Source organism: Bombyx mori, chromosome 26 (genome assembly GCF_030269925.1).
Source record: "Bombyx mori chromosome 26, ASM3026992v2".
In the NCBI taxonomy this organism is placed as follows: domain Eukaryota; kingdom Metazoa; phylum Arthropoda; class Insecta; order Lepidoptera; family Bombycidae; genus Bombyx; species Bombyx mori.
Genome location: NC_085132.1, coordinates 4,659,399 through 4,800,707, shown reverse-complemented (window position 1 = coordinate 4,800,707; position 141,309 = coordinate 4,659,399). Strand labels below are relative to the sequence as shown.

The following is a 141,309-nucleotide window of genomic DNA, read 5'->3' as shown; positions in this document are numbered from 1 at the left end:
GTTTGTAGACATATGTGAGCCGCGATAACTAAGAACCTTAATAAGTATTTAAACATTAAAGATATTTCTAGTAAATTAAATTGATTTATGATTCACAAAAATTTCAAGCTTCATTAATTAGACGAATGACAGTTTCAATATTTAATTTTGGTTTTCATATATTTTTGTTGGAAGGCTAGTAGGTATAATATGTCCACTATTCTGATAAAAATGCCCACGAGCCTAAGATTTGAAGGAAAAGAAAAGTTTCTAATTACCGAAATTTTGCTCTATTCTCTAGGTATATAGTACCCATTGTGCATGGTAACAAAATCCTCAGAACAACTTATTGTGAAGTTGGATAGACATGCTGCAATCGTGCCACAAATTAATCAATTTTACTTTTATTTATCATAGGAAAATGAGTTTTTAACCAGAGTAAAACCTCAGTATGTTTTTTTTATAGTACCTCAAAAGTATTGTTTAATGCGATCCAGTAGTTCCAACCATGGCAAACAGATGACACTACTGACAACAAAACGAACAGGAAACTACAGAACAGAATCTATTGCTCATTTGAATTTTAACTAAATTTTCAGTAAACGAACAGGCTATTAACAAAACGCAAGCGTGTGTCCTCACTTCATTTAATGTTGTTTCAAGCGAGCTTAATTAAATGCTTAAGTTTGTCCTTTTTGTACTGTCACGGTCCAAACGAAGAAACTATTAAAGATATTTCGAGAAAATGGTGATGTAGTTTTTTATTTATTCATTTAGACCATTACAGTTTCAGCAGACACGATTCAATTTCGAATCTGTTAAAAGGATAAAAGCTATACATGGAGAGAGGGAGAGTGCTCTTAACATGCTATATAGAGATTTGGCGTGAGTTCTAAGACAGACAGCCAGCCTGACGTCAAGCTTCTTTGGGTATATCTCCAGTAGTTTTTATTTTTCTTTCTTTGCTGTTTCTTTTACGGCACCCGTTTTTGTTTCTATTGATTTGCATCTTATTAATATATAAACATTTACAATATAACAATAAGTTTAGATTTTCAAACACCAAATAGATAAAAATATGGCATTTTACTAGTTTTTCTTTTTATGTAGGTATCATATTATAATAATGCTGTTTTTGGAACCAGGCAATAAGAATCTGTGGTTAAACATCTGATTCTGTTTATTAAAAGCTATTTATTATAAGTCGTGAGTAACACTGCATAGGTACTTGTGTGATATCTACTGTATTTAGATATGACATTAGGTACTACATTATTTAGTTATTTAGAATATAGTATAATTTGGACATAAAATTTCAAGATACAAAACAAGCTTAGAAACAAAACATATCTGTGTAATTTAGACGCCGTTTGAAATATTCGATATTTTACAATATTACGTAGGTATACCTACTATAAATTAGAATTATATTATGGAGCAAGTTTTTTTTTGTTTTCAGTCAGTATTTTAATGCCATCGGGCTTTTTGTTCCTCATGTAATAATTTATATATTCGTGTTAAATCCTGAATACGTGCAGTGCACATGTAGGTAAGTATCATACTGCCTCATACCGGGATGCGGTCCAAATACCTACCTACATAACTTCTAAAATATAAAAGTGCTAACCCACCAAATAATATTGTTCTAATAATGTACAAGATTTTAAAATAATCAGAATTTGTAAAGTTGCCAAAATAAATGGCCCCGCCTATACCCACCGGAGTAGTCAGTGGCACCGACCTTCGTATTATTGGCGGGAAGCAATCTTGTATTTCAGGGAATCCTCTTGTTTCTAAGCCAATGTTGATGTTGAAAGTTTGACCTCATATGTCAAGGCAAACAGCTTAATTCATTCACAATTTGGAATAATTTATCTGTAATAAATATGAACCTTTTTTTTTTTTTTTAACGCTGTGGAATCCATTTACGGATACCCGGTCCGGGGGGGTAATAAATATGTACCTAATAACTTTTCTTTGTTAATTTCACTAGACAGGGTCGGATTTTTTAAGAACGTTGCTTTTATTAGCTTCGTATATATTTTTGTTTAGATGTATCTTTGAGCGTCATTTTCGACAACCTCAAGACGTAAAGATTAACTTGATAGTGCACACGCATTAAGAACTGATAACAACACAATAATTTTATAACTTCGATCTAATATAAGTATAATATAATGCTACGGGCTGGGGTTCGGGATAAATAAAAATTCTACCGAAGTACAGATTAAAACTGTATTAGCACTTAGAACACTCACAGAAGACTTTAAAATTCTTAATTCACTTCTTCCGCTTCGCTTCAGCTGATCCGTTCGCTGTTTCGCTTCGAGTAAATCCAATTATTGACTGCTTTGTGCCATCTTTGCAACGCTTTTATAGTCGAGACGACATCCCTAGATTTATCGAGAACATCCTGGGCAAGTCGAGTAGCTTCGGTGTGTGTTTTCCGCTATCTGACAATATATGGCGTTGTACTTCTCGAGCTTTCTCGACGTTACGAGTTCCCTTAATATTCATTTCGGCTATTCGGCGATAGATGGCGTTACTCTTACCGGCGTAACAATAATCTATACTATAATAATAATAATAATAATATTATAAAGAGGAAAGATTTGTTTGTTTGTTTGTTTCGAATAGGCTCCGAAACTACTGGACCGATTTGAAAAATTCTTTTTCCATTAGAAGCCGACATTGTCCCTGATGAACATAGGCTACTTTTTTTTAATTTTTTTTAATTTTATTTTTTTGGTTTCATGTGTGTTTTAATGTTTCCGAAGCGAAGCGAGGGCGGGTCGCTAGTACGAGTATATTGAAGCTTGATAATTATTAATTCTACGTTATTAAAAAACATAGGTTCATACAAAAAAGTAAAAGAAAATTGAATCGACTACATCTTAGAAGAACAATTGAAACAAATAAATTTAATATTAATTTGGATGAAAATACTATATTAGCGCATCCACCAACTACTTCTCTGAGCCATACTTATATTGTAATAGCACTCCGTCAACAATTATGTCAAAGTATGTGCAAAATACACACAATCTAAACTGTAATTACGTCGTTTGTCGAGATCAAAGATTCGCGACACTGACTACACAATTAGTTGTATAGATCCTATCAGCGAAGACAATGCAAGATCTACTGTTTATGCAAGCAACATTGATCGTATCTTTGAAACTACGTGCTATCATCACATATTTAATTATATATATATTGTAGAAGCTCTTGTTCTTAGCGAAAATTCTAGCGCGGTTATTTTTATAACAACGATAAGTGTGAAGCAGCCGCGGATTAATAGGGAAGATGCTTGGCGTTTTTAAGTCATACTGTGGTTTGAAACAGTTAGATTTGTGCTAACGAACGAATTTCATTACTAAATAACAACATCGTGTAATGGAAGTGTAGATTTGAAGGATACCGAAGAAATCTATAAGTCGTCGTGGCCTAAAGGATAAGACGTCCGGTGCATTCGTATCTAGCGATGTAACGGTGTTCGAATCCCGCAGGCGGGTACCAATTTTTCTAATGAAATACGTACTTGACAAATGTTCACGATTGACTACCACGGTGAAGGAATAAAACATCGTATAATAAAAATCAAACCCGCAAAATTATAATTTGCGTAATTACTGCTGGTACGATCTCTTGTGAGTCAGCACGGGTAGGTACCACCACCCTGCCTATTTCTGCCGTGAAGCAGTAATGCGTTTCGGTTTGAAGGGCAGGGCAGTCGTTGTAACTATACTGACCTTAGAACTTATATCTCAAGGTGGGTGTCGCATTTACGTTGTAGATGTCTATGGGCTCTAGTAACCACTTAACACCAGGTGGGCTGTGAGCTCGACCACCCATATAAGCAATAAAAAAAGGATTAAAATCAGCTTACGTAATGCACAGACTAGAGATAGATGGAATAAGACATCGTAATGTCCACCACATGTGAATGGGCAATTCCGGGGTTTGAATCGTACGAAGCAGTCTTCAAATTAAGTTCTAGAAAAAATACCTCTCTTACCGTTCAAAATGAAAACACATGATTGCTTTACGGCAGACATAAGTAGGCTATGGAGCCAATTCGGACGCATAACTACTGCATCACCGAGTCAGCCTTCTCTATTTATAACATTAAACTATCAATTCCTCGTGGGATTTCGTGCGCAGATTTTTTATAAATTAGATTTTGTGTTATACTTTACACAGGTAGTAGGTATTATTTATTACCGTCGACGCCCTAGACACGTCCTTACGGATCTATCAGATCTAATAACCCTTGCATTAGACACTTTTAGCTCTAACACTAGAAGTAGGCACCCCGGTAACCGTACTCGTCGAACCCGGCAAAGAGTTCGACGTGCAACCTAACCTAAGCATCAGCCCGCTGAGTTTCTCGCTGGATCTTCTCAGCGGGTCGCGATTCCGATCCGGTAGTAGATTCATTTGCTAGCGTAGCATTAGCTACTCTTGAGTTGTTAGGTCTCTTTTGGAGGCGCTCGGGTAGTTAGCAAATCCAACTCCTCTTGGGCCCTTGCTCTAGCCCTTGCTCGCCCACCTGCCCTGGTAAAACTGGAATAGTCTCCGGGCCACCAGTAATCTCTTAAACATAAAAAAGGTATTATTTAAACATTTTTAGAAATTAAAAGGGTAACAATGCGGAACGGTAAATAGGAATGTGTTTTCAGTGTCCGATTTTTCTAGTAGGTACCTACTGTATAATTTTAAATGATACGGTGGTATCTATATTAAAATACGTTTGGATAAAATGTAAACTAGGATCGTACGAAGAAATCTTCAAATTACCGAAGTATTTGGAATAATGGCAAGCACTGGTAAAGCTAAAGCACTAGCGGAAAGTTTCTTAATATCACACATTTCAGTTACATTCGTTCATTTGGCACAATGCATGTCCGAGTACATTTACCGCTCCGTAGAATTATATCTTAATTACGAATCGAATGAACCAAACAGCAAACAAAGATTAGGGGCAGCCGAAATCGAACGAATTGATATTACAAAACGATACTACTATACTTAATAGCGAAATTGCTGGCATATGACTAAATAACTTAATGTCGAACGCGTTTGTACCAATTTCACTTGACCCCCGATTTTATACACGAATTTTCCGGCAACGTGGACATTTTATGTTGTTTAAAACGCTCAATCAAAGGAGTTAACCAAAAATCCGTGTTTTTTTATACCTATATAAATATTAAAATGTAGGTACTATTACTTATTGAGATGTTTAAATTTCAAAAACTAATAATTCGTCTTTTGTTATTAGAAATAGAAAAAAAATCCCAGAATAAAAAAAACATCACTTATAAAATAATCTGTTTCTGACAATAAAAATACCAAATACTTATTTTAATATTCAATTAATAAATATAAATTTATTAATCTTAATTCCAAAATCAAGATTATTTGTATCTTTTTTTTCTTTTCAAATATGTATAGGAAAAACCAGCCGCGTGTATTCGCTGAGCACCAGTCTCAACAGGTCAACTTATACTGGAGTTGAACACGAAACGCAGCCATTAATGTACTCTATTACCGCAATGATATTACAAACAATTTCGTATCGTATCAATAATGATACATTATACGTCTATTATTATTGGATGAGCATTTATACCGTACATAATAGAATAGGTTTATTAGGATTTTCGATTTGGTAACATAGCTGATAGTCGTTTGTGGGATAACAGCTTTCCGAATGCGATTCGAACTTGTTTAATATGATTTGAGTTCTAGAATTTCCATGTCCGGTTAGAAAAAAAAAAAAAAAGATTTTTTTGATCATTTTTACCATATTGACTTTCAGTAGGTACTCTGTATAAGCTGTACAATTAGAGCGAATTTAGGGGTGGTGATCTTCAAAATATGTAGTGATTAATTTTTAGAACAATTTTAGTTTTTGGTACGAAATGCCTTAACGCGGCTTGAGTTTTGACTGATCTAGTTCTAGACTGATCTACCCCCGCGGGGTATCCGGGACACTGCTCAAGCGGCTTGAATGAAATTGAATGTCGGGTGATAGGGCGCAAGGGAAGTCGCAAGGGATGTTTTTTTCTTTTTGTTTTTTTTTCCTTAGTTGGATGGACGAGCTCACAGCCGACATGGTGTTAAGTGGTTACTGGAGCCCATAGACATCTACAACGTAAATGCGCCATCCATCTTGAAATATAAGTTCGAAGGTCTCAAGTATAGTTACGTTTGGTGGGTAGGCCCCTAAAAACATCATTAGGTCCACGTTTCCGATATCTGCGAAACGTCAACCCTGCGCGCTCCCTAGACGCAGAATACTCATGTATGAGGTTGTTTTTATTGCTTAGATGGGTGGACGAGCTCACAGCCCACCTGGTATTAAGTTGTTACTGGAGCCCTCTACAACGTACATGGAGGACATCTACAACGTAAATGCGCCACCCACCTCTGATATAAGTTCGAAGGTCTTAGTATACCTAGTTACAACGGCTATCCCACCCATCGAGCCGAAACGCGTTCTGCTTCAAGGCAGAAATAGGCGGGGTGGTGGTACCTACCCGTGCGGTATAATAAAGTGCGGAAGTTTGTGCACAAAGGGATGTGGGGTGGCGTGCTCGGAACGCTCACCCGTAATGGGAAGCCGGGTGATGGTAGGCCGCATTTCCCCGACCGCTTCAGGGGAAAGTGCAACCCAACGCCATCAAAACTGGCTCCGGGCCCGTCGACCGAGGGAGCTGGTGGTCTCGTCGCATCTGGGGGACGGCGGGATGGATGTAATATACTCTGCGTCGACCCTGTCCCGCCGTCTCAATGGCCCCAGCGCCTTGCCCTGCAATGCCGTGAGCGCAAAGAGTTTTTGGTGAGGTTCAACCCTCATATATCCCGGTGATTTCCTCTTGTAAAAGAATATTGACTTAATAAAACCGTATGTATTAGGAGTTTTTAGCAATGTTAGCATCTTGATCAAATTGGGTCCACATTCGAGTACCAACTATAAAAAAAGTTTAATTCACTTACAAAGTCTGAGATGATACACATACAAACAAATACAGTCAAATTGATAAGTCCCTTTCTCGGTTTGAAGTCGATTAAAAATGATTTAACGTGAAAAAGTTTTGACTAAGCAATTCGCGAAATCTTCAAAAAACAAGCATCCATTTTTGAACAGCAATCGAGGTACATACATACCTACATATATCTAAGAAAATGATTAAATCACTGGACTAGATTCTTTGGTTTCTCTCGACTATTATTTATTGGTTTATTCAGTTTTGGATTTCACCATTAGATATTAGGAGGCATGTGAAGGCGGTGCTAATAGAGCATCCATCAACAGAGATCCGGAGTGGTGTGTGGTCGGCCGTTCTTACAATTAGTGTGGCTGTATGAGCATTTCATCTGTAAAGAGTTTTTATGTTGTATTGTCTATGGAATTTTTTGTGTACATTCTTAAATCTTGAGAGATTGCATCGATACTGGCACATCATATTATAATATATTTATTTACTACTGATTTATGACTAGGTAATTCATTGTATAAAAGAAAAGTATTTGTTGAAACCTTTGCGCTATTTTGACGGTATTAAAATAAAACCTTTCCTAAGGTTCTAACATTGTCTCTGCGGCTTCCTTCTTTAAGTCAATTGTGAACATTTGATAAATACTTTTTTCTTAGATAAACAGCCCCAGTTCGAGTGGCAGGTATCTCAATAATTATGCGACAATGCAATTACCATTCGGATGGTTCTAAATGTAATAATGTAAGGCACATTACGCGTTTTTTTAACTTAACTTTCGGATCTTCTTCTCAGTCGCATGCACTCTTGGCAGAGTGGTCGTGGTCATCACTTCAGGTGGTGGTGCGCTTCACCAGACGTCGCCAATCCTCGCGCACCGCGGCCCTTCTTGTGCACTCTTGTTAATGGGACCAATGGGACCGTTTAGAGCTGCCTTTATTTGGTCGGTCCATCGTAACGGTGATCTGCCGGGCGGTCTTGTACCCTCTATCATGCCCTCCACCACAAGGCGCTCAACTGAGTCGTCACCCCGCCGCGACACATACCCGAAGAAAGTGAGAATGCGACCCTGAACGATGGAGGATAGTCGCTGTCGTAATTTACGGATGTAATAAAAAACAAAAAATGTAAGCATGTATGGTAGCCCGAAGGATTCCAGCTTCGCTAGGATAGCGAAGGATAGCGAATTACTAGGGCTAATTGCTTCTCGAGTGCCGCCAGAAGAGGCGGACAGCTCCGCGGCTACTTCGCAAAAGAATCTACTACCAGATAGGATACAAGACCCACTGACATTAAGTTAAGTGGTTACTGGAGCCCATAGACATCTACGACGTAAATGCGCCACCCGCCTTGAGATATAAGTTCTAAGGTCTCAAGTATAGTTATAACGGCTGCGCCACCCTTCAAGCCGAAACGAATTACTGCTTCACGGCAGAAATAGGCAGGGTGGTGGTATCTACCCATGCGGACTCACAAGAGGTCCTACCACCAGTTGCTGCTATGGTTTCATGCCGTGTCGTGACGTGTGCTTTGAATGTTGGTAACTTGGTTGTTGGTAGCTATTAAATGCACTGGGACGAGTCAAGGCTGTAATCGCTGTTATAGTACCCAGAGAACGCTGCCGCTTGCGGCTGGTAGTCGCCCGTCTTCAAAACACCGATGGGAAGACATCGGGTGATGCTTTTCCAAACTACACACACATATGTTAAGATAAGAAAAAAATATACAAATATATAGCGCAAATGTGAATCCCTTGAATCAGTAGTTTTATAGAGCAACAGAGCAGTATTGTCTCTTCAATAGTTGTGATGTCCCTTATTATTGTGTATAGTTCGCACGTGAAGCTTTGTATTTTTAATCTCTCATAAATTCCTCGGTCATTTAGGCGGGCAGTCAAACGAAACTGAAATCTCATCAAACATCCATAACACAAAACGAAACTCAATATTTATATTCGCAAAAAAACATTGTTTTATTTTACAGTCCATAATTTTATTACAACAGTCAAGAAAAGAAAAAGAAAAAAAAAAAATTTTTTTTGCGCTGCAATTTTCATCAATTAAACCTGGTCCATTTCACAAGCTCGTTAAAACGCCGAAGAGCAATAAAAGCTATTTAAGATTCTTAATTAATATTACGTTAGAGCATCCGTTTTGACCTAAAACGTTCTAATAAAACGCTAAAGTGAAGTATGTAAAGATAATATAATTAGTAAAAATCCCATATCAAGGCGATGATTCTTTGAATGCTAATAGATACGCTATTAGGACCACCTTTCGCTCTATACGCGTGTAATAAATGAATAAAAACAATTACTAAATTACAAACTTGTTTTTGCGTACGCTTTTAATCCACCCTTGTTTCAAAGACACTAAAACCTGAACCATAAGGTTTACTTTCGATTGAACAGTGAATATGATTTTTATATGAGTGTGATTTACAATTATACAAAATACTGGGTGGGGAGAGTGGTGTTATTAAGAAGCGGAAGCGATATCACATTTGTTTACAAAACATATAGTTTTGTATGAACGATATGGTAATTGCGATATGTTATTGGTTTTTTTTTTAATTATTTTTATGTTTTTTGCTACCTGAAATGAATCTAATAGAAATAAATCTGTAATTATTTTGACTACCGCATTACATTTATGTGTCGGTTTACCATAATTAAAATTGAGTTTTTCGAATTAGCAATAATAACTTTTTTAAATAAGTATATAAGTAATCATAGCATTAGAATACTCATAATAGATTTGAGGTTTATACTTGAGTGTAAAAAATGTTTTTTTTTTTTAAATCATAACATACTGCCAATTCTTATTTATTTTATCAGATATCGTTTTCGTCCACTACTTTATTCTATATGCACATTTCTCATAGCAATGTTCGTTACTAATCATTATAAGTCGACCTCACCCTAAACACGTAATTACGGATCCTCCCGATCCATTAATGGTGCCTTTAGGTACCACAAGCACTGGTCACCGTCCTCGCTGAACCCGTCGCTTGCGACGAAGGCTCGACGAGTAAATTAACCCATAGACACAGCACACTGAGTTTCTTGCAGGATCTTCTCAGTGGGTCGCGTTTCCGATCCGGTGGTAGATACTGCGCAGCACTGCTCTTGCTAGGGCCAGTGTTAGCAAGACTCCCGGTTTGAGCCCCGTGAGCTCACCTACTAGCTCGGTGAATCTAGAATAACCCCTTGAGGTTACTAGAAAAGGTAGGAAAAAATTATTCTGAGCAAAAAGTGTGACCATACGATGTATCGACAACAATCGCGTGCTCGTGAACTAAGGCCGCACCTTGTTGGCGGCGAGATGAAAGTCGGCGGTGCGTTTGAACAAGTATTGCGGCGCAATTAGGGCCCGCTGTAATGAGAGGAGCGACAGAACCACCACTAATCGGCCGCAAAGCCTCCGCGGCTCAGGCGGAACTTTTGAAAGCTCTCATACAGAGCTTCAGGAGTTTAAAAGCTCCATTCTTCTGAAACCACTGTTAGGTAACGATCCGTGACAAAATGAAATTACTTATATATTTTTACTACGTACATACACGAGCACAAAAATACTTTAGTGCATACCTAATTAGGTATACCTCTTTCTTAATTCATTTAATAATAGAAAATTTTGACTTGTTTACTTTCAATAGTCATACAAAAACATACCTTACGTAGCATAGAACAGAGTACCATATCAAAGTCAAAATTAATACTAATGACAGAACTGTATTGATGATTACATCGAGATTATGAATTACTGGACGTACAATTTCGCCTACATTTAATGCCTTTTTGAGAGGTGGTAAAGCACAGTGTCAGCCAGGAGGACGGTATCCTTAAAAACCCTTCCACGGCGTTCTGTGAGCCTTATTACAGTTCACCTGATCAGTGGCCACAGCTGCTTACAGTTATCAGCAGGCCAGAGGCACAGCCAAGCCACTTCGTACCTCAGATTTACTTTCAGACCTCATTTTAAGAAAGACATGGACATACACCGCTAATTCCGGTAAAAATGATACCCGTGATATTGTTCGAAATAAAACGTACTTAGTTTAAGACATTATCTGCCCCATCTATAAATATGCAAAAAAAAATTATTTTATTGCATACTTGGGTGGACGAGCTGACGGCCGATCTGGTTAAGTGGTTACCGGAGCCCATAGACATTTACAACGTAACTGCCGCGACCCACCTTGAGATATGAGTTCTGAAGTCTCAGTTTAGTTACATACATACATATATTTCACGCTAACATTACGCTATTCGTTCGTTATTTAACTCAAAGTTACTACTATAAGCAATTTTACTGGTGGTAGGACCTCTTGTGAGTCCGCGCGGGTAGATACCACCACCCCGCCTATTTCTGCCGTGAAGCAGTAATGCGTTTCGGTTTGAAGGGTGGGGCAGCCGTTGTAACTTACTTGAGACCTTAGAACTTATACCTCAAGGTGGGTGGCGCATTTACGTTGTGGATGTCTATGGGCTCTAGTAACCACTTAACACCAGGTGGGCTGTGAGCTCGTCCACCCATGTAAGCAAAAAAAAAACTAATAGGACAAAAAAATAACAAATTAACTTGAACAATTTCTAAGAACAGAATTGTAGACGTAATTAAAAAATTATGAAAAAAAGAAAACTAATTTTAACAAAATAAAATGAGTTATCATCAATATAGTCGAAGTCAATTATTAATCATAACTTAAAAGTCCCGAACACATGGAAGCAAGCACCAGATTAGCCAGCAAATAGAAAAAGAATTAAAATAGGTAGGTACACCTATAAAAATGTTCTCAATAAAATAGTGTAATTATACACACACACAATAAAAATAGTGTAATTGAGTACTTCCTCATCTCTTTGAAGTTAGTTAAAATCTCAAACAGCAACGTTTTCATTCAAATTCATTAGCAAAAAAATATTTTTAATACCGACTTACACCTTTTGAAAAAAAAAACATGCAAAGGAATTTCATAAAATATCACGATTTTTGCCAATTCAAAACGCACATTCCCGCGTTTATACTGACTTTTGAAATGAAACCAGAATAAAACCAGCAATGGTCGGTGTACTAAGAAATAAATCAGTTACAGAACACGACCGCTGCAGCGCTGATTAGAATCACCGTTCCTTTTGTGTGTCCGAAAGGAGTCATAATGTGACATCCGTTGATGACAGATGACCGGTCCGCGCAAGCTTAAAACAACGCTTGAAAAGCAAGAATGCAGCCGATATTAGACTTAAATTTAATGAACATAAAATACAAATATTTTATTTGTAACGGAAAGTAATGTTTTGTTTGACAATAGCTTGAAAGGGCCTAAAGACGGAGGCGCTAAAAGGTGGTCCGATTAATATATTTATTTGGAACCCCAACATTCTGTGTTGACTTACGGATAAAGACGTTTGCGGGATTTTTTCTTAAAAACTCAAAATGTCGGACCCTTTTTATTTAAATAGTATCAGGTAACAACAATCTTTTAGTTGATATTTAAGTACGATTATATTGTGAAGAAGTTTGTTTAAAATAATGCCGTTGTTAAAGTAACAATAAGCCGAGAGAAATCTTGTTTCGTGATTAATCCATATATGAGTGCACGGCCTAATTGATGTTAAGTAGGTGTAAGGTGGAAGTCTCAATTATATAAGAATCCTACCACTTAGCTTGGACAGCATTGCTTTGCTGCAAAAATAGACAGAATGGTGTTGCCTTAGAGTTCATTAAAACGCTTTTTTGCATTAATGCAGAATAATATACAATTTTTCTAATAATTCTAGATCCCCTCCTGGCTGAGCCTTTGCTCGCCCACCTGTCCTGGTGAAACTAGAAATGGCTCCGAGCCACCAAGATCAATCATAAAAAATTGTATTCCAATTTTCATTTGAATTACTAAGTTTATATTTAGTTATCAACATAATATATAGGTATTTATGTACGGGTGTTCTGAATTCTTAACGTGCAAAGTTTGACTGACCTTTAACTACAAATGAATATAAATGTAATAGCTGACAATGATGCACCGGTGACTTCGAACCAGTCAATACCAAAATCTTTTTCGGTATAAATACATTTCGATGACATTCGAAGCATTGTTACCACTCTATTTCTTCACAACGACAGCTTTAACTTCAAAAGGTGACACGTGACACTATGACGAATAAAATGAATTATTCGTCTATCTCGCTCTAACAATAAATAAAGTACGAAGAGGAAGAGAGAGAAACATTTGAAAATTATTTGCGCCACGCAATTTTAAGCCTTGTCGCATTTGGTGATTAAGTCTTTCGGTCGTGGGTAGTCACTGTCGATCATCTATCTATCAGGAGTACATGAATGGTGACGCTAATAGTGCCAAGTACATCGGTCACACTTAATTGAAGGGACTGATATTGTAACGTGCAGGGTGACAAGGGTTTTTTTGGGCTACTGAAATAATTTATTGGTGGCTGGATGTTATCTACTGTGAGGACGCTTCTGTGGTACGTATTGCGTATTTCCAACTCTTGCGTATCTTTGTCGCGAAACAGGGAAAGCCTACTTTCGATAAATTGAAGATTAGTACGTCTTGTCAAGGTCTCGGTATTGGTCTCAGCAAACCAAGATTAAGCCATTCGCTTCGCTAAAAATTACTAGGACCTAAATTTGCTCATTGAATGACTGTTGCGTTAAAACATTCGACATTTTCACTAATCGCCATTTTTTGCGAACTAATATCTTATGATTTAAACTAGTCTATCTCTATTGTTGACATCCGATTTTCAACTTTATTTTAAGGTCAATGCAAAACTTATTACAATTCGTGCGCTCGTCTGCCCATGGTATTATTAATTAAGTATTACTAACTTACTAAGCAAGAAGTCATTTTATAATTTTATGTACTATGTTTTACACGTATAAATGCGTGTTAAAAATAAATAAACGGACAATCTTCTGTTAGCAAAGACGTTTTTATTTGGCTGCTCGTAATTTTTACATTTCGAACGTAAGCCGTGGTCACAGGGCGACAGTAACATCTGCCCGGTGAACAATACTAATGATGAACTGTGTCTGACGACAACGCTCCATCGTCACTCCGACTCACATGTCACACCACAAAACGATGAGGATTGATTTGATTGTGAATTTTTGATGTTGATTAAAAAAAAAAAACACACACACACACAACAGTAAGTAAATTATCTTTTTATATTTCGAACAACAATTTGGAAATTTGTATTTTAAAATCTATTTCTTATTTTATGTTACAAATAAAAAAAAATGTCACTATAGAATATATTTATATTTAAAATGGCGGCCATCTTTCAAATTGTCACGTAAGACTATTTCGCGCCAGAAATCAGTGTGGTGGTAGCTAACTTATAAAATAGAGTACACGGTATTAGGAGAATCGATAATAAAATAGCTTAGTTTGAGTTGATTAGAAGATTCTGCGTTAATCAATTTCACAAACATTTAAAACGTACCTAAGTGCGGAAAAATGAAGCGTTAAAAACTATTAAAGAAAATGTATCGAATAATCAATGCTGGGAGCTGAAACACGCGGAAAATTGAATCCAATTTCACATAATTCCCAACTAAATTACCACCGTATGCAAAGTGGGAAGGCCAATTGATTCCACGATAGAACTGACGCAAATGAATGGTAATTGAGCCGCTAGCGTTTCAGATTATAATGTACAGATACTTTGAAATTAAATGCTTTTTTATCAAGGCTGTATTATTGAATAGAACGTCATATGCCCGTACTTCTAATCCGGCAATGGCTGATATAATAACCTAAAAAAAAACATGATTTAATATACCTTAGCACAGGAACTCGAATGGAAATCAATATCGAAATTTTATGACCTCAACGGGTTCTTTTGATAACGGAACTTTACCAATGATACAGATAGCAGTTTCAGCACTTAGAAGAATCGGTAAGAAACTCAAAACTCTTTTCATAACATATGAACACCATACGAAATTCATATAACGGTGCTTTTAGGTACCACAAGCACCGGTCACCGTCCTAGTCGAATCTGTTGCTTGCGACAAAGGGCTCGACGAGTGAATTAACTTATAGACACAGCCCACTGAGTTTTTCGCCGGATCTTCTCAGTGGGTCGCGTTTCCAATCCGGTGGTAGATTCTGGGAAGCACTGCTCTTACTAGGGCTAGTGTTAGCAACACTTCCGGTTTGAGCCCTGTGAGCTCACCTACATGTTAGGGTGAAGCTGAAATAGCCTCACAAGGCTATCAGCATAGGTAGGGAAAAAAAACCAAATTTACAGAACATTATTAAATCAATACATATTTAGAAGAAATAGCTATTGTAGGAAGAGCTCATGGCCCACCTGGTGTTAAGTGGTTACCGGAGCTCATAGGCATCTATAACGTAAATGCCGCCACGCATCTTGAGACATGAGTTATAAGGGTCTCACTTTTAACAGTATATAAAGGATGTCCCACTTAACAAACTTGAATACAAGATCGTTTTGTTTGAGAAGTACATTACCACCAGTAATGTCGGAAGTCTATAAAATTTGCGGTGTTATTGCCTCACGAATTCTTTAGAGATGTTAGTTAACAAATATTAGATACGTCATTAGTACTCTTACTAATAATAATACAACGCCTTTTTTCCATGTGCCTATTGATGATAAAATTCACAATGGCATTTAACGACTATCTTATTCTTGGAGCTTCAAGAACAACCACCTTTTTTTTTCCTACCTAAGCTGATAGCCTTGAGAGGCTATATTAGCGTAACCTTAACTAGTAGGTGAGCTCACGGGGCTCAAACCTGACGACGTTGCTAACACGTACCCCAGCAAGAGCGGTGCTTCGCAGAATCTACCACCGGATTGGAAACGCGACCGACTGAGAAGATCCGGCAAGAAACTCAGTGGGCTGTGTCTGAGGGTTAATTTACTCGTCGAGCCCTTCGTCGCAAGCGACGGGTTCGACGACAATGATGACCGGTGCTTGAGGTACCTAAAAGCACCGTTATTGGATCGGGAGGATCCGAAATGACGTGCTTGGGGCGACGTCGACTGCTTTCCATTCTGTCCGCAAGATCGGGAATGTAGTTACCGGCGGCCATGATGAGAGGGTTCTCGGGTCGTGCTGCTTTTTCGAAGTGACAACCATCACTCACGACACGCCCTAAACCTAACAATGGAATAAAATATATCGTAAATTAATTTTCATAAGCAAATGAGTGTGTGTGTGTGTGAATGAGAGTAGCGGGTAAACTCTAATGAAATTAGTGAGTAGAGGGTAAATTAATAATTATTATAACTAATTTTGTAAATATGTTGAGGCTTGCCAAAGCTCAACACAAATTATAACAGGCGATGTAATTGACATAAATTAATATTTCAGAAACATAATGTTCATATTATAACCATCTTAACAGAGATACATCAAAACCTATTTTTAAACTTTAACATCGTCGATATTTTTTCAAAACATTTCTCAGTTTATCTCCAACGACGATTGCCGACCACACAGCAGTCCTCGTGATAATAATGCGTTGGACACAATTACATATTACCCACGTGTCATAATTGAGATGTCGGGAAATAGACGCGACCATTAACATAATTTGTTTTTTTTTTTTTATATTCCTATATCCTGTTTCCGTTAGAACGGCACTCGTGAGTTGTAATTACATATTTTTCGATTCAGCTGACAACATTGTGGTTGTCACACCAGTATCATTTATCAGCAGAAAGATTAGTTTTAAGATATTAAATAAAAATGTTCTCCCGTAAAAAATATTAGGTTTTAACGAAAATACCGAGTCACAAAATGAAATATCTCACAAATTTATACATAGGTACTCGTACAGACAAAACTGGTGGTAGGACCTCGTGTGAGTTCGCAGGGGTAGGTACCACCGCCCTGCCTATTTTTGCCGTGAAGCAGTAATGCGTTTCGGTTTGAAGGGTGGGGCAGCCGTTGTAACTATACTGAGACTAGAACTTATATCTCAAGATGGGTGGCGGCATTTTCGTTGTAGATGTGGGCTCCAGTAACCACTTAATACCCGGTGGGCTGTGAGATCGTCCTCCTATCAAAGCAAAAAAAACATGAAATTTTGATACGGATCTATTTTGATTTGATCTACTTTGATACGTCTATCAGGGAACCAGGCCGCAATGTTGTTCTTCTAAAAATTATGCATTTTGGTTCTGTAATAAATGTGCTTTTCCTCTGTAAGTATGTAGGTTTTGAGAAACAAACAAAAAAAAAACAAATAAATGCACCCGGAATATGAATGTCAAAAATTTTTATTTATTGCTTGGGACGTTGTTTAGCTGCTGTTGGCTCTTCAAGTACCTAACTGTTATGGCGTAGTATAGTGACGCCGGTAAGAGTAAGTCCATATAGGTAGGTGGCGGCATTTACGTTGTAGATGTCTATGGGCTCCGGTAACCGTTTAATCAGTTGGGCCGTGAGCTCGTCCACCCACCTAAGCAATAAAAAAAAATATATATATCGCGCCATTTTTTCGTGTCAAAGATAGATCATATCTAATCTAGTACTATCATAATAGACGACGCATTCGATCCTAAAAACTTTATAAAAAGTCAATCACCTCACACGTTGCGCTCAAGTTAATGCGATGATAATCCCCGGCCACCCGCATTCAGAGCTGTGCTTATTACGATTTATGTGTTGAAACTTAATTGAGATGTGCCATAATGACCGCTCCCGAAATTGTGTCTATGGAACGAGTGTGCTCCGTCACGGATGTTAGGTTTCAAGGGAATTTGTTCGATAGATTTTTAAATTTTTTTTTTAAATTTCAATGATAAACAATCTTATTATTATTTTATATATACCTTTAAACGAGCAATTCTTTTATATATATATAATCTGAATCTCGGAAACGGCTCCAACGATTTTCATAAAATTTAGTATACAGGGGATTTCGGGGGCGATAAATCGATCTAGCTACGATTTATTTTCAGAAAATATTGTTTTATTCGTGTTTTCAATAATCAACTCTTCCCGACATCTGTTGGCGAATAATAATAATACTATTTTTCTTAATTGAGGGCAACTAACCGCTTTAAAGACACAACAAGATGGCGTTATCAAAAAAAAAACCATCATCATCATCTAGTAATGATTATGCGTCATAATTATGACTAAATAAATAAACAAATACTAAATTTAGTAATATATAGTTTTTATACCGTACTGAAAATGATATGTACGAGATATCTATTATTTTGTAAATGTCTTAATTTTTATATTTATTTAGGTTCTTAACAGTAAATCTCGTTAATATAACATACCGTTAACCTGAAAGCGTGTCCGGCCGTGACTTAATTAACTTATTATTATCTAACACATGCCTTAATTTTGTTTTTGTCACAACACAATTATGTACTCAGCTGGCTCTTTGAAACACGTAAACTGGTTCAGCTAACTAGATATCTCGGAATTTGCTGTGTGACATTAACGACATGGGCATCGGTCGAGTTTACAATCGCTTCTTTAACTGCGAACATAATAAAAAGTTTTATGCCAACCATCCACTATAAATAAATTGTGTTTGATTTGTATCACGTAGTACGTCGGTGTCATTTTACGAATACTTTTCTGATTAAACAGATAACTATAAATCATTCAAATAGAAAGTCTTTTAAAACAGCTCATAATATAACTAGTTGTTAAAATGTAGAAGCAATTGGAACAGCCTATGGACGACGCCGATAAGTTTCGTTGTGACGATTTCGAAAAATGTTTTGCCAAATTGGGTTCTTTTAGTTTTAGTTAACTTCTGCGATTTATGATGTGTTCTTCAGACCACATATTGGTACTCGTTTCACGTTTATTTTTAAAAGATACTGGAAATTTTAAAGGGCGTATCAACGTGATTGAAAGAAAAATGCAGATTTATTTGTGTTTCTATTTATAATAAATATGCCAAATGGTTGAAACATGAACAACGAAAATAGAAAGAAATTTGTTAATATGTTAAGAAATTAGTAAATAATCATTCTTTCAGATGTACCTAACGGTGGAAGCTGCTGTTGACTAAAAAAAAAACAATTATTCATTGAGCTTTATAACGTCAGTGCCACTCAAACTGTTGAAGCTAGGTGCTTTCCTACTTTTGTCTTTTCTCTTTTCCGGCCTTTAAAAAAATTTAGAATCCCACAGAAGCATTCCTTTTTAATGAAATTTGCCTTTGTTACCAGTGACGTAGCGCACAAAACGAAACACTGAAAGCAATATTAAGAAATCGAAATCCAAAATTAGTTTCGAAGTTAAGCATCTAATGCACAAACCTTAGCGCGCATCTCCTGTAAACTGCGCACACCCCTAATACCAAACTTGTATCAAACCGCCCCATATCAAACAAATGAAACCACTTCCGAAACAAATTTCACGAAACTATCAGTCGTATTACAAAAACACCGAAATCTGATGATCACCACGAATGATGATTGTGATTTTGTAGTTTATTTAAACGTGAACGTGAAAAACAAAACCCGCAAAATTATAATTTGCACAATTACCGATTTTAACAAATTTTTTGTAACAATTACTGGTTATCTTTTGTGAGTTCGTACGGGTAGGTACCACCATGTAAGTAAGTGTAAGAGTAACTCCATCTATCGCCGAATAACAGAAACGAATATCAAAGGAACTAGTAACATCGAGAACGCGCGAGAAGTAGAACGCCATCTATTGTTAGATAGCGGAAACACACATCGAAGCTACTCGACTTGTCCAAAATGTTCTCGATTAATCTAGGGATGTCGTATCGATTATAAAAGCGTTGCAGAGATGGCTCGAAGTCAGTAATCGGAACTAATCGAAGCGAAATAGCGAACGGATCACCTGAAGCGAAGCGGAAGAAGTGAACTAGTAGTTGTAAAGTGTTCTAAGTGTTAAACACAGCTTTAATTTGTACCTCGGCAGAATTTTTATTTATCCCGAACCCCAGCGCGTATTTCTATATTGAATGTGCGAATTGTTTCAGCAAATGAAAGTGTGTTTTATAATTTCAGGGGTAGCGACTATAACAGCTTGATAATAGAATGATTTAAAACATAATTTACATTCTCAAAGTAGTAGGAAGTCACGCACTTTTTCTCGACCTTGTAGGTGACAATTAGTAAGTATCCGCTAGAATAGCATGAAAGGAAATGTTACTATAACAGATTCATCTATTCTAAGGAAATGTTTAACTGAAGATAATTTGAACACGCGCTCCATATTATCGACTGTTATAAATACGGGAAGAAATACAAAATGGACCCGCAAAACGGCGATTACGTCCGGATTTGCGTCATGATACTATTTCCTGTAATTTTAAACGGATCTCATCGCAAAGTTTTGCTTGTTGGGTCGTTGATCCATGGACTACTATGATCCGTGAGTTCGAAAACCTATCGTGGAAGGAATGCTTTTCCAGAGAATAACCATTTAGGTAGGAAGGATAGGATAGCTGTTGAACAATGCAATTGAAAACTAAACATGATTTCTGATGTGATTGTTAATAATTATTCACGTGATGTCGATAGCCTTGGTATACGAGTATATTAATTAATTTATATTAATTAATGGACCGACCACCTATTGAGGTTCGCGGGGATCCGCTGGATGCAGGCAGCGCAGTACCGATCTTTGTGGCGAGGTTTAGGGGAGGCCTATGTCCAGCAGTGGACTGATAGAAGAAGAGAAGAAGAAGGGTTTTTTTTGGCACTTTTTTATTGCTTGATATCTACAACGTAAATGCGCCACCCACTTTGAGGTATGAGTTCTAAGGTCTCAGCTTAGTTACAACGGCTACCCCGCCCTTCAAACCGAACGCATTACTGCTTCACGGCAGAAATAGGTAGGGTGGTGGTACCTACCCGTGCGGACTCACAAGAGGCCCCACCACCTTGTCTACCTATCTGCGGGTATTTTAGCTTTACTCTCACTAGTGGATGAGCTCACGGGGGCAAAATCTGAAGGAATTTGCTAAAATATGCCCTACCTAGAGCAGTGCTTCAGTGTTTTAGTTCAGGGGAGAAATCTCAGTGAGTATTTCCATAGAGACAGCCCACTGAGTTTCTCGCCGGATCTTCTCAGTGGGTCACGTTTCCGATCCGGTGGTAGATTCTGCGAAGCACTGCTCTTGCTAGGGTCAGTGTTAGCATCATTCCGGTTTGAGCCCCATGAGCTCACCTAATAGTTAAGGTTATGCTGAAATAGCCTCTTAAGGTTATCAGCTTAAGTAGGAAAAAAAAACTGAGTATTGTGCGAGTATGTATGACGTTTACATAGACACAATGTTGAAATTAAATCAAATCTTTCTTTTTTGCTGTTTTTTTTTTTAATACGACGTAGGTAATTAATTACTAGCTTTTGGATTTTCTGATGGAAACATGAAGCGTGATTACATGTGATTAATTTGATTTCGCCACTCTAGTTTTGCTTCAAATCTCATTATAAAACAGTTGTGGTTTGTTGATTGTTTAGTATTTTAAAAAGTCCATAACTATGTATGAAAAAACAGAATATAATCGCAAGAGATGATTTCACTGATTCCTGGCAAAAGATGATTAAAGTCTCTTACTGACGATAGGTTGATTTTCAGAATAAGTACCTAGTGTTGACTCAAGGCGAAAGGTCAGGTTACTAATGGAAGAAAATATAAATTTTCGACAGACGACGCTAACAAAATATACATATTATGTACATTCTCACACAGCTTTTAGTCGTTATATCAGAAATTATTGATTTCCAAAATCAACAACATTCACACAGAATACTAATTATGAGGTTTTTTTTGTTTTCACGTTTACAAACGAAATAGCCATAAAACGCCGGAAATCGAAATGATTGTCCCATCACAGCGCGGGAAAGCGAGCAATATGGCCTCGGTTCCGGTTGTCGCTTTATGGGAAACGACATTGATAACTAATAACACGGATTAAATTGTTAAACGTTGTATTGTATACCTTATTTATTTTGAGGAATAGGTATTCGTTGTATTTTATAAGTATGTTTTTTTTTTTTAGCTAACGGCCCGTGATGCGGACAGGCAATTGGTATAATTACCTTTTTTTTTGTTTTTTTCCTAAGTAAGCTTAACAGAAAAAAAAAGAACGCTTAGAAGTTAACCCTAACTAGTAGGTGAGCTCACGGGGCTCAAAACCGGAGTGATGCTAACACTGGTCCTAGCAAGAGCAGTGCTTCGCAGAATCTACCACCGGATCGGAAACGTAACCCATTCAGAAGATCCGGCGAGAAACTCAGGTGGGCTGTGTCTAAGGGTTAAATTATCGCTCAAAGATATTAAAAACACTAGAAGCACAGCTAAACCGCTGGCTGCCGAAAAGACTTTGTATAAGAGCATTGTTGCGAAGAAAACCCTATAAAAGAATTTAGGAAAGTAAAATAATAAAAAAATACAAAAAAAACTGACTTCAACAAATTAAAATAAGAATATCATGAATATGGTCGAAATCAATTAAATATGCATTATTAAGGAGAACTAAAAAAACTACTTGATCTTGTCAGATCTTGATTTCAACTAACTAGCATCAGCGTGCAAATAAAAAAAATATCAATATTGGTTCACTTAGAAAAAAGTTCGGTTACCTCAGAATTTAAACACATAAAAAATACATCGACGAATTGAAAATATCCTCCTTATTTGAGTCGACTATTATCAAAGCCGGCAATGTGACTTTTGGACAATTATTGGTAAATCAGAAAAAACGAATTATTGACTTTGTATTCCATTGGCAGTCACAAAACTCTTCTGAACGACATCTTAGATAAATAACAGATTAAGTATTAACCTTTATTTAATGCAGGTTTTGAACCGTTTTCTTTGAAGGAGACGATTATATTCAAATCAATCTGTATTGACATATGAATAACATTTTTTTGTCCAAATGCACAGTTTGCCACCTTTGATAATAGACGACTCATTTGAAGTCGTTTAAAAAACAATGCAACATTCTTAAGTCTGAGTACTTGAAATAAATAGGAAATTGTAATTCTTGTTAAATATCTAGTTGCTGCTATTACTACTAGCAAAATGTAAACCATGTTGATATTTTATACAAGCTACCTACGTTTTTTCAAAAGACTGTAAATGCTGTAAATAAAGGTGATAAAGACAGTCATGCGTTCCTATAACAGTTACACAATTTAATTGAGACATAGACCTCAAGCCTCAATGCTGTTGACTTTGTTACGTCTATGGGCCCCTGTAATTGATTACCATAACAATATCTGTTACATTATCTACCTGCTTAGTGGAATAAAAACAACAATGTCAGGTTTCTTATGCAAGTATCCACTCAATTTTAAGATTCTTAACAAGACATAAAAAAGGATGCTCTGAATTTTTAGTTTCTCTTGCTATTATAGGAATTGTTTCTGTGTGATGCTCAGAGAGAACTTCGACTTACGATATTAAGGCAGTGGTACAATTTTAAACTGTCACAATAAAGTGTAAAAATGATTTTAGCATGACTATACTTTCTTGGTGATTGTTTACATATTAATTTGGGAAACTAATAATACATTAGTATAATATCTATATTATAGATAATTAGACGAAAACCAATTAAGTTTCCTCCATTAACACAGGGCATGAGTAGATAGTGAGAAAAAAAAACTTAAATTAATAACTTAAAGTTTACAAAATGGAGAAACTCATTAACTAGAGCTATGATGATATCAAGGGGTGAAAACCTATTTGGTTTTATTTATTTATTGCTCAGGTGGTGGGTGGACGAGCTCACAGCCCACCTGGTGTTAAGTGGTTACTGGAGCCCATGGACATCTACAACGTAAATGCGACAGCCACCTTGAGATATAAGTTCTAAGATCTCAGTATAGTTACAACGGCTGCTCCACCCTTCAAACCGAAACGCATTACTGATTCACGGCAGAAATAGGCAGGGCGGTGGTACCTACCCGCGCAGACTCACAAGAGGTCCTACCACCAATAACATAAATTTTTTGAAAATAGTCTTCAAACTGCGACCGGTATATTCCCGATACCATTTAAACTTCATATACATATGTTAATATTTCCCTTCTATCCAAAAAAGTAATACGGGCCTTTTTAATACGGCACATTTTCGCTTCTAATTTAATTGCACATAAACCCCTTTGTAAAAACAACGAATGAATGTACAATTTAGATTAGTTTTTCCACACCAGTCACCCCGTAACCGCTCGGCGTGAAGCAAACGTAAATAAACATCGTTCAAAACAAAAATGGCCGACTTCGTAACGGTGTTCCGAATTTAAATAATCGAATGCAATGCTCATTGTATTTTTATTGTTTTATCTAAATTCTAAATACAAAAATATGTGTGTGTGTGTCTTAAGTGGTTTTACGCTGATCAAAATACGTTCGTGTGAAAAGTTTTGTAGAGATTTTTTTTGCATTTTATAATACGCAAACGAATTATTAATGGTGGTAGGACCTTTTTTTTATGATTGAAATATTACTGGTGGCCCGGAGGCCTTTCCAGCTTCACCAGGACAGGTGGGCGAGCAAAGGCTCAGCCAGGAGGGGTGGGATTTGCTAACAACTGCCCGAGCGCCTCCGAAGGAGACCTAACAACTCAAGAGCAATTGCTTCGCGAATGAATCTACTACCGGATCGGAATCGCGACCCACTGAGAAGATCCGGCGAGAAACTCAGCGGGCTGATGCATGGGTTAGGTTGCACGTCGACCTCTTTGTCGAGTTCGACGAGTACGGTTACCGGGGTTCCTCAGCCTGCTCCTAGTGTTAGAGCTGAAGGTATCCAATGCAAGAGTTATTGGATCTGATGGATCCGTAAGGACGTGCCTAGAGCATAGAGCGGTAGGCAGCGGCTTGGCTCTGCCCCTGGCATTGCTGAAGTCCATGGGCGACGGTAACCACTCGCCATCGTGTGGGCCCTAAGCTCGTCTGCCAACAAGGGCAATAAAAAAAAAACTTCCTTAACAACTCATTGTAAATACAAATGTGTAAGTTCACTTGTATAATAATTTCATCAACCTATTGTCTCATTTATCTATTCACATTCTCATAGCCCCTTTTGTTTTTGGTTGTTCGCATCATAGTCGATTTTTTATAAATCGGACATTTTCCAATTCATCAGGTGACACGGGCTTATTATGATCCTTTTTCAGACGAGGTTTACGGAGATTACTTGGCGGCCAGCAGGGCTTGGCTTGACCTCTGGAATTACTGTTGTCCATGAACGACGGTAACCACTCACCATCAGGTATGTGACCTATGAAGACGTATCTTCGTTTGCCTACAACGAAAAATATTTTTTTTGTGGACCGTACCATTTATCTATTGCTTGGTAATAGGTATGAACATTTATATCTATGAATTTATAATATAAATATTATTTACGGCGATGCACAAATGATGAGCCGCCAACTATTGATAGTTTTTGCTGCAAAGCAATAATGCATTTCAATATGCTTTACTGTTGCATTCCTTACCTACCTAACACTCGCTTTCGTTGTCTCAGCACTCCTCTTAACCCACCTACATCAGGATCAGTGAGTCAGTCTCCTTCATCCCATCATCCAAGAAAGTTGCCTTAAATAATTTAAATAGTTTTTATTTAAACCAAATTTTCCGGAGTCCCAAAACAGTAGGTACGATGCCAGTTGTTAGTTTTTCCTTTATTGATGCACAAATTATAACCATAAAAATTATAAGTTTAAATATTTAATAATATAACAATCTGAATTGCAATTCGAAACAGGAAGTTGTATTCTATGTGAAATTTTGACGGCTATGTACCTACGTATATAGAGGACGTTATTAAATTTATGCTGCCTATAAATTTGATTAACAATGAATGAAAATAATGAACTAATTTTAATATTTACCACGTGATAAATATTTTTTTTAATTATTGTTTTGCTTTTGTTTAACGCACGCTGAGATCGCTTGCTCTTAAAGTTGCAGTCATTAAAGATTCATGATATTACGTTTTTTTTTTTTTATATTCTACTGTTAATTCTGTTTTTATTTTTCTTCATTATTTAATAATCGCCTTAAAGGCTCGATCTATTATGATAGATCTCTCTGAAATACCTAGGTTAGTTCCGGTTTTTTTTTACGAAATATTAACGGTTGTCTGGAAGGGATCGCTTTTAGCGATAAGACCACTTATTGTACAATCGTACTGTCTGTTCATGGGTTTTTCAATATTAATTGTGTTTTGATGAGCAATAAAGTATATTTTATCTCTCTCAAAATTCTGTTGATAAGTAATATCGCATCGGCTTCTTCCAGGCATTTATAGAAAATTAGATAGTGGTTTATTTAATGTTCAAATGACGACGAATCACATCCTTGTCCTAGTCGTACGTGAGTGACCGCCGTAAAAAACTATTATCGAAATTAAAGAAATAATAAAATGAAAATAATAAAGGCGAGCTTAAACAGTAAAAGCAGGTTTTTTTGTTCGCAATCTTGAAATAGGTAGGTAAATGAATAGATAAGTAACAAGTCAATATGAATTTATTTACAATATGAATTATTATGCTATATGCGTAATTTTTATGAGCTTGTAGATTTATTTAGTAATTCTTAAAGTTAAGATTAACAAATAAAAAAACTTTAGAACAGTTAGTCAATTTTTTTGTATACTTTATTTATATTACAAATATAATTTTACAAAAAGGTTTATACGTAGGTACTACAAATGCTTTTTTAATTACCTACATGTTAAGTAATCGCATCTGTTATATTATGACTTGATGACATTATTAGCTACGAATAAGCTATGTTCAAGAGCATTCTTTTATTTAACAGGTAAATAGGCACTATTGCGGCGCGCTGCAGGACTCAACGAATCGATGGCCTATTGCAGCTACTGCCTATTTTAGTTGTTGTTTTAAGATACCTATTACCAAAATTGTTCAAACGGTTGGTTCCACCTAGTCTCAAAGTAATTAGGAACTCGACTTTATTTCAAAAAGGTGAAGCTCTTAACGATTCCATCCGATATAGGCTTTATGTCAGGTGAGCTGTGAGCTAATGAAAAATATTAGCTATTTTGTTGTATATAATTTAATTAACAAGTTCAGACACGGTAAGGATTAAGTGAATCCGAAATTGCTTTGAATATTTGGATCGATTCTAATAATAAGTTTGTAGTAGTAATAAGATTTTGATAAAAATGTTTCAGGGCACGAGTTAGTTTTTCAATTCTATCTCTGATGGCAATCCCAGCTCCTAATTAAGTTGTTTAATTACATTTACATACTTATTTAACTTGTATTTAAACGATAATAAATAGTATTTGATGTTTCTGCACCATCGTAATTAATAATGATATTAAGTAGTGCCTATTTATCGTTTTTAATTAAGAACTATTAAAAATAAAAAGAATTTCTAATAATTCACCGAATGAATGTTATGAATAAGGAAAAGTGGAACTTTCGAATGAAAAACATAAGTCTGATCGACGCTAAATGATAGAACGAGTAGTTATCCGCGCGTCTTCATCCCGATAATTAACCGACACCCCCCGCGACCCCGCACCCGCCCCCCTCGATCCTTCAGCAAACCAAATTAATCACACCACGAATCTAGCCCCCAATCCAGGGCCGGATTAAAAACTTTTATTGAAGAGCCGAGCGTGGCGTTACGCCGCACCCACCGCGGCCCGGCCCACCAATGCCGAGTCGACTGCAATAAACGGAGCCGGTTCCATTGGACGAGTGGGACCAGCCCACGCCCGGACTACGCCCGACCCACGGCTGTCAAACGCCGCGTCAGTTGACCGAGGCGCGTCGACCCGTCAGCCGTATCCCGCGTTAACTTCGCCGTTGACTGACATAAACAAAACAAAACGGAACGTTTCGATTGCATTTGTGAACTGGTTGTGTTATGGATCTGTGAACCGAATGATGGAGGAGGAGTCTATGTCAGGACACAGCTGTTCTGAGGACGACATCAGCGTTGGACGACCTTCGCCGGCGCCGTCGCGGTCGCCTTCTCCGCACGACTACTTCAGACCGCTGAAACGACTGAAGATGGCCTCGGAGCCGGTCGAGGAGCGGCGCGGCGAAGGCGTCAAAAGTTTCTCTATCTTGGACATTTTATCGCACAGTCCGCGCACGCCGCCGCGTATAGTTCGCCCGTGGGACGCGTCAGGCTTCGAGAGATTGCAGCGGCTTCAGCGCTTAGCCGGCGCCGCCCTGCTCGACGGAGAGAGATGGAGGCTTGCCGCTTTGGGTCTGCTGAGGCCGCGGGACATGGGCTCGGCTGAATGCTGCGACTCGGCATCCGAGAGGTCGTCTTCGGCGTCGGATTGCTGTTCCGAGCCGCGACGGGCCCAGCAGACATCCTCCACGGCGCCACACACGCCACTGGACGCTCTGTTCCACATGACAAGCAAAACTTTTGAAGCGAACAATACTGACAACGGAGGTAAGTACCATCGTTTTAATCTCGTAAAATTTTTTAGAACAAAACTGGGTATAAAAGTAATTAGTCATGATTACAGATCGAAATTTTTATTTTGTATTTTATCATGGCTCCAATAAACGATAAGAGAATATGTATTAATTAAAAATACGTTTAAGGGTTAATCTTGTGTTTATAGTTTCCGACATATCGAATAGGTAAATTATAATTTTAGTGGAAGGCGAATGACAAATGTCTTATTCGTTAAAATTTGTATGCATTGTGCACGATAACACTAGATTTGATTACGTCTACAGCTAGCTAAATCCAAAGAAAATTACCAATAATCTTATACTTAATATGCGTTGTAGGAAAGAACAATAATTTACGACTTAATAACAATATGTATGCGACTTTCAAACGTTAGAGAGTCGGTAGCGCTAACTGCAACTGTTGCAGTTAATTATCCGATTAATTGAGAATTGCAGAGTCTCGTGTAGTTCCGTCTTCGTTTTAATAGATTAAATTACGTCTTTCACTGCAAATTTTAAATGTTAATTACACGTTATTCATAATTAAAATCGGCGATGTGTTTGTGAATAGTCGACGCCCGTGCTCTCTTGCAGCCGTCGTATGTGTGCTCTGCAATCGTAGGCCTAAAACAAAACGTAATTACTTAACACTGGCAGCTAACGAAAAAATTACCTTTGTTAGTATCTGTAAAAAAAAAGTACAATATGATTAGTGTTGTTCTATAAAACCGAACATCTCGGTGTCATTAAGTGTAATTTATCGAGAAAAGAAAAGAAAAAGAGGCTTGTGGAAAGTATTAAGCGGTAGGCAGCGGCTCGGCACAGCCCCTGGCATTGCTGAGGTCCATGGGCGACGGTAACCACTCACCATCAGGTGGGCCGTATGCTCGTCTGCCTACAAGGGCAATAAAAAAAAAATACAAACCTTTTCTCATATCGAATTTTAAAACATGAGAACCTAAGTATGTATATTAAAATTTAGTATGTGTAATTATAACGTAAAATCACTGAAATCGTTTTAATAATCGTTTTATCGCTCCACATGTGCGAACTGGATCGATGTTTTGACAAACAGTGTCACAACAGAATAACAAAATGCTCCAATATAATCTGGCACATTTTCAAAACATCACTTGAAAGAAAACATTGGAAACAATAATTTGACGATAGCCGTTTTTAATTTAATTAGATAACATTTAATGCGGCAGAATTAAATATGGTTCTTAATTATTTAAAAAAAACACTGGCTATAATTTTTTTTGTGTGATCAATCATAAATTTTAATATCATTCTTTTATTTGCTAGCACGTTTTTTCTAAAACTAACTTTTCTAAATAATTCAAAGTTTTTGCTAATTTGAATTTCATTTATTTCTACTAAAAATTTATTACTACGAAATAAATTTACTATTAAGTGTTGATAAATTCTCCACTATTACATCGTAAAATTATTAAAATAACCAAAGTATTACGTGGAATATTTATGGAACATGGCACGTCTACAAAATGTTTAATAAGACACAACATTAATTTGAATAATTGCTTACTTGTCACATTTCTCATAGCACATCTAACAATACACTGAAAGTAATAATAATAATAAATAAATAAATAAATAAACAATAAATATTTACTAACAATCACGCCACGTTAACTGGTCCCGTGATAAGTTCGTAAAGAACTTGTGTTACAGGTACCAGATAACGGAAATAAATGTAAGATTTTTATTATACACATACATATATTTAATATTTTAATATACATCCATAACCCTGGAAAAGACATTTATATTTATCATACAAATATCTCCCCTTGGCGGGATTCGAACCCGCGACCCCCTTGTGTAGTGACCATGTTACTTACCACTACACCAGACGATCGTTAAAGTATTTTTTTTCTATAGATTCTCAGTTCAAATTTGACTCACATCTTAGTCTGCCGATGGAGGCGTATCATTTGTGTAGCATCATTATCTTGGTTTAATAAACTAGAATGATATTTTCGTTCAGAAGCCATCGTGAAGCGGTTGTTTTATTAAAACTTAAAATTAAGCTACGTGTTACCAGCCCGTACGGGTGAGCATCGCTATCTGACTTCAAACAGCCGGGTTTGTTGTAGGGCTACTGGACAATCCAATCGAGATTTTATTCTTAAGTTTTGGAATGTCAACACCCAGACTCTGACGTCAATGGATTCTATAAGTACTTAGTCCCAGAAAGGAGTATCAATCACAATAAAAACTTTATAGAAAAAAAAAGAAAAAAAACAATAATTTTTTCCATTTGTTGTATTTTGTCGTGCCTCATGTTTTTTTTTTTTTTTCGAGACATTAATAACGTTAATGAGTGTCGACAGAATGTCGAATAATAGAGAATGTCTTCGTAATTATGTTTCTGAAAAATATATTAACATCAGTTAAACAGGTACAGATCAGACTAATACTCGCAAAATCGCGTCAATAAAGTATTAAATTGCTCCATTTTATGTGTACCACTGTACGTATTGTGATTCAAATTAAAAAAGAATATAATACTTTTTTTTTCCTACCTAAGAAATTTCTTCATTACTCATTTAGCCTTTTGTGTGGGCTTACAATCCATATTACAAAGAAGATAAATGATACAAATTATTTTGAATAATTCTTACGTGTCCAATTTATGGTCATCCGCAGATTCCCGTGAACTCTGAAAGTCAACTTAATATGAATAAACTAGATGGTGTTAATATTTTGATTGAATAGGCGCGTATTAGGCAACGACCAGAGATTAACCTAGATTTTTTTCTTTTTTTTTTTCCTACCTATGCTACTAGCCTTGAGAGGCTATGTCAGCGTAACCGGGCGAGGTGAGCTCACGGGGCTCAAACCGGAGTGTTGCTAACAATGACCCTAACAAGAGCAGTACTTCGCAGGATCTACCACCGGATCGGAAATGCGACCCACTGAGAAGATCAGGCGTGAAACTCAGTGGGCTGTGCCTATGGCTTAATTTACTCGCCAAGCCCTTCGTCGCAAGCGACGGGTTCGGCGAGGACGGTGACCGAAAATTCTTAGGGACTCATAGTATACTAGTGTGTTATATGGCTGTACGACGCGTGCCATTTCACGAGCGGTCACAGATTCAAGACCGGACCTATACACATATTTTCAGTGGTGTTGAAATTCAAATGCACTCATAGGAAGCATGTTTTCGAGAACTCACTCTTGGTACCTTCTGGACTTACTTTGTTTGTGGAAGTGGAATGCTTACTCTCAGGTAATTCTCTTGTTGTTTTTTTTATTGACCTTGTACGCAGACGAGCAGCACACGGCCCACCTGATGGTGAGTGGTAATGCCAGGGGCAGAGCCAAGTTGCCGCCTACCGTTAAGTACTCTCCACAGGCCTCGTTTGAAGAAGGACATGTCGTAGCGCTCGGGAAACACCGCGGAGGGGAGCTCATTCCAAAGCCGGATGGTACGTGGCAAAAAGATCTCTGAAAACGCACTGTGAATGAACGCAGTGGCTCCAAGATGTTATCGTGAACTGATAAAAAACCAAATAGGCATATTAAATAATGTAACGAAACCATCAAAAAGTTTACGTATTAAATGGGCTACCTGCGGTTATAAAAGAGCAAAAATGTTTAAAAATAGATATATAGTATGTATGAAATGAATGAATAGAAACATAAATTCCTTGCATACAGTTGATGTCAGAGAAAAGAGACCCACTGAGTTGCAGTTGTGCCTTCTAGATGATTTTGTGGAACATCTTTGTCTACGTATTTACAATTTAACTTAGATATATATTAACACGTTGAACTCGAGACAAAAAACCATGCGTACCCCACTGGGCCGCAGCGCTAGGAAGGACGGTAGAACATTCTCGCAAGCCGCAATGAACACTGATCTCGGCCATTGACATCTCGGAAAATTCTCAGTACATCGCTGTTTTCGTAAGTCTTCCCATTATTTTAAAAAAGCTTTCCTGATAATATCGGTAACACAGAAAACACAATAACAATTGAGGCCGTCAGTCCAAAAGTGGCCAAAGCATATCATAGTTAGTATGGAGATAATGAGGTTTGAACTTATTTTTAAACTGCTTCGTAAGCAGTAATAATACTCGCGAAAATAACGTTTACAATCTGTTGTCTATGGGTAAAACTGAGGATAGGCCGGTTTTCCATCAAAATTTGTATGTAACGACCTCAATGTTTATATGTTGGGGAGATTTTGAAAACTATGCTGTCTGACAAAATTATCTGTAATAGCGCTGAAGATGTTAATAAAAAAAAGGAATTCAGATTATAAGAAACATTATTATGATCGTTTCCCAAGCCAAAGTCAAGGTACTCGACCAAAGGCGCGTCTTCCGGTAGACAAACAACGTCGGTAAGAACATTGTTCGTATTCTATACCTACTTATAACGTATTCTATACCTCGTGAGTCCGGGCGGGTAGGTACCACTACCCTACCTATTTCTGCCGTGAAGCAGTAATGCTTTTCAGTTTGAAGGGTGGGGCAGCCGTTGTAACTATACTTGAGACCTTAGAACTTATATCTCAAGATGGGTGGCGCATTTACATTGTATACGTCTATGGGCTCCAGTAACCACTTAACACCAGGATGTGAGCTCGTCCACCAATCAACGCAGTAAAAAAAAAAACTTATAAGCTACATTTATCAATTTTATTGTCATCACATTTCGGATTTTTTCACCATTCGTTCTTTTTGATGATATATTCCGCAACAAACAAATCTTATATATATAATTTCATTATAAAAGAACACCGTATACACATATTGAATAAAGTATTAACTGAAATTGTTCAATTATAAACAATTAAACTATTAGACATAATTGATTTGTACAATGTTGAAAAACAATTAATTGTTTTAATGTTCTAACAAGGTGTTGGAAATTAATGGAAATTTATATTGTTCAATTAAATTATTTTCAAAAACTCACATATTTATTAAATATTGTAATAAATTTAAGTATTCTATTCGCGGTTTTGCAATTTGAATATTCATTATATAGTCTTTATTTTACGTAATTTATTACCAGATTAATGATTCATAAATTTCATTACATTTCTTTAAATTAGTAACGCATTATGTTTTATAACAAAACTAATGAGCTCAAAGCTTTATTTAAAAAAATATATTTCTTTCATTCGATCAACATTTTAAATCTTATGCGTATTAAATTTTTTAAAATGAATCCATTGATGTGACCGATATGAACAAATTTTTTTTTCTTAATTTACAATACAATAAGAATTTGTTGACATTACCCATGACAATCGACAAGATCTATTTTGAGTAAAACATTTATATTGGTTTCAATAAAATTGTTACAATACAATAAAGACTTCGGCCTTATATATCAAGGTGTTTTGCTGCATTCACGTTGTGATGACCATTAAACAATATCAACTCTCTTTTAGAGAACGAATTGAATTGGCTAATTAACTGCAGACGGATGATGAAGTGAAAGAAGTACATATGTATTTCTGAGTGACATTGATTAATTCAATGCGTTGAATCATATAATATTGTTATTTAAATAAATATATAATTTAAACCCCAATAATTAACTAAGTTGGTAGGCATATTTATTAAAATAATGTGTAAATCAAATAAAATAATTAATTTACCAGTCGGACCCCTAAACATTTATGAGAGCCTACTTACTACACTCATAACACCGTTATCCACCTTGAATTTTTATTTTTATATTTCTTATATGGGTGGACAAGCTCACAGCCCACCTGGTGTTAAGTGGTTACTGGAGCCCATAGACATCTACAACGTAAATGCGCCACCCACCTTGAGTTATAAGTTCTAAGGTCTCAGTATAGTTATAACGGCTGCCCCACTCTTCAAACCGAAACGCATTACTGCTTCACGGCAGAAATAGGCGGGGTGGTGGTACCTACCCGTGCGGACTCACAAGAGGTCCTACCACCAGTAAAAAAATTAAAAAAATATTTAGACATTTGAGTTTAAAAAAGTATCGATTAGATTTATATTAAATTTATTATTATATTAATCTGTAACAATAAACGTTCTACGTCTAAAAATCGTTCTACAACGAAACGGCTAAGGCTCAAACGAAACAAATTTTCATCCATTAAGACAAGTAATCCGAGGCCCGAAGCGAGACACGCAAACGTCAATAAAAATCAACAGTCGAAGGGAATATTGATTCGTAATAAGCACTATTCGCGTAGATGATTATTAAAATAGATTAGGGCTCCGTAATAACAAGCTGGCGAAGCCGAAAGAGTCGACTTTACAACGTCCGTCATTATCTTGCCGCCATTTTTGTAATGTCACTGCTCTTGATGAAATTATGAGAAGTTACGTTCGCGAAAATCGTGCGAATTCCTGCATAGATGTTTTTTTTCTTTTTTTGTGTAAGGAGGTTTTAAGGTTTAATATGTGATTATAAGGTACTAGTCAAACTAGGCCCGGCTTGTTGGATGAAACTTCACCGGATCGCCTGGGTAGGCTAATAAATTTGAACATTTGAACGATGTTATATCACATACATAATAGCATCAATGCATCTTTCAAACGAATATAAAAATTCGATGATATCTCACACACACTTTTTGTTTTATTTAAATTTAAACATAGGAGGAAGCGCTTAATGAAAGTCCCTTTATTAAGATGACCTGAATTTTTTCTCGAAATCGCTCTAGCCGTTTTGGAATCTATTGGAAATGCGATCCGTTTGCTTTCCTAATACTTTGATAAACTTATTGTTTAAATAATTGATTTAATATAAAATTGAATTTGACATCAAACTCTCAGTACCTATTATGTATTAATAAGCTATGTAAACTTTCAACACGGACAAACACGGACTTACTAGTTTTTGCAATTCGGTATCTTCTATCTATCTACCTATAATCATTAAATTCTAGTATGACAAATTTCAATACGCCCAATTTTACAAACACATGAGGAACAGATACCCACAATACAATTTTTATTATTATTTTGCCTTAATATTCTGATCCCCGCTTGATATTAACCCGCGTTATTACATATTTATTATAAACTAGCTGACCCGGCAGACTTTGTAGTTCCTACGCTTCCTAAGCTTCCTAAGCTTTTGTATAAAATAAACTTAAAACAAATAAAAGGAATCCGTCCGGAAAATTGTTATTTTTATTTAATTTCAAGCATTTTCATATTTATCTACCTTTTAAACCTTCTCTGGACTTCTACAAATAATTCAAGACCAAAATTAGCCCAATCGGTCCAGTCGTTCTCGAGTTTTAGCAAGACTAACGAACAGCAATTCATTTTTATATATAAAGATATGACTTGAATAGATATGCAATTCTTGAATCTGAATTCCATTTGATTCGAACAAAGGTTACTGCTTACACTAGTTCGATTATTAATAACACAACCAAAGACTGCGTTTAGGAAACACACACATATACACATAAGCATATTCTATTCGTCTAGTTAATTTAAATATAAATAGAAAATATCATTTTCAAGTAATGTATTTGATAAAATAAGAATACAAATGTAACTTAAAAAAAAGAGTAGTAGCGCCCATTCTATTTATTACACAAAGCTATAACTGACGCTCCCGCACTATTCCATAATGCATTTTAAATTAAAAGACATCAGTTACGAAGGGTATTTATAAAAATTAACCACTTAATAGTGGAACATGTCAATGGTGTTCCGAAGGGCGACGGACCCACAAACATTCGGCCCTATTGAAAACAAATTCGAGCATAATTTCGCAAAAAAAACATCCATTGTTGTATCACAAAGATAGACATCAGAACGCTTAGAAGGCGGGAATTATATCTCCCATATGTTTTCGAGATTAACATGTAACTCATTTGTCATTTTCCGTGTGATTGAGGAAGTCATTTCTGGCGTTTTGAAACGGAAATAGAGTTTTTTTTTATCACCCTATGTATATGGAGAATAAGCCTATGTATCATTTGTGATTAATGAGTGCAGAACGCGTTCGTAATTACACGGGTTATGGGGAGTATTTTTGTGGTCGTTCGACATTCAGAATGGATTTTTGTTTTACGTTTCGTAATACACTTTATAAATTTATGTTCCATATTGATTAAAAAATAAATACTGGTTTAAAAAAAAAAAAAAAACGCTTGTATAGAACATCCAACTAAAAACATAGAAAATAAATTTTAATAAATTTGAATTAAAAATAGCGTAAGAAAATATGATTTTATTGTAAAAAAAAGCGTTGTAAAAGTAAGTTGGGTTTTCTATAATCTGTTTTTTTAGTTTTTTTAAACTATTATTTATTTTTCATCTTTTAGTTGAATTTCAATTTTGTTTTTTTTAGTATTGGTTTGTCATCGGTCCTAATGAGTATGCCAAATTTCGAGTTAATCCGACGTTTTGAAGGAGGTCAAAATCATGTTCAAAGCTAATGAAAGCGTATTAAAAATGAAGAATCATAAAATCGAAAAGTCAAAAGTAGGCACGAAAATTAAAATTGTTTTAAATTTACTTTGTAATTCGAATTTTCTGTCACTGTCAAAAAAAGAGCAATACGAAAATATTTTACCTAAAACTTATCATGAAAAACTGAACATCTACGTCTTGTATCGTAATGATAATTGAAGGAAAAAATGATTGCCAGTTACAATGTCATGTACTAAGTAATCCATTAAACAAATTGGTGTTGGAAAACAAAACACTATGAAGGAGTTTATCTAAAACATTGTAGTTATCAGCTTAATCTAAAATCTAAATGACATGTGATCCTGTAATTACAGCGATCCAATCTGAACGTACAAGGCACAATAGCATTTTATTGTTGCATACATTGTAAACAAATTAAATTGCCAACAACAATTATGAACTCGAGTACTTTTGTCGAACTATTACCATTTATTTGCAAAATGATTTTTACTGGCGGTAGGACCTCTTGTGAGTCCGCACGGGCCCTAGACAGGTCCTTACGGATCCATCACATCCAATAACCTTTGCATTAGACGCCTTCAGCTCTAACACTAGGAGCAGGCTTAGGGACCCCGGTAACCGTACTCGTCGAACTCGACGAAGAGTTCGACGTGCAACCTAACCCATTCATCAGCTCGCTAAGTTTCTCGCCGGATCTTCTCAGCGGGTCGCGATTCAACGTAGATTCATTCGCGAAGCAGAGCTACTCTTGAGCTGTTAGGTCTCCTTCGGAGGCGCTCGGGTAGCTGTTAGCAAATCCCACCCGGGCCCTCCTGGCTGAGCCTTTGCTCGCCCACCTGTCCTGGTGAAACTGGAAAGGCCTCCGGGCCACCAGTAATCCTTCAATCATAAAAAAAAAAGTCCGCACGGGTAGGTACCACCGCCCCGCCTATTTCTGCCGTGAAGCAGTAATGCGTTTCGGTTTGAAGGGTGGGGCAGCCGTTGTGACTACACTGAGACCTCAGAACTATATCTCAAGGTGTGTGGCGCATTTACGTTGTAGATGTCTATGGGCTCCAGTAACCACTTAACACCAGGTTGGCTGTGAGCTCGTCCACATATCTAAGCAATAAAAAAAAAATGAAGTTTGATATTTTAAAAAATCCAGAATAGTTCACTTATGATTTAATTCCTTGTCTTCGAGCTCGAGTTTTATTGTATTAGCGAGTACTACTATACAAGGTCAATGTCCAAAGGAAAATTTGAAATACCCATGGTACAAAATTACTATGGAGATAGAACGTTAAAAAAACGTGTTCCATACTTACTCAATAGTTTACCCGAGGACATAAGACGTGAGCCTATACTTGCTAAATTTAAAAGCTTATTAAAAAAACATTTGTTAAATACGTTATAACCATTTACGTAAATTAATTGTGTTATTATAGTATAAGCTAGTTGAATGGTTTATACGCTATGTTTGTATAAAGCGAGTTACCTGCAGTCAAACTGCATAAGCAGTTTTGCGGGGCATGTTTTGATTGTAAGTGTAACTTCTTATGAATAAATATATTACATACAAAAAAGGTATTAAGAGCTTATGTTAATGACAGTTTTCTCTAAAAAATTATGATTGCTCGCGTAAGTCTTGACAATTATATCCTACTAGCGGACCCGGCGAACTTTGTTCCGCCACACAGTTTGTTTTAAACACGTCAACTTCAAAATTCTACTATAATTAACCATAGACTATATTACGTTTAGCTGTCAGTTGCGTTTTGTTATTCTATATCAGTTGCGTTTTGTTATACCACGTTTTATGTCACGTCTCACGGGAACGTGATAAAAATGTATCCTATGTCCTTCTCCTGGTTCTAAGCTACCACCTCAGCAATTTTCAGCCAAATCAGTTCAGCCATTCTTGAGTCATAAATAGTTTAACTAACACGACTTTCTTTTATATACAGTCAACCCTGGGTAAGTGAGAACTGGATAAGTGAGAAAACTCTATAAGTGAGAGTAATAGCCAGAACCCGTCATTTTAAGCTCCCAAAACCTCTATTAGCGAGAAACAGAAACCTCTGTAAGAGAGAGTCGTTTTTCCCTCATGGATCTCCGTAAGTGAGACTGCTACTTATCTATCCCTCTATAAGCGACAGTCGAGCTTTATTTCTTTATATTATTTAGGAAGAACAAATGACAAAACAAATTACAAATTTAACATGTGCTATTTTATGACTCATTCTTAGCTTTTGCGGAACTTCCTAACATTGTTTTTGTCTTGTTTTCTCGTCAATATTGAACCTATTCTATTTCGTGAAACTAAATAACGTTGTTATTTCATCGCATTCTTTTCGAATGGACAAGTGTGCCTGTGTATCGTCCTGTTTGTCGGACTTACTCAGTTTATCGTTAATCAATTGCAAAGGAAAGTTCTGTTCTGCATCATGTTAAAACGGAAAATTAAAGTACTGCTACTAAGTGATAAACTTAAAATAGTGAATGCGTTTGAATCCGGAAAATCGCAAAATGAAATTCAGAGGGTGCATTAGCGAGAAACTCGGGTTAGTGAGAAACCTCTATAAGCGAGAATGAGATTGTGCTCTCTTGAACTCTCACTTATCCAGGTTTGACTGCATATAGATTTATCGCTTAGTACTTGTTGTAAATTTTACTCAACCGTGTTTTTGAAAATACCTCTTATTACCTATTAGTAAATGCCAGTCCGGTTTGCTACTTGATCTTTGATTTCCTGACAATTTATCAGTCTAATTGTTTCGTTGTCTACAGGAAACAAATATTTACACAACGACGTTTATTTATACAAATCCAATCCATTCAACTGTAAATTCATTTGCAAGCCCAAATAGTAGACAAAATTATTGTATTTACATTCTATTTCGTTGCTACCGTACTATTTATAGACGTCAGAGCGTAATGTGACACTGATTGGTACCAAACCTGTTCGTTAGTACCATTCATCGAACTAAGCTTTGTAGGCGGCTTTAGTAACAGCCTGGTACCGGCATATTTTTATCGCGAAACAATACCGCGCTTCGATTTTAATTGTGACTGCAATTACTTTTAAGGTACATATAAACTTTTTGTTGTTAGATCGCACGCACTTAATATCACACGGATCACAAACTCCTTTGCCTGTTTGCCCTTTTACTGGTGGTAGGACCTCTTGTGAGTCCGCGCGGGTAGTTACCACTGCCCTGCCTATTTCTGCCGTGAAGCTACTGCGTTTCAGTTTGAAGGGTAGGGCAGCCGTTGTAACTATACTGAGATCTTAGAAGTTATACCTCAAAGTGGGTGGCGCATTTACGTTGCAAATGTCTATGTGTGGGCTGTGAGCTCGTCCACCTCTCTAAGCAATAAAAAAAAACGCTTCTACAGTTATCAAAACTATACTGCTTTCAAGACTCTCATCAATATTACATTACCTTAAAATTAGAGGCAAGAACATTCAAACCCTTTCAAATTGTAGTCCAAAGTAAAAAAGTCTTGGCGATCAAAGACGAACGACACTCGCAGGCGCTCATACGAATTATACTTTATTATACCACAAATTATTGCGCTCCCAACGCCTCCTGTGGGGTCCGCAAAGGTGTCCGACCCGACACGTTTATATTACCCCTATTAAGAAAAAAAAAAAACAGGCCAAAAGCCTCCGCCGGCATAATAAGGGCGAGCATTCACCGCTTTTACACGAATAATGCGAGTTTCAGAAAGGTACCTAACCTACCTCTGACTAATTGATTGTGAATGGGAGCTTTATTAAATCGAGAATCGATGGGGCGCATTCGATTTGGAAATTTAATTTACAAAACCGAACTTTTAGGAATATCATTGTCCGTTAATTCTGTAGGAAGTTAAATGTTACCTTTGTACCCTGTAAGTGCCTTTGTACATAATTTTCCTATTACTCTGTACTATGTCTTGTTTTCTGTGTGTACATAAATAAATAAATAAATAAAAAATGTTAGTACTGGGTTGTCTCATAGAGTATTTTGCTATTTTAAACATATCTATGACACAGCTAGTTTTCTTGTTGTTCTTTTGTTACAAATTTCCTTTTTTATAATGGCGACAATAACATATTAAGTACAAAAACATTCTTAAGAAGCAGGCAAAATTCATATAACTACATTGTTTAATGATTACTCAAAACTGAATCCCTCAAAATAAAAATAAAAACGTTATTTTGAAGCTATTAAAAGTGCGACATTTCACACGGGCCGCTACTAATTCGGTTCGGGTCGACCGTGCGTCGTCCGTCTCGTTTTGTTGTAACAGGACAAACAGGGACGCAAGATATCGAGTTAATTTAATTATATCATATTAATCTTATGCCCTCGTCTATCTTTTACATCTGTATTACATTTCATAAGACCGTTAACTCGAAAGGCACTCAAATTGAAATGCAAAGAATTCTTTATTCTTAATAATTATCGCTTATTTATTACGTAAATAACTATGTTACTTATTTCACGAATTTAAAGCTCTGGAATGAGCTGCCTCATTTGGTGTTTATGACATCTGCTTTTATCTCACGATTTATAGCATTACTTCAAGGTAAGTAGCAACCTGTTTGTTTGTTGCTTACATTAATGGTGGCAATGTGCACGGGCCTTAGAACCTGGGCCTTAGGAAATGCTTCTAACTAAAAGTCCGCCTTTCAATAATATTATCGAAATTAATTACAAGACAGACATGGAATAATGCTGGCATTGTTATTTTTATTTTATTGCTTAGTCGGGTGGACGAGCCCACAGCCCACCTGGTACTGAGTGGTTACTGGAGCCCATAGACATCTACAACGTAAATGCGCCACCCACCTTGAGATATAAGTTCTAAGGTCTCAGTATAGTTACAACGGCTGCCCTACCCTTCAAACCAAAACGCATTACTGCTTCGCGGCAGAAATAGGCAGGGTGGTGGTACCTTACCGCGCGGGCTCACAAAAGTTCCTACCACCTGTACTACCTACTAGTACTTAGCACGTAATTACTAACGACTACTGCGTTGAAGCAACAGTATCCTATTACGAAAATCAAAGATGTAATATTCTTAAGTTTTTTTTGCTACTGGCAAGGCGTCAAAGGTAAATATTTCTTTTGACGGAAGAACATAAATTTTCTCACTGAGAGGTCGAACAACAAATACATTAAATAAATATATGGACTACAAATTTAATCTGTGGTACTGGCCAGGTCGTTTACTAGATCGGACTTTTTGGCGGGAACGCGAGGAATGAAGTTTGTGTGTGATTTGTTTTATTTTGTCTATTTAGTGTTTCTTCGGGTTTAAATGTGTAATAATGGTGGCTTATTAACTGTTTAATATCTGTGAAAGTGCACAAATGTGGGAAAATGAAACAAAGCCGCTGGACGTAACTTCTCGGGATCCTCCAAAAAGTCCACTGAAAAAATCTTAGTAAATGACCACCATTTTACTGAGATTATATTTCATCCCATATCATCTCATTTCATTTCATTTAATTTCATCCCAGTTGATTAATGTCTCAAATTAATCATCTTCATTTCATTTCACTCCATAATATCATTTTTCATAAAAATATGAATGTAAATTAAAATAAGACATGACTTAAAGGTCTCAGTTACCAGGTCATAAAATCCCTTAAAAAAAAGTTTACTAGACCAATGCATATCGATTAAAGGGTAAGTGCATTAAGACAACGATCGTTGGTTATTCATTACTAAATAACCCTATATTAAGCACACTCAAACACCCCACGAATTATAGGTAACGAAATTTTTGCTTTGACGATTTCTTATAATTTGTCTGCTCTTTCAAACAAGCTTATATTACAGGCTTCGTGTATTCGAAATTCAACCATAATCATTAACACATCAAGATTCAAGATTCATTTTGTGTATTTTGTCGTTTGCTTTTTTTTAACATTTTTAATGTTAACACCAAAACTTGTGAGCACTTACTAAAAAAATTTGCTTGGCTTTTAATGGTAATTCAGGAGGACGTAGATTCGATTCTGGTACCTCTAAATATCAGATAGGTAGGCTAGGCTGTCAATGAATACAAAAAAATATGTACTTAAAGAAGTTAATTGTAGATATATCATGTACCTACAAAGATATATAAGTAGCTTTCAAAATAAATACATAGCAATATAGATAAATAATTAACTCCTTATCTTTGAGAAAACTATCAGACACATCAAACTTAGCTCTGCATATGAACAAATAACGTTTAAAATCGACTGACATTGAAATCACACAAAAACCCCTCTAATGTGTCTTAGATGCCAATATCGATAGCTTAATCGATTCTATGTATCGATTTTTATTTTCCAAACGAACGCATTTAATACAATTACGTGTTCCTTAAATAATGCTTTGTCAGTTTTGGAGGTCAGGTGTGTGGGACCTTCTTTAATTGGTCGCCCACTCTCTCATAAAAGGTGCTTTTTCCGTCATATAATTTGGATGTTTTTTGCTCACTAATAAAAATTGGTAACGAAAGGTGACCGTAATCGAGGAAAAATAATCCTAATATGAAGAGTATAAGATCTTTTGCTAACGCAATGCTAATATGAACTCACGCAGCAAGCAAAGTAAGGCAATACGATATTAGTATGTAGCCTTAAACCAGAGGGTTTTTAACACGTTTGTATTAGCTTGGTATGTATGCACATATGTATTTATGTTTTTATGTAACGGAATCTTTGAACGTCATTTTCAACATTAACTTGAAAATTTGCATACGCATCAAGAACCGATAACAATACAATAATGTTATAACTTTGCTGTACCTAATATCTACAGAATCTACAGAATAAAAAAAAAAGATAATGAAAATTGCTAGTTCGGTTTTCTATTTATTTTTTTAAACTACGTTTGTTATAGATTTATTTAAGCTACTAGCTGATCTGACAGGCCTCGTAGTGCCTCAATTGATAAATAAAAGACTTAAACTTTTGTATAAAATAAACTTAAAACAAACAATAGTAATCCGTCCAACGGGGGACACATCAAAATTGTTATTTTTATTTAATTCCGAACATTTTCATATTTATCTACCGTTTAAGCTTTCTCTGGAGCTCCACAAATAATTCAAGACCAAAATTAGCCAAATCGGTCCAGCCGTTCTCGAGTTTTAGCGAGACTAACGAAAAGCAATTCATTTTTAAATATAAAGATGACTAACCCACGACTTATCAGTAGCTACTGCAACGTCTGCAACTCGTACACATCAAAGTCAAGGGCACAGCCAAGTCGCATGCCCTGAAGGACATTCGTTATCCTTAGAAAATAGCGTAGAGCGATCATTCTAGAGTATTTGATTACCTAAACAAATTCGGAGGAGGACAATTGGAGGAACCGATCGGCTAACGGTATGAGTCATACCCCAAGCGATTCTAAATAGTTAAAGCAGCTCATGAACTCCGCAACGGAGTGCGCAGTCTCAGTTAGATTATAACCAAGCTAACCCTTCGAACCGGTATATATAACTGAGTCGCGGCAAAAACAGGCAGAGTTAGTACCTAACGCAGAAAAATAGCTTGATGCTAACGCTGACGAACGATGAATATTTTTTTTGCCTACCTGGTTATCCCGGTTACGAGAGCCCATGGACCGATAAGTCGACATGGGAATGCGGCCGCGCATGTATATAGCCATGTATCGGAAGCACACTTTTGTCACGGCCTATTCACGGCAGATATAAGTAAGGTGGTGGTGCTTGGGTGAATCCCCTAGTCGCCTTTACGACACCCATAGGAAGAGAAATGGTGGTGCTGTTTGAGAAGTGTTTAGTGGTGGTGGAACGTCTAGTGAGTCCGCACGGGTAGGTACCACCGCCCTGCCTGTTTCTGCCGAGAAGCAGTAATGCGTTTCGGTTTGAAAGGTTTATTTTTATATTTATTTAAACCATCTAAGCAAGAGAAAACCACTAAACTTAACCGCTAAACACTAGGTGAAATCGTTCAACGTCCATGCAAAAATAACTACACCTATGTTTTACTTTTTTTTTTGAGATCAATAATTTACGGACTATTATCTCGTTCAAGGTTGCCAGCCGATTAATAGAAGACGATTATGTTTAACAGTTCTCGAAAAAACTAGCTCGTCTTTCAGCGACCTACATAAATAAATTACATATAGTAATTACACGAGCTAGGCAATAAATAAATAGCTTTTTTCTGTTTAACCGCTCGTAAATTAAATGTCAAAGCTATGCACAGATAACGCTAATAACCAAAAGAATTTTATTAGTTTCAAAACGCAAAAGGAAATTAATCTTGATAGAAAAATAATATAAAATTATTCAAGTAAAAACATAAGCATTAAAACAAGCACCTCATGATCGTATTTTTATGAATCTCATGACTTTAATTAAATATATGTTGGGAAAAAGTAAAATCGAAATTGTAATACAAAACACAATATCGCACAGAAGGTTTAATCAAGAATGTGTATATCTCTATGTCCACAATGTCACAAGGAAGTCTCAGGTATTTCTAAATATCGCACCACGGCTGTCAATTATCCGGTTTTATTGCATTAGATGAATAAACGAGCTCATGGTCCATAATATGATCAAGTGGTCAACCATAGACAATTAATAAGTGAATACAGCTGCTGTCTTTAACATATGAGGTGGAAGTATAATTATTATACCCATTAATTTGACCGTTGAACAGAACGAACGAATGCCTGCGGCAGAAAAGATACTTAATTTTGAAAACAGAAGATAATTTAGCAAAGAATCGATTTGCACCTCTGGATGATGAAAGCGAATATAGTAGTTACATCAAAAAAATGGCCGATCCTATTTTCGATTCGATTACTCGTATTCTCCAATGACAGGCGAATTACAGTTTACATATACCTGTAGTAGAAATAGCCTGTGACCTTAAACGGTTCAGCATCGCGTCCCATATCGTGTCAGAAACCACATTCTGGCGTTGTGGCTACATACCTACCGACTTGGAACAGGCTAAGAAAAAAACACACCGCTTTCCAACTGAAAAAATATATATCAAACATTTTTTTTGTTATCTAATTCAGTGCCAATAACAATGCGAAATAAAATAAAAAAATCAAATAGAAAAATTTACTAAATTCACATTCCTTGATCATCAAATGTGCCTTCTGCGTTTACCTATTGTTTGTGGTTTCATTCGTGATATTTATAATTTATGTTGTCTGCTTCCGTTCCGGGCTGGTGAGTGCACATTACAATATTAGAATGAAGATAAATCGTACATATGCATATATATTAGTAAATATGTTTTAGTACGTGTGCACTTGAAAACTCATTTATCATTTATGACCTTGGGTTAGTCGAGGCACGTCTCGTTTAAATGTTCAGGCTGCTGTGTGTGAGTTTGTAAAGTGATCATAAACGCTCATAAATATTGGCTACATTATTTATAAATAGCTTAAACTAAGCATGCTTAGCTGTTCAATGAAACTAGAAATAACTAAGAAGTAAATTAAAAAAATTGTGGTATTTTTATCAATAACTAGCTGATCCGGCAGACTTTGTAGTGCCTCAATCGATAAATAAAAGACCTAAACTTTTGTATAAAATAAACTTAAAACAAACAAAAGGAATCCGTCCGACGGGGGACACATTAAAGGAAAAACAAAATTGTTATTTTTATTTAATTCCGAGCATTTTCATAGTTGTCTACCTTTTAAAAACCTTCTTTGGATTTCCACAAATAATTCAAGACCAAAATTAACCAAATCGGTCCAGCCGTTCTCGAGTTTTAGCTAGACTAACGAACAGCAATTCATTTTTATATATATAGAAGTAGATAAATATTGAATTTAGTCAAATTATCTATCTGATTTAAAAAAACAAAGAATGTATCTTGTGGCTTCACCATTGTTCTTCGTTCTTGAAGTTGATCACACTTCATGCGTTTTATTAATTTAAGAGTTTATCGTGTATTTCCACAATAAAGTTTAATTAAAAAAAAATTCTTACCTATTTTAGTTATGCTAGATTCTGCGGGCGAGTAGTTGAGTTCACGGGTCTCAAACCCGACGACGTTGCTAACACTAAGCCCACAAAGAGCAGTGCCTCGCAGAATCTACCACCGGATCGGAAACGCGGCCCACTGAGAAGACCCGGCGAGAAACTCAGTGGGTCGTTCTGCGGGTTAATTTACTCGCCGAGCCCTTCGTCGCAAGCCGGTTCGACGAGAACGATGGTCGGGCTTAAGGTACCTAAAAGCATCGGTAGTGGATCGGAAGGATCCGAAATGACGTGCTTAGAGTGACGTCGACTGTTTACAATTCGGTCCACAGGATCGGGAATGTAGTTACTGACGGCCACGACAAGAGGGTTCTCGTGTCGTGCCGCTTTTTTGAAATGCCGGCTGTAGATATTTACTGATGGACTCGAGGTCCAGGTCGTCGTGGAGATCGACGTTCCTTACTTACCACGGTGCTCCGACGGCTATACTGCAAGAGCGGGATTGAATGACTTGAACGGGTTTCAAGTTAGTGCGGGCCGCGTGAGCGAACACTACGCTTGCATAGGTCATGACAGGGCGTATGCTAGTTTTGTAGAGCGTCACCTTATTACGAAGGAACAGTTTACATCGCCTACAAATCATCGGATAGACACAATAAGAACTAATCTTAGTTCAAAAGTAAACCGAAGTTCGCTAATCTCAGGACTGTGTACATTATTAATTTATTCATTTTAACTTAAATCTCCTATAGAATATTAACTATAGAATAATCAAAACGTAATTGGTACATTAAAATAGTGTTTATTTATTCATAAATAGTTCAGTCATTTTGGTGTTAGGTACTGAATGAAACGTATGTATTATTAATATAAAATACAGACAATAAGAACAAATAACAATGGCCGTTAATTTGAAATACAGATTCAATTATTTTCCATGCAAAAATCATTATAGCATAGACAAAAGCTTTATTTTCCTTTCGCTGTTTTTTTTTGTGAATCGAGGCCCTGGAACCGATAAAAAACAATTCAAAGCTCTTTACTTTCCAATAAATATATATTTTTAATAATATGTAAGTATCATCTTTTATCGCATCGTCACGACTTTGGCTCTTCGTTAAAACACGTAAACCGCATTCAAAACGAAAAAAAAAAAACATTTCCTCCGAAATTAAATTCATCACATTGAATTGCGAACAACATGGCGACCGAATAAAACATTCCATACAAAAGAGTCGATTTGCGTATAATTTCGAGACAATTTCGAAATTCTCCGATTGTTGTCCTGTAGCTTTTTTTTCTTTTTCTTTTTCGTTAAACGTACTCAATGATTCGGTCACGAATTCTTAGATATTTTACTGCGTCTAAAATGAAATGGTTTTACGTTCGATTTTTTTTTTCATTGTTAATTTGCTGCCGAAAGCAAAGCAAGCAAGAAGCCGCTTGTTTTCGACACGGAGAAGATTCATATGAAATGAATAAAGAAGATTTTCCTATTGTTATTTCAATCTAATTAAAACATCAATGTACCTACTAATGATTATTAAATTGAGGTAGTGTATGACATTGTAGCAACCACGGAATAGATCTATTCCGTGGTAGCAACGTAAAAAAAACTTATTAATCTGGTTCGAATAAAAAACTGATTCATTTTACACCACAGCGCAGCCTTGACATTTCAGATTGGTAATCGGTGTTTTTTTATTACTTAGATTGGTGAATACAAACATTCCCCCTGTATTATGTGATTATCGGAGAAACCATTTTGGAGGTATACCTACTAATACAAAGGGAAGATCTTCCACCGAGCGGGTGACGTTGCTCGGTAGACCGACGGTCCGAATGTTATTGTTCGGAGCATGTAGGTATATATGCTTTTTCAAGCTTATCTTGAAAATGTCGTAAGCGACATTCAGACATCTGTCAATGTGCCCACTGAGTTTCTCACTGGATCTTCTCAGTGGGTCGCGTTTCCGAACCGGTGGTAGATTCTCTGCTCTTGGTAGGCTTAGTGTTAGCAACGTCGTCAGGTTTGAGCCCCGTGAGCCCACCTACTAGTTTGATGTATCTAGTAGTATAACCACTATAACCCCTAGAGGTTACTAGAAAAGGTAAAAAAAAAGGTCAAAAAACTTATGTTGTGTAATGGCTACCCGTCACAAATACATGCATACCCAACTAGCAAATAGCAAATTAGCGGCAATACATAAAAACACAAACCTAGACCTCACAGCACGTGCACGTAAATAAAACAAATTAAATCGGCACATTAATTAAAATTTGATTAAAAAGAGACGTTTAATTCAATTTTCGAACTGATAAGGCCATCTATTAGCGTCGATTTTCCACACACATTAACTATTCGATAAAAATTTAACACGCTCGCTCGTATGTGTGCGTGAACTAATTGAATTATGTTTACAGTATGTCAGCGCCGGCTGTGTCGTGCAACGCTGAGCGGCTATTGGTCGATTCGTATTTAGAACAATGGCGGATCTGTCACATGTATTAAGTGAATCGACAGCGGCTGTAAATAACGTTATCAAACTTTTCATTGTATTAGAAAAGGCTATTAATAATTTCAACCCAAAGTAAAAGCTATTCATAAATTAGAAGCCTACAATCGAATTTTATAAAGCGTGACAGGCATTCTATTACAAAATATGTTTTTATCAAGACTGTTTCAAGGGGCCATTCAGACAGGGACACAGATAAAACTATGCCTCGTCGTTTCATAAGAAGCTTTCTGTGTGCTTAGTGCGAGTTTTCTAACGTTTTCGATAGCGTAAAAGTTAGCTCAAATATTTTTGTATGGAATGGGATCGTTTGCCTACGTTTGCCGCTAGGGGCGCTGTTCCAACTGCACACAAAATGGTTTTTTTTTATGATTGAAAGATTACTGGTGGCCCAGAGGCCTTTCCAGCTTCACCAAGGCAGGTGGGCGAGCAAAGGCTCAGCCAGGAGAATACACAAAATTGTGTTAACTTTTACGCTATCGAGAAAGTTAAAATACTCGCACTAAGCACACGGTTTTCATAACACAGTGATGTTCGACGTTGATAGTCTGAGAACCGCACGGCTAGGGCCGTTGCGTTTCATTTCGTAATTCCAACCGCATTCAATTTGAGACTAGGAAGCCGAGTTGGCAATTTAAATATTTGACAAGCTATTAGTACGCGAATTAGTATATTTATTTCTTAATCTGGCAACCCTACAACTGAGTAGTGAGTGCTTCAGCTTTGCGAAAGAGAGTTTACAAATATCTGAAACAATTTTAGAACTGGTATTATAATTATAGTGAATTTTTTGTTCTTGTTGGGAAACCATCCCTTTTTCGTTTAATTAAAGATATTCAGTAATGTCGTACTAAATGCAGCTTTTATCGCCGATAATCTCCATATCGTTTTTCTAATATCAGCGAGATTAACATTAGTTGTATACAGTTCGAATAAGTAAATAGGTAACAATTAATTTATATATGGACTAATGAAAAAGCCCTAAATTATTTTTAATTGAGTTTGGTAATAAAAAAGACGTAGTCAAACTTGATACTTCTACAGTACAGTGGCGTGATCGTATTTTACGTTTATTTGAAACACAGAGTCGTTACACCCACTTCTTTATTTCTAGATTTTTTTTAATTGTCTTTATAGGTAGACGAGCACATGGCCTGTCTGATTGTGACTGGTTACCATGGCTCGTGAACGTCAGTAATTTCAGGGACAGAGCGAAACCGCTGCCTTATTACTGGTGGTAGGACCTTTTGTGAGTCCGTGCGGGTGGGTACCACCACCCTGCCTATTTCTTCCGTGAAGCATTAATGCGTTTCGGTTTGAAGGATGGGGCAGCCGTTGTAACTATACTTGAGACCTTAGAACTTATATCTCAAGGTGGGTGGCGCATTTACGTTGCGGCTATCTATGGGCTCCAGTAACCACTTAACATCAGGTGGGCTGTGAGCTCGTCCACCCATCTAATCAATAAAAATAAAAAATAGTCTAAAAATAGTACTCTAAGCGAACTGATAGTCGAAAGTCGATAGGACGTATCATCCCTAAGTATATACTATCAAGCTGATTTCTTGTCTAGAGTTTGACATTTATAACCGCATATCATGTTTCAATTTTCGAAATGCGCCAATCGGTATTCACCATCGCCAAACGTTTCGTTATAAAGTCTCCCACCGCCTATAAATAGTGCATTGTTCTATCGATATGACTAATCGACGTGGAACGCCATTACGATTCTTGAAGTCGACAATCAGAACGAGTACGCGGAGTGACTCAGGCTATGGAGGGTTAAAACGAATCGAGACTAGAGTCAGGGTAAATAGGTTTTTTAGAAATGATTACGTATTTTATGTCTAGTATACATATCTGCCAAATTTTAATTTAATAAAAATATCTCAGGCTCGTGTCGAAGATCGATAGGTAATAGTGAGGATATCTTACTCGCGATTTCATTAACCGACTTCAAAAAAGGAGGAAGTTCTCAATTCGACTGTTTTTTTTTTTTATTTTTGTTACCTCATAACTTTTGACTGGGCGAATCGATTTTGATGATTCTTTTTTTTTATCAGAAAGCTGACGCTTCTTGTGTGGTCCCATTTCAATTTAGTCCAGTTCTGATAATGGTATCCATAAGAAAAGCATATAAGTCTTAAATTTTCATTAAGTACGTGCGCGAAAAATAGATAAATAACTCAATAATTCAATATCAGACCAACCGATTTCGATGATTATTGTTTTTAGTGCATATTAATTTGTTTTGGAATATCTTTTTTTTTTCTATTTGAAGTCGGTTTTTGTTAAAACATTACAACTATTTACAATTATCGTCAATAACGATAAAGCTATTTCAACGCTAAAATGCACTAAGCACTAAATTATAGTACATCTAAGACATACTTCAATGTTTTTTATCTGTTGTCTTATACTCATACTGCGCGGCAAACGTTCCAAAACCACACAAATTTGAGTTAACTTTTACGCTATCGAGAACGTTAAACAACTCGCACTAAGCACAGTGGAGACTTTGCTAACATTAGTCTTAGCAAGAGCAGGCAGTGCTTCGCTGTATCTACCATCAGATCAAAATCGCGATCCACAGAGAACTTCTGAATGATGGTAGCTTAAATTGAGACCACGACTTTATTTCTCACGGCGGGCATATACCTCGGCACATAACACCAAATCGGCCGTGAGCTTCCATGCTCATCTGTGATGGTAAGCTCATATTATGAACTTAATTGTGAGATCCCATCACTAAATCTCGAATAGTATTATGCAGCTAAAAATAATGCTCAATTAATGGCTAATCGTGTAGCTAGTTACTGCTAATAATGGAGCTTGCGTAATCAATCAGCACTCGCGTGCAAAAATAGAAAAGCGTTCCACTAAGCGCTTTTAAGTTCGTTTTGCGTTTGAGCTTTTTTTTTAAATGTCAATGTCAATCGATTTTTAAACATGTAGCTTTGAATTGATTTGAATTTTATTTTCTCTTAATACAGACTTGTTCTTAAGACAGCAACATACCGCAGATCCGTTGTTAAGTGCAGAATCTGAAAAAAAAGAACGAATGTCCGTTTTGAATTGTAGCAATTAATATTTTTTTTTTTTTTCATTGACGATTAAACGATTAAACGGCTCAACCGGTGTTAAGTTTTTTAAAGTTTAGTTTAGTTTAGTTTAATAAGCTTATAAAACACCAGTTCTAAGTCTCAGGTCTATACTCGTAGTACAACGGCTGCCCCACCCTTTAAGCAGAAAATAGGCAGCGAGGTGGTAATACCTAGCCGTGTGGGTTTATAAGACGGTCTACCACCAATATTAAATGGAAATTAGGAAACATAGCTATTTACTAAATGTCCTGGAATTTGTATTTATATTGAAATTTCAATCGCCAAAAAGTACCAATTTTGAATGCATCAAAATAAGGCTTAGTCGATTCTTCTTAAAACTAGTTAATTTCATATTAAATTTGAATACAAAAGAAGTTCTGAATGTCAAATAAGTCTTATGTTGAATGAATGTTTGTAAAACATATCTCATTGATCTAATGTATTGTGAGCGATCCTAATATGGCTACAATTAGATATATTATTATTATTATTCTGCTGAGACACATCGAGAACAATGTTCTTTAATTAATGTTTGAAAGAACGAACGGTATTGTTGCTGTATTTAAAAATCCGATATGTATGACTTCGAGCTTCCGAGTGGTATATCCAGCCCGTAGACATCACGAGATGAAAACTCATCTTGAGACACGGAAACTATGTACTGCCCTGTTGAGGCAAGATAGCTGCACTGCAGAGATCCATCATCATCATCATCATTATCCTGCCCTTCTCCCGGTTACCTGGGGTCGGCGAAACATGTTTTCTCCTTCCATACTTTTCCGTACGCTTCCATACGCTCACTCCCCTCTTACCCATATCGTCTTTCACGCAATCCATCCATTTCTTCTTAGGTCTACCTCTTCCTCTATATCCTTCTTCATTCATAGTTGCAGAGATTGTTGGTTGATATTGATTCGGGCTAGCCTTAAAACCCTACCAGCAGTAGGTAGGCTCTCAACGCAAGAAGTCCTCGTTGAATTCGTCGACTTGGCGTTGTCTGCCTTATTTTCTTGCGTCATTTCCTCGAATGTTAACAGATGATGTAAAGCCAATCAATTAAAAGAGCAATGTATGGCGTTACAGGCAATTAAGTCGTCGTCACTTTATCATCGATTCGATATTCAGACTTTACAAGGTGTTACTCTTTCTAAATTTTCACATTGTAAATAATTGCGGAGGAAGTGAAGGAAAAATAAGTATCATCACACTATTTTGATTCATAAGCATTCGTTGATAGAACCATTGTTTTTTTAATGTCTGTGTAGACGAATGGACCTTTCCACCGCTGGGTAATCTCGGCAAGCCTTGTTTTGAGAAAGACACGTCACAGCATCCAAGCAACATGTTTAGCCCACTGAGTTTCTCGCCGGATCTTCTCAGTGAGTCGCGCTTCCGATCCGGTGGTAGATTCTGCAAAGTACTGCTCTTGCTAGGGCTAATGTTAGCAACGACGTCAGGTTTAAGCCCCGTGAGCTCACCTACTAGTTTGTTGAATCTAGAATAACCCCTCGAGGCTACCAGAATAGGTAGGAAAAAAACATAAGCGAGTTAAACATGTTACGCCGCACCAAAAATTATCTAATCGAAACATTTTAATGACAGGCTATTTTAAGTACTTAAGAGTCGGTGTAAGCAGATCGAAGCTTAATAAGGTTAATGGCGGACAATTAGTTCTGAGGCTGACCACCGGCGATGTAACATGTGCTCCACATCAGCCGGTATCCATCACACGAGATATTTCATACTTGTGCTTCGATTAAGCTCTACAACATAATCATTATCCTATTTGTCGCGATTTAGTTAATATTGAATAGACTTTGTGACATATCAAAATGGCTTGTTAGAGAATTTGTGTATTTTAATCTATTTTATTTAAATTTTTTATATTGCTTAGATGGGAGGACGAGATCACAGCCCACCTGGTGTTAAGTGGTCACTGGAGCCCATAGACATCTACAACGTAAATGCGCCACCTACCTTGAGATATAAGTTCTAAGGTCTCAAGTATAGTTACAACGGCTACCCCGCCCTTCAAACCGAAACGCATTGCTGCTTCACGGCAGAAATAGACAGGGTGGTGGTACCTACCCGCGCGGACTCACAAGAGGTCCTACCACCAGTCAAAATTGTGATGATCAAATATTTTATAAAAAAAATTAGATACAGTCTTTGTTCTAACTAATCCTGTTAGATCGTCGTGGATATAAGTAAAACTAGTTTTACGGTTTCGTAAAACTGTAAAGTATTTGAGACGTCGGGAGTACTATAATAATGACAACAATGAACAGGAAATTAAACATGTAAAAGTAATTTTAATTACAATATAATCGTGTTACTTTAAATGCACTCTAATAGAAATATTACGATAAAAAATTTGAGAACTGTAAATTATAATTGAAACAAAAATCTTTTTTATCATACTATCTACATTTTAAGGTAGCATTTTGTTTTTTGTTATTTATGCAGATAAACTCGCGGTAATCATACGGTATAAAGCGTATATCAAAACTAATCTTATATCACAAGATAAATTTCGAAACACAATCACGAGATTGAAGTCTCAATTATATGTATCCGTAATGCTCGACAAAGGAATTAAAAAAAAATGTCCTACAATATTCTGCATTCCTTAATAAACAATATACAACAATCAATAAAGACGAATTTAATCAAAATGGCTATTATTCAATTCAACCAATTAACTATTAGAATTTTTAAATTAATGAATAATGCAATGCATATGCATATTTTTTTATATACCGCAGTCCACAGTGCATACTGACACTAAATATCACCGTGTTACATTCAATAGTCCCGAACTAACTAACAACCGACAAACGTTCTACGCCGCAACAGTGGCTATTACGATTGTTACACCTAGTATTACGATATTCGGTAATCGATAACGAACGATTCGAATAAACGTATCGATTAAATATTCGATACGCGTGCGCTCCCAAACGATCTCGATCTGATTTCATTTTTCGCATAGTTTCATCTGTCGATGTACACCGATGGTAGGGTAGCCGCAAAATGTATGAAGCAGAGGATTTTATTAATACGAAACTAAAAACTAAATTTTTTAAGGAAAAGAAAAACGAATGTCTCAATTCTTGCAGTTTCACGTGCATATGCAGTTACACTTACAGTTACACGTCAGCATGGTATGGACATGTGATGGGTAGAGAGGAGATGCAAGTGACTAGGAGATGGATGGAAATGGTATTGCAAGGTAGAGGGGGAAGAGGTCGACCGTAGAAGACATGGATGAAGTGTGTGAATGACGATATGAGAGAGAGAGAGAGAGAGAGAGGAGTGAGTGTTGAGATGACGGCTGATAGAAGAGTTTGGAATTAGATAGAAAAATTCGCTGTGCCGACCCCACCTAGTGGTGGGGTGGGCAAGGTAGATACAACGAAGAAGACTTGCAGTTACACACTATGGTGTCTATAGGCTCCGCTAACCGCTTACTATGAGGTGGGCCTTCATCTGCATCCATCTGTAGTAACCAAGCCTTAAAGCAGACTTAGCCATTGCTCAAATAAAAAAAAATTGTATAGTAGCAAATCTGTCATTGTTTTGTGTCAAATAATATTTTAGCTCAAGTATGTTTACTCTTAGAATCTTCAACATCAAAGAGACTGGAAAAATCTAAAGATTTTCATGAAGTAGACAAAAAAAACCTTTAAATTTATTATTTTGTTAACACTAACAAAAATTAGTTTACAAAATTTCGGTCGGATTGTCTCGGTACTCTTAGGCATGGCTGAGCCGGTAACTCATTTCAAGCCTTGTTATTTTTCTTTTAATAGTTGTTTCATTTTTTGTAAATTTATGTTTGGAATAAATGTTTATCTATATATTAATACGTGAAGCAAAAACTTTGTATCCCTTTTTACGAAAATTGCGCGGACGGAGGAGTATGAAATTTTTCACACTTATAGAGAATATAGAGAAGAAGTGCACAATGCTAATTTTTCTTTAAATAATGCATTAAAGATACATTAAATCAATAAAGAAAACATTACACACACTACATACCATGTATTTGACGCACACACGCATGCATACTATTTATTGTCAAACTTTTGTTCTCGACGTCTGTTGTCAAATCGAGAATAGATTAAATATTGTCTTTGTTAATATTTTTTATAGTCGAATTTCGGCTACTGCGGGACCTCTAGTTATTATTAAAACACATCCTAATAAGTGTACATGAAAGTCTAAAATTAATATAAAATAAATAAAGAATATACGACTAAATCTCTTTTTCTCTGCTTTATTTATTAGTCAAATGAATATTCATTTTCGAAAATTTCATGGGCGTCCTACAAGCTCTCGATTGAGCCATTTCATCGCCGCCTCGGGTCGGCCGCTATCAGATCGCCTTTTGTTCTTATTGCTGCTGCCTCTTATTTTGATACCCACCAACCACTTATTATGGATTAGAAGCGGCCCAAGAATAACGCTTTTTTTTATTATTTTATAATGAACATTAAACACGTATTTAGGAGGAAATGTGACGCGTTTTGAAGGAAATTTGACAGGCATGATCTGTTGTTGTTGTTGTCTTTTTTAATGTTGAGATGTTTTGGTGTTTTTTTTTAGATTGGCACTGTTGTTTGAATTTAAGGTGGACTGAACGTTGGAACGCTCTGTTTCGTCACGTATTCTTTGATAATTACTACTATTTTGATTTTAGAATAATCTCTAGGCTTTTGATTGTAAAGATCGACTCTCTCTCTATGCACTAAAAATATGTAAAGGTTGAGCTTCATATTGGATTGACAATTCTTCAAATCTTTACCGATTACTAAGTGTGCTGTAAGCTATACGAGTGCTTTATTTTATATATTATTAATTACTCAGAATCACTTGACACGACCTGTAAATATATTGTCTCTAATATATATATATATATATATATATATATATATATATATATATATATATATATATATATATATATATATATATATATATAATGAATATAATGAATTGCTGTTCGTTAGTCTCGCTAAAACTCGAGAACGGTTGGACCGATTTGGCGAATTTTGGTCTTGAATTATTTGTGGAAGTCCAGAGAAGGTTTAAAAGGTAAATAAATATGAAAATACTCGAAATTAAATAAAAATAACAATTTTGTTTTTCCTTTGATGTGTCCCCCGTCGGACGGATTCGTTTTGTTTGTTTTAAGTTTATTTTATATAAAAGCTTAGGTCTTTTATTTATCGATTGAGGCACTACGAAGTCTGCCGTCAGCTAGTTTAGTATAAAAATCACTTTTCCAAGTCAGTTTCAACACTGAATTACTAATAAATCCGTGTCACCGTCGAATCAAAGCTGAAATCACCCGGACACCGACCAAATGACCTACAATCAACCTAATTTATCTCCGCAATTGACACTATAATCCAATTCCCTTCTCACTTCGGTTCCTTTATCAAAAGATCCGAAAGGAAACCAATACAAGCTTAGGTTAAACAAGAAACAAGCGAAATTGGACTTTAAATTGTCACTCAAACGATGTGAGTAGGTAGTTAGTAAATGTTGTTTTGTAAGTTGGATGAGAGAAGGCTTGTCGAATGGGTACGAAATCGGGCTTAGTGTCAACAGCTCACGAGCGATGTGATGATCTGTGAACGAGTGAGCCGCGATGATCGGCGCTGCCTTTGTTCTTTAGTGCGGAGTTACACGGCTTTACACTGTTTAAAGCAGCTTTGTAAGTCACTTTTATGGTCTCGTTTGAGGTAAATCGAATTACAAAAACGTTTGTGTTCACGGGAAATTTGTATTTGGAATCGAGTGTTATTTCTTGTTGGCGCTCTAGAAAGAGAATAAGAAGAAGAAGAGAATAAACTATATGTTTTTTTTATTGCCCTTGTAGGCCGACGAGCTCACAGCCCACCTGGTGTTAAGTTGTTACTGGAGCCCATAGACATCTACAATGTAAATGCGCCACCCACTTTGAGATATAAGTTCTAAGGTCTCAAATATAGTTACAACGGCTGCCCCACCCTTCAAACCGAAACGCATTACTGCTTCACGGCAGAAATAGGCAGGGTGGTGGTACCTACCCGTGCGGACTCAAAAGAGGTCCTACCAGCAGTAAAAAATGGTATGTGGTTACCGTCGCCCATGGACTTCAGCAATGCCAGGAGCAGAGCCAAGCTGCCTACCGTTAAGTACTTTCCACAAGCCTCGTTTGAAGAAGGATATTATATCTGCGTGCGTATTATAAGAAGATCCGAGCACGCGGTTCCGATTCTTTTGAGTTACAGATTACATCCGTCAGATATACTCGTTATTGTTACGCTGATTATTCACTCCTTCCCACATCTTCCCATGAAACTAACAACCCGATACTTACAGCGCGAAAACATATTGTGATGACATAAACAAACTATTAAAACTAAATTATAATAATATTTTCTCGGATTTTAGTGAGTTGTAGTTATAACCAAAACTACTATTACGGTTTAATATCGCATTTGTTATTGTTATTATATTGTTTCCAACTAAAATAATCTCGAATCGAAATAAACAAAATATATATACCTACTAATACGTGAGGCAAAAATTTTTTACCCCTTTTTACGAAAATTGCGCGGACGTAGGAGTATGAAATTTTCCACACTTATAGAGAATATAGAGAAGAAGTGCACAATGCTAATATTTTTTTAAAGAATGCATAAAAGATACATTAAATCAATAAAAAAAACATTACACACACTACCATGTATTTGACGCACACACGCATGCATACTACTTATTTATTGTCAAACTTTTGTTCTTGACGTCTGTGGTCAAATTGAGAATAAATTGAATATTGTTTGTCTTTAATAATATACATATATCTAAAGTGTAGTCTTGACGAAATCTGTGATTATAAAAGTACAATAGTTTTTGACAATAGAATCATATTAGTGTACAAATTTATAATTTCAATTAATTATAGTCGAATTTCGACTACCAGTGGACCACTGTTAAATTACTATATTATTCAAATATGTGCCTATTTTAGCTAATAGGCAAGAAGACGAAATCGCTGTTACTTAAACATTACTAGAGCTTAAATTTTTTCGCGATGAACACGAAGTATTCTAATCTGTTTATTAAAACTAAGAATAGAATGATATTATTAGTGTAACACACTTGACGAGTTTTTTTAGAAGCGCATTCGATACTTATTCAAACACGAAACCGTTCCTATCCGGCATCCATTGAGCAGATCGAGTGACCCGAACAAAAGCATACTAATTGTCCGGCGCGGATCTCGCGGTGAAATTAATCAATCGGTTGTGTGGCTAATATAAACGTTGTACCGGCGGCGCGCTTTGAACTACGGTGCTCTCCAATTAGCGCTCGGCCGCCGCCTTTGGCGTCCGCCGCCCGCTTTGTACCGGCGGCCTCTCCCTCCCACTCAGCCCCCTCTCTACGTAAGACCTCTCGCGCATCAAGCTTACAGCCTTATAGAGTGTTTGATGGCAGATTAATTAAAATATCGAAATGTTGTAGAAATGTCTTTTCTGTTTTTTTTTTAATAATTGTGATTCGTGATATAATTCAATTTTCTTTTTCTAGAATGTTGTTTTAGTGGTTATTAAGGCAAAATATTAAAAAAAAAAAAACTTTTTTTTTTACTTTCTACTTTTAGGACGTTGCGTTGAATGGTTAGAACATTTAGTGGCTGAAAACAACTGTGTGTCATGAGACTGATTTGACGGAAATAACTTTATCAGCTAAACACATGTAGGTAGGCGATGCTGATGTTTCTGATTGTTCTTTTTTGCATTTACCATCCCATTACTTTCAGGCAGTTGCTCTAAATGATTAGAACCTTTAGTTGCTCAAACCATACGACTGTGTGTTTTTGGACTGATTCAATAGAAATAATTTTATCTACTAAAAACAGGTAGGCTGCTGCTGATGTTTCTGATTGTTCTTTTTTGCATTTCCCATCCTATTCTTCGTGTAGAGTCGCGTGTCATTCAATTCTTTAAAACTAAGTTTACGTATGTTTGTACGTAATGATTTTTAATTAAACCTAAATGATATACCTAATATTTATGGATACGTTAACTGATACATCGGCCCAGCGTTTGTGGTTGTTTTACAGCGTGCCGCGTCGAATCCGTGGCGTGTATGGGAATTAGTTTCGGGCCCTCTAATATCTGAGACCATGACGATTTTGTATTAACAAAAAAAAAAAAAAAAAAAACATTAATTTTTTTTCTCTCTCAATAAACCACGCTTGATTCGCTATAAGCGTTTATCTTTGAGGCGAGCAGCCGAGCTTACGGCCCACCTAGTGCTAAATTATATTTAACATTTCTGTTTATTCATAAGGTTAAACGAAATGCAATATATTACTGGTGGTAGGACCTGTTGTGAGTCCGCACGACTAGGTACCACCACCTTGCCTATTTCTGCCGTGAAGCAGTAATGCGTTTCGGTTTGAAGGGCGGGGCAGCCGTTGTAACTATACTGAGAACTTAGAACTTATATCTCAAGGTGGGTGGCGCATTTACGTTGTGTATGTCTATGGGCTCCAGTAACCACTTAACACCAGTTCGGCTGTGAGTTCGTCCACCCAACAAAGCAATAAAAAAAATCATATTGGCAATTAGATTAAGCTCAGTTTCACACGAAAAATTTTGTAAGTTTGACTATTTCGTTGTGCGGGTTAACAGTTGTAGTGACATGGTTAAGTTAAGCTCGAGATAGACAGTTAGTTGAGCTTTTAAAAGACTTCAACGCGCTATTTTAAGCGACAAGTTCACTGCTTCAGTGACGTCAACAATGGCGATTGAGGCCGTCAGAGCAAAAGTGACCTAGTCCAAAATTTTTCATATTCGTGCTTCTATATTGAAATTTATTTAAAACATAATAAATCTTGATGCAAAACCGTCCTATCCCTAGTTTCACCCATAGACAACAGATGGCTAAGTAAACATTTTTGCGCGTATTATTTTTGCCTACGAATCAGTGTAAAAGTAAATTCAAAACTCATTATCTCCATACTGACTATGGTAAGCTTAGGCCGCTTTTGCGCTGACGGCTTCAATTGTTGACGTGAACAATTTCAACATTAGAATACCTGTAATATGTTTAATGTTTTTCTAATAAAATTACGGTTTAATCAAATGCCTTAAAACCGAATGAAAAGTCAGTTTTATTTTGTTTTCTATCGATTAGTAGTAAGTTTGTTTTCGTCTATACTGAAATTCAATATTAGATCTTCTAGAATCACCACTGGATCTCCTGGTATTTGAATATGATGAGACCTGAGAAGATAACAAGTAATTCGCCTACCCTCAAGCTCTGAATGCCAAATCTATTGACAAAACTAAAATTAGTACTTGCCCCTTGGTAAGTATGACTTATGTTCTATGACCATAGACGATTACATTGTAATTAGGCGTTAAAGATCTAATTAAATTCAATTGATCTTATTGATAATGACTTTATAAAACATAATGAACATAATTGTAAAGAAATATAATACAAAATATGAATAAAAAACGGTCATATAACGGGCTCATATTACTCCAATGATCGATTAAAAAAAGCCGCAAAAGCCTAAATCGTCACATACCTCGTAGATCTAATCTATGATCTAATCTAATTTAATCTGTATTCCTCAAAAGACTACCTAATCTGCACATAAAAAAAAACAAATTGACTATGGCCACTAATTCCTAGCTGTCAAATACGAAAAAGATCAGCCAATTCGTTCGACGTTCGAAATTTTTCAAAATCCAACAAACGAATCTTATTTATACTTTTTAATTTCTCCGTCAAGTCCGAGCTGCGCCGTCATAACCCGTACGTGACCGCGGCTTGCTTTGATAATATTCTCTTTTACAATTTACAAGTTTTTTTTTGTCCTTCTTCTTTTTAAAAATAATATCTGGCGGCTACCGGACGATCCAAAGGGCTGTTGTAATTTAGTTTTATTTATGCAAAATAAAAGTGATATAGTCGTAAAGATTTATAGAGGTCAGGGGGTGGGCTCTTTCAATGTTTCTTGTATTGAGAGCTCGGGTGTTGTTTTGTAGCTTTAGTTAATTATAATTAAAGCGAAGAATTATTTAATACATAGTTTTGAAATTCATTTTCATTCGAGATTTTTCATTTACGTCCGTACATGAAAATGGTCAATTTTGGGATTCACAACTTGTTTGATGACTGTTCTTTTTTATAGCGCTGTTCAAATCCTCCTCCATTTTTAATCCCAAATATTTGCAATAATTTTATTTTCTACTAGCGACCCGCCCTCGCTTCGCTTCGGAAACATTAAAACACACATGAAACCAAAAAAATAAAATAAAAAAAAATTAAAAAAAGTAGCCTATGTTCATCAGGGATAATGTCGGCTTCTAATGGAAAAAGAATTTTTCAAATCGGTCCAGTAGTTTCGAAGCCTATTCGAAACAAACAAACAAACAAACCTTTCCTCTTTATAATATTAGTATAGACTAGCGGCCCACTCCGGCTCCGCTCGGGTCTTTAACAAAAATTTCAATGATATTTGACGTTGTTTTATTTTTTTTAAATAAAAGAACACTTATTGCGGCATAACTATAATAGTTAGACATATGCTGTCCCGACACTTTTTGTAAATACCAATGTGTTCTACAAAGTCGTAGTAAATTAGTTTATTCTATCATGAATAGTTTTCGCAGGGCACGCGATGTAAAGAATATTTTAGGTAATTTTTTTACACCTTGGGTTACATTATTAGAATTTTAGTAAGGATTCCTAATTATTTTCCTACGGAAATAGTGTAGCTTCCAAACGGTGAAAGAATTTTTCAAATCGGCTCAGTAGTTTCGGAGCCTATTTAATACAAACAAACAAACAAATCTTTCCTCTTTATAATTAGTATAGATTAATATAGATAAGCATGCGTCCTGGAAGGCCCGAGAATTGTACCAATGGCTAGTTTTGGCTTTTTTAATTGCAATGAGAGGGACAGTCCCGTTAATCAAACACATAAACCACTGATAAGATTTTAGATTCGAATTAAATTGTATACTTTTTACTGTCTTGACTTACCTTTTTGACTTACTTCTAATACGGCATGACGTTGACGTCTCAATTTTGTCGGATTACCGCTCTGCAAATTGTAAGCCTGTTTTTTTGCAGCAGAATTAGGGGGTGTGGTAATTTAAGTAAGGTACACTAATTTGTTCGGGCTTGTAACGCGCCTTCTTAGTATACAAGTTCCATGAAAATATCATCTGCATTCTGTACTGCTGCTTCTATCGGTGCTACTGTTGCGAAAATTGCAGGATTAGCGGCTTGGGGCACAAGAGAGAATACGTACTCATATTTTCCGACCACAGACAATAAGCAGATCGTTTGGCCTGTGACATCAAAAGTCGTTTTTGTCTATTTTAATTCCTCTATCATCTTCAAGTGACGTTGCGAGGGTGAGGTGAACGATTGGGGCGCATTCGTTCGCTGTCCCCTGAGGCTAAGAGAAGCCACAATATTGTATGCAACCGCGCGGTAAGTCACTCGTCTATATACACGGGGCTATTTTCCAATGGTGTCGACATTCCGACGACATCAAAATAGGGAGTAAGCTATTTTATGTTATGCTTAAGAAATTGAAAGGTGAGAGTGAGATAGAGATCTAAAGATACTGCTATCCTACTCTTCGATCTGAAACGCATGACTGCAAATTTTTTATATAATCTAAACGAATGATATATCGATACGAATACATATCAAACTACTTTTACGGTTTATTCTGAACTTTTGAATGCCTTACGATTTTCATAAATAAATATTTTATAGAGAAATTGCACGGTAGTCATTTTTTTTCCCTAGCTATGCTGATAGCCTTGAGAGGCTATTTCAGCTTACCCTAGCGTGTGTAGGTGAGCTCACGGGGCCCTAACCGGAGAATTGCTAACACTGACCCTGGCAGTGCTTCGCAGAATCTACCACCGGATCGGAATGTTGTCGCCTGTAAATAACACGAAGTGTAAATTATTCGAAACGTCATAAGTATAATGAAAATAATAAACACGATATTAAACCGTAAAAGAAGTGTTAATTATATGCACGACATACTCATACCTATTATGAGACACACACACACACACACACACACACAAATGCTTCCTCTTACCAATATAAAAATGACGTATCACGTACAGTTCAATTCTAATTTGCGTAATTACTGGTGGTAGGTAGGACCTCTTGTGAGTCCGCACGGGTAGGTACCACCACCCTGCCTATTTCAGCCATGAAGCAGTAATGCGTTTCGGTTTGAAGGGTGGGGCAGCCGTTGTAACTATACATGAGACCTTAGAACTTATATCTCGAGGTGGGTGGCGCATTTACGTTGTAGACGTCTATGGGCTCGAGTAACCACTTAACACCAGGTGGGTTGTGAGCTCGTCCACCCATCTAAGCAATAAATAAACCTAAGTTTCAAGCTTGTGGTTTCAATGAAAGCATGACGACATACACATTGAAATCCTGTTTGCTTAGCTAGTTATATTATAAAGCACATATGGACGGGGCGTGTTAATTTGATGTACACTCAAAGCGAGAAAAGCGCTAACTTGGCCTTTCTGATATCAGAGTCACCGTTGAACATTTGCAGAACGATTGCAGAAGTCTTTGAACAATATGAGATTTCGTTATTGATATTAAAGTGTCTGGGGCTTTATAGTTTTCCTGTGCTAGTTTACCTATACTTAAGGAGCTATACCAGCTACGCCCAGGTGGGTAGGTGAGATCACGGGCACAACCTGAGAGAATCTGCTAACATTGGCTCTAGGCAGAGCAGTGCTTCGCAGAATCTACCACCGGATCGGAATCACAACCCACTGATATTTTTTTTCCTACCTATGCTGATATCCTTGTGAGGCTATTTCAGCTTCACCCTAACGTGTAGGTGAGCTCACGGGCTCAAACCGGAGTGTTGCTAAGACTGGCCCTAGCAAGAGCAGTGCTTCGAAGAATCTACCACCGGATCGGAAGCGCGACCCACTGAGAAGATCCGGCGAGAAACTCAGTGGGTTGTGTCTATGGGTTAGTTCGCTCGTCGAGCCCTTCGTCGCAAGCGACGGGTTCGACTTGGACGGTGACCGGTGCTTGTGGTACCTAAAAGACCGTTAATGAATCGGGAGGATCCGTAATGATGTGTTTTGGGCGACGTGAACTGTTTTCCATTCGATCTACAGGATCGGGTATGAATCCCACTGATAAGTAAGACGCCTATCGTGTAAAATTGATAATACATTTTGCATAGCTACTGGAAACTGAGCAAAGTGTGAGTGCTGTGTAACTATATTAGTGAGTGCCGCAGTGCTATTGTTAATTCGTATATCAATGAAGACTCCTATGATAACACAGGATTCTATCCTGTGTTATCATAGGAGTCTTCACAGTCTAACTGTCAGATTATGTACCAATCTAAAGAAAAACCTTAATCCTAAACAGTTAACGGCGTTCAGAAACTGTACTCTCGTATTCAGTAATTTCTTCGCGCGTCTTCAAAATTTTTTGAATAACAAAACCCGAGGCCTTAAAGACGATAGTCCTAACACAGTCGAATCAAAAATCCGGCGGGCGTCCGACACGCAATACGCAATGGAAAACCATACAGCTCTTTGTGAAATGCCGCAGCTATTAAACCGCGATTAAGAGTGACGCCCGACGGCCTCCGAGACTAAGCGGCTCCCACTTTCGATTTTACTATCTTAAGCCGAGCCGTGGCTCTATTAGAAAAAAAAAAGCATACATACTTCATAAACATCGCGCCGAATTATCTGTCATTACCACAGATCATAGATACAACGTGATCTGTGGTCATTACTCTGTGGTATGTCCTATTTTTGGAACGAAGTTCCTTACGGCAGGCTTGGAGGGGATAGGGATTTTGCTGCGCGACCGAACTGAAAAAAATGTGATAGTAAAACCGTAAGAAAAAATCCGTGGAAAAAATTGCGTGGAATAAAACCGTTAAATGAGACGTGCGCAGGCGCGACAGTCGCATACACAAGCGAGTAGTGTATAATACCTTTCTCTTTCTCCCTCTTTCTTTTCGTTCTCTCATCCATTCTCTTTCTATTTTACGTAATTTATTATTTCCTAAAATACTGAATTTCCTAAATACTTTCCTATACTTAAATAAAAACTAATCAGCAAAATTTAAGAGAAAAATCAAGAAAACCTACATAAAATTGAGCACGATTTTTTTTTTGCAAATTGTGTCGATTCTACATTAGCCGAAGGAACTTCGTTCCTACCTGGTGTCCCACGACACCACATTTATAATTATTTTTTTAAATGCCGTTGTAGGCAGACGAGCATACGGCCCATCTGATGGTGACTAGTTACCGTCTCCCATGGACTTCAGCAACGCCAGGGGCAGAGCCAAGCCGCCGCCTACCGTTAAGTACTCTCAACAGGCCTCGTTTGAAGAAGGATATGTTATAGCGCTCGGGAAACACCGTGGAGGGGAGCTCATTTCAAAGCCGGATGAACTCTACGCCAGTGGCGAGCGGTGCGATGATAAAAACGAGATGATGGTATCATCTCAAACAATTCCTCAGAGCACTCCCCGTGGAGCATACGGTACAAAATATAGAGGGGACCGAAGTCCCTCCGCAGACTTAGAGCTTCCTCGTTTTATGAATAAAGAGGTTCTGTGATCGACAAAACAATCCTGTATTTTTGTGTCGTGATCTTGAATACCATCACCCTATCTCTTCCCGTGGACATCACAAAAGGTGAGTAAGGCAGAATCTGAGAATAGGCAGCAACGTTCCTTGATTATATATCCTTTGGATGAGGTTTCGCCATCTTCCAAAGAAGGATAATGTGTATAATGTGATCCAGTGTATCCAATAAATGTACAAAAGATTAATGAGAAAATCTTACACTAACCAACATCAGCAGTGCTAGAAATGGCTTCGCTTTTAAAAGTACCTACATACGTATTAATATTTTCATTGCGGGTTGCGTATTTTTGTTTCACGCCGTATACAGTTCCGAATCGTTTATCAAGTATCAAATTAAAATCTAACCATTAACTTTCTAAATATGTTTGTTGTTCCTCATTGATTCGACGCGGAAAAAACCTGTATACACACTTCATCAACACTACTAAAACGTCGAACCTTTACGTGCCTTGTCAAAGTTTAATTAAGATCGTATAAGATCCAATAAACATAATAATGAATAGCCTATCAATAATCTTCAGTGCGACTCAAATCGAATATTGCGTTAAGTTAATTAAATTAGCATATTTTTAGCGAATCATTCGTTTTTTTTATCATTACCTAAACGGACCGCCGTTGTCATTACGCTGTGTTTTAATATCATTATTTATGAGGCCCGATCTCTTTGCTTTTATGAGGAACTTTTGAATTTCTTTACAAAAACTTAATAAGAAAAAACCGATTTGTTATGTTACACACGAGACAATAAAAGAAAACAACCTAGACTCGCATTGAAGTATTGAAGGATTTTTTTATTGCCCATGTAGGCAGACGAGCATACGGCCCACCTGATAGTGCGTGGTTACCATCGCCCATGGACTTCAGCAACGACAGGAGCAGAGCCAAGCCGCTGCTTACCTAATTTCGAAGAAGTGTAGTTCATTGGAGTAGATTAATAGTTTTGAGTAATCACAGACGCTCGCGATGCAATTGGCTTTAGCAATACTAGGGCCCTTAAGGTTTAACCTTTTTGAAATCTCGCTTGAGAAATAATGGTCACATAGCCACTTCCCCAAGCGCTAAGGAAAGACCATGAAAAACGATTAGTTAATTCTTATGGTACATTGTAAAAAACATCTCTGAAAATCCACGGTCAATAATCACACAGATTCAAATCGTATACTCGTAGTAAGAATAAGCTCTCTGTGGTATCAGATATGTGTTCTAAATAGCAGTTTTATAGAACAACGCCTGGATAACCTTTCAAACCGAAACGCATTAATTATCCGATCCGGTGGTAGATTCTGCGAAGCACGGCTCGTGTTAGCGTGTTAGCGGTTCGTGTTAGCAACGTCGCCAGGTTTGAGCCCCGTGAGCTCACCTACTAGTTAAGGTTACGCTGGAATAGCCTCTCAAGGCTACCAGCTTAGGTAGGAAAAAAAAAACTGATTCATTCCAAAATGCGCCCGGAATCGTATATCAGCCTGATAACAGACGGACAAAATTTTCTCATACAAGGGACGCTACATTTTACATATATGCATATATTATTCTAAAATAGTTTCTATTTAAAAAAAATTGATTTAAAAAAAAAAAACTTAAAAGTGTTTGCGCGGCTAGTTCACAAATTACTTTATTGTGGCGAAGCCTAAACTGCGTGTTATAAAACGTTATTGGTTTTCTTTGATTCACTCTAATCGGTCGATTGCGTAATTTGATTGAAGGCGTAACTTAAGACGGACCCAGAGCCTATATTGTGGGGGCTTTTGGTTCCTACTACATTCATGGATTTTGTTTGAGCCACACATTGTCCTAAGAGAACAGTAGAACCATTTTGATTCAGGCGACCTTCCAAACTAAACGTTTTTAAAAGTCGCGGTCTAAAGGATAAAACGTCCGGTGCATTCGTATGTAGCGATGCACCGGTGTTCGAATCCCGCAGGCGGGTACCAATTTTTCTAATTAAATACGTATCTACTTAACAAATTTTCGCGATTGACTTTCACGGCGAAGGAATAACATCGTGTAATCCGCAAAATTATAATTTGCGTAATTACTGGTGGTAGGAACTCTTGTGAATCCGCACGGGTAGCTCCCCGCCTATTTCTCCCGTGAAGCAGTAATGCGTTTCGGTTTGAGGGGTGGGGCAGCCGTTGTAACTATACTGAGAGCTTAGAACTCCTATCTTAAGGTGGGTGGCGGCAACACCAGGTGGGCTGTAAGCTCGTCCACACACCTAAAAAAAAAATCTATAGAATTTTAGAAGTTGTTTGTTAATGAATCACATCGAATACTCTTGATTTAAATGTGGCAACATAAATATCTTGATACTTATTCTAGCAGTAATTTTGAATTTTTAATGTATTCGTTAATCTTCTTATCTCTAGTTCGACGAGTCCCCCGCGCCATCCGTACACTCCTGGCCAACAGAATGGTATGCGTCAAAACGAGCATATTTTATAGTCGAGGCGTAATTATAAGCTTCAAGCTTTAACAGCGGAAATCCTACAATCAAAACAACATTTTAAATTAACCATTAATTCTTTTATAATACAATTATTTCGACGCAATCGACGCAACGCTTTGTCGTCAAAATAGAGATGCGTGCAATCTTAAGGTACGAAAATTAGTCGCGACCGATAATTATATGATAATTAATAATAAATTTTAAGTTTGTTGCCTCTCAGATAATTTTATGTTAAATGGTCGTTGATTGAGAATTGATTGCTGGTTTCCAATCAGGAAATCTATGTTAATAGTCTCATTTATCTCCTTTGAGAATATTTCTTCATTTAGTAATTCGGTTTCGGTTAAAACCGGATAAATCTGGATTATATTGTGACACGCTTATACACTTACATCCTTTAAGTAGAAAGTATTAATAATATACAGATTATATTTTTTTTAATTGTACATATTTTAAGATTGTTGGACAATCAAAACATTACTGGATTAAACATGACAATGATTCTTCCAAACACATTAATATTACGATCAGCAAAAACGTGTTCTATATTTTTTAATTACACACAACACTGGTATTGAAATATAATATGTTTTTTTTTACTAAATTTTGTTGATGGTAATGCCTTTCTATGGTCTAAAGCACAATCCAGTCTATTTAAGTGGTGGCCATGGGCTTCACACCACCGAACGAAGGCAGTGAGCTTAGCTGACGACAACAACCAAAATTGTTTTTTTTTTTCAATCAAACTTCTTGACAAACTTATGACTTCCCAAGAAAGCGTTTAAAATGCATGATAGATCCATAAATGAAATCGCAAATCTTCTTCACACGGTCCAGTCTCGTTTCCACTGACCTATTTACGTTACAAAGCAACGATGCACAAATGGCCGAGTTCCGGCGGGGTCAGAGCGGCAGTGCACTCCTATGCGTATACTCTGCATTGAATGAATTGAATTATGTAACACGAAAATTCGACTGGCAACAATTAAATATAGTTTTTTTTTTTAATACTTCACGAATGGCTTACAAATATTGGTCAAACTGCATCCATCCGAGGCTCGGTTTCTAGAGATAATGTTTTCAATGCCACCTGCAGCTTATTTATTCCGAATTATTTTGAAAAAATGTTTTCAGCAGTCAGCCCCATTTTGGCTATGACCTTTGCTTTAATTACCACGAGCCACAGTAGCCACTGACGATCAGTTTGGCCATATCTATATGTTAATATGTGAAGCAAAAACTCTGTACCCCTTTTTACGAAAATTACGTGAACGGAGGAGTATGAAATTTCTCACACTTATAGAGAATATAGAGAAGGAGTGCAGAATGTTAATATAAAAAAAAAAATTTAGTATAAATTATAATAAGTATAAGTAAAAATACATTAAGTCAATAAAAAACATTACACACACTACCATGTATTTGACACAACACATATAGGTATAGTTAGTTATATAATAATTAAATATACTCTTTGTTTGCCAAACTTTTGTTATTGTGTAAAGACTGTGGTCAAATTGGGAATAGAATAATATTGTTTGTCTTGAATATTATTTGTCTATAGTGTCGTCTTGGCAAAATTTGTGATTATAGAAATATAAACAGTCTTTTACAATAGAACCATAATAATTTTTAAACTTATAATTTCAATTAATTATAGTCGAATTTCGACTACTGCGGGGCCACTAGTACTCATAAAACTACATTAGAAACCTCACCTAATGCTAAATGGTTAGTTACCGTAGCTTATACATATCAACAACGTATATAAAGCTATCCGTCTTGAGAATAAGTTCGAAGTCTAGGTTTTTATAAGACGCTTTACTGCTTCACGGCAGAAATAGGCAGGCCTATCTGCCTGCAGAGTATTTGATTATCATAATACAGAACTTTTTTAAGAAATAATTATATTCCTCACCATTTTGGTACATCTTTAGGCATCATCAAATTAAATGTTATCCACTTCAACAAACCTATTTAATAAAACACATTTACATCTTCAAACGGAAAGTAATAAGTATTATTATTTTTTCCTACAAAAAGGTGTATGGAATTATTCTTTTAAATAAAAGTTTAAACAAAACTCGCTTTTGAATAAAATATATCAAGCGAATTAACCAGACACATAATCAGACACAAAAGGTCTTATATCAACACGTTCGTCACTTAAAATGTAACTTTTAAAAGTTCTTGTATATTAGATATGTTGCGGCAATGTTTAGCGTAAGATTTTTGCATACAATTAATTTAAAATTTGTCGTAATCCAACCTCTGATGTTTAGGAGAGTTTTCGATCGCTTCCATTATACATTGTTCGAGAATGACAATGTGAACGGTCGAGACGCTTAGCGTGAGGCAACGCGATCGTGCGTTCGTCTTGTTATTGTTGCGAACACTGTTATGAATTTGGACATTTTACAATGTGACAACAGATATCTGTTTTAATTAAAAATATCCAAAAATTTATGATTTTTCCCTATCATTGACATTGTTTCCCTATAAATGCGTTGATAGTCTAAAGGGCTTTTCCAGAGAAGCCCGGACGGATAGGTGAGCTCACGGGCTCAAACTGAATTTGCTAACACTATACCTAGCAAGAGCATCGCTTCGCAGAGTCTACCACCAGATCGGAATCGCGACCCACTGAGAAGATCCGGCGAGAAACTCAGTGGACTCTGTCTATGGGAGGCACAGACCAACTAGTATGAATCAGGAGTCTCCTTGAGATCAAAAGTCGATTTCACAATTGTGTTACATAGCCGCTGCCCCACCCTTCGAACCTAAGCTGACTGCCTCACGACAGAAATAGGCAAGCTGGTAACTACCCGATACGATATAGTACGCCTTATCACCAGTAACATAATTCTATAACCGTAGAAATAAGGGTGAGTGTATATCAAAGCCGCTATGAATTTCATTGTATATACATGACGGATACGCTGGTTAAAATGGTGTTTATAGAATGATGACGTCAGCGTCTCTGATGCCATTCCCTTCATCATTATGTTTGCCTTCCATAGGGACAGTAACTAATACTCACTTTTCCAATGAATTTCATTTATTATCTTCAAATGTACAGCAATAACAACAGAGAGCTCCGCTCTGTTCGACTGTTCGAGCCAGAATGTTTTGTGCGTTTTTATTTTCCTTCTTAAGCCTTGAAGCCTTGAAAGGCTATGTCAGCGTAACCGGGCTAGGACATTTTGTGGCGACAATAGTCACTCTTATTTATAGTAGAAAGTGGGGGTAGCTTACTCATGAATTCTCTTGAATACCGTCTTAAACAGTTGTTGACATGTGTAACATTACGGAAACAATTAACTTCTATTTTAGTTAATTAATTAAATAGTGACGTTGCGTCGACATATATATTGCACAATAATCATTAACGCTTATTGGCTTGTTGACAAAAAACTACATATTATTATGTAGTCGTTTCAAACTTTAATTTATCATTATAATTACGTAGAATACTGTTTTTTTTAGTGGTGGCAGGATGTCTTGTGAGTTCACACGGGTAGGTATCACCACCCTGCCTATTTCTGTCGAGAAGCAGTAATGCGTTTCGGTTTGAACGGTGGGGCAGCCGCTGTACCGTAAAACAGAGATTTTGCAACTCATATCTCAAGGTGGGTGGCGGTATTTACGTTGTAGATGTCTATGGGCTCCGGTAAACACTTAACACCAGATGAGCCATACGCTCGTCCAATCATCTAAGGAACAAAATGCAAAAACTATTTTTAAGTCTTACAATATAAAAACATACTTTGAAATACAACTTACCTAAAGTATGGATGTAACAGAAAAAACAATCAAAACCCTATCCGCCTTAACAACATGCGTTCATCGTGCCTGTGAAATATAACACTATATAATTATATATAATGTTAAATTTAACATCAGCCGAGTTGCGTGCTGTTACCGACTAAATAAGTAGTACAAACTAATACTTTCCTCATTTCCAAGTCTATCTGTAACATAGAACACAGTAATGCGCCAATTACATCGTTAGTTCACTTATATCCTGCCCGAGGCCGCTCATGAAAACTATAAAACTTAAAACACAAAAATAAACCTTAACACCTCGATATAAATACCATTAATAATTTTATATTTTAATGAAGATAGATCGTTAACTTATAAACGGATTGCTAGATTATACTTTTTAGTTTAACGGAAACATAGGAATGTGTTTGTTACTGTTACTGTTAGATCTGAAAACGTCTTGATGAATGTTTTTGATAACAGAAAGACATGCTACCTTTTTAGAACATCAATAATTATATAGTAGATTAATAATAATTGCAATTCTACTCTTCTCATCGAGTAGATTAGTTCTAATTCTACTGTTCTCATCGGTGAATTGAAAAACGAACAAGGAAGTCCCGGAAAATGGGCTACAGCCAGTATAATTCCGGCATACTAAAATTAATCTCAAAATTAAATGATTATTGATGACAATAAAATTGATATTTTATTTTGAAGAATTACTGGTGGCCCTGAGGCCTTTCCACTTTCACCAGGACAGGTAGGCGAGCAAGGGCTCAGCCAGGAGGGGTGGGAGGGATTAGCTAACAGCTGCCCGAGCGCCTCCGAAGGAGACGTAACAACTCAAGAGCAGCTGTTTCGCGTTTGAACCTACTACCGGATCGGAATCGCGACCCGCTGAGAAGATCCGGCGAGAAACTCAGCGAGCTGATTCATCATAGGTTAGGTTGCACGTCGAACTCATTGTCGAGTTCGACGAGTACGGTTACCGCATAATTTGATTCTCAAAATAGAAGCTACCTATCGTTTATAGTTCGCCAAACCGTCGGTCAGATCATGTAGCCGCGCTCACCGGAATCTCTGTTGCGACCGTCCTGAGAGAAGCCGAAAACCGAAGGAAATGGAAGCTAATGGTAGAAAAAGCCACGAAGGCCTTTCAGGGAAGCGACCTTAAGCAATTAATTATGCGACTAAGAAGAAGAACATCGTCCATATATTGCTTGTTCGTGACTCGCAAAATAGCTACACTGGTATAGTACTACCCTCGCAATACAGGTTCACACTATTGCATGTACAAAATGAATGACGTGAACAATAAGTGTTAACATGTCCGAAGAGACATCAAAATTCACTTTGTGAAAACATATTATTAAGGGAACGGTAGTAAAATATTATTAAACTGATTGATGATCCGTTTATTTCACAAGATTTATCTAATTTTAATTAACTACACTACACTTTAAAGTTAACTTCAATTAATCGCTTTTATACACCAGAATCTTGTCACATAAAAAGCCAGCTGAACACGATGTTGTCAATAAATTACGCCAATAAGATATGCGCATAGATTAAAAATGATTAAATTCGATTAAAATGGCATTTTGTTTAACGTCGGTGCCTTTTTAGCCAAGGTCAATCAATCGATTAGTCGAGTCGTATCGATAAAACTGCCTGTTTAACCGATCACTCGAACTTTACGCGTGTAATTGTAGTAATTTAGCTGTCACATGCATTCTGCTGGGACCAAGGCTAATACATCGAAACGCCTGATCGAAATTTGACATAAAAATATCGATTTTATACTGAATCTTATTTTCGAATGTACCTCACTACTCATTTAGTAAAAGAAAGTTTTAAAATTATCTCTAATCAATTAACTTTATTAAGACAACTAATAATACAATGTCAATAGGCGACGATAATAAACAACAGCCACACGATCTGCTCACTCAATTAACTCAATTCATTAAATGTCATTGAACTCATCACAGTTGTAATTAAGTATAAACAAAATGCAATTTGTTTTACGTGTTTTCTTAATACAATTTATAAAATCTCGATTTCATATAGAACCGTACAAGCGTGCCTTACCTGAGACTATTACTGTTAATGAGCGAACAACTTCACCCTCGCGTTTCCATACTTCCTTCATCTATAACTTACGTATCTTTTAGACCTTTACAATTGATAAGGGCGGCGCGATTTTGCGGCAGATTTATTTACAGGTTGTATTAATTCGTCATCATATTGTTCCACATTATACATATATTTATAATATTGCTAGCAGTTAGTCGCGGCGTGGCTCGCGTGTTCAAGGAAAAATGTATTTTTTTTTTTCTAAAGATAAAAACAAAACAGTTTCCACAGGGAATGAGTTTTTTTGCGGGATAACAAGAAGATTATGTCAGTCTCTTTCTTCACTTCAATACAAGTGTTTTTAGACTTCGCTCTTATATACAGGCCAGTATCAATAGGTTTAAAAAAAATGTAATAATTTGTTAATACAGTTTCCTTTTTAACTAATTTAAACAATATAAAAACAAATATATTATTTACATACAGTAATATACAATTACACGCATTATTGTTATCGCTCACTTCTTCATTTTGTCCCATAGTGAAGTTAAATCGTGAGAGTATCATGTTATATCATTACTTCACATGCGAACAGCTACCAGCCTTCATTACACACTAATTGACCCCTCGGATATTTCTTACGCGAATTATCGAGAATGTTCTACTCTTAATTCTTATACTTGAAATTTCTTTTTTTATTTGCTTAGATTGGTGAACGAGCTCACAGCCCACCTGGTGTTAAGTGGTTGCTGGAGCCCATAGGCATCAAAAACGTAAATGCGCCACCCACCTTGAGATATAAGTTCTTAGGTCTCAGTATAGTTACAACGGCTGCCCCGGCCTTCAAACCGAAACGTATTACTGCTTCACGGCAGAAATAGGCGGGGTGGTGGTACCTATTATTATCTGTCTAGAATATAGTATTTCTGTAGTATTTTATTAAATACTACTAAAATATTCATTAAAAACATAAAATTCATAATTTTGTAACAGTTTTAAAATTACCTTATAAATACTATTTACGTATATATGATAATCGTTCAAAAACAGTTCACTGCAAGTTTGCATTTGTATTTCTGTATCATTACTGATTCTATTTGCCACTGAAAAAAATATTGAAATATTATTTAGGATATCACAAAAAAAAAAAAAAAATTATATGATTTATTTTAGACAATGAAATTCACATTAAAGGTTCGCAAATTACTCTTGGCAGTGTGTGCCCCACATTTAGTCCCTCTCGAGGTCACATTACCAATTTGCAAGCTGAGAACCAGTCATTAACTTAAGTTTATTATCTGAACCCTTCAAATATGCCGGCGTTTAAGTAAAACGTGTTATTTGAGTTCATGTGAATGAGTTTTTGGAATTCCTTTTTCATGTTGATTATATTTTCGTTTGGTGTGGTTAAAATGTCATTTACTTTTTTTTATTGCTTAGACGGTTGGACGAGCTCACAGCCCACCCGGTGTTAAGTGGTTACTGGAGCCCATAGACATCTACAACGTAATGCGCCACCCACCTTGACATGTAAGTTCTAAGGTCTCATTATAGTTATAACGGCTGCCCCACCCGAAACGCATTACTGCTTCACTGCAGAAATAGGCGGGGCGCTGGTACCTACCCGCGCGGACTCACAAAAGTTCCTACCAGTAGTAAACGTACTATAAAAGTACTGTGTTTTTATTTTCAATTTAGGGATATTTTAATTGCATTAAGGGAAGGCTAGCATCTAGGCTTGTAACAATTTGAATCTGTAGCTTACAAGACAGTTCTAACTGACATTTAAGTCTTATAAATGATCACTTAACTTCCAAACCAAACAAAGTTAAAGTAATCATTTAGATAATTTGCAATTGTTTCCAGAAACAATTAGTCCATCAAAACATGCGCTTTTGCAAATTTATTTCACTACTTAAATAAAAAATTAAGCATGAAACTGGACCAAAAAAGCAACAACAATAAATACCGCTCAGATATTCGTCCCCTGTGGATTCTGAATTCGGAGGCAAAAACGTATTTGTTTGGTCAAAATTTAACGCCCCTTAAGAACAAAAAGCCAAAAGTTCATAAAGTATCGATCTTGGAGGTCGTTCGGCCACTTATGCAATATGTGTGGTCGTTAGCGACAGAATCCATAGACCCAACTATGAATATTCATTTTATGGCCTTTGTAGGCAGATGAGTATACAGCCGAACTGACGGTGAGGCATAACAGTCGCTTATAGACGTCAGCAATACTAGGGGCACAGCCAAATCTGTGTTAACATGGACAGATTACTGGTAGCTCACGCTTCCCATTTTTACCAGGATACGTGGGTAAGCTTGAACTTAGCTAGAAAGAATGGGATTGCTAACAGCTGTCCAAGCGTCTCCGAAGGACACCTATATAAGTTCAAGGGCAGTTGTTTCGTGAGTCTACTACCAGAAGCCAAGTCCCTGCCTTCCACTGAGTACTTCCAACAGTATCACTGAGTATTCTCTCTATTTTTTACTGGTGGTAGGACCTCTTGTGAGTCCGCGCGGGTAGGTACCACCACCCTGCCTATTTCAGCCGTGAAGCAGTAATGCGTTTCGGCTTGAAGGGTGGGGCAGCCGTTGTAACTATACTGAGACCTTAGAACTTATATCTCAAGGTGTGTGGCGCATTTACGTTGTAGATGTCTATGGGCTCCAGTAACCACTTAACATCAGGTGGGCTGTGAGATCGTCCACCCATCTATGCAATAATAAAAAATAAAAATAAACTCTATTGAAAGATTCTAATTCTTGTTATAAATGGTATTATATAGTTGAGATTTGGTTGTTTGTAGAAACAATAAACTGTTTCAATTCTGCAGCGCTTTACTGAGTATAAACGAAACACTTCTATGAGTAAAAAAAGGTTTGTTTTAATTTCGAAAACCTCGCTCTTTTAGTTCGCAAACAAGACTTACAGTAGCTAAAAATTTGACCAAAGGCTGTAGTTAATAGAACGTTTTAAATAAATATGTTTTTCTTCGTCAAACATACCATATCAAAGATATTTATTGAAGTAAAAAGAAAAATATTGTTAAATAATACTAATTTTGTCGCTATTGAATTTAGCGAGATGAATTATTTAAAGACAACATTTAAATTTAAATTTAAACTTTAAACGTATGCATCTAAATCTAGACTATAAATACTGCACTCTGTTCTTGAAAATCTACGTTAAGTTGTAAAGTAAACACACAACTTATGCAATTTATTGTCTCCCAAAAATCGCCGGTTTCCGGTTTCATTTAGTTTGTCAATAGTTTATAGGTAGGCAGTTTTTATGAGCATCCGAAATTGATCACTGACAAATTGCTTCCATATTTTGTTTGAGGCCATTGTTTATACAAACCGTTTGTCTACCCAAAAGCGCCAAATAAAACTTAATGTCGGACTATGCACACTGAAGTATGATAAAAAACATAAAAAAAAAATATAGTAAGCTAAACTTTTATTGCGTTGATAGGTTGATCAGCTCACGGCCGACTTGGGGCTAACATTTTTTTTATTGCTTCGATCGGTGGTCGGGCTCACGGCCCACCTGGTGTTAAGTGGTTACCAGAGCCCATAGACATCTACAACGTAAATGCCGCCACCCACCTTGAGACATGAGTTCGAAGTCTCCGTTTTTAGTACAACAACTGCCCTGCCCTTCAAACCGAGACGCATTACTGCTTCACCTGCTGTAGAATTAGGCAGGGCAGTGGTACCTATCCGTGCGGACTTACAAGACGTCCTACCACCAGTAAGTAACACGTCACTGACATGTCACATCAAAGTCGTGACCCACTTTGTGACAAAGTCGAAGTCGCAATCGCATTGGCTGTTCCTAACATTTCTAATCAAAAGGTTTCGCTTTATATATAACTAGCTGTACCCGACCGCTTCGCTGGGCATTTAAAATTAACATTATTATTTCTCACCCCCACAAAGATTCTCATCATTAACGCCCCCGCAACTGGTGTAGGGAGTCCAACACTCATATAAATATTAGCCTATCCATTAAGTACATGTATTTTCTACATGGATACCAAGTTTCAAGTCAATCGGACGCATGGGTCAGTAGTTATAACGGAACATCCGTAAAAACCGCTGTAGATTTATATATTAGTATAGATTAGGATGGCGGTACTTATCCTTGTACTACCCTACCCCTGTAATGCGCTAAATACTGCACCACCGAGACCGAGTAGTAAGTAATGTTATTTAATCCATACTTTTGTGAGCTCAATACCCCTGGATCCTTAAAATAGTCCCAATAAAATTATAATGCGCATTTCGTACACGTAAAATCCAGATTACATTCATCGTCTATAAATCATATTGTTATCTCGAAGAAGCGCTTCCCAGCTAAAGCCTATTACGAGAACCACTTAGCGATATTACGAGCTTCGCGTCTGTTTACCGTCAGACGCTTTTGATGGGTCAGAAAATATCGGAGTCGCAAATATGAAAAAAAAAGATGTTAACTCACTTAAAGACCCGACTCGCGTAAGAAGGAGTCGCAGTTTCGACATTTGCTGAGTTTAGATTTATCATTTTGATTGAACGTATAAATAGTACTGATATCATTCAATAAGACGTTATCAGTGAAAGAGGAAATTTGTCAAGCTTGAAAAAATAAACACACCTACGCCAGTGGATATAATAAAATTAGGCCACCTATCAAACCGATTGTCGGGACTGTGTTTCATAATAAAAACATAAATTATGATGATAATAATAAAATATGAAATATATGTATATAGTTTTTATAAATGGCGTGTTCATTCTATAACGGTATAATGCGCTTTTAAATTAGCCAAAAAAAATTTTTTGTCGCTACACAAGAAAAATCAAACATGAAAACCGAAATCACAGTGATTATAAAAAAAAATATTGTGACCTGTGTTAATTCTTGTCTAGTAGAAAACATTGCCTCCTCCAGCTTTGACAACGCATACCATCCTTTTGTTCATAAATTTTATTAACTTTTAATGATAGATTAGGGTATGTTTTCCCATCCCTCTAATAAAGCCACTGTCGTCTGTTGCATATTCTCCGGAACTGGTTCAGACTAGGTCTGCGCAGCGGTAGGCAGCAACTTGGCTTTGCATTAGTACCCTCCGTGTATGACCTTAACCCATAGACACGCCCACTGAGTTTCTCGCCGGATCTTCTGGGGTCGCGTTTCCGATCCGGTGGTAGATTCTGCGAAGCACTGCTCTTGCTATGGTCAGTGTTAGCATCACTCCGGTTTGAGCCCCGTGAGCTCACCTACTAGTTAAGGTTACGCTGAAATAGCCTCTCAAGGCTATCAGCTTAGGTAGGAAAAAATAATGAATGACGGTAACCACTCATGAGATGAACCGCATGCTCGTTTGCCAACCGAGGCAGCAAAAAGGACTTCCACTAAGTGATATTTCGGGCTAAGCAAGTCAAGTCTTTGGAATTTCATATGTAGCATGCGAATTTTAGCAGATTTCACGAATGCTCACCGTTAATATTGTTAAACAACTCAAATCAAATCAAATCAAAAAAATTTTTATTCAACATAAATGAAAGTACATACTTGTTGAACGTCAAAAGAACTACCGCCAATTCACAAGAACTAGCCTCCGTCCTGAGAAGAATTGAAAAGAAACTCAGCGGGCATGTCTTTTTTTTTTTTTTTAACTCTCTCAAATCAATGAAGTATATTCCTCGTTAATTAGACCACACGTCCATGTAGATAAATACTTTATTTTGCATCCAACATACATTCAAGTCTTGTACGGTTCATTTCTCTTGATTCTTTGAAATAACTTACCACTCACCTTCAGTAACACTTCCTAGAAATAATAGCACATCACTAGCTCGTATGTAATAAGTATAAAACGAAATGGGCAATCTCTGTTGTTTAAATTGTGAGGTAATTTGAATGTTCCTTACTAATTAGAGGTGAACTACGTTTTGTTTTGGACTTGAATAGCATGCTAAATTTATGTAGCTAATAAAAACGCTTTTCGTTTTCAACAGCTATTTTAAAAAACGGGGATATTGGTTGAAATTTCAAAGCCATTCGTTATGCTTAACTTTGAAATTATTAGTATTCGATTTCTGTGTTTGTAAGTAAACCGTTAATCAAAATTAAGCATCAATTTCCATTCCGCCGACCGTTATATGAACGATCACCGTGTTTTAGTTCTGAATCGCAATTTACCATAGTCGTTTTTTTTTTTTTTTTCAAAATTATTACCGTATTAATTGAGCTAAATATGATTTCATTGTTACGGTCTCAATTTGCTAATAAACCGCCTCTCGTTCATCAAAGAACCACTTCCGCTGCGTCACCGCGTTTTGTTTTCATTTTACGAAAACTCATCATTGTGAATTATTAGTTCGAAATGAGTTTTTTTTTTTTTTTTAAATCAAACCTCTTTAGTGTCGAATCACCTTTGGGATTGCTTTGGAAATTTAATATCGGATACGTTCGGCGTCCTGTTGTTCTAGCTCGCTCGCTAATGAAGATTTCGTATGCGACCGTCCTTTTTTTTTTTTGTCGGCCATGTCTGTTTGTTTTGAGTTCACCATCAATTTATTTTCGTGTTTTAAATTAGCCGTGTGCGAGTCACTTGCGGCCGTCTCGTTCGTTGGCACGCGTTTACGTATGTGTGTCCTTGTCGCTCGCGGTTCAGTTTGTTTAGTGCGTGACGCGCCCCGCCCATCGGCACGGGCGGCCGCTTTGACCGGTAGCGTTGTGACTCGTTATCTATTTTTTTTTTTTTCTTCGGCCAGTGTGTGCTCAGCCTAATATTTTGTGTAGACGACGTCTAAAAAATAGCGTTCCGTGTGCGGTGGGAGGTTCACAATAAGCTTTTGTTTGTTTTACAGCGAGCCGCTGTAGGCTTTTCTGCGTTAACCAGATGCGATCGAGTTAGCTTATTTAAGTTATTTTGTATACTTGCACTTTAAAATATGACTCCGATTTCTTAAATTGTTCGTGAACAATTTACCTAAAAAATATATTATTATAAATTATATTTATTATTATGAATGTGGAACGTCTAGTTTAGCAATTTTATTTGTTTTTTTTTTCTCAATCGATTATCCCAATTGATCACTCAATTGAGATTGCAGAAGTCTTAATTCAGTAATTGGCTGTGTGATATCAGCGTAGAATAACACGAATCCATGTATTTCTAGTAAAAAAAAAAAAAAAAAATAAAAAGCCAACTTCAATTAATTCTCAATAATTGACGCTAACAGCCAAATTCATATGTCATTATCATTACCAATACCCAAAAACTTTGATTACGCTATCGATCGATACATTCGATATGTTACGTAAACTATGAAAGACTAGGTTTTTATCGCTTATCAGCCATTGCGTGACTAGACGAACTACAATATTGTAAATCATAAAAACATGGGGGAGTATAGTGGATCGAGTGATCAACATTCCAAACTAGACAAGACCTTCAGCAATGAAGAGGCCGACTCAAACAAAAAATAATCCACTGAGTTTCTCGCCGGATCTTCTCAGCGGGTCGCGATTCCGATCCGGTAGTAGATTCATTCGCGAAGCGAAGCTTAAGCTGTTAGATCTCCTTCGGAGGCGCTCGGGCAGCCGTTAATAAATCCCACCCCTCCTGGCTGAGCTTGCTCACCTGTCCATGGACCAATGTTGCGTCGATGGTGCTCATAGTCGAACCTCGCACTGGTATCGTACTGTGTTCACTAACATTTCTTACCATTTATAGCGGTTCGTGATGTTATAAGAGCATCAGACAATGAAGGATTGAGTAGGTCCCCTGTTGAGGTCGATGCGACGAATCCGCGCTTGCCCATGAGCTCTTGTATGCGGCATGGATGATAAGTCCATACGCGAAGCTTTTTTAGCTCTTATTTCCTTGTAAATAGCCAAAAAATCTTAAGAATCTCAGCGACACATTAAAACCGATTCTCTGTTTAAAATGGCGTTGTCTTTATGTACTTACTTAAATACGTCAAAATGTAGAGTTATTTGGCTTATTATACTCCTTAGTAACTCAAAAAGGTGCTTCGGTAATTTGATTAAATAGAGTTGTCTTTGAGTACATTAAATAGATACGTCAAAATGCAGAGTTATGTGGCAACATACTAACTAGTAATTCATAAAGGGTTTTTCGGTACTTTGGTAAGATGGAATTGTCTTTAGCTACGTAGATAGATAAGGTTTTTTTTTTTTGCTTATACCTATGAGTGGACGAGCTCACAGCCCGCCTGGTATTAAGTGGTTACTGGAGCCCATAGACATTTACAACGTAAATACGCCACCCACCATGAGACATAAGTGCTAAGGTCTCAGATTAGTTACAGCGGCTGCCCCACCCTTGCTCAGAACCCCACTGCCCAGAAATAGGCGGGGTGGTGATGGTACCTACCCGTGCGGACTCACATGAGGTCCCACCACCAGTAAAGTTAAATTATAGTCGTGTTTTAACGCACTCCCTGCTAACTGATAAAAGTGTTTTGGTAATTTGTCCTAGGTTCAGTGTTTTTCGTGTGAATTACTGCCGCTAATGAGGTCCGTCTCGTAATTCCAGTGATTTGTAGTGAGGTGGCGTGCTTCGAAACGATTCGGTCCCGCGATCCTACGTACGATAATGCGCACGCCATGCTTACCTGCCATTAGATTTCATACAATAATTTTAAAGTCCATTAAAAGTCGTCTATCCGAAATATGAACCGTATACTTATAACAAATCTCTAAAGGTAATCTTGTCACCACTTCTATGTCTCCATTAACGGTGCTTTTAGGCACCACAAGCACCGGTCACCGTCCTCGTCGAACCCGTCGCTCGCGACGAAGGGCTCGATGAGCGAATTAACCCATAGACACAGCCCACTGAGTTTCTCGCCGGATCTTCTCAGTGGGTCGCGTTTCCGATCTGGTGGTAGATTCTGCGAAGCACTGCTCTTGCTAGGGTCAGTGCTAGCAACACTCTGGTTTGAGCCCCGTGAGCTCACCTACCACGTTAGGGTGAAGCTGAAATAGCCTCTCAAGGGTATAAGCATAGGTAGGGGAAAAAAAACTTCCATGTGAGGTACGTTAAGTATATTTTTCATGCAAATCCGATATTAATCGATTTAACGTCTTATGAGCCCGCACGGATGTGTACCACGAGCCTGTCTATTTCTCCAGTTACAAGTTACTTCTACTTATGCTATGTGAGGTCATTGAAACAAAACAAAATCAACCTAATTGTTATATAGAAGATGGTTGGCGCTTATTTAACATCTGAGATCCTCTTTTCGTGATGATGAAAACCTGAGTCAATCAAACGGCCAGACCTTAAAAAACTGCTGCTTTCTGTGCATAAATAAACATAAATGACAAAAAAAAACCATACTTGTCAGCAACCACGAAAACTATTAAGTCGGAAATGATATAATGACCATAAAAACGCGAAATTGAGGCGTAAAAGTAGTTTTAATTAAGAATACGTAAATATGAGTCGACTATTATCAAAGCCGGCAATGTGACTTTTGGACAATTATTGGTAAATCAGAAAAACGAATTATTGACTTTGTATTCCATTGGCAGTCACAAAACTCTTCTGAACGATATTTTAGATAAATAACAGGTTAAGTATTAACCTTTATTTAATGCAGGTTTTGAACCGTATTCTTTGAAGGAGAGGATTATATTCAAATCAATCTGTATTGACATATCAATAACATTTTTTTGTCCAAATGCACAGATTGCCACCTTTGATAATAGAGGACTCATATCAACTAATAAGGACGACTTTTTTTTTCATCGAAATCGCATTTTCGTTTTGGCCAGCTATCCTACACTTGAGAAGTACCAACAAAAAAAATTATTAATAACGACACCTTAATGAATTAAACTATAAGAAACTTCCGGGTGCTCGTAAAAGCATTAAGCAATCAAACAATCAAAACATTTTTTTTTCTGTCCACACAAATCCAAGAACAATTTTAAACAATCAGTTTTACTATTGTACCTACGCGTCCACGTATAAAACGATTTTCGCACTAAATCGTTAATGGTTTAAGTAATTACGCCTTAATTGACATACGCGTACACGTGTGTCGATATATATAGAATGTAAAAGTGACTGTCTGTTTGTCATATATATATTTATATAGGTATATTTACTAACAATCACGCCACGTTAACTGGTCCCGTGCTAAGCTCGTAAAGAACTTGTGTTACAGGTACCAGATAACGGAAATAAATGTAAGATTTTTATTAGACACATACATATATTTAATATACATCCATAACCCTGGAAAAGACATTTTATATTTATGATACAAATATCTTCCCTTGGCGGGATTCGAACTCGCGACCCCCTTGTGTAGTGACCATGTCACTTACCACTACACCAGACGGCTGTTACTTTGCAATCATTTATCAAAACTTATCCGTTATCAAAACTTTGCATATTTTAATTCCTGCCTATTCACTGGTAGCCTTAGAGGTTATTTCAACTACGGCGGAAGAGTAGGTAAGCTCACGGGCTCAACCTGAGAGAATTTGCTAACGCTAGGCCGGATCGGAATCGCGACGCACTGAGACCTACTGCTTATTTCTGCCGTGAAGCAGTAATGCGTTGCGGTTTGAAGGGTGGGGCAGCCGTTGTATCTATACTTGCGACCTTAGAACTTATATCTCAAGGTGGGTGGCGCATTTACGTTGTAAATGTCTATGGGCTCCAGTAACCACTTAACACTAGTTGGGCTGTGAGCTCGTCCACCTAACTAAGCAATAAAAAAAATAAAAATATCCGGCGAGAAACTCAGTGGGCTGTGTCTATGGGGACTTTGCATAGTGTACTGTATTTACCATAGCTGTATGATATACTATAACTCCAGAATGAAGACAAGCATCTTACTTCACTGCTGCAATTATGTCTTCTTTTTTTTTAACGGTAGGTCAACGGCATTGTCGTTGACTAGTCCATGAGCTCCCTCAATCGCTCAACAACAGTTAAGCCAAGAGCTTTCCAGCGCAAAGAACCGCCTGAGCAACCACACACAAAAACGAACACATACGAATCCACAGGCGTTGGCTAGCGCATTTAAAAATAAACGGTGTGAAAATTCAATTAGCTATGATGAACAAAAAAAAACATTTACACTCGCATCGATTGTTATTCGGCGAAATTTAATTTTACGCTTCACAGAGCTTTAGTTGGACAGTAGTTATTTGTCAGTACAATATTGAGTTAGAGCTACTTGCGTGTAAACATGATTAAGTAACATACAAAAAGGTAAGTGTTTTGTTGCTATTTCTTTAGTCGGGAGGAGATGTGTTGCCAGCACACACGAGCAAATACTACCATTCTACCGTTAGATAATATTTCGTTTCGATTCTAAATATAGTATAGTAGATATAGAAGTAGTTATAGAAAAGTCTTGAAGTCGTCGTGGCCTAAAGGATAAGACGTTCGGTGCATTCGTATGTAGCGATGCATCGGTGTTCGAATCCCGCAGGCGGGTACCAATTTTTCTAATGAAATACGTACTCAACAAATGTTCACGATTGACTTCCACGGTGAAGGAATAACATCGTGTAATAGAAATCAAACCCGCAAAATTATAATTTGCGTAGTTACTGGTGGTAGGACCTCTTGTGAGTCCGCACGTAGGTACCACCGCCCTGCCTATTTCTGCCGTAAAGCAGTAATGCGTTTCGGTTTGAAGGGTGGGGCAGCCGTTGTAACTATACTGAGACCTTAGAACTGATATCTCAAGGTGGGTGGCGCATTTACGTTGTAAATGTCTATGGGTTTCAGTAACCACTTAACACCAGATGGGCTGTGAGCTCGTCCACCCATCAAAGCAATAAAAAAAAAGTATAAAAGCATAGCAGTTATAGCATAGCCCTTTTTAAATATCTGCTAAGTGAAGAGTATATGTTAGGTAATATTCGTTAATATAAATACCTATGAGTAAAGAGAACATATCGGTCTTAAAACCTTAGTTGAAATGCATCACAGTTTCTAAGCGATAATGTATCAAAATTGGATATATAAATATGTTATTAAATAAATAATAGTCACCATCCAGACTCAATATTGGACGTCTTTTAGAAATGCCATAAATCTAAAAATACATAATATTGTCACGCATTTTTAGTTTCTCAAATTTTCATTGTGACACTTAACTTATTATTTGAATTATGAATACCGCAGTTTTTCCATTACAGATCTACGCTTTTAAATTAACATAATAAAATATGTATTCGAATAAATATCATTCAAAACTAGTTGCACGTTATTCTTGTCACTTACCAGTAAACTTGAATGAATTTCTAAAACAACCCATTCTGTTTGCCTGCTCTTGTATTTTATGCCCCATTGTAGCCGATCATTAAAACTTATCATTTATTACATCTGTGTAAGTGACTGGGTGATTACCAAACGCACGCACACATACTAATGGCTTATGAAAACTGTTTGTATGAAACCTCGAGTATTTCGTCCTGCGAAATCTATGTAACTAAAAATTTATGTATCTTTGTACGTTTTTTTTATTTTTTTTTTTATTGCTTAGATGGATGGACGAGCTCACAGCCCACCTGGTGTTAAGTGGTTACTGGAGCCCATAGACATCTACAACGTAAATGCGCCACCCACCTTTAGACATAAGTTCTAAGGTCTCAGTATAGTTACAACGGCTACCCCACCCTTCGAACCGAAACGCATTACTGCTTCACGGAGGAAATAGGCAGGGTGGTGGTACCTACCCGTGCGGACTCACAAGAGGTCCTACCACCAGTGAAAACGTTTGTTCCTTGTGCGTTCTTAAATCGCAGGTTACAGCGTGATGCACAGCTCAGTGTGCTTAATGCGAGTTTTTTAACGTTTTCGATAGCGTAAAAGTTAACGCAATTTTGTGTGCAGTTGGAACAGCGCCCCTAGCGGCAAACGTAGGCAAACGTTCCAACTCCATACAAAATTTACGCTATCGTTAACTTTTACGCTATCGAGAACGTTAAGAAACTCGCATTGGACACATTGTTGCCAGTGCGGCCTCCTGCGTGGACTCAACTAATCGGTGTCGTTCATAAAATTTGCGACGCAATTAAAACTAATTATACGATTTAATCTCGCGTTTATTATTTCCGACGTTTTTTTCGAATACTTTAGTTTTTCTTTGGTCACGGATGACTGACAGTCTACGACTCGCAGATACAAGACAAAATGGTAATATAATGATAGACGCAAACCCACTGAGCTTCTCGCCGGATCTTCGCAGTGGGTCACAATTCCGATCCGGTAGTAGATTGTGCGAAGCACTGCTCTTGCTAGCAGCGAATAGGTAGGGAAAAAAGAGGTAACCATTCACCATCAAATTGATCACATGTTGGTCTGTCTGTCTCTCTGTCTTCGTCAATAATGTTCAGCTATGCTACTTAAGCCTTGACATACGAGATATTTTTTAACCGTTCACTTCACACCATCAGACTTGCGCTAAAAAGGGCTTTGATAAAATGTATTTCTTTCTTATTAAACTGAATTCAATACGTCTTTATTTCATATATAATAAAGACATACATTAAATTTACCGACAACGTGGTTTTCAGCCAAGCCAATTTGCGCCAACATCCCGAAATACGGTAACTAAAAGAATTTCTTACGTCATCTGTTTGAAAACTCGCCGAATTTACAAGGAAAGAGATGAATTTTTTTCTCTCTTAAACTCTAAATATTTAGTCAAACGAAAGAATAAGTTTAGGAAAAAGCACTTATTTGAATTACTTCGCAATAATTCAACTAATCGTTTAGCCTTCTAATACACAGCGCGATGTTTGTTTGCCTATTTCCTTACGTTTTAATTTATTTTGTGGGCGTTCACGGCTTTAGTTAGGAAATCTGCGGAAACAATAACCAGAGTACTTTCAATTTGAATTAAATTCATTTTTATTTAATAAATACATGTTTTTTTTAAATTACACATAAGCAATTTTAGTGGTGGTAGGACCTCTTGTGAGTCCGCGCGGGTAGGTACCACCACCCTGCCTATTTCTGCGGTGAAGCAGTAATGCGTTTCGGTTTGAAGGGTGGGGCAGCCGTTGTAACTATACTTGAGACCTTAGAACTTATATCTCAAGGTGGGTGGCGCATTTACGTTGTAGATGTCTATGGGCTCCGGTAACCACTTAACACCAGGTGGGCTGTGAGCTCGTACACCCACCTAAGCAATAAAAAAAATATATCCTAATATGAAACTTTCGTTGTGTTCAGGAAAAATTGAATCACATTTGTTTAACTTTTGTTTGTTATCGATCGTTCGATATCCTTTAGCGTATTAAAGAATTTTAAATTTTCGGCACATTTCACGTACCTACCTAAAGAAGTCGCAAATTAAACTTTATTTAAATCAACAATTAGCACAATCGGCCGGCAAACATTTTCAACAACACAAAGGCAATACCCCAAAAGCAAACAACAGAAACTAAATCAAACAAAAAATTTAACACCTAAACCCGAAAGCAAACTGTAAAAGGTAGCGAAAAACTATTTATATGAAGGGTGCCGTAATAAAACTCGGATAATAGGGCTCTATGTGTGGGGGCAGTGGTCTGGAAAATGATAGCGTTATAGACGCGACAAAGCCGCGTTGTGTGTGCGTCATGGAGCGACTAATGCGGTGGATGTGCCTTCACACTGCATAAAAGGTAAACATTGAATGATGACTAAAAATTTTTGATTAATTTTAAGCTATGCTGTCGGTTTAATCTGTAAAATAAAATTATTTGCGGCTATTTTTGTTATAGCTTTGTTTCCAAATGCTAAAATAATGTAGTCTCTAGTAATAGTAGGTTATTTTAAGAGGGAAGAAGCCTCCATCAATAACAAAAGTAAGAATGAATGTTAAACAATTATGTGACTGTTTTTTAAAATGGTTTATCTAGTTCACTTTTAGGTATCAATATTTAGTTGACATTTTTTATTATGTGACCCTAAATTTCATAAATAATCGATGCATTTTGAACGCTAGGATTAGAATTTAACTAAGTTAAAACTATTTATTAATCAGTAATGAAATATTTTACTAATATTTTAGAGGCCCGTTTGGAACATCCTCAAAGTGCCTGTTAAGAGAATCGAAGATGATTGGTTCAGAGCTTTCATAAGTTAGGCGATATGTTTACGAAGCGATCCGGAAAATGATACAATAACATAAGCGACAAAGCCGCGTTGTGCGTATCTTATGAAGCGACTAATACGCCACTTGTAACAGTGCGCGGGCATTTCTTTATACATCACAACGGTATCACTATCTATCTATCTATCAGCATGGTTTTCCATAAGGTATCACTACATATTATAAAACAAAATCGCTTTCTCTGTCCCTATATCCCTATGTATGCTTAAATCTTTAAAACTACGCAACGGATTTTGATGCGGCTTTTTTTAATAGATAGAGTGATTGAAGAGGAAGGTTTATATGTATAATAACATCCATTAAATTGTGGAGAAATCAATAATAAATTACAGTTTCCGAAGTGAGGGCGGGTCGCTAGTTTGCAATATATTATACTATACATCACTCGAGTTAGCTCGGCGAATCTAGAATAACCCCTCGATGTTACTAGAATAGGTAGGAAGAAAAAACTCAATCTTAGTACATGGAGTTCTTAATTATTATTGCTACGTTATTAAAATGAATGATAACAAAGAATGAAACGACATGAAATTAAATTAAATAACTACCCAGTAAAATTAAGGAAGCTTCTTGAGAATTCGGTGGACATATTGGAAGAATCCGTGAAGGTAGCTTCAAGGACTTTATTTTATTTTTACACTTTCATAAAAACTAAACGATAAATAAGCCACCATTAGTACACATTTAAAATTGATAAAATAAAACAATTCGCGCAACTTCGAACAACGCGTTTCTAAAATCTGACATTATTGTTTATAAAATATACATATACCTAAATAAATATATTTTTTTTATTGCTTAGATGGATGGACGAGTTCACAGCCCACCTGGTGTTAAGTGGTTACTGGAGCCCATAGACACCTACAACGTAAATACGCCACCCACCTCGAGATATAAGCTCTAAGGTCTCAGTATAGTTACAACGGCTACCCCACCCTTCGAACCGAAACGCATTACTGCTTCACGGCGGAAATAGGCGGGGTGGTGGTACCTATCCGTGCGGACTCACAAGAGGTCCTACCACCAGTGAAAGAAGAAGTATATAGATTTATTCGTTATTTGTTGACCTATTGATTATTAGCGTGCCCTAACAACCTAACCAATCGTTACACAATTGCGTTGTTTCAAAAACTCTCCTACCCTTTAAAATTATGGTTGATTTGCGCGTGTCGAACTACGATTTGAATTTTATTCATATATTGATACCGTCATTGAACTTTTCTTATCGTTTTATTGAATACAATTAATTCTAATTGAAGGTCCGTTCGCTAGTGAATGGTATTCGACAGTGAACATAATGCCAAGGGCAGACCCTATACTTTTTTTAGAAAATCTTAGTATTATATGGGAGCTAAGTACATGAGAGTCCATGTTTAATCCACAGTTGTTATTCAACAGCCTTTGCTTTTTTGAAAGTAATCTGTACCAACACCAAACTAATCTGGAGCTAAATCTGAAAATTGATTTTGTGTAAATGGTTTTAATCTGCCTTTAGGCTTAAACGCGTAATAATGAAATGCTTCTCGTATTCAAGAATAATCCATTAAGATCTCAGCAACGGTTACTCGCATAAGATTGGCCGAAAAGTCGAGTAGCAAATGGCAATAAATACATTTTAAAAAGATTGCAAGAGAAGTTCAAGTGACAATGATGTATTTAAACATGGACAAACAAGTCATTCGTGCGTGACCACGAAAACTATGGAGTATACGAAACGTCGGAAATAATATTGCCACCATATAAAACGCCAGATTAAACAGAAAAAAATTGTTTTAAAAATAATAATTTATTACAGATATTTGGTAACATATATAATATACTTGCTAATGAGTTCTTATTTAATGGAAAAGCGTTGCGCGATGAAGGCGACTGGCAAACGCCCTGCTACCTAATGCGAAACAACGCGTCAGCTGATTATTATCGCTATCCATTGCGTGCGGTGCAAAAGTTTTTTTAGTTTACATAATTAAGATAAAATATGTAGAAAGTCCGCTCAGGAAAACTCCAGCCTACTTATTTTTGTCTTGCATTTGAGTTTGAAAGCTAGGAAAGCCTATAATTCTCATGTTGTATTTGTTATTTTAGTTATGTGTTATTTGTTCTACACAAACTTATCACTTTTTATTATTATTCTCATTATCCTCTCGCAGGTCTGCTGGAAGAGATTTCTCAAAGAAATAAGCAGTGCCTTTGTACATAATTTTCCTATTACTCTGTACTGTGTCTTGTTTTCTGTGTGTACATAAATAAATAAATAAATAAAATAAAAAGCCATTAAACAATCGAATAAAATTTAGATTTCGACTTCGCGTATCGGCAACCATTTAACACCAGCCGGTTTGTTAATACTTTCATCCTGTGTAATAAAAACAATACAACACGATTCTTACAAAAAATCCTGTTTACCTTTTTTTTTCCTACTTATGCTGATAGCCTTGAGAGGCTATTTCAGCTTCGCCTGTGAGGTGTGTGCCCGCAATGTGTAGGTGAGCTCACGGGGCTCAAACCGGAAGTGTTGCTAACACTGGCCCTAATAAGAGCAGTGCTTCGCAGGATCTACCACCGGATTGGAAACGCGACCCACTGAGAAGATTCGGCGAGAAATTCAATGGGCTGTGTCTATAGGTTAATTTACTCAACGAGCCCTTCGTTGCAAGCGACGGGTTCGGCCAGGACGCTGACCGGCTATCTACCTAGTATCACATACATACAAACTATGCATAAGCTAGACATTGCATCGTCGAGATAAATCCCAAATACATCTTGTCTTTTTAGCAATCTAATAACACATGAAAGCGGTTATTCTTTACCATCCCTTTAAATCTAATTTTACGATTCATAGGCACACGCTAAATTGAACAGAAATTAAAACACTTGTATGATTCAGTCGATCGCAAATAACAATTTTAGTAACAGACACGTGCTTTCTAAAATAGGGTCTTTTATAATTTGTCAACAATAAAACATGTAACGGCCGTCTGGTGTAGTGGTAACTAGTGGTAAGTGACATGGTCACTACACAAGGGGGTCGCGGGTTCGAATCCCGCCAAGGGCAGATATTTGTATAATAAATATAAATGTCTTTTCCAGGGTTATGGATGTATATTAAAATATTAAATATATATGTATGTGTATAATAAAAATCTTACATTTATATCCGTTATCTGGTACCTGTAACACAAGTTCTTTAAGAACTTATCACGGGACCAGTTAACGTGGCATGAATGTTAGTAAATATTTATTTATTTATTTATGTTACTGTGATTTATAGATGCGATCATATTCTTGATGCAATGATTTCCTTATATACTGTAGGTACAGATTGTAGGAGATACTGCCCGTATGAAGAGAGAGGTAGGGCCATCTCTACCGCAAATGCCTCCACTTTAAATCGTACAATAGTGGTGCTATTGAAAGCGACATATGAGTTATATGTGAAGTCTATTTACCTCGTTAACCATGGTTAATAATCTGGCTAATAATCATCTGTAGTAAAAAGAGGACATAACGAAAGATATCACCGCTACTGTCATAGGTGGTTCTATTGAATTTCTTTTCTGTTATGCACAAATTCGTGTTCCACAAAATCTAAATTATTTAGTTTCGTCACAATAGCCTGTTGAATTGAACCAAGAATCGTAATTAAACTACTACTACAACTATGGTTAAATTTCACGTTTATTATTATCTCTATGTTATTTCTAATAGCAGCGGCAGCGGTTTGCCTCTGCCCCTGGCATTGATGAGATCCATGAGCGACGGTAACCACTTACCATCAGGTGGGCCGTATGTTTGTCTGCCCGCAATAAAAAAAAAACCAAACATTTCCAAATACATTTCGTGGTCACGGACGACTAAGGTAATTCTTATTCGTCGACATAATATATGAACACTGTGTAAACTACCGCCCATTTTTCTATTAAGTAATGTGAGGAGTAGAACTAAGGAGCACCGTCTGAGCGTACTAAAAAATGTCCGCTGAAAGGAAGCTAATTAAGATGGTGCCATAGTAGCAAATGGAAAGTTATTAAAAATAGCGCCATAAGTTATTATACTTCACTCTGCTTAAAACTGCTACATTCATAAAAATTCCACTTCCTACACTAGCGGTATTTAGGTGAGTCTTCCAACAATAACTTGCTGTTTACAGGTGAACACTCTTTCAACTTGTCCCCTATACAAGATGGTACTCCTTACCTCTACCCTCGATATTAAAAATCTTTCATTACAATTACGTTTCGTTTCACACAGACAGAAGCTGTGTTCCAATTAATCAGCAAGAGAATGTGGACGGGAAATTGAACCGTAAAAGTAGTATTTATGTCTGTGACTCGCGAAGACCGAAGAAAATATTACATCCTAAAGTGAAGCGTCGCGTCTTCTATCTATTACCTATTATCTCTATATATAAAAATGAATTGCTGTTCGTTAGTCTCGCTAAAACTCGAGAACGGCTGGACCAATTTGGATAATTTTGGTCTTGAATTATTTGCGGAAGTCCAGAAAAGGTTTAAAAGTAGATAAATATGAAAATGCTCGGATATAAAAACTACAATTTTTGTTTTCTCTTTGATGTGTTCCCCGTCGGACGGATTCCTTTTGTTTGTTTTATGTTTATTTTATACAAAAGTTTAGGTCTTTTATTTATCGATTGAGGCACTACGAAGTCTGCCAGGTCAGCTAGTATTTTATAAGAACGACGATTTGTTATCTGTGAAGTTAATCGCGGTCTCCTAATCACGAATGCGATCGAAACGGACACATGTAAACGACGCATCAGCCGAAGGGATCTTTGGCACAGTTCCATCATTGCGATGTGCTGTGAAGGATAATAGCATAGAATCATTAATTAGTTGTTATATTTATTACAATTTTAGACTATTTTTTTCCTATCTTTTCGCTGGTAGTCTAAGGCTATTCCAACTAATCTATAATGAGGTAGGTGTTTGCTAACACTGGCCCTAGTAAGAGGCTTCGCAGAATTTACCACCGGATCGGAATTGCAGTAGAATCTTCTAACTCAGACAAGAATGCTCTCAATTGTACATAGAAAAGCCCCAATTAAAATACTAATAAGTATTGGAACAGTTGTTTTAATGTTACTTTATAATTCCGATATTATTTTTGTTGATCGAAGTTAATGGTTATTCACTTTATGTGGTTCACTCATACTATCATATCGCAAAGCAGTCTTGTTTAATTTCGTACATATTTGTTTGAAACTTTTGAAAATGATTTTGACGGTCAAAATTTTCATCAAAAAATAAAAAAATACTGAAAAATTATTTTATTTTTATTTTGATACCTATACATAATAATATATATGAGAGAAGAAGATACTCGTATTATTAAAGATTAAACAGATTTTAAAAACCTTACCTTATTTTAGATCATCAAAATATCGGTATTTAAATCCTTTGACAGAACTCAACACAACACAAATCGATTCGGGAACAAAACGCGAGCGGGACGAATTCGAACAAATGACAGTCGCGTTCCGATTTCAAAACTTCATAGTGCGGGCGCGCACCTGTGCGCGGGATTTCACGGAATCGCACTCGTCACGGGAATCGTCGCGGCAAGCTCCCCGCCGGGATTCCGATCGATCTCGCGCCTGTCATTATTGGTCATAATCGAAAATTTGTACAGGACCAGCGTTCAGGAAAGGGTTTTTGTAATCAAATTAAAATCAGATCGAATTTAAGTTCTCAATCGCTGTATAGTTCTTTTATGAAGTCGCCGTGGCCTAAGGGATAAGATGTCCGGTGCATTCGTGTTGAGCGATGCACCGATGTTCGAATCCCAGGCGGGTACCAATTTTTCTAATGAATTACGTACTCAACAGATGTTCACGATTGACTTCCACGGTGAAGGAATAACATCGTGTAATAAAAATGAAACCCGCAAAATTATAATTTGCGTAATTACTGGTGGTAGGACCTCCGGTGAGTCCGCGCGGGTAGGTACCACCACCCTTTTTTTTTTTTTTTTTTTAACGCTGGGGAATCCATTTACGGATACCCGGTCCGGGGGGGTTACGAACCGGGTTTGTTGGACTCCGGCGCCTCCTGAGAGGAAGAGGGGGACGAGAAGGTCCTCCACCTCCCCGAATTCCTCGCAAGAGACTACGCCTTGAAAAAGGCGCGCGAAGCACTTGCCCCGCAGAACGACTACCGACTAAACCCCATCGAGCTCCACCACACCGGCTATACCAGACATACGGTACCGCAGTGCGCGCCGAAAAGGTACCACCACCCTGCCTATTTCTGCCGTGAAGCAGTAATGCGTTTCGGTTTGAAGGGTGGGGTAGCCGTTGTAACTATACTGAGACCTTAGAACTTATATCTCGAGGTGGGTGGCGCATTTATTGTCTATGGGTTCCAGTAACCACTTAACACCAGGTGGGCTGTAAGCTCGTCCATCCATCTAAGCAATAAAAAAAAAGTTAATTGCCCGAGAATTCCGAATTTCTTAAATCCAATTTTACATTAATTTTAATTTAAACTTGAATTTTTAACAACAAACGACTTACAGTTGATAAATGGAACGTCGTTATCAAATGCAGTGTTATATTCAAAGACCATAAACAGAAGCACGCGCACAATGAATTTAATAGCCTGCTCGAGTGGACAATAAGGTTTTTTACGACTACGATACATAGCACATTGCCAGGTGTCAGTTATCACAAGAGAGCCGTGAAAATCGAGAAAACGAACCCGAGAAAAGACACTTCCGACGTTTTACGAGACATGTATTATTAGCTTAAGTATCTCATACAGTCTATTCAGTCATAAAACTGAAGCAATGAATATACTTTTACCTTCGAGACTTGCGAACGAAGAATAAAATCATGTTCCTGAGCCAAATTCTATTGAAAAAAATTGTTTCCCATAAAATCCTATATAATCTGTATAATTGTAGCTGTATCTTCTTCTTCTTCTCCATCGCTCCCTCATTGCTGAGGATCGTGACTCCGTTTTAGCTTGTCTACTGTCAGCCTCCATCGGTTCCGGTCAGTTGCCTGGTGTAGTGCAGCGCTAAGTAATAGCTATATAATATAATAATAGCTGTATCTTAATTACTGTTTAATTAGAAATTGCAGTCACATTGAAAATCAGGTTCTTTTATCGTTTTCAATATTAACTTTTATGTCATCAATTTGGAGGTGCCAAATCTGAACTAACGGGCTGTAATTGACGTGAAACGTCATTATTGTCATATAGCTTTCCAGAAATGGTAGGTGCCTACGTAATAATGTGGATAAATCTCATTATCTGTTTTTCAAATTCTGAATGATCTTCATCGAAGCTGGGATAACGTTATGTTGCTATTGTCGCCAGGGGTCTAAGATAATCTTTTATAAAACCTTTTATTCAACCTACACTTGAAAAATAATAATAAATATGATCGCTATTTTTAAGGCATATCGATTATAATTATAATAATAAACATTTATTCCAAACATAAATTATGTACAAAAAATAAAAACAAAGATAAGAAAAATAACGACCAATTTACAGTTTTTTTCTGTAGTTTTCTCGCCGTAGCCATAATTAGAACTACTTTTATGGTTTAATCTCAACAAAAATATTCAAATGTCGACACCTTAGTCGTCCGTGACCATTTAAACTGTAAAGTATCCGAATCCTCGGAAAAAATATAATGACAATAAAAAACACGAGATTTAACCTTAAAACTAGTTTAAATTATGGTATAGTTTTTAAAGCATCAAACAAAAACCTTAAGTCAAATTCTACTATTACAGTCGTGTGTTTTATTTACTTGTAACACTGATGACGCCGTGACGCCCCTCGACAAATGTCACTCGCATGCAAATAGAACATTCCCAGGTTTTTCCACTCAGTCGAAAATGACTTAGCAACACATAATGAGTGAAGTTTTACGACGCTGAATCGAATCAATTCTTTAGTTTGAGACATGTCAGTGTCATAGCGAACGATCAATGTGACAGTTATGACGCGGCAAGGCGTGTCCGCGACTGCGCCCTAACTTCATTTGTCGAGCCATTTGCTCGCCGGAATGCAGTGTCATCAGCGGCGAACAGAGCGTGAAATGGAAAACGCCCCTCCGGTGACAGTCCCCCTAAAGCCCCCTATCACCCTTAACGCGCGCTAACGAAATTTCACTTTGTCGAGTGAATTTCGCCCGATTAATACCGTCTCTTGAAGCTGACTCCGACTTAATATACACAAATAGGCGACCCGGAGTTTACTGTTGATTACTTTAGGTCTGAGTTAAAGCAAATAGGCTAACTATTTACTTTAACGCGCCGCGATTCGTTCTAGCGTTGTCGTGAATAATTTCTGTAATGATTTGTAATAAGCGTAAAACATAAAAATGTTGTAAATGGTCTCGGCGTGAAACGTTTTGTGTTTTATACGAAACCATAAAATAATAACGATTCACAAACATAATAGTGCAAAGAAATAATGGAAGTCGAATTAACTCCTGACAGATTTGACGGGGAGGTTTCTTAAAAAGAACATTGAAATTTGATTAAACTATAATCGACAGTAGCATTTTTTTTTCTATAAAACTTTTCTCTAGCAAATATAAACACACAAATTTGCACATTCACCCCTTACAATGAGTTAAAACCAAGTTTTACTTAAACCAGTGTACATGTAATTGTTACAAATGGAAGGAGTGGGCCGCGACCCTCGAGCGTTCCGAGATCCGTTTAAATTGTCACCCTTAATCCGGGATCGAAACTATTTGTTTGCTAAAGGGATCCCGGGCTTGCATCACAATACTACGTGACTTTAATGCAATGAGAACGAAAACTCTTTAGTGTTTTTTAACGTAACTTTGAATAGCGAATACTGTACTGATCAAATAGTAATAGATAACAAATTAATTAATCCGCAATATTACGTAATTAATTTAAACAAAAATTGATTTTGTTTTATTGACGAATAAGAGTAAATAAAAATAGTTAAATAAATATAAGGTAAAATGTCAAAGGTGAAAATCGATACATGAAAACTGCGTTGTACGCAATGCGTTCAAAATTGACGGAGAATTCATTCGAAACGTCAGTAGTCTATTGATGAAATCGATACAAGACTTTTGTCTATCTATCTGTCAATAACCTCGAGGGACTATTCTGATTTCACCATAATTAGCGGGCTAGCTAACGACGCTCCGTCTGAAAGAACTTGCTAACATCTGCCCTAACAAGAGCAGTACTTCTCTGAATATACTATCGGATCTAAATCGCGCCCCAATTATCGACAAACAAGCGGGAAAATTCAGTTTTTTTCGTTATCAATAAAATATATTCATACGAGACTTCTATTTCCTGGAAGTTGATCGTATTTGCGTGCAAAATACGTATTTCCTTAAATACTTAGTTCATACCTACCATGGATTAAAATACCGACATAAATCGCTATGTATTGCACCGGAAGTCTTGTCCGGCTCATGATAACTTCTAAATGTAGCTTTTAAATGCCTGTTTGGGTAGTTTCAATGAGATCTCGTAACATATTAAAGACATAAAATAACTCAATCAGTATTCTATTCAATACTACCTTTGTGCACTTGTAGCATCGTCGTCAGCTTGTCTGGCCGTCTACGTTAAAGTCGATTGTTGTTCCCGTAAGACACTGTTCACGTTACTAAGGAATTATCGATTATCAATTTATCAGCTAGGTTACTGACAAATCGATTACACGAACATCGACCGCCAGCCCCATTTGCAAACAAACTTGACAAATGACGTTCGTAACTTTTTGACGTTAATAAACAGATTAAAAAAAATCAATGTTCCCCTTATTAGGGAATATGGAGGATAGAGGTAAGGACCATTTTGTATAGAGGATAAGTTGAAAAAGTGTCTACCTGTAAAAAGCAATTTATTGTTAGAAAACTCACGTAGGAAATGGAAATGATATAATTATGGCAGTTTTAAACAAAATGAAGTGTCTGAATTGAAAATTTTAATATTTTTCGCGGGTTGCGCAGTTAAAAAATCTGCAATACATATTTCAAAACTCAACTACATATTTAGTTTTATGGAAAACTTACGTAAGAAATCGACATTATATGATTATGGCCGTTTCAAACAGTGTGAAGTGTTCTGGATTGAAAATTTTAAGCGGGTAGCGTAGATAAAGAATTTTCAATATTTAAAAACTTAACTATTTATTTTTATTACTATTTACGTAGGAAGTGTTTTTTTTCTTTTTTAAGTTAGTACCCTACTCTATAATAGTTTATGACAAAGTTTTTTAAATGTTTAGAAAGCTTGAACAGATATTACTTCGCTGCAATAATAGACAATAAGTTTGTACGAGCTCATGAGTACTCACAACACACGCGGGTAGGAAGGAATATAAATCGCGCAGTCTTTCAGCTTATTACCATAGACGGATCATATGAAAGTAATAAGAGTTGGTAGAGTAGAGTGGACAGACTCGTATCTAAACGAAATTTTCTTAACCTGAACTCATAACCTTTTAGTGAAAGACAATTTCCGTCACTTGGTAGTGGTAGGCAGCGGCTTGGATCTGCTCCTGGCATTGCTGAAGTCCATGGGCGACGGTTACCACTCACCATCAGGTGGGCCGTATACTCGTCTGCCTACAAGGGCATTAAAAATAAAGAAACTTTAGACACCTCATTTAAAATTTTGCTCATGTAGGGAAATAGATTTATAACCTAAAATCAATATTGTAAAAAAATATGTCAAAAAAATTCCAACTGAAGCAACGTCATTGCTTTCGATAACAAATGTATCTATTATTATGTAAAGAAACCCGCAAATTGTCCGTTAGTATCACCGCTGGGAGTCACGTCGCTTCAATAAATCGCGAGCGAGAATAAATCTAAATCGACGACACGTAAATCGGTGTCCGACACCTCGCCGATTGTTTCCCGCCGTTTGTTGTGATTTAGAGACTCGGCTTTTGGAATTTGTGTCTTAAGTATACACGCAAAAAGGTTAATAATATTTCGATTGACTTTATTTTTTGGTTATATTGTCTATTTTAGAGGAAGCTTGTATTCTTACAAAGAAAGGCGTAGCAAATACAAAACTATTATATTTCGTCGTGTTTTTTTATTTATTTCGAAAGATGAAACTGTAATAAAATAACAATAAAAGAAATACAAAAAGCCAATACAGAGGCCATTAAAGTTTGTACTGATAGACAGAACCCGTGGTATTCACGGTGTGATGTCCATGGGCTCCGTGGAACAGATGGGCCGTGACTTGTCCTATAAAGTACAATAAAAAAGTGTGTAAGTAAAAATAATACTTTTATCTAACATTCTAATCTAAAATAGTCCTTCCATTTTTATTCTAAACTAGCTGACCGGGCAGACTTCGTAGTGTCTCAATCGATAAATAAAAGACCTAAATTTTATTTAATTCCGAGAATTTTCATATTTGTCTACCTTTTGAACCTTCTCTGGACTTCCACAAATAATTCAAGACCAAAATTAGCCAAATCGGTCCAGCCGTTCTCGAGGTTTAGCGAGACTAACGAACAGCAATTCATTTATATATATATATATATATAGATTATAAATAGTTTTCTAAACGTCACTACTACCAGTCGTTTAAATAAATCGTGAGAAAGAATAAATTTATACAAATAGACGAATAAATCACTGTCCACCGCACTCAATTGTTTCTCGCTGTTCGTCGCGTGGAAGACATTCGTGGTTTTGAAATTTAGATGCATCTCACTTTCTTTCATAGCGATGTATTATACCTTATGTATATTGATTTAGGTTAATAAATAAAAGGTTATTTCTTAATGACGTGTTAACATAAATATGTATTTGTTTTTTTTTGTCGTAGCCAAAATGTTCGAATAGGGTCGTCCCCAATTTAGATAATGTGACATTTACGGCGATGATTTTATAAGAAAAGCGGAAGGCTTGAGAATAAATCGATTGTAAGAAAATTATCTAATAATTATTCAAAAACAACACATAACTCTTTGACTGCCGTGTAGGTCGCCGGTATTCCTACGCGGCGCACTGAAGTAATGTTGTTGGGTTCTGTTACTTCTCACGGATCGTTTGGAACCTCTGGGTCTGCGGAGGGACTTCGGTTCCCTCCGTATTTTATATTGTATGTTCCATGGGGCGTGCTCTGAGGAATTGTTTGAGATGAAACCATCATCTCGTTTTTACCATCGCACCGCCCGCCACCGAAGTAGACTTCATCGATACTACCTGGAGCCACTGCGTTCATCCACAGTACGTTTCCAGAGGTCATTTTTGCCACGTACCATCCGGCTATGGAATGAGCTCCCCTCCACGGTGTTTCCCGAGCGCTATGACATGTCCTTCTTCGAACGAGGCTTGTGGAGAGTATTAAGCGGTAGGCAGCGGCTTGGCTCTGCCCCTGTCATCGCTGACGACCACGAGCGACGGTAACCACTTACCATCAGGTGGGCCGTATGCTCGTCTGCCTGCTCCGGTAATAAAAAAAAATAAAACCATGCATTATCTTTCTGATAAACACACGGCCCACCTTAGGTCAAACGCATGAAAGTGGTTGCATTTAACTAACAAAATGATTACCTTATGAATTATGACGTCATAAGAGAATAACTCTTCTATCAAATTATTGTTGTATTTTATTCCCATTGACATTTCGTAATCTCCTCGAATTTATAGTATCATTTTGCATATTGAAATCATCAAGTTAATTGAGGCCATCAGCGTAAAACTGACCTAAGCTTACCATAGTTAGTATGCAGATAATGTGGTATGAATTTACATTTACATACTTCGTAGCCAAAAATAATTCACGCAAAAATAATGATTACAAAGGCATCTGTTATCTATGTGTGAAACTAGGGATAAACCTTTTTTGCATCAAATTTTATTACGTTTTAAATAAATTGCTATATATATAAGCACGAATATGAACAATTGTTGGTTATGCTACTTTTACGCTGACGGCCTCAATTATAAGTCATTCTCGAGAACCACGTACATCGTTGCATTTAGGGGCTTCATCGCCAAAACGTGGCAGCTTAAAAACGCATCGAAAATCAACAAATTCAAAATCTAATCTAGCAACGCGTAGGCACTACTTGGCGCCGTTCGCTGTTTTTTAAAACCTCATATATTTGTCACTGTTACGTATCAGCCTGTCGTTTATCAATCAGTTCCGTGGTCCGGGACCACACACTGCGTGGAAATGCGAAACACCAGAGTACCTTTGAGGCCACTCGTAATTCTATCGTCGTTCGTGTCAATGAGTTGCATGTGGCAGGCCTATTGCGAAATCGAAGCCACCCAAGGCGATACAAGTGTGTGATACCTCGATTTGTAAACAAAACTCCTTCTTAGAAGCATTGCTTTTCGAGTGGCGAACCTTGACGTCTGCCTTAGCCGTGCGTGCGCGTTAGCAAATGATAATTTTGATAATTATTTCGGTGACACTTGAAACTTTCATTATTTATTACTTGGCCTATTTTTTTTATCTAAGCTATTTTACAGTTGTGGATAAGGCTAGTTTGATACCAAATGGAACTTGGATTCCGAGTTTTAAACTCCAGTACTCAAAGGGCATGTAGGTATTGGAAGGACGCCAAACGGATTCAAATTCATTCAAATGTGCTCTTGTATTAATATTTTATCACTGTATGTAATTTTTATTAAAATATATTTCAATTTATAATTAGCAAAATTTATCACTTGCTATATATTAAATAATAACTTAATTGCTTAATTACAGTTTCATCTCTTTAACACAAGCACTTAAGACATATTATGGTAAGAAAAGTATTCGGACTCTGGTGTTAAATATCTCACGGAGTTACATGACCAATCAGAAAATGAGTTAATAATATTATTATCACATTACCCATATATTGATATTTATACAAATACAATCAAAACAATTAGATAGTAAGCAGTTAACCAATTATTTTTAAACATCATAGAGTTATAAATACAAGGTAACAAAATAAATGTTTTGGTTTGGTGCTTTATGTTGTATTGAATTATTTATATAAAATAAATTATATTTATTTAAAAAATGTATCTCCTACTCTAGTATCAATACTTAATCATGCGAAAATCTTTTGTATATTAAAGATTAACTTGCAAATAACATTAGTACAGTAGTTTTGGGGGAATCAGGACGCTTTCCAATTCCAACACAAATCAGCGGTTTTTCTTAGGATAGTTACCAATAAAATTGAGATTGAAACGGTTTTGTAGGTTAAAATTTTCATATACGATGCATTATTATACATAGTTAATTGAAAAATGTACACAAAAAACTTAAAAAACTAGCTTGATCTAATCTACCTTGGGTTTTGGGGTGAATCGGGTCACTGCTCTTGCTAGGGATAGTGTTAGCAGTGAATAGGTAGCGATAAAAAAGCTATTTAAAGTAGTATATTAACATGAAATATGAGCAAGATAGAACTATTATAGAATATACTTAAAAAAATTCAAAATTCATCTTAATTATGTCAAGTCTTAAGTGTTTGATTTGTGAAAAGTTGTCTTCGGTACACGTTTTTTTTTTCCTTTTTGCTCAAGATTCTGCGGTCTATTCTATATACTTACAAGCGGACCTTACAGACTTTGTCCCAACTCGTCGAACTCGCGCAGATAGTTCGACGGGCAACGTAACCCATACATCAGCCCGCTGAGTTTCTCGCCGGACCTTCTCAGCGGCTCGCGATTGAATTGTTAGGTCTCGTTTGGACGCGCTCGGGCGGCTGTTAGCAAATCCCATCCCCTCCTGGCCGAGCCTTTGCTCGCCCACTTTTTCTGGTGAAGCTGGAAAGGCGTCCGGGCTACTAATAATCCTTGATTAAAAAAAATACTTTTATCATGTACACGTCTTGAATCCGAATACTTCAAACTTCTTTTCATAAAAAAAAAACAATAACATAAAAAATACTTTTTTGTGGACACAATTCTGAATCTAAGCCATTCTCGAAACCACTTCAACACACACACACACACAAAACAAAAAAACATCAAAATGAGTCCAGTCGTTTAAGAGGAGTTCAGTCATATACACACGTACAGAATTATATACAAGAAGATAAGTAGCTCTATGTTTGATATATTCTACTTATCTTCTTGTAGTATCGTGCAGATAAGTAGCTCTATGTTTGATATATTCTACATATCTTCTTAGTTATGATTATTAAGTAGTCGAAGAATGCATCCCCTTGAATTTGCGCTCAAGCAACCAACCGTTGATGGCTCAATGCTATCACTGGTAGGTAGAGACTTCACTTCAACAAAGTGTATTAATATGACAAAACAGATTTGTGTGTAGTATTTTCATCGTCATTTTAGGATCTCTATCTAAGCCATAATTTTAAAAGCAATCATATTATGGAACATGTGTAATACTACTGTTCGTCCAATCAAAATTCAACTATAATCGCCGACATAAAGATTTGAATCAATTTTATGTGTAACATGATTTATGCTTTCTTTTGATAGGTCATTGATATATATTTTTTAAAGGAAACTACATTGAAATTTTAAATTATTTTTATCGATACTAAAGCTTATCGATAGTATAACCTAATAAAATAAAACACCTAACAAATAGGTGAAAATGGTAATCTCTTTGCCTTTTATATATAGTTTAGAATTGATTAAAATTTCAAATATTCATTTTAAAAATTTTAAATAATCGATAATTATAATCGTATCTTATATCTATAATGTTTAGAAATATTTTTTAATCAATTTTTACAGAATGTAACTATGTATAGTAATTATATTTGTTTTCTTGATACTTGTTTGCTGGAAATAAACAAAAGTTGTACAATGGTAGTTCGTGAAGTAATATAGATACAAATTAAAAAAAAAACTAATTTATTTTTAGTGTCTATTGCACATCTATCGAATAGCTTAGGTTTTTGCGTCGATGGGTGACCGAGCTTACGGTCAACATAAATGCCGCCAACGATCTCGAGACATGAGGTCGAATTATCAATTTCGTTGTAACTCGTTTGTCCTACCCTCCAAACCGCATGACTCCTCTGCGGCTGAAATAGGCAAGGCGGTACCTACCCTACCTAACCTACCAACCTACCAAACCTACCCGTACGCGCTTAAAATATGTCCTCTCCCCCTTGCGTCGTATTCCTCAATGCTGAGGGTCGTGACCACCCTTTTGTATCACCTTCGCACGCACGATCTTTCTCCATCCATTCTTGACTCTGGCGGTGTGGAGGGCGTTGTGAAACGTGGAATCAAGAGCGGTGCGGATCTGGTCGGACCAACGTATTGGGCTGCGCCCCCAAGGTATTTTCCCATCTACCTTACCAGTCATGATATAAAAGATATCCTACAAACTTTTAAAAACGCTACTACAGGCATTAAAGACCAAAGACATCTTTAACTATGAAAAAAAAAAAAGGAACCAAACATTGCATTACGAATTAGTTTGACATTGCAAAATAAGAATGAAAACGTTCCAAATTTAATAATTTAAAAAAAGAACCCGAAAACCAATTTTCAGCCAATCAGAGAACAGCACTTCGAAATCGAATTTGTTTTAGACAATCTAAAAATAAAACAGTAAATTAGTTCGTCAATATTGAGAGTTTATTACGAGACATTTGTGTCACTGAGTGTACATCAAAATTCAGTGTTCGAAACTAATTTCGACGACTTTTTGCAACACCCATATTTTTACTTGCTCTTTAACTCGTACCAATAAAGTATAGATTCGTTTGGCGATCCGTATTTGATTCGTCATTTTCACGTTGTTCCTGTGACTGTGCATTACGGCTTATAAATCTTTCAGTGTCCCGTTTTGTTTTCGGGACATGTGGCTCCGAGATTTAAGTAAGGACCGCACCGGAGATAAAACGTTTTTATTATTGTTATTAGCCGTCGAAATGTTTGTGGTAAATTCGTATGTGTCACTTCGTTACGGTCTCGTAAAACTATTAAGAATGTTTATTTGCGGTTTATTTCGTTTTTACCGTCGCATTTTAATGATAAAAAAAAAACTTTAACTCTGCTTTAGTTGAATAAGTATTGTATCAGTTTGTATTGCTTTGAAAAAATCATATGACGACTGCTTCACGACCTCCTTGAAATGAGGTTTGAAAAAAGTCTACAGTCGACGTCAGTAATGTCCGTAAATAACTATTTCCACTCACTCTCAGTTTTCCACTAACAGAAAATTTTAACAAAAAAAAGCACTGGTTTCAACAAAATAAAATGAGAATATCATCAATATAGCCAATATCAATTAAATACGCATTATTAAGCATCAAAAGCAACTGATCAGGTATTGATATAATTTAAATGCGACCCTACGAGAAACGCCAGCTTTGAAATAATAAAAAAATGTTCAAAATAGGTTCACCTAGAAAAAAATCTGAGATCAATACATAAATTGATTACGTCTTTTTTTTAAGTCAGTTAAATCTTATCTTATACCTTTAAACGAGCAATTCTTGTATATTAATATATATATATATAATCTGAATCTCGAAAACGGCTCCAACGATTTTCATAAAATTTAGTATACAGGGGATTTCGGGGGCGATAAATCGATCTAGCTACGATTTATTTTCAGAAAATGTTGTTTTAGTCGTGTTTTCAATAATCAGCTCTTCCCGACATCTATTGACGAATAATACTACTATTTTTCTTAATTGAGGGCAACTAACCGCTTGAAAGACACAACAAGATGGCGTTATAAAAAAAATGGCTGAGCAAAGCTCGGTCATCATCTAGTTTAACATTAATCGCAATGAATATGATTTAAAATATTCCAAAATTCAAATAGCAATTCTTTTTTTTTTTTTAAATCGACCGTCATTCCGTTTGAACAAGACAATATTTAACACGTCCCCACATCACAAGACGGTACATAACTCAAACGTCATCGCGACAATTATGTTTGACATTTTGAAAGCTATTACGAACGGCGAGTATTAAAAGATCATCGCTCAATTCTATTTAAAAATTCCACGTTGAATAAACGGGAGGGTGGGTAGCCGACAAATCTTTTTCGCGTCCCCAAGTAATATGTCTTTATTCTGTCTAATAACAATTTAGGTAATTATCTGACAAAGGGAAGTGTTTTCGGCGGTCGCATTACTCCCGGGACGATCCCCCGGGGCAGAACAGCCCACATTATTGCCTCGTCGTGATTTATAACCGCTACCAGTTTTCCGATATCGTTTATGTTGTCTTTTTGTTACTAATTTTGAACGATTGTCGTGTCTCTGTGATTTGTACGTTATAAGATATCTGCAGAATAGTGTCTATGATTTGAAATCAATTGAAATGTGAATGATAATTCAGTCAAATCCGACGATAATAATGAGTGCTATCTAATTGTAACGAGGATTGTGGAGAGTATTAAACGGTAGGCACCAGGTTGGCTCTGTCCGTTGCATTGATGACGTGAGCGACAGTAACCACTCACCGTCAGGTGGGCAGTATGCTCGTCCGTATACAAGGGCAATAATTTTTTTTTTTAAAAAATTTGGTCACAGTACTCAGACATATTCTCTCAGAGATTTCTCAAAGAAATAAGCAGTGCCTTTGTACATAATTTTCCTATTACTCTGTACTGTGTCTCGTTTTCTGTGTGTACATAAATAAATAAATAAATAAATAAAAACATATTGTACAAAGATTTCCCTTAAGAAAATTACAGCAAAATTAAGTGTGGAAATTGAATTTTGTCATTTTAAAATAGTTTTATACTCGTAATACTTTCCTATCTTTAGGATTTAACTAGCCGCACTCGCCCGCTTCGCTGGGCATTTAAAATTAACATTATTATTTATTATCATTATTATTAGGGAGCCCAACACTCATATAAATATTAGCCTATCCATTAAGTACATGTATTTTCTACATAGATACCAAGTTTCAAGTCAATCGGGTGCATGGTTCAGTAGTTATAACGGAACATCCGTAGATTTATATATTAGTATAGATTACAAAAGGCTACAACGGTATTTATTCCATCGTTTGACAGTCCTTAAGAAAATACTATACAAATCAAATTTGATTTCTAAGATCGAGTAAAGCCGTTGTAATTTTGTTGGCATGCGTTCGTTGACGCGACGGGCGATCCGTTTCTCTCGCAAATCGCCCTTAAACCAGATTTATGTCCTACAGAGCGACTAACGCGACTTTGTCAACATTAATATAAAATGTACCAACAATACGAAACTACTGTAATTTGTTTCGAGATCAATCGATTTTCAATGAGACGGTTTTAATGTTAATTATAATTGAATATGCAATTTCGAAAAGGGCATAATATCTCTGAAAATGTAAAATGTTCAGGAAATAAAAAAAAAACTGATTATTTTCTAAAGCAGTGTAAAATTTAAAATATTAACTTTTGAGATATATTTTAGTGTTAATTAGCAATTGAAAATTACTGGAATTATTATAAAATTGGTGTAGGTAAGCCTCAAAACTACATGTAGGTATATGAAAAAACGTATTTGACAAAATATGAGACATGTGCCCTTTTCGAAATTGCATATTCAATTTTTTTATTTATCATAACAGGACTACCAACATCTTGAGATGGGAAACGGACGTTTCGATTTTATAGAGAAAATATACGTTAAAATTTGAAGCCATATCTGCAATATACCGGTTGCTGATTCAATTAACTCCTATTGCCTTTTATCCAATAAAATAATTACCCGGATTAATATAAAATCTTATCTTATATATAAAATTCTCATGTCACAATGTTAGTTACCATACCATACGGTTTGACCGTTTTTTATGAAATTTTATATGCATGTTCAGTAGGTCTGAGAATCGGTTAGGTACTATTTATTTTTCATACCCCTAAGCGATAAGGGTTGTCCAACCCCTAACATTTATTTTTGATTTTTTGGACAATTTTTTTTGTTATAACGAGGCATTATGTGGTTCAATGAGGTTTTGTTATTTTTATTATCCCTCATCATTCACAGCGCTACATGCCTCTATCACTCATTTACCACATTCTTACACGCTTACATTAAGATTTTTTTTCTACACTAGACATTCCCTATAAATCTTATATATGGCAAAACAAAGTTTGCTGGGTCAGCTAGTATTAATATAATAATATTTCACTAGAATGGTACACCGCGCGTAATTCGTTTCAAAATTATTCTTGTCCACCTGATGGTGGTTGTCTGGAAGAGATCGCTCTTAGCGATAAGGCCGCCAATTGTACTTTTTTGTATTTAATGTATCGAATTGTTTATTTATTTATTGATGTACAATAAAAAATACTCTCTCTCTCACTCTCTCTCTCCCTTATTGGAATGCTAGGACAAGCGAATGATGAGAAAGGATTAAACAACTTTTCATGGCCACGGACGACTGTACAGTATTTGAAACGTCAGAAACAAACAAATGAAAGTCGTAGACACGAAGAAGCTATTTTAGTTACATCTACGACTCACGAATGAAAAAAAAATTAATAGTTTAAAAAAAACTAAAAAACACGCTTTATATAAAATTCAACTAAAAAGTAGAAAATAAATTTAAATTGAAAATAGTGAAAAAAAAAAAATTTTTTTGTAAAAAAAGCGTGGGATGCATGGTGTTATTAGTTATCAATATTTGTCTGACAGATACTAGTAGAAGAATTATTATTTCAATAATATCTTAAAAAGCAACCCACGCTTTTTTTTAAATAAAATATATATTTTTTGTACTATTTTCAATTAAAATGTATTAAAATTTATTTTCTATTTTTAGTTGAATTTTATATAAAGCGTGTTTTTTAGTTTTTTTAAGCTATTATTTATTTTTCATTTTATAGTTAAATTTTCTATAAAAGCGTATGTTTAAAACTACATATTAAGTACTTTAACATCAATTCCTGTCTTATCGACTATAGATAAAAATTATATAAATTGACAAAAATCTTATTTTGTAAATTGAATAATTCAATAATCTTATCAAATTAGTGTATTGTCATCGGTCCTCGATAAATCTACAAAGTTTGAATGAAATCTGGCCGTTTAAAGTGGGTCAAAATCGCGTCTAAAGGAGTCAGTTACAAACATACAAACATACATACAAGCGAAGCTAATATAAAGCGTGTAAAAAAACTGGAATATTATTAATCCTTACATTATTAAGCCAAATATATAGTAAAAAAATAAACATGAAAACAATTAACAATGATTAATTAGTTTAAGCGGATTCGTGGACTATAAAAAGACAATGTTTAATAAAATTTAGAATTACAACCGCTTTACATCGCAGTCACGACAAGATATCGACTCTTCAGCGATAATAATTTCAAGTTTACTTACACTAAAGAGCAATGAATATACCATAAAATAGAAGAAGGCAATTTAGTCAAGTGATTTCAAGGGCGCACAAACGGTTTGTTTTGACTACTCGCGTCTAAAGTTATCACTTAACTGCGACTTCAAAGAGTCGCCGCCGTATCACTTATGGCGTAACAAGAACCGCGACACGTTAAATACGCAGAGCTAATCCCGTATGGAGATAAAAAGATTTGAGTGAAGAGTATGCTTATAAAAGCCCGTGCGCACCGTTATCCAACTTTGGTAGAATATTCTCTAGAACTATAGCAGACTTTTCATGTCTAGAGGTCGATTGCGGAGTTCACTGTGTCTATGGACTCCGGCTTTTTCCTCTCGCCCACTAACCAGGGGGAAGCCAGAATAGCCCCTCAAATGTACTGACAGATAGGTAGACAAAAAAGTATGTATCGACTTCATCAATAGAAAACTGACGTTTGCACGGAATACCTAGATGAATAAGGTACCTTATTTATCTATTCCGTGAACGTTTCGAATGAAATCTCCGTCAAATTTGAACGCATTGGATACAACAAGTTTTTCATATACCTTTAACATATAATATTTCCTTATACTTATTTGAATTATTTTAACTGGTTTTTCATTAGTAAAACAAAATTACTATTTTACTTATTTATTACTTACGTAACATTGCGGATTGATAAATCTCTAATGTAATAGATTATTCGATTAATACCGTATTCGTTATTCAAAATTATGTTAACTAGTGGTCCCCGGGTAGTCGAAATTCGACTATAATTAATTGAAATTATAAGTTTATACACTATTGTGATTCTATCGTCAAAGACTATTTATACTTCTATAATATAATCACAGATTTCGCCAAGACTACACATTAGACAAATATTAATAAAGACAAAGAATATTTAATATATTCTCAATTTGACCACAGACTATAAGCAAAAAGAAAAGTTTGACAATAAACAAATAGTACCTATGCTTGCGTGTGTGTGTCAAATACACGGTAGTGTGTGTAATGTTTTTTTAGTGATTTAATGTAATTTTTATGCATAGTTTAAAAAAATATTAACATTCTGCACTCCTTCTCTATATTCTCTATAGGTGTGAGAAATTTCATAATCCTCCGTCCGCGCAATTTTCGTAAAAAAGGGTAGGTACAAAGTTTTTGCTTCACATATTAATATATAGATAAATACTAAAGAGGTAAAAAAGTACTCCGGCATAAGCAAAAAAATTAACTTTTTTCACGCTGGCAAGTGTACGCTAACAATTTGGTTAAGGACTACACAAACGCAGCGCGTTCCGTGACCATGTTTGTTTGTTTACTTAAACCTTACACAACAATAAAAATTATAGAAAAATAATTTGACCATCATTGCTATGTAAATAGCCAAAGACAAAACAGGAGCCATTTTCTAATTTGTTAGCCGATATTCTTTTTCATTTTTGTTTAGCAGTCCTAGAGCTGAGTGTTAACTGTGACAGACCCCTTTTTCAGACTTCTTCTCTTTTATTCTTTTTGCTTATTTTTAAACAACATTACCAACAAATGGAGGACTATTGTCCAAACATTAGCTATAGATGCAATTAAGCTGAGATATATGAGAATTCATTACTTTCAATCTTCTAAAAAAATACTCAATGGAGAAATACTATTAACAACGTGATTGTAATACTATACATTTCTAGTTTATCTTCCGCTACACGGTTCCCTCGATGTTCTAAAGCGAGCCGTTCTAGATTATTCGAGATTGTTCTAATAATATAGTATTATAAGACGCACAGTGAACCCACCGAGCCCCACAAAGTCGGCGTACGTCACATCGATAAAGATCAGTCATTACGTTTCCACGGAAGCCGAACTAACTGCACTCCTTGCATACCACGCGTGCAACGTTTTTGTTAAAGCGCTTTTTTCCCGCTCAGCAGTATCAAACAGTACTGCGTCCTATTAGTAAAGCGCCGTTGATTTATACAAGCGTGACTGATTCGCAACAAGAATTTATGTTGGAGTTATTTTGGCGCCCGCTTTGAGCAGCCGCTAATGATTTTTTTCGAATTAATTCTGCATAATGTGTAAACAATTAGGAAAATACGGACTCACGGAATGTTTTCTCATACACACGTATAATTATTTAGGAAGAATATCGATCCGGTGGTAGATTCTGCGAAGCACTGCTCTTGTTAGGGCTAGTGTTAGCAAATTCTCACAGGTTGAGCCTATGAGCCCACCCACACATCCGGCGTAGCTAGAATAGCCTCTTAGGGTACCAGTGAATAGGTAGGCAAAAATAGGAAGAATTGTTTTTTTTTCCCTACCTAACATGAAATAGCCTTTAGAGGCTATTTCAGCGTAACCTTAACTAGTAGGTGAGTTCACGGGGCTCAAACCGGAGTGATGCTAATACTGACCCTAGCAAGAGCAGTGCTTCGCAGAATCTATCACCGGATCGAAAACGCGACCCACTGAGAAGATCCGGCGAGAAACTCTGTGGGCTGGGAATCGTTAGTGAAAGCCAAAGCAGAGGAAATCCTATATTAAACACTGACTTTGACAGCCGGCGACTGAAGTCTTAGTGAGTTAGCAAAGCACACAATGCACCCATCAACTACAGTCGACAATATTAGCAGACGTGTTAAAACGTGAAACCGATCGATGGCCGAAATTTCCACAGCAGCCTACCACGAATTAATGCGTCAATTACAAAATTGAAACCGACAATTAAGACATTACCGTCGCACAAATCCAAAGGCCATTAGCTCAATTATCCATACACTAACAGAGCTTAATGGCTACGTAATAACAACGCCGACGCTCAAAAGACAATGTCTTATAATTTATTCCATAGTAACTAATGGTAATGCGACAACGCGGTAAGCGTGGGCCCAACAGCCTTGAGCAACTACTACTACTACGGTTGTCGTAAACCACTACTAATTGAATTTAGCGTAAATTGATAATGAATCCTTCGATATTTTAGTTGAATGTGGTTTTTACCAAAAATAGTGTAATCCTACTAATATTAAAATGTGATAGTTTGTAAGAATGTATGGATGTATGTTTGTTAGTCTTTCACGCAAAAACTACTGAATGTATTTTGATGAAACTTGACAATAATATAGCTTACATATCAGAATAACACATAGGATATAATTTATAAAGAAATAGTGCGTATAACCCAAAGTATAAGGATAAGTGTCAAGGAAATGGGAAAAAATCTACCATCTGCGAGCTATTCTAGTGTGCTCTGCAAAAACCGTTGAAGTTAGACATATATAATGTATTATGGAAATGTTTATCTTAAATAGTTCTACAAAAAATCCCGGGACAGCATATATGTATCTCTCTTTTATATGTAAGCCAATATCGCTAAAATAGTAAAATGGAATAACAGTTGATAATTTATAAACTTGTACATTAGGTAGTCACAAATTGACCTGCAATAACATGTGATAATTTATAAACTTGTAGGTACACTTGGTAGTCACAAATTGACCCCTTATATGAAAATAAATACTTTTATCGCATTTGGTAAATACAAACTTACAAACACAAAAATTACAACCAGTTTTCGTCTTTTACACTACATCATTTGGACAAATATTTGAATAGTTATGACTATAAGCAATTGAGTGTGCGATATCATGAAAGATGAAGAAGAAAATTCAATAAGATCAATAATAAATTACAGTTTCCGAAGCGAAGCGCGGGCGGGTGGCTAGTAACAAGAGAATGTTTCTATATTTTGTCTTTCAACGCAGATGACCTTATGACCCTTAAATGAATGGTCGCCGTCGCTATTGCAATTTTGAAAATCACCAAATAACAGAGTTACATCAGAGCCGCCGTAAACCGATATTTAGAATTCTGGGTCTTTAAACTATAATTTTTACATCTCTTTTACATATCCACATATAGTACTTACATTAATAAAAATAGAATTTGAATTGTACAATATGAAAAATCCGAATTTCCCTGTCTATTTCCAAGATATTCGACTTCTCGCTGTTCAAGATGAGGGCATAACCTAAATTTCTGTAGCATCATTGAGGATGCAAAATATCTTCCTAGCAATTATTATTATGAATAGGAGTGTCATATTAATTTTGATAATTTCGAGGCACGCTTGGCGCCGGTTCAAAAACCTTGTGTGCATTACACGCTTGTCGTGTATATCAATCAAACATTAATTTCGACTAATTGAAATGATTCGAAACATCAACTATTAATTAGGTGCATTATTTAATTATTTCGCGAGACCAAAGTAAGCGTTCATTACTGAACGTTACGTTACTATTGAGCAGAATCAAAAAATTGTAAACGCGAGATGTAAAGTGTTGTTTTTTCGGCGTCGTATTTGGAAAGTTTAGTTTTTTTATTTTACTGCTTAGATGGGTGGACGAGCTCACAGCCCACCTGGTGTTAAGTGGTTACTGAAGCCCACCCACCCACCTTGAGCTATAATTTCTAAGGTCTCAAGTATAGTTACAAAGGCTGCCCCACCCTTCAAACCGAAACGCATTACTGCTTCACGGCAGAAATAGGCAGAGTGGTGGTACCCACCCGCGTGGACTCACAAGAGGTCCTACCACCAGTAATTACGCAAACTATAATTTTGCGGGTTCCATTTTTATTACACGATGTTATTCCTTCACTGTGGAAATCAATCGTGAACATTTGTTGAGTACGTATTTCATTAGAAAAATTGGTACCCGCCTGAGATTCGAACACCGGTGCATCGCTCAACACGAATGCACCGGACGTCTTATCCGTTAGGCCACGACGACTTCGAAAGTTTAGGTAATTTGGAACCTTCTAGAATTAACAAGACACTATTACAAGGTATTTTATTTCTATTAGCACTGACAATTTATGCTGGCATACAAAACTTTGTCGCTCATGGAGAAGAAATTTCAGAAGGATGAAAAACATGTTAAAATTATATCTTGTGAAGTTCTTATCAATAATCTTATTCGTAAATATTTTGTATGGCCACGTGGATCGTATACGCAACGTTAAGGTTCGGGCAAACTGAATAATTAGCAATAATCATACTAACACTTACTGGTACCTATTTCTACTATACCGGGTAGATAGCGGTATATGGCAAGTATTACTCAAAATAAATAAAATGAAAACAAAAAAATAGTATAATAACTGTAGATTAATTGGTAAGAAAAAGTCATGAAGTCAAATGTGCAAAAGCATTAAGATGATACCTGTATTTTCAATGCAAAAATTCAAATTAGGTCATTTGATCCGTTAACTTGAAATTTGGTATGCTTAGTGTTAGTCTACCGGCTAGGAAATGTATTTTTGATTATAAATAAAATCAACCGAAATCTTATACGTTTTTGTATGAACAGAATAAATAAAGGAAATAAATAAACCTCCGGTAGATCACTACTACTAACACGTGACTAACGAAAAAGACACGATATTTAGTCGCAAAAGTTTATTTAATAGCGTCCAAAGTGTAACTGACCGGAGACAGACGGTAATACGAAAAAAAAAAAGTTCCCACTATTCCGTCGGAGGCTTACTGATACAAAATGCAATTTCAATGTGATCTGATAAAAACGATTTGTTGTTTTTTCATCAAATCGCCGATCAACGGGCCGTAAAACCAGAAGGGCCTACGTGCCTGCGGCGAGCGCCCAAACGTAGCTGCATCGTGTGAAACACCCGTGAGAACGTGGTCGGAGATTTTCAACTGATTTTATTAGATTACTCCCTAATTCTAGCGCCTAGATTACGTGGGCATCTGCGAGGTGCGGTTTCATCGCGATTAGTGCTCACAGCGTGGCGGGAACCAGGGCGGTAACGGTAGAAAAGCGAGCTCAACAAATATTACGAAATTATATGTAGAACACAAATAACTATACTTAGAACTTATATCTCAAGGTGGCGCATTTATTTTGTAGACGTCTATGGGCTCCAGTAACCACTTAACACCAGGTGTGGTGTGAGATCGCCCACCCATCTAAGCAATAAAAAAAAATCAAATAATACATAATAGCACTATTTATTTACGTTAATCAATGTACATTCAAACTCGAAGCTTATTACCGTCGCCATCTTGCCTTTATCAATTGAAGTATATTTGAACATGGCATTTAAAAAAAAAATTAATTCAGTCGCACTCTATATTTAATTATGTATTATTAATAAGCCTAATAACCAAATGCTTCTCGAAAATTGAGGTATTATTTTACAAATTATTAAGTTTTATCCATAAACTAGCGACCCGCCCTCGCTTCGCTTCGGAAACATGAAATTTTAATATTATTAGAAACCTCAAAAATAACTGTATTTCTCCACTATTTAATGGATGTTATTATACATATAAACCTTCCTTTTCAATCACTCTATCTATTAAAAAAAACCGCATCAAAATCCGTTGCGTAGTTTTAAAGATTTAAGCATACATAGGGGCAGACAGATATAGGGACAGAGAAAGCGACTTTGTTATATACTACGTAGTGAAGATCATCCACGACGTCGCACGGTCATTATTTGACGTATTTAGTTGTTACAAAGACTTAACTACTTCGAAAAACCTAGCAAAATATCAATCATTTCGTACAAATTGCTTCGACAATATATTGATTAATTTTAAATCAGATGCTCTTCGATTTTATCTTCTTTATTACTAATCAGACGCATTCAAGGCCCCGTCTCAGATATACAAAAAAATACTTCTCAGATCGCCTGCACAATGTAAAGAAGGCGAATATATCTGACAAAACAACAATTAGCCTTGTCTAGTCCAGGTATAGACTAAATAGCGATAGACATCAATCAAAATCAGGTAGAAATTCGTTTGATTTACGAATTCAATAAACACGTTGTTTATTGCAAATTATTCCTAAAGATAAATTGAATACGTGCCAGACTCGTACATCGGTGTTACATAATGAGATTGTAAAATACAGTATTAATTAGTGACGTACAATGGCGGATCCAGGGGGGGGTCATGGGGGTCATGACCACCCCCTGAGCTGGTTCCAGGACTTAGGTGGACCACTAATTGAATATAATGATTTTATTTATATATTTTGTTACCATACAGATTTTATGTAACTACATACCTTCAATATTTAATTAATTTAATATAATAACTTTGTATAATGGCAAACGCTTGGGAACAAACGCATCTAAATTTGACTATGTGACCCCCTCCTGGCGCCAAAGCTGGATCCGCCCTTGGTGACGTATGTTTTCTTTTACTCACAATATTCATCGTGTATAATGGAAGGCGAGTGAAGATTTTGTTTAATGCGAAACCTGTTGCTGTTGATAATAATTTATGTTTTGTGTAAATTATTAACGAAATAAAATTAGACTGGACTTGTGGAGCATCAATTATATGCATTGTCCGTGACCTTTAAACTTTGTGTTGATTTAAAACGGCGCGTTGAGAATAAATATACCTAGTTATACGAAATTAAGCCGTGTTCATTTGTAATAAAAACTGAATTTACATCAACAGAGATTATCGCTTTCAACAAAAAAAAAAAGTTTAACCGGATACTTATCCCTAATTAAGAAGTAAAAACACAGACAGTGTCGCGGTCCATTACAGGTCGGTCTCACAAAGTCTCTCCATCGACAAGAACACTTGTATGGAAATAAGCCGTGCTATGAAACCATCCGTAAACCGTGACGTTGTTTTGCGCGGTTTTGATAGCGCCGCCATGTTTTTTTTGTTCATATTCGGTTCGTATCGCCATACAAATGTCAAAACATTCAGCCGTAAATGTCATCACCGTGGCTCTATAATAGTTATATTGTTTTTGGAAGAAAAACTAAATTTAGGTCACAAAATGTTGAACCTGTTTAACAAAATACTCGTACTAATGACTTATACAGTGATTTTCCATTAATTTGTTCTGAACTATTACGCGCATGTGTAGGTAAAATCAACCGCGTATGATGCTATCTGTAATAAAAACTAAAATTAAATGATTGCACTGTAAAATAAAAATAATAGAATTGACCACAAAATCAAATTTTATTGACCCGAACGCACAGTAGTCGATGAGATAATTAGAATTAAAAAAAAAAACGACCACCAGCAAGATTGTACAAAAAAAGAGAAACTGGTGAAAGATAATAACACGATCGATTTTCAAATAACGTTAAACATAAACTAATCAATGCTTCCTGCTCATATCAAATTATAATTGCGCATTAAATAATAACGCTTTAGATTATTTTAGTTTGGAAAAAAAACCGTGAATAATTACGGTTATTTGATGTAAACATTCCGAATGCAACTGTGTTCGCCAGTGGCAATTATTATTTTTCGTTTACATCGTTCTAACCGGCAACGTGTTATTATAGTTTTTGTGTAATTGTGTTCCTTAGATGATTTGCATACTAATCGGACGGATTGGTATCAAGTAATGTGTCTAAGTGTATCGAATTTGCATATTAGAATAAGACTGAGATTATTACATTTTTCTTTTGTTGAAAGGCGTATATTAATTTGTGAGTACCTTTACCAAAGAAAAACCGGTTTGAGTTTTTTTACAGAGGAAGAAAATGCAATTTACTATACGTGCTAACTACTAATAGTTAATATAAAATTTTGTTAATTTACATAAAATATTTTACCTAGATCAAATGATTTATTCTTTATTTGTACACACAGTTAATATAATACAGTAATTGCGATAAGTAATAAAAAAATGGCGAGCTTCACTCAACAATTGAGTTATCTACCAGCTAACCGTTCTTGAAGAAGGCAAGCTTTACATGAGTGGGTAGATGAGTACAGTCTAATTAATTTACTTATTGATACAATACACAATAATAAAAATAATAAAATGTTAGCGGCGAATTCAAAAATTGAAAAATTTTAAAATTACCTTTTTCCTTAACTAATCGCTGGTAACAATTGGTTATTCCAGTTACTTTCGGACAGGTAGGTGAGCCGTAGGGCTCAACCTGAGAGGATTTTTTTATTGCCAGATGGGTGGACGAGCTCGCAGCCCACCTGGTGTTAAATGGTTACTGGAGCCCATAGACATCTACAACGTAAATGCGCCACCCACCTTGATATATAAGTTCTAAGGTCTCAAGTATAGTGATTTGTGTTCTACATATAATTGCGTAATATTTGTTGAGCTCGGTTTTCTTCCGTTACCGCCCTGGTTCCCGCCACGCTGTGAGCACTACCTTGAGATATAAGTTCTAAGATCTCAGTAGAGTTACAACGGCTGCCCTACCCTTCAGACCGAAACACATTACTGCTTCACGGCAGAAATAGGCAGGGTGGTGGTACCTACCCGCGCGGACTCACAAGAGGTCCTACCGCCAGTAAAGAACGAACACGCTACTAACACTAACAATATCAAAAGCAGTGCTTCGCTGAACTACCACAACCACGAGTTCGGAACCACGAAAATTACTTGACACACATTGACATTCAAAACTTACGTCCGATCCTTTACGTCACACAGACGTTTTTAGCTCGTTAATTATAAACGCTTTTTAGATAAAATCCAGTAAAAACACGTATAGAATGCCGCCTCGGAGTGCAGGTCAAATTGCAATCAATCAACGTTTTAAAACTTGATCTTCGTAACACGTGAAATTAAATTTTGTTACGCTTTTTTTTTTCGCACAAAAGATCGTAGGAATTCTACGGATATTGTAATTCAATATAACGAGGTGCTGCATAGAAAAACATCGTTTTATATGTGCAGTCAATTAACAGGGATGTGAAACATTCGAATCACCAAATAAAAGAGAGTTATTAGACTTGTTTAAGTTCACAGATACATGTCAAAATTTCGTATCGATCTATATCTTTAATATTAATAGATGTCATTAATTTTGTTGACATATCTGTAACAATGAAACAAATGAAAAAAATATCCAAAACATTCGTATATAGTCTACTCGAGATCAAAACAACGGTTGATTTGCTCAGTCAATACAATCACATAAATTGCAACAGCCGACACATAACGTAAAACAACCTCGACCTTTATATATAGAATGCACCAACCAATTCGATACGTGCGTATCGATGGACGCAATTCTATTGAAATCCAAGGCCTTTCCACTTAACGATAACGTTAACGCAGTGATTCTCAACCACTGTGCCGCGGCACTTTTGTGTGCCGCCAAATTTCAAAAGTGTGCCGCCATATTTTTCGAATATATAATAATGTTAATATTATTAAATTATATCACTTTATAAGAAAAATATTTTAAACATGAATATATATTTAAATCCACAAAAAAAAAAATTATACTATATTTTAGTTTATTTCGTATATTAAAATTTTTTGATAAACTATTTATGCACTGTGTTGTAAGTAAATAATTTTTATCTTTTTTTTTTGTGTGCCGCCAAATTTTGAAATCGTTAAATATGTGCCGCAACAAAAAAAGGGTTGAGAATCACTGCGCTAACGACTCATTCTTCACTTTGACGTCCATTACGTATTTTCCAAAAAATAATGTAGCTACCGTTAAATTAAAAACATTACCTCGAAATTGTACAGTAATCAAAGTACGTCTTAGGCTCAAAATTCTTTGGAGAGGCTACACGACTTTATAAGCTGTATTGAGGTATTAATTAAGTGACCAAAACATCTGTGACGAGATGAAAGCTAAGCAAGAGGAAGTTCCGATTTCATATTTATATTTAAATACCTTTCGTTACTTTGATTAATGGAGGCGATAAATAACGATTAGTATGTGTTTCTTTTTGTGTAATTATAAGTTTTGTCACGGTTTGTTTTGAATTTGTAATACTTTTGATACTCTTATTAATAAGCAATTATTTTCTTAAAGGATATTGTCAGTCTGTCCAATCATTGTGCAGAAAATGCGGGTAAATTCAAATCAAAATTATTTCAACAAATGTATGAATATTTCAAAAGCCTAAGGCAACAAAACAGTCCCCAGGGATTTCTATAAAATAATTAAGTTTTCTGTAATTTCTTAAATCATTCATGATCTTATGATTGATTAAATCAACTCGATCATTTACACCCAGTACGCAGAAATACACGTATAAAGCCAAATCTTGTCAAAATGTACAAAAAGTCCGGCACTTTTTGTCGGCACTAACGATGTATTTTTTTCCTTATCCGATTATTTCATTCGCATCTAATCGATGTCGATGATTCATTGACGAGATTAGCATACGATTATATATGGATGGATTTAAAAAAAAAAAGCTTTTCTACAAAATTATTATTTTCTAAATCAAGAATTAAAGGTGAAAGCTTAGTTGTAATAAAACGCTTGTAAATAAAACATTTTTTTGTTGTTAATTATATACCTATAGAATTCAATTCAAATAAATAATATGTAATGCGATTGAAAAAAAAGTTAAATTTGGAAATTTGTCTTCTATATACGCGTTCTGCTATATTTTTTTTTATTTCCATACCTTTTTTTTTTGTTTTTGAATTTTTTTTTTTTCTTTCTAATTCAACAAAAAGTTTTGTTGGCTATTCGATTACACACTCGACTACGGTCGGCTAGATTCCATTGTCTTTAGACAGTGCCAGTACAGAGAAGATAGGAAAAAATACTATAGACATATTTCCCGAATTAATAGAGAAACACATTGTATATTTACTGTAAAAATACTGCAAAAAAAAAACCTAAAATGCTTAACTACATCAAAATTTAAAATAAAACTGCATTGATTTCTTCAAGATGCTAACGACATGTTTTTTGTCTTCCGATATGTTTTTTGATCGCATCTAACCGAGGCGGAGATCCACTAATTACACGATTATACCGTGATAAATATACACATAATAATAATAATTGTTGTAGCGGTCAAAATGTGAATAAGATCGTTAAGTTACTTCACGTTCGTTTGTGAATATTTTGTATTGCAATTAATGTGTCATAATTTATGATAGATCGTGATTAAAATTCTCATCCATACTACTTGGAGCCACTGCGGTCATCGACAGTGCGTTTCCAGAGATCTTTTTTGCCACGTACCATCCGGCTATGGAACGAGCTCCCCTCCACGGTGTTACCCGAGCGCTATGACATGTCCTTCTTCGAACGAGGCTTCTGGAGAGTATTAAGCGGTAGGTAGCGGCTTGGCTCTGCCCCTGGCATTGCTGAAGTCCATGGGCGATGGTAACCACTCACCATCAGGTGGGCCGTATGCTCGTCTGCCTACAAAAGCAATAAAAAAAAATGTTGTATTCGTTATTTCTGATGTTTTTAGTACATTGTGAAAATTGAATCCGGAACCCGTTGGAACATTAGAAGTAATAAGTCTGTCTGATTTTTTGTATTATTTAACAAATCAGAACAGATAATGAAAGTGAAAAAAGACGAATTACTAATTAGGTTACATCTGTTGCGTTGTAGTGAGTGTATTGTAGGATTTAGCTACCTATTAACATAATACATACAATCTTCTTCTTCTTAACCTTATCCCACTTTATGTGGGGTCAGCGCAGCATTTCCCCTTGTCATGCTGCATAGTGATTTGGCATAATTTTTACGATAGGCTGCCTGTCTAACGTGAGCCCATCTCGGGCTATATCTCCAGTAGTATATCTACTGCAACTTACCATAGTAAATATTTCTGTTTCTTTTTTTTGTGTTTCTTTAACTTCATCCATAATTTCACAATCGCTATCTATTACGGTGACTTAATTAAATTGATGCATATAGAATATATTACATGAGCATTATCTCATTAATAACTAATTGGGCATTTAAACGTCTTTGCTATTTCAACCAACTAAACTATTGTCGTATTTGATCTAATCTCAACGTTCATACATTTATGTAAATTACAGTCCACCATACTTGCGTTTCAGTATAGAACTTGGAAATTACCATTGAAATAATTTCGAACGATATGACTCATACGAAAAATCGGCTCTTAAAATATTTATAGCCCATCACAAAACCCTTTAAACATGCGGTCAAAATAATTGTTCCAAACATTTACAGAGTCCAACACGCCGAGTGTTCATAGCTGAAAAACAATTTGATGGTCCGTTTTTAATATATGTGGTTCCCCGCATGCATGGATCCCGCGGCCCGACCGTAATATTAACATATTCTAATGTTTGACGTTTAATTTTGGTTGGTAAAATTTACAATTGAATGTCTGAAAGAATTGTTGTTATTTTTTTTTTGTAGATGAAGACGCCTCAACATCGCTGCTTACGCTATTTTATATACCGCATATTGAGTGCATGGAATACGAACTTTTCTATGCGATAAAAGTTTGTCATTAGGTTAAGTCAACGACAAATTTCTTGAAGTAACTAAACGTTTGAAGCTGGATTAGGCATTATCATTCATTATGGTATTATGCTCGCAGACGCTTACAGCCGTGTCCTCAGACGTTTACAGTTCCACATAGACCTTTCCCAAGGCTCGCCGCAATGACTTAGTCCTCCACAGCCCGCATCCAGTGCGTTCCCGCGATCTTTAGCGGGTCGTCCGTCACTACAATTTAAGAAATAGTTTTTTTTATTGCTTAATTGGGTGGACGAGCTCACAGCCCACCTGGTGTTAAGTGGAGCCCATAGACATCTACAACGTAAATGCGCCACCCACCTTGAAATATAAGTTCTAAGGTCTCAGTATAGTTACAACTTTCCACGCGGACTCACAAAACTCCCTACCACCAGTAATTACACAAATTAAATATTTATTACGGATTTCATTTTTATTACACAACGTTATTCGTTCACTGGGGAATGATTCGTGAATGTAAAAAATTACATATTTCATTAGACAAATTGGTACCTGACGGCGGGATTCGAACACCGACACCGTCGCATCGCTCGATATGAACGCACCGTCGTCTTATCCTTTAAGCCACGACGACTCCTATTATAAAACGGATTAAACATTCTATTCCTTTAGATAGACTAAGGATGAATCTGCGTATAGTAAACATCTTATTAGAAGAAACATTTAATAAAGCCTTTTAAAAACTAGCTATGGGTAAACAACGCAATTGCGAAATGCGTACTACAGCAATATCAGGCAGTAGGCCGGATGTAGCGATAGAGCTATTGTTGTTCTCTTCGTCCATTTCCGTTTCTTTTATGACTCGAGTCGTAAAATTAACACAATTTGAAAAAAGAAAATGCATCGTCAAACAATATTAAAAAAGATATTTAATATTTATACCAATAATTAGGGGAGTAATATCGCATTATGAATGAAGTTCTTTTTCATTATTATAGTTTGAGTAAATGACGTATCTACTTGCATTATATAGCTACTACGATCCAAACCACATTAGGCACAAGCTGTACTTGTAACAGATTAAAAAGTACTAGTGGCCCCGCAGTAGTCGAAATTCGACTATAATTAATTGGAATTGTAAGTTTGTACACTATTATGATTGTATTTTATACTTCTATAATCACAAATTTCGCCAAGGCTACTCTATAAAAAAATATTAATAAAGACAAACAATATTTAATCTATTCTCAATTCGACCACAGACGTCAAGAACAAAAGTTTGACAATAAATAGTATGCATGCGTGTGTGCGTCAAATACATGGTATGTAATGTGTGTAATGTTTTCTTTATTGATTTAATATATTTTTTATGCATTATTTTAAAAAAATATTAGCATTGTGCATTGCTTCTCTATGTTCTCTATAAGTATGGAAAATTTCATACTCCTCCGTCCGCGCAATTTTCGTAAAAAGGGATACAAAGTTTTTGCTTCACGTATTAATATATAGATTTGATTTGACAGATTTCGAAAATATAAGATTTGGAATTTTGTTAACACTCGCAGTTATAATTAGAACTTGTTTTACGGTTTAATCTCTTGTTTTTTACTGTCATTATATAATTTCGGATGTTTCGTTTAGTTTTCGTGGTCACGGACGTCACGGTAATTTGAATATTATGCTTACTACTGTGTATTAATCGCCTAATGTTATCAACGAATCGCAAAAACCAAAGAAAATTATCTCCGCAGTTACCTTGTTGTATCAATTTGAACTCAAAGTCAAAGTCTAGTCAAAACTACGGTAGGCAGCGACTTGGCTCTGTTGACATTGCTGGAGTCCATGGGCGACGGTAACCACTCACCATCAGGTGGGACGTATGCTCGTCTGCCGACAAGGGCAATAAAAAAAACTAGATTTCAAATTTTGGAGTGGAGCAGTCTCGATGGAGATTTTGCTCTGACCTCCTAACAGCTCTCAACACATCGGCTCATAGTCTCGCTAACTGAAAGAAAAAGAAAAAAAAAATTCAAATTTTAAACAGATGACTGACTGTACATGTGATTTTTTAATGTTATCATATTTATATACGGTCATTGTTTTTTATGAATTTCTTGGCACACTTTCACGGGGAGCCCGTATGTTTGATTGTCGGCTCGTTAAAATGTAACGATACCGGGGCGTGTTTTATTGTGCTTTTTACGAGGGACGAGTTACATTTTAGCGCTGCGGGCACTTTATTGCACTGTCATAGACTCGAATGTTTTAGTGCCTGATAAAGCGTAGAGAACGCGTCGTCGCTATCTCCACGCCGCCATTACGTAGCCGACGTTTAATCTATTATTCAAATTAAATCAATTCTTCAGAGTTGTTTTCGTGATCAAACAATCTCGTTTACTTTATTGTCCGTATTCGAAAACGTGTCGGTCGAAATTTGAATGCGTAGTCGATTATCAAACGGGTTTTGATTTTATTCGACTAAAACGATATTTTCTCGTTTCAATCGATTTCCCGTTTAGCTTTAATTTAATTGTGTAACAAGCGTGACTAATTATAAAACGTGTGCTTGTTCCAGATGGTCAGTCCAATCACCTAAACCTGTTCAACTCAAGACCACAACCGAAAAAGAAACGAAAATCCAGAACGGCTTTCACGAACCACCAAATCTTTGAGCTGGAGAAGCGGTTTCTTTATCAAAAATACCTCTCACCGGCGGACAGAGATGAGATAGCCAGTTCCCTGGGACTATCCAACGCGCAAGTGATCACCTGGTTCCAGAATAGACGAGCGAAGCTGAAACGAGACATGGAGGAGCTGAAGAAGGATGTCGAAAGCGCCAAGGTTTTATCGGCGCATAAAAGCTTCTTAGAAAACGTTACTGACTTGGGCATTCTGAAAAAGAAAGCCATGAGTATAGGAGCAAGCGAGGAGGCAGCCACGAACCTAGTTGTGAACGCGTCTAAATGAAACGAGTTATCGCGCGCGTCCGACGTGACATACGAAAGACGCGCGCTCCATTTTTAAATCGTATCGATTTAAATAATCGGACTGAATCGAATGAATCGACTAAAATTTGTGGACATTTAAATTTCGAATAATCGATGTTAATTTTTTCTTTTCTAATTGTAATCCTGACCGTGACACCTTCGAATCTTAAAGGCTGCATTCAGCTGGTGAGTTAAAATTTCATCGTACGGAAAAACTTAGAAACTCACACGAAACTAGAACTCATCGATTATAAAAAATATTCGTACAAAATGTTTAACTGCGTATGTAAATATAAAATATTAGTTGTGTAGTTGTTTGTACAAAAGTTAATGAAGAAGCTTCGTTCGAATAAATGTGATAGTTGATTTATTAGTACTTAATATTTTATAGAGATATTCTTAAATTATTTATTGTGGAACGGATCGTTAGGATTAGTATAAAGAAATACCTTTCAAATTAATATTTGATATAATTATATTATTGAAAGTCAAACAGTTCGAAAATTTAAATCATTTTCAATTAATTGAGGAAAATGAGAAATGTAGTAGTGCAATAAAAAAAAGGTATTTCTTTATACAATTTATTACCAACTAAAGCAAAAATGTACATTCAATATATGTATAAATAGATTAACTATTCCTCTTAAATATTTAGTTTAAAAAAATATAGGAATTATCGTATTGTAATGATTGGTAAACTTAATTACCTTTTGCGTTTTAAATATTTACATTGAATCGATTTTCTAAAACTAAATAGATAAATATGATTGCTAAAATAGTTTTGTAAATACCAGAACTCTTTCTGCCTACTACTAAATAATATTTAAAAAAGCAACGTCTACTATTCTTTGTCTTTTAAAAATTTGACAAAAAACGTTTTACTGATCATATAATAGATATAATTTAGATTTCTATGATTTGCGTAATGACATTCAGCAGTCTTATTATAATTGTAATTACAAATAATTAAGACAAAAATGTATTATACACGAAATGTTTCTATGATTCAATCATAAAATAATATTTAGAAGCGGCAACGTAATTTTTAAACGAATTCTTTAACTTATTTGAACCTACAGACGTCCATGTCGAAACTGTTCTATCAACTCCCAAAAACATACAATAATTTTCTAATAGATATTCCAACTGCTAGCGTAGTTCTAAAATATTGTCTACAAAAATCGTCTCCTTGCATTAAAACTGTATAATCTCAAAACTTACTAATAATTTACAGGAGAGCGTTTTAAAGGTTTAACATGTGATATGTTTAATATTAATCCTCTTTGCAACATTTATTTTTACCAGTTACATTATATGTATTTTAAAGTAAGATAAAATTATGTATTAATTTTGTTAATAGTAGTCAAAACATAGGTAAACTAAAAAAAAAAAAAACTAAAACTAAACTACGCTCTTTTGACAGTATTTATGAGAAAAATACTGGTGATACCAAATGATTCCGCATATTAATTAAATTTTGAATATTTCTGGAAATTGTGCAGTTTTAATGCGAAAAGACGAAATGTCCGCCATAAAAATGCGATATCGACAATGATCTCACTATAACTGTCTCGCACAGAGTACCCTAAAAAAGAAAAATAACTCAAACATTCCATTTTCAAACAATCAGAATTGTTTTGACATTGACGTTTAGGTGAAAGACCTCTTGTTCCTATGATAGCTGCTACTTAACCTTGCAATAGCGGGTCGCGATGTAATGTAAATCTATTCGAATATTACTTAGTGTAAATAAACGATTATGTGTTCTACGGTGGATAGTTTTATTAGAAACCCTTTAAATTAGTAAAGTAGTAGTATTAGCTAAATGGCACAGATTATCTGTGCTAAATGGTAGATGGTCAGAGCTTAACTCGTGTTAAGCGATTATTATAGGCCATTGAATATATAAGACGAAAGCTGCTGCCCGCCTTAAGACAGATGTTATATTGGAATCCTGCTCTTTAGATTTGAGCGCACAAATATGCATGCCTAAGGCAGAAATGGGTAGGCATAGACATACGCTTATCTATATTCTTGTTACTGAAGCACCTTAACCGAAAAGTTTCGATAACAAGGAGTCATCGTTTTTCCATAGTGTCATCTATATTTGAGTAAATCCATAGACAAACTTACTGCTTACCCATGAATACCGCCATACATGTTGATAGTTGAAGTCTGAGTTGTATTGAATTAGGTCCTTACACATGAAATTGGCGTTTTGTACGGGAAGAATATAACTTCAATTTTTTTTTGTAAAAAATTAATCAAAGTATGCACCATTGTTATCTATGCACTTTTGCCATCTCATACGTAGTTCATTGATCCCTTTACTAAAAAAAAAATGAGGGCGAGAATCAATAAACTCTTTGAAGGCGGTTTGGACTGCCGCATCGGAGTTGAATTTTTTCCCTTTTAAGAAGTTGTCCAAATTCTGGAATAAATGGTAATGTGTTGGAGCAAGGTCCGGGGAGTACGGTGGATGTCGCAGACATTCCAATTGTAACTCATCTAACTTAGTGGTTGTTTATTGTACAGTGTGTGGTCTTGCGTTGTCGTGAAGCAGCAGTCGCTAAAGCAATTGACCAATCTCGGTTGTTTAACGGCTAGTTCTTCCTTCATGGATTGCAGTTGCTTACAATAGATATCTGCCGTTATCGTTTGACCAGATTTTAGAAAGCTGTAGTGAACGACTACGGCGCTGGTCCACCAAACACTCACAAGTAACTTTTTTTGAGTCAATTTTCGTTTAGGGCAGGATTTGGCTGGGTGTCCAGGGTTCAGCCATTGCGACGAGCGCTTCTGATTATCGTGCAGTATCCGTTGTTCATCGCAAGTAATGATTCGATTTAAAATCCCTTCATTATTGTGTCGGTTGGGCAAAGTAACACATCAGTCGACGCGTATTTTTGCAAGTTCAATTCATTCAATTCATGAGGTAACCATCGTTAAAGTTTTGTTACTCTCCCGATTTGCTTCAAGTGGATTAATACAGTTGTATCACTTACCCCGAAGCCTGCAGCTATCTCTGAAGTGCTTTGTTATAGATCCGCTTCCACAATAGCCTTTAATTCTTCATTTTCCACTTTGATCCCCGACCGTCCACGGGGCTAGTTCTGAAGGTGGAAATTTCCAGAACGAAAACGTTCAAACCAAAAACGTACCATGCTTTCTTTTGCGACACCAGCGTCGTACGTATCATTAATCCTTCGAGCTGATTCTGCACCACTGGTGCCACGGTAGAACTCGTACTCTTAAATATACTGATAATAGGCGACGCCAAAGAAAAAAAGAATAAGGAAAAAACAAATGAATGACTGTTTTCAAAACTCAAATGTACATACCAGCTAAATTAATCTATTAATTTGAATTTGGAAATCTTAACCAAAGAGGAGAGATATTTCAGATCAATGTCAAAATGCTAATTTCATATACAAGGACCTAATATAACAGATCATGTATTAAGGTGCTTTTAGGTACCACAAGCACCGGTTACCATTCTCGGGTTGGGCGAGTAAATCAACCCACAGACACAGCCGTTTCTCAATTTCACGCTGGATCTTCTCAGTGGGTCGCGATTCCAATCAGGTAGTAGATTCTGCGAAGTACTGCTCTTGCAAGCTAGCTAGCGTTAGCAATTCTATTAGGTTGAGCCCGTGAGCTCACCTACCGGTCCGCGTGAAGTGGGAATAGCCTCTTAGGCTACCAACGATTAAGTAGGCGGAAAGTACCGTCAGAACTCCATCCAATAATAGAAGACGTTAGTCCAAATTTCGTTTTATACAAGAATATAGCTTTTAGTGAAATTCTTATACATTTGCTGTTTCTCTGTGAAACTATCAAATCTGGAAACATCCCTAATACCCGCTTATTAAATGGTCAAATAATTCGATACAAATTGACATCTTTCTCTATGAGGTAATCGCAAGAATGCGGATGAGTAAATTGGTATTATTGAACCTTGAGGATGGATAGTAAACATGGCGCCTATTTTGCGTGATGTGGGAATACTCATTCTCACCACCCAAGATGTTCTAGGAAATTCATACGCCCCTTGAAGGTTATCGACGGTGTCAGGCTGCATGATATTATCAAGTTATACCTACTGCCTAGTAATCTGCTACTGCACTCTCCAGTAAGACATGAGCTACTGTTGAGGTTTCTATAAGAGTTTATTAGAGTTTGGTAGGCAGCGGCTTGGCTCCACCCTTGGCATTGCTGAAGTCCATGGGCGACGGTAACCACTCACCATCAGGTGGGCCGTATGCTCGTCTGCCTACAAAGGAAATAAAAAAAAAAAAAAAAAAGTCCACTGATGTCAACAACCCAAATGTCACCATCTTCCTTGAGATACAAGTTCTAAGTTTCAGTTTTCATAGTATAACGGCTGGCCCACCCTTCAAGCTGAAACGCATTACTGCTTCACAGCCGAAGTAGGCAACGAAGTGGCACATAGCATCCTCCCGATCCACTCTTGGTGATTTTAGGCTTTCCAGGCAATGGTCACGATTCTCATCGAATACCTACGAGAGCTAGATGTTCAACCTAGTCCATAGACACAGCCCATTGAATTTTTCGCCGGATCTTCTCAACGCGTCGCGATTCGGATCCGGTAGTGGATTCTGCGAAACACTGCTCTTGCTATGGCTAATGTTAGAAAACCCTCTCAGGTTGTGCCCTGTGAGCTCACCTACCAAATAACGCGTAGTTTTAATAGCACTTTAGGCTAATGATTAGTTAGGAGAAAACAAAGGAATTCCTTTTTAGGTCACCTAACACAATATTTTCTTTTGTAACGTATTCAACAGGTTTTTCCAACTCACTAGTTGGGATGTAATTCCTCATACTAATGAATAATTAACGCATACAATAAAATAATAAAATCCGATGTGTTCCTTTACATTGAAATAAAGATAAATAAATTTAAAGAGGGCAAATAAAGAAAAATATAACATAAAACACCAATTTGTAGAATCATATTTTGTCCGTCTGCTTGTGGTTATATCTCCGGAGCTACTGAATGGATTTTCATGTACTTTTCACATGTAAATAGGGATTAATTTAGACCACAATATAGGTTTTGTATCATCAAAATCGGATTTTGACGAATTTCGGTACGGAAATAGTTTAAGTCCTGGGAAAATATATAGGCGATCTTTCGGTCCATTTTTGCGCCAATGTGGTTTGAAGCTTAACTCACGCAGGCGAAGCTGCGGACGGGAAGCTAGTAAATAATCTAATATATAAAATTCTCGTGTCACAATGTTCGTTCCCATACTCCTCCGAAACCGCTTGACCGATTCTCATGAAATTTTTTATACATATTCAGTAAGCCTGAGAATCGCCTACTATCTGTTTTTCATACCCCTAAGTGATTAGGGTTGTCCACCCCTAACATTCGTTTTTTTATTTGGACATTTTTTTTGTTATAATGAGGTATTATGTGGTTGAATGAGGTTTTGTTATTTTTATTATATATTCCCTCATCGTTCACAGCACTACATACCTCTTTCACTCATTTACCACATCCTTACACACTTACAATAAGTTGGTTTTTTTTTCTACACTAGAAATTCCCTAGAAATCTTATATATGGCAAAACAATGTTTGCCGGGTCAGCTAGTATTTTTATAAAATAGAACCTATTCAATAGGAAGGAGCTGCTTGCGGTGGTACTGATGGTACTTACGTTACTTAAATAACAATAAATATACTTGCTAGAAATGCATGCTAGTCTTAAAAATCAAAGATAGAGTCAGGAACGTAGACATAAGAACAAGAACGAAACTCACAGACATTCTCACCCGGATAGACATCCAAAAATGGAGGTGGGCTGGACATATGGACATATGGAGCAAGTAAATCACCCTCTGGCAACCAAGAGACGGCAAACTAATTAGGGGTCGTCAAGTCAGGAGATGGGAAGATGACTTGAAACAGACAGTGGGACCATTCTGGCTGAGAGTATCAAGGGACAGGACCCATTGGAAGGAATTAGAGGAGGCCTATGCGAAAAGGCACAACCCTATGCTTAGGAATAAAAAGGCTATTATTATTATTATTACTTGCTAGAAACAAGTAGCATAATTCGTGAGAATTATATTCCCCTTTCTTTAGACTAAGTAAATACGTTTCTGCTAAATAGTGAACAGCATTACCATACTTTTGTATTATAAAAGCTGCTGAACGATCTCACGGCCTATGTGTAGTGTGGCTAACGGAACCCGTAGACAATTACAACGGGAACGCCTTCTTGAGACCCGAGGACAGAGTCTGGACTGCATTGTAAAAAATATTTTTCCACCACCCTACACGTGGAATACCGTGTCCTGCTAAAATAGAAGCCCGTGCTTATCAATGAAAAAATATGATTACACACTTAATTCCCCGATGAACAACAATGTATAAACAAACAAGATTTAATAATAATTTGTAGTGTTTTTGCTGTGTGTCTACAGATGTGTCTTTTATTTTGCAGCATTTTTTAATGCCTACGTAGGGTATGGAAATGAGTAGTTGTTGAAGCACACTCAAGCCGACTAGCGTTCATATCTCGTTCGTAAGCGTTTTTTTTTATTGCTTAGATAGGTGGACGAACCCACGGCCCACCTGTTTTTAAGTGGTTACTGGAGCCCATATACATCTACAACGTAAATGCGCCACCCACCTTGAGATACAAGTTAGGTCTCAGTATAGTTACAACGGCTACCCCACCCTTCAAACCGAAACGCATTACTGCTTCACGGCAGAAATAGGCGGGGTGGTGGTACCTACCCGCGCGGACTCACAATTGGTCCTACCACCAGTAAATAGTAAACTCGTTTGAAATTCACTACCTCATAGTAAGTACGTAGGTATTGGATAACAGTATATACTGAACGCTCGAATACTAGGCTTACACATTAATCAAAAATATTCCACGCCTCATGCAACACTGTACGGTTTTGTGTAAAATCGATTCGGCTCACTTCGGCTCGACTCGGCAACGTTCGGGAGAGCGCGCTTTGTTTGAACTACGAACGAGCGTTTGATGTTGGCGTCGCGTGCCGGAAACCATTGCTATAAGGTCGACACCACACTTGGGAAATGTCAGAAATGACAGGTTTTTTTTTAATGAAGAAATCCTGGCTGTATGTACTAAAGTCCTTTGCCTTTCCCATTAGGGATAAATTAATATCATCATTAATGTAGAAACACAAGGCACATAGTTAAGCTTTAAGTGGGACACACGGACACTACAACGCTGCTCACGTTGTGGTATGATATTTAAGTCCCAATAACATCCTAATAACAGCTTTAAAACCAGAACGCATAACTATTTCGCGGCAAATAGGAAGGAAAAGCACTTGGTATTTGTTCATTTCAAATTAAATATAATATCTATAAGCAACTACATATAAGAAGAAAAAGAACTACGTTTTGTTATTAAGCACTTTTTTCTTAATCTTGATGATTCGGGATTCAAAAATTAAAAATACTGTTCTGTATTCTGGTAAATTACTGGTGGTAGGACCTCTTGTGAGTCCGCGAGGCTGGGTACCACTGCCCTGCCTATTTCTGCAGTGAAGCAGTAATGCGTTTCGGTTTGAAGTGTGGGGCAACCGTTGTAACTATACTTGAGACCTTAGAACTTATATCTCATACGTAGGTGGCGCATTTACGTTGTGGATGTCTATGGGCTCCAGTAACCACTTAACACCAGGTGGGCTGTGAGCTCGTCCACCCATCTAAGCAATAAAAAAAATCGAATGTAAGCATTTTTTCTTTAATTTTTTTAATAATTTGCCCTTGCCTTTTTTGAGTGTTTACGGCAAGCCTAATATCGGTGTTGTCAAATTACGTCAACGTTAAAATTCGAAATTGTTAAAACTGTACGAGAATTAGTTACGGGTTAAGTTTGTTATACGTTAATTGGTCGCACACTAATCCTGATATCCAATTTAACGTGAGCCACCAACATTGGCTTTCAGTAAAAACCGACGGCTCACACCTAATTGGCCTACGTTATTCTTTGGTATGAAACTCAAATTTATCTTGAACTTCCGAATAGATTCGACGTGATTGATTTAGGAGGTCAAAATTAGGTGGACCGTTCAGGTTGCATGAAAGTTACGGTCACATTTAAATGTCAATCCGTGGGTTTTTGGTACTTTAACTATGAACAGAATTTTTACACAACCTTTGATGGGTCATAAACAAAAATGATTACACCTAAATACGTTTTCTAAGAAAAATTAGAAAGATTTTAAAATGTAAAAAAACTAAATTTATAGAATTAGAATTCACCAAAGCTATGTATTAAATATAATGGGAAACCAACAGAATTTAAATTCAAAGGATAAAATTTCGCAAGACTAATTTCAGAACAGCACGTCAATAAACGTGTAATTTTAATAGTACGGGCAAAACTAATTACACACTTCTCCAGTCGACAGAATATTAAGAAAACACTACACAAATTAAACAAACCTCGCCACAATTACCTTAAAACGTACCGGTATGAAAGAAAACCAATAATAACAGAGCGGAGTGCTGATAATTTCTGTTGACTTTTGTAATTAATACTGGCAAACTATTGATTTGTGGTAACATTTTTAATTTTCACCTTACTCGAATTTGACTCCGGAATAACATGGTATCACAAAACGAATTGAATTCGAAAAACAAAAGTCGAAATGGCGTTTTAGTTTATTGTTAGAATTTCGAACTGTTATTATGAGGTCAACGCGGGTGATGTTTCGCGCTTCTTTGTAAAATGTAACCAATTTGAGTAAGCCCCCGGGACTTGAGAATGTTGCGCTAAAACTATGTAATTTCGTAACGGCTGCATTATCGGCAGTTGTTGATTTCGAAAGTAATTATAATTCGGAATTGTAAAGAATTACATAGCACATACACATTAAATGCAGTGCCATTAAGCTGCATTCATTTTTAGAATTGTAGAAAGTGACTTTCATTATTTTATTTTTTTAAATCGTATCATCAATTCGTTTTATGTAATAAAAGTTTCAGTGTTTTAATTTTTAACGGCTATGTTTTAATTTATAACTTTTGCTATACGCATACTGCGAAACATTTAATTTGATTATTTTATTTTATAACGCGTTAGTACAATTTACGATTTCTTGTTTATGAAAAAAAAAAGATTACCGTAGTTTAAAATCTATGTTAGGTATTTATTTATATTTTTAGATTTAGAATACATAAAATATATAGATTTAGAAATCAGTAAATTGACTCGTTGATTTTATACAATAGGCGGACTTGTCGCTTCTAATCGGTATTTAGTGCGAATAATTCCCTTGCTTGTGGACTCTGGACTTAATTGTTTTAAAGACTAAGTTTATAATCATTTGATGCCACACTGAAGAGTAGTTTACAATTGGGACGAATCTGATGTATTTTCGCGTTCGCTTCGTGTAAAAGCTTCATCGATATCACAGACTACTATTATCAATTAACGTAAAGAAAATATATGTATAAATACATGAATAACGCCACTTCCTTGAAACGTAAAGTCTTTAAAAGTCGTCGTGGCCTAACGGATAAGACGTCCCGGTGCACACGTGTTGAGCGATGCAACGGTGTTCGAATCTCAGGCGGGTACCAATTTTTCTAATAAAATACGTACTCAACAAATGTTCACGATTGACTTCCACGGTGAAGGTATAACATCGTGTAATAAAAATGAAACCCGCAAAATTATAATTTGCGTAATTACTGGTGGTAGGGCCTCTTGTGAGTCCGTGCGGGTGGGTACCACCTCCCTGCCTATTTCTGCCGTGAAGCAGTAATGCGTTTCGGTTTGAAGGGTGGGGCAGCCGTTGTAACTATACTGAGACCTTAGAACTTATATCTCAAGGTGGGTGGCGCATTTACGTTGTGGATGTCTATGGGCTCCAGTAACCACTTAACACCAGGTGGGCTGTGAGCTCAGCCACCCATCTAAGCAATAAAAAAATAAAATAAAAAAAACGTAACGCCACAGTCTAATCAGGTCTACGGCCATTCCACCGCCCAAACTAAAACTAGCAATTCCTTCGCGGCTGAAATAGACTGAAAAGTGTTAAAAAACACAAGTCTTGGTTCATCACAAGCTTGAACCGTAAAATGAAAATATGAAGACACCAAACCCATTATAATAATAATTTATTATTGTCTTACACATTACATTTACCTATGACTTCCTACTTACCTACCTACTTACATTTTATCTATGATCATTAGGGGTCATCCGTCACGTCACGAAACGTCACGAAATTACGTCACACGTCACCAGAAGACATTGTATGGCAAGGTGCAGAGGAGGTCAAAAGCTTTGTGACGTCACGCGTAAAGATTTAAAATCCTGAAACTCGAAATTTATATACAAATAAAAAACTTTACATATTTACGAGGTCGATCTAGATTTATCAATAATTTAGCACTTGCGCTATGAGATTATTTCTCACGCAACAACATTCAGCATCAAGAGCAGTGCAATTGTAAGTGAGACACTAAAACTCACGAGATTTCTGTATGATAAAAGCTTAAATAGTTTTAAGTCGTCGATGAGTGCGCTTAGAGAGTGATTGTATTAAAGAGTATTTAATTAAAATAAGAAAAATCAAATCAATCAAAACAAGTTCATTTTCCTTTCATTATTTTTAAATACATGCGTAAAATATAAAAATTAACATATGCACGTGATTAATTTGCGCGCATTCAATGTCAACGTCATTTGACTTGCGTCAATGCTTATGTCAATAATGTGTCAATATCAGTTGAGACATGTAGGTACGCTGTAGGGACGAACACTGGTTAACAATATTTTTTCTTTAGATGGATTTTAGTAATTAATATAATTTAAGTCGCTTTTATTCATTTTTAACGACTTTTAATTATGTTTTAATCATCATTATATAGTGCTAATTTAGTGCGTGATCGCCTCGGGCGATGACAGATACAAGGGTCTTCTTTTTTTTAAATAATCCCTGAATACCGTGCATTTCATCCAAATATTTTTTTTTATAATATAAAGATGTTTTGTTATAATGTTACGTTTTAAATTTGTTTTTATTAGTGTAGACGAAGCTTTAGCCTTCTCCAATTATCAATTGAAATAAGAATATGAATTACACCACGTCGTGCAATCAAATTCTTAATTGTACAAGAGGAATGATTATCCTACTACGACGATTAGGTACATCTTTTAAGCCCACTATAAAACTTGGATTTATATTCTGTTTTTTTTCCCCTACCTATGCTGATAGTCTTGAGAGGCTATTTCAACTTCGCCGTAACATGTAGGTGAGCTCACGGGGCTCAAACCGGAGTGTTGCTAAAACTGGCCCTAGTCAGGGCAGTGCTTCGCAGAATCTACCACCGGATCGGAAACGCGACCCACTGAGAAGATCCGGCGAGAAACTCAGTGGGCTTTATTCTGGTAGGTATATTATTAATAATAAACGGGGAAATAAAGTTTTTTTTTGGCCCTCAGAGGCAGAGAAGCTCGCGGCCCTCCTGACTATGAAAGGCCACCTATGCTTGTAGAAGCTGTCGAGTTTACCACTAAAAAATCAAATAATCGAACGATACAACCTCAAATATAAACATTATTCAATTAAAAAATCGAATAAAAGTAATCTTGAGATATTTTGTATTTTTGTAGAGTATTATAAATGTCGATTTAGCACAATAAATTTACATTCATAGACAGAAAAAAGGTCATATATCACAAACAAAAATGCAAATCAATTTCTCAAATTTGTATTTCCGTTAAAATAATTTTGAATACGCATATAAATCTTTGGTTATTTTCCTAAAAATTATTATCATTTAAACACCATAATTCGCTATCACAATGATGTATCTGAACGCCGTGTTGCCACAATAAATAACCTATGAACTAATATTATTTATGAAAAAGAAACGGGCAAATGAATGAACAAAATTTTTACTCTATTTTCTTTATTTATTTCAATAAAGTTCTTATTGAGTCGCCATGAGTTTTAGTCAATGTTTCGAGAACTAAATAATCATAAGGTACACACTACAGTTCATTTCGGCATAATCAAAACAATATTCGTCCGATTTCGTCAGTCGTGGACCGAATTAAATCTTCTTCCACGGATTAGTTTCGTATTTTAATTTTTACTTTACAGTTTTCGAATATATTAAATAGCATGCGGTAGTAGTCCTAGGGTACACCGTTGGTACGTAGGGCCCTGACAAGTTGTCTTCACTTCACCCTATCTTGCGCTTGCTCCTTGACCTCGCCTTAAGGAAAGGCCGGCAGTCCTTATCTCGTTCTGAAATAATAAGGTGAAATTAACCCGTAATAGTAATATTAGTTATCAAAATAAGCAGTTCTTATATTGATTTTAGGGCGTCAATTACCAATAATCATTTTTAAAAAAAAGTTTTATTTTATTTTTTCCAGGCATAAAAAAACAAAACCAACGAACAAAGTCGCAATCTCGCATTAGTCGCTGCCCTACTCAATAAACGCTCGCGAATTTATCATTCACGTGAGGGTAATAAAACGTTATTTTTTTTCTCACGTTTAAACGACCCTAGAGGCGTCGCATTGACCCAAAAACTTAGATTTCGTGCTGTAACGAATTAACGAGAATAGGCCGAATGATCGATGGTTTCGCACTTCCCTATAGTGCGCAGAGTAAAAATATTGCAAACAGTAAACTTATTATTATTAAAACGCAATAAAGATTGACTTTAGAGTTGCTTTTATTCAAGTAAGTGACATAGACACAGTATAATCATAGCCAATAGAAGAGTGGCGCTAGTTGTATTTCAATGTCATTTATAGCAATATTTTAACAATTATGAACATGAAAAGGCTTCCTCTATTCAGTTTTAGAGCCAAAAGTGCTCAGCATGTGTTTAGTATTCTCAAACTTTCTTTCTACCTATGTCGTGTGTAATCAAGCGAAATAATTTTCTCATCTCATCTTCTCATTTGTTTGACCATATTATGTGTGATTGACGTCAGATGGGCGGCTAGTCGTATACCTCAGGCCATATCCCTATGCAGCATAAAAAGAGGATATGCTTCGCCCATCCCACGTAGTATGGGTTAAAGGGCAAGAAGATATAATAATATATAAAGGCTGTCAACTCAAAATGGTCATAACTAAGTCAGTGCATTGTAAGTAAAATAATAATGTGGTATTAAAATATATCACTTAGGGCTTACCTAATAGAAAACAATTTTCAGCCTCAAGACATCACAACGATACGACACGATCGATAC

At 36.4% G+C, this 141,309-nt stretch overlaps 1 protein-coding gene across 1 annotated transcript; it reads left to right on the top strand.

The window, feature by feature from the left end:
• Nucleotides 1-27,690: 27,690 nt before the first annotated feature.
• Nucleotides 27,691-129,829, top strand: LOC101739237 (homeobox protein Hox-C5a). The gene is made up of 2 exons (XM_004933064.5): nt 27,691-28,405; nt 127,649-129,829. The coding sequence occupies exons 1-2, from the start codon at nt 27,880-27,882 to the stop codon at nt 128,038-128,040; spliced, it is 918 nt and encodes a 305-aa protein (XP_004933121.2). The 5' UTR covers nt 27,691-27,879; the 3' UTR covers nt 128,041-129,829.
• The last annotated feature ends 11,480 nt before the right edge of the window (nt 129,830-141,309 follow it).

What these genes read in the sequence shown, in the direction of transcription:
- LOC101739237 (XM_004933064.5), top strand. Translation starts at nt 27,880, where the DNA reads ATGATGGAGGAGGAGTCTATGTCAGGACACAGCTGTTCTGAGGACGAC. An exon ending in GAACAATACTGACAACGGAG is followed by an intron (nt 28,406 to 127,648) that starts GTAAGTACCATC and finishes TGCTTGTTCCAG; the next exon opens with ATGGTCAGTCCAATCACCTA.